Genomic DNA, 128,501 nt, shown 5'->3' with positions numbered 1-128,501 from the left:
CAACCTCCGGTTTGTTGGCTTGATTTAACAAGGCTTCACAGGCCAGGACTGCTGACCTACTAACATGGATCCCTTTTCTGGGGGCCTTGTACACCTCTGTAACATTCCACTGGACTGTGTGTTGTGTGTCCTGTGTCCACCACTCTCCATGCTGCTTGGCCAACAGTCTACAGTTCATGATGAAAAACACTGTCCACTCTACTCAAACAGAGAGATGATCAACATGGTCATGTTCACAGTCCACAGTACCAGAGTTGGGGAAACCACTTGGACACTGTGACCTACAGCTATTAGTGTCTGCGTCCAAGGTAATAAATTAATCTGTCATTTATCGGCTGCTGACCCTTGGCTGGTTTACACTGTATGTTGGAAACATTCCGGCAGACCTCAAGGCTGCTCAAGATTAACACAACATTAATGAGATGTACAGGTTGTGGACAGCATCGATGTAAACGCAGTAGAGGAAAATATCCTAATACATCATACAGTATTTCCCCAGACCATGTGAGGAGATCCATCTGGGTTCTCTGGCTGTGGAGCCATGGATGTTGAGTTATCGCTGTATTTGCATCTGTTAGGGAGTTGTTGTTCAAACTAGGTTGACATAGCACACATGCCCTGCACTCACTGGGGGCGGACTGGGGGCGGACCAAGATGTTAAGAAGACTGCAACAAAACAAAAAGAGGACTTTAAACTAATATGACAGACTAGGTAAATTGAGTGTGTTTTTCCATCCGGGGGGATTGATAGTGATGCAGCATGTGCTCTGAAGGGACACATGGGTTCTACTGGGTTAGTGGTGTGGGAGGATGCAGGATAAAGGACTGGATTTGGATCCAAATGGAGGTATGTGCAAAGGTGGCTGATACTGCTGTGATGTTAGGGAGGATGCTTGCATGGCCTCATTGGCCTGCTGCTTAGCAACACTATGGGGTGATGTTTCTGAATTTCTAATACATCAATATTAAAAATCAATGCGCTTCCTTTAGCATAGGTGTTTATTGATTGGCTAATAGTATAAAGATCAGGAAAGGGATCAGGGAAAGGACCCATTTGACAAGTGTTTGAGGTGTGATCAGATTGTTGGAGGAGGATGGTGCATCCCTGCAGTATCCCCTGGCAGCATATCAGAAGTCACCGAAAGAGGGTTGAGGACATGAAGCTAGGGTTAGGGTTAGTGCTGAGCTTGGTTGAGGACACGAAACTATGGCAATGGTTATGGTTGAGCCGGGATGTGGACATGAAGCTAGAGTTAGGGTTGGAGTTGAGCTGGGGTGTGGACATGAAGCTAGGGTTGGGGTAGGGTTGAGCTGGGGTGTGGACATGAAGTTAGGGTTGGGGTTGAGCCGGGGTGTGGACATGAAGCTAGGGTTAGGGTTGGGGTTGAGCCGGGGTGTGGACATGAATCTAGGGTTAGGGTTGGGGTTGAGCTGGGGTGTGGACATGAAGCTAGGGTTCGAGATTAGGGGTTAGCCCCACAGGGTCACATTCACCCAACCTTCTCACTCCTCACTGCTGTGGGGGTTGAGGTGTCAGGGGCCCCTGAATAACATGAGCGGAGGAAACCTGGGGTACCCCCTGAGGGCTCTGGGGTGTAGAGTGGAGGCAGTAAATCACCTGCAATCTGTGAAAGTAATCACTGGCACACAACATGGTGTGGCAGCCATCTCCAACACTGCAATGTGGGTCACAACTGACAATACAGTTACATGAGCCAGAGACATCAGTGAACATATTCTACATTTCATACTGTACTGTGTATAATCCATCTTCATTTCTCTCCAGTTTATTCAACCTGCCATGACCTACTGAACAGGCGAAGACACGATAAACACAAGCCTACCAACATACACACACTCTGGTATTACCCTTAAGGTGGTGAATACACTGTAGCAAATGTTCCTGTGAAGCTTTGAACTGTGAAGGACTTCTAGCAAGTTGTCTGTCACAATACAAATCATAATGTAACATTTTAAATGCTTCCAAACGACTGCAAACTAACACAATTACACCTTGTTGTTTAATTGACTCATCCCTCAGTTATTTGTGTTTGATTCAGTCTCTTCTATTGTTTCAGTATAAAAACAGTTCTCATTGATTAGTTGACTAGGTCCCCCTGGGGAGTGGAGTAGAATACTGGCACAGGGCAAAGCTTCTCAGAGCAGAGAAACAAAGAGTGTCTTTCACAGGGCTGATGGGGAATCTGTGGCGATGCTGCATACTGCTTAGTTAGACAGACTGTTCTGACTGGAACCACAAAACAAGCTTGAGACGTACAGTGAGCTCCAAAAGTATTGGGACTGTTTTTATTGTAAATAAAGAATAGAATATGTTTCTAAACACTTCTACATCCATGTGGATACTACCATGATTATGGATAATACGGAATGAACTGTGAATAATGATGAGTGAGAAAGTTACAGTTACAGACACACAAATACCCCCCCCAAAATGGTGAGAGGTTAGCATGTCTTGGGGTACGATATTTATGTGTCTTTCTCACTCATCATTATTCATAATAATTCATTCAGGATTATCCGTAATCATGGTAGCATCCACATTAATGTAGAAGTGTTTATAGACATGTTATATTCTTATTTACAATAAAAGTACCTCCAAAATGACACAATACATTATTTATAATTAATTTCCATTGGGTACAAAATCATCTGAAACACAACCAAAACAAACAGCTAATGCATCCAATGAATGTGTAGTCACAAGCTTGATGTAGTCCTTGCGTGCTGTGAGTATGGGACCAAACTTTTCACTACTTTAATAATCATATAACTGAATTTGTCCCTATACTGTTGCTCCCCTAAAATGGGAGGACTATGTACAAAAAGTGCTGTAATTTCTAAACTGTTCACTCAATATGGATGAAAATACCCTCAAATTAAAGCGGACAGTTTGCACTTTAACCTCATAGTCATTGTATAATTTCAAATCTAAAGTGATGGAGTACAGAGCCACCCCCCAAAAATATGTCACTGTCCCAATACTTTTGTAGCTCACTGTATATAAGGATGAGGACTAAGCGATAAATTGTTATGTTTTATCACACTGAAACAGCCCCCAAGTTTATTTTTTCAGTGACGCACTTCCATGCTGGGAAGAGTGTGCTGAAGATTCACAGCCCAGTGATCAAACATGGTCGCCTGTGGATACATCGTTCAACCAATGAGCAGGGACTCACTGGTGCCAGCTTTGGAACACTGAAATGTCTAGTAGAAATCATAAATCCATGTTGATTTTGAAAACACACTTGTCACCCAGCAGTGATTCCATGTTGAAGAATAGATGAACATGGGGATAGATTAATTTAAAAGTCATCCATTTTAGATTTGTGTGTATTGTGAAATTGTTGAATTGATATTACTTGTTAGATATTACTGCACTGTTGGAGCTAGAAACACAAGCATTTCACTACACCAGCAATAACATCTGCTAAACATGTGTATGTGACAATAAAATGTGATTTGATTTGATCTGTGCCCAAGAGTGACTGACCAGAAACCTGCTGTGCCACCTGGTTGACTCAGGTGAACAAAAATAAAACATCACACAGTCACTAGAAGCCCTCTTATTGAATAGTGAGAACCGGGACTCATTCATGGAAACCACTTCTCTACAGATTTACATAATCAAATCAAACATGGGATCCTGTGGATGTTAAAAGCAGTTAATAGTAACTAAATGTAATCGCAAATGTAATCTACTTAATCCCCAAAAGCAATTATTTATAATTAGAGGGTCATAAACAATGACTAGTGATGCTGCATACTCCAAGAAAGGTTAACATCTCACCTTGCCGCTAAAATTGTTATAAATTGCTGAGGTGTAGTCACTTTTGAGGACACAAGGATGCTAATATGAAATATTTGACATTATGTATTTCCTATTAAACAAAACTGTATGAATAAGACTTATATATTTTTTCAATTTAACTAGGCAAGTCAGTTAAGAACAAATTCTTATTTTCAATGACGGCCTAGGAACAGTGGGTGCACTGCCTTGTTCAGGGGTAGAACGACAGTGTTTTACGTTGTCAACTCGGGGGAACCGATCTTGCAACCTTTCGGTTATAAGTCCACCACTCTAACCACTATGTCTCGTTCTAAACATAGTATAATCAAATTATAAAATGACAAAATATAAGATTTAGCCTTTCCTATAACTGCAAAATACATGTTTGTATGTTCAGTGTCCATAACATAGGTACTTATAGATGTCCACATATTCTAGGTCGGAACCATCCAGGGTGGTGATGCTAGTCGGGCGTGCGGGTGCAGGCAGCGAATGGTTGAAAAGCATGCATTTGGTTTTACTAGCGTTTAAGTGCAGTTGGAGGCCACGGAAGGAGTGTTGTATGGCGTTGAAGCTCGTTTGGAGTTAAGATAGCACAGGTATACAGAATGGTGTCGTCTGCGTAGAGGTGGATCAGGGAATCGCCCGCAGCAAGAGCAACATCATTGATATATACAGAGAAAAGAGTCGGCCCGAGAATTTAACCCTGTGGCACCCCCATAGAGACTGCCAGAGGACCGGACAACATGCCCTCCGATTTGGCACACTGATATCTTTCTGCAAAGTAGTTGGTGAACCAGGCAAGGCAGTCATTAGAAAAACCGAGGCTACCGATAAGAATATGGTGATTGACAGAGTCGAAAGCCTTGGCCAGGTCGATGAAGATGGCTGCACAGTACTGTCTTTTGTCGATGGCGATTATGATATCGTTTAGTACCTTGAGCGTGGCTGAGGTGCACCCGTGACCGGCTCGGAAACCAGATTGCACAACGGAGAATGTATGGTGGGATTCGAGATGGTCAGTGATCTGTTTGTTGACTTGGCTTTCGAAGACCTTAGATAGGCAGGGCAGGATGGATGTAGGTCTGTAACAGTTTGGGTCCAGAGTGTCTCCCCTTTGAAGAGGGGGATGACCGCGGCAGCTTTCCAGTCCTTGGGGATCTCAGACGATATGAAAGAGAGGTTGAACAGGCTGGTAATAGGGGTTGTGACAATGGCGGCGGATAGTTTCAGAAATAGAGGGTCCAGATTGTCATGCCCAGCTGATTTGTACAGGTCCAGGTTTTGCAGCTCTTTCAGAACATCTGCTATCTGGATTTGGGTAAAGGAGAAGCTGGGGAGGCTTGGGCGAGTAGCTGCTGGCCGAGGTTGGAGTAGCCAGGAGGAAGGCATGGCCAGCCGTTGAGAAATGCTTGTTGAAGTTTTCGATTATCATCGATTTATCGGTGGTGACCGTGTTACCTAGCCTCAGTGCAGTGGGCAGCTGGGAGGAGGTGCTCTTATTCTCCATGGACTTTACAGCGTCCCAGAACTGTTTGGAGTTAGAGCTACTTCTGCTCAAAAAGCTAGCCTTTGCTTTCCTGACTGATTGCGTGTATTGGTTCCTGACTTCCCTGAACAGTTGCATATCGCAGGGACTATTCGATGCTATTGCAGTCCGTCACAGAATGTTTTTGTGCTGGTCGAGGGCAGTCAGGTCTGGAGTGAACCAGGGGCTATATCTGTTCTTAGATCTGCATTTTTTAAACGGAGCATGCTTATCTAAGATGGTGAGGAAGTTACTTTTAAAGAATAACCAGGCATCCTCAACTGACGGGATGAGGTCAATATCCTTCCAGGATACCCGGGCGAGGTCGATTAGAAAGGCCTGCTCGCAGAAGTGTTTTAGGGAGCGTTTGACAGTGATTAGGGGTGGTCATTTGACTGCGGACCCATACAGGCAATGAGGCAGTGATCGCTGAGATCCTGATTGAAGACAGCGGAGGTGTATTTGGAGGGCCAGTTGGTCAGGATAATGTCTATGAGGGTGCCCTTGTTTACAGATTTAGGGTTGTACCTGGTAGGTTCCTTGATGATGTGTGTGAGATTGAGGGCATCTATCTTAGATTGTAGGACTGCCGGCGTGTTAAGCATATCCCAGTTTAGGTCACCTAACAGAACAAACTCTGAAGCTAGATGGGGGGTGATCAGTTCACAAATGGTGTCCAGGGCACAGCTGGGAGCTGAGGGGGGTCGGTAGCCGGCGGCAACAGTGAGAGACTTATTTCTGGAGAGATTAATTTTTAAAATGAGAAGTTCGAACTGTTTGGGTATTGACCTGGAAAGTATGACATTTCTTTGCAGGCTATCTCTGCAGTAGACTGCAACTCCTCCCCCTTTGGCAGTTCTATCTTGACGGAAAATGTTATAGTTGGGTATGGAAATCTCAGAATTTTTGGTGGCCTTCCTAAGCCAGGATTCAGACACAGCAAGGACATCAGGGTTGGCAGAGTGTGCTAAAGCAGTGAGTAAAACAAACTTAGGGAGGAGGCTTCTGATGTTGACATGCATGAAACCAAGGCTTTTTTGATCACAGAAGTCAACAAATGAGGGTGCCTGGGGACATGCAGGGCATAATAACAGAACTAAGGTCAGAATGTGACAGCTATATTGTAATTACTTCGCCACCATGGCCTATTTATTGCCTTAACTCCCTTATCTTACCTCATTTGCACTCACTGTATATAGACCTTTTGTGTTCTTTTGTTCTACTGTATTATTGACTGTATGTTCTGTTTATTCCATGTGTAACTCTGTGTTGTTGTATGTGTCGAATTGCTATGCTTTGTCTTGGCCAGGTCGCAGTTGCAAATGAGAACTTGTTTTCAACTAGCCTACCTGGTTAAATAAAGGTGAAATAAATAAGTAAATAAAAATGAAGCTGGTCTGTGCTGTAGCAATATAATTGGTTGTTACTGGGAGGCTCTGAGAGCAGCAGAAGGAATAGTGGAAAGTTAAGCAGGGGTAAACAAGGCTTTGAGGCAGTGTTATGGTATGTTTAAACAGCTCTCTGCTTTAGTGGAGCTGAGCTGGGATGGCGCCAGAGGCTGAGAATGTGACCAGCTGTTTGGGCGAGGAGAATGTAGCCTGTGAGAGGTGCTGAGAGGTGGGACATTCCTGACCCCAGCCTGGCCTACCAGATGGTCTCTCATCACTTGAGTCCTGGTTCCAGGTATCTCCACGTGGGACTGGTTCTGGACTGGGAAACAATACCCTCCACAGACTGGTACCAGGCCTTAGAAAGTACTGTACCCTCAGCCCTCACAAAATCGATGATAAAATAAACATTTACATTTGAACCTTACCTTTTAGTCTCCAGCCTTAGTTTATAAATGCATTCGTGTTTCGAGGGCTATTTCCATAAAGTGTGGCTGCGCTCATGATGCAGAGAAATCCCCCCAAAATTCTAGGTGTCCTTGTGTTGTCAGCGGTTTAATATAGTGGTGTTTTTCCTATTTTCCTCATGTAAGTCTACTATCTCTAGCATGCTAGCTGAGCTGGGCCCCTCGAAGCTGAGGACCCTGTGTCATGCAGAGTACAATATTAACTGGATCATGGAAGGATTGGTGATAAATTGCCCCTCTGGTACCCTCCCTCTGTATTTGTGTCTGTCAGACTTCTCTCAGGAGCTAAAGAAAACCGTGGTTCAAATGGGGAGCTACAGTAACTTGCGAAAGTATTCACACCCTTGGCATTTTTCCTATTTTTTTGCCTTACAACCTGGAATTAAAATATAATTTTTTGTGGGTTTGTATCATTTGATTTACACAACATGCCTACCACTTTGAAGATGCAAAATATTTTTGTATTGTGAAACAAACAAGAAATAAGACAAAAAAAACTAAAAACTTGAGCATGCATAACTATTCACCCCCCTAAGTCGGCAATTTGTAGAGCCACCTTTTGTAGCAATTACAGCTGCAAGTCTCTTGGGGTATGTCTCCATAGGCTTGGCACATCTAGCCACTGGGATTTTTGCCCATTCTTCAAGGCAAAACTGCTCCAGCTCCTTCAAGTTGTTGGGTTCCGCTGGTGTACAGCAATCTTTAATTCATACCACAGATTCTCAATTGGATTGAGGTCTGGACTTTGACTAGGCCATTCCATAACATCTAAATGTTCCCCTTAAACCACTTGAGTGTTTCTTTAGCAGTATGCTTAGGGTCATTTCCTGCTGGAAGGTGAACCTCCGTCCTAGTCTCAAATCTCTGGAAGAGGGTTGCCTCAAGAATTTCCCTGTATTTAGCACCATCCATCATTCCTTCAATTCTGACCAGTTTCTCAGTCCCTGCCGATGAAAAACATCCCCACAGCATGGTGCTGCCACCACCATGCTTCACTGTGGGGATGGTTTTCTCGGGGTGATGAGAGGTGTTGGGTTTGCGCCAGACATAGCATTTTGCTTGATGGCCAAAAAGCTCAATTTTAGTCTCATCTGACCAGAGTACCTTCTTCCATATGTTTGGGGAGTCTCCCACATGCCTTTTGGCGTACACCAAACGTGCTTATTTTTTTCTTGAAACAAAAGCTTTTTTTTGGCCACTCTTCCGTAAAGCCCAGCTTTGTGGAGTGTATGGCTTACAGTGGTCCTATCCAATCTCCGCTGTGGAGCTTTGTAGCTCCTACAGGGTTATCTTTGGTCTCTTTGTTGCCTCTCTGATTAATGCCCTCCTTGCCTGGTCCATGAGTTTTGGTGGGCGGCCCTCTCTTGGCAGGTTTGTTGTGGTGCCATATTCTTTCCATGTTTTAATGATGGATTTAATGGTGCCCCGTGGGATGTTCAAAGTTTCAGAAGTTTCAGATTGCACCCAAGATTGACCTACAACTGGCTAGGCTGTTGGTAGCCTAAATAATGCCTGATGTTATGGCTGTTCCTAAAACCATTGACATACGTTAGCCACACAGAGAGTGAGAGAATGTGTGTGTGTGTGTGTGTGTGTGTGTGTGTGTGTGTGTGTGTGTGTGTGTGTGTGTGTGTGTGTGTGTGTGTGTGTGTGTGTGTGTGTGTGTGTGTGTGTGTGTGTGTGTGTGTGTGTGTGTGTGTGTGTGTGTGTGTGTGTGTGTGTGTGTGTGTGTGTGTGTGTGTGTGTGTGTGTGTTAAGATTGGGCGATTGTGTACAAGCCGACATCGCCCGATTGCGCCCCATAGCGATCCTTGATAGTCGATCACTATTGGGGGGGGTATTACTCAATCAATCAATCAATCAATCAATCAAATTTTATTTATATAGCCCTTCGTACATCAGCTGATATCTCAAAGTGCTGTACAGAAACCCAGCCTAAAACCCCAAACAGCAAGCAATGCAGGTGTAGAAGCACAGTGGCTAGGAAAAACTCCCTAGAAAGGCCAAAACCTAGGAAGAAACCTAGAGAGGAATGTGGCTATGTGGGGTGGCCAGTCCTCTTCTGGCTGTGCCGGGTGGAGATTATAACAGAACATGGCCAAGATGTTCAAATGTTCATAAATGACCAGCATGGTCGAATAATAACAAGGCAGAACAGTTGAAACTGGAGCAGCAGCACAGTCAGGTGGACTGGGGACAGCAAGGAGTCATCATGTCAGGTCGTCCTGGGGCACGGTCCTTGGGCTCAGGTCCTCCGAGAGAGAGAGAGAGAGAAAGAAAGAGAGAATTAGAGAGAGCATATGTGGGGTGGCCAGTCCTCTTCTGGCTGTGCCGGGTGGAGATTATAACAGAACATGGCCAAGATGTTCAAATGTTCATAAATGACCAGCATGGTCAAATAATAGTAAGGCAGAACAGTTGAAACTGGAGCAGCAGCATGGCCAGGTGGACTGGGGACAGCAAGGAGTCATCATGTCAGGTAGTCCTGGGGCATGGTCCTAGGGCTCAGGTCAGTTGAAACTGGAGCAGCAGCATGGCCAGGTGGACTGGGGACAGCGAGGAGCCATCATGTCAGGTAGTCCTGGGGCATGGTCCTAGGGCTCAGGTCCTCCGAGAGAGAGAAAGAAAGAGAGAATTAGAGAACGCACACTTAGATTCACACAGGACACCGAATAGGACAGGAGAAGTACTCCAGATATAACAAACTGACCCTAGCCCCCCGACACAAACTACTGCAGCATAAATACTGGAGGCTGAGACAGGAGGGTTCAGGAGACACTGTGGCCCCATTCGAGGACACCCCCGGACAGGGCCAAACAGGAAGGATATAACCCCACCCACTTTGCCAAAGCACAGCCCGCACACCACTAGAGGGATATCTTCAACCACCAACTTACCATCCTGAGACAAGGCTGTTGTACTCTTGTTGGTATTACATTTGGTGGTATTACATTTGGTGAAGAGCACATTATGACTTGTTTAGGACTTGAGATTTGACTTGATACTTGAGGGTCTTGACTTGAGACTTGACTCGGACTTGCCTGTCTTGACATTGGACTTGAGTGCTAAGACTTGAGACTTGTGACTTGTAAACAATGACTTGGTCCCACCTCTGGTGAATGAATACATATGCACGCACCACCTTTCAGTTTGTTTTCTTTTCAGAAGTTTTTGAAACAAGTTTTTTTCCCCATTTCACTTCACCAATTCTGACTATTTTGTTTATGCCCATTACATAAAATCAAAATCAAAATCAAAATCCATTTAAATTACAGGTTGTAATGCAACAAAGTAGGAAACACACCAAGGGAGATGAATACTTTTTCAAGGCACTATACTGTACGTCTCCACCAGATAAAACCCTCTGGGAAAAACTAACCGCCAAGCCCCTTTACCCCTCTCACTTTCAGAGAAAAAACGCCCCTTACTCTGAAACAGCTATCCTCCCCTTATATCACCACCATGAATTCTGAGAGTACTCAATAAAAGTCATTGCATAAATGTATTGTTTCCATTACTTAGAGGATAGGCTTTGAGTGATAAAGTTTACATGGTTCTTATGTAACAGGTTGTGTTAAGATGTTGATGCAGCCCTTATGATGGGCTAACCCTCTGGAATGGCAGTGGGGACCATTACGTTCCTTTTTTTTCAAACCCGATCGTAAAATGTAACCCAATGTTTTCCACTCCAGATATGGGTTGTATAGAAACACTACCTGTGGGGAAAGTAATATGTTTAGATCTACGTTAGACCTCAACCACACAGGGTATATGTTTCACTGTCCTCTCATGGCATATTAAATGTCAGTTGAAGGGGGCTGTGGATCCATCTTCTGAGAGGTTGGAGTCTCATCAGTCTCCCAGCTTTGATGTTCTGTTTTGGACATCTCTCTGGTCTCTAAAATCAACCATTACTGCTTTTATTGTATTTGCCATACAAGGCAACATTTGAATTAACCCTTGTAATTCACCCTTATATTTAGGAACACACATTCAGACTAATGTATAAGGTACAGTACATACAGTACAGACTAAGTCCCTCATGTATGCACAGTATATTGTTGATTACAGTATTTTCTCACTGAGGTAGACTTAAACATGTCTGAAGTGCCAGTATTGTCCCCCAAGTACAGCCCATTGCTTGTCTGAGTCTGTGCATGACAATTCTCCTTAAAGGTCCAATGCATCCATTTTGATCTCAATATCAAATAATTTCTGATAAAAATTAAGTACCTAATTGGGATTGCTTTCAATTAAAATGGTCAAAACGAAACAAATTGTTTCTTGGCAAAGATACATTTTCTCAAGCATGTATTTTGCTAGTACTGTCTGGGAGTGGTCTGAGTGGAATGGGGAAAAATTAAAATGTGCTGTTATTGGCAAAAAGGTTTGGAACTCTCTTTCTTATTGGTCTATTATCTAATTTAACACCTGGGTGATGTCACCAGGCAGGCCAAAACTCCCTCCCAGTAAAACAAGCTGAAATTTCAGGTGACCTTTTCAAACAGCTCTTACACTAAAAGTATTATTAATAATTTGCAGTATTATTCCAACATGACAGTGTGAACATATAAAACACAGGAAAATCACATTTTGGCTGCACTGGGCCTTTAATGCCCTATCTACACGTGCATTATGTATCATGTCTGTGTGATTCAAGGGTTTAAGTTCTGATCAAGCTAGCTTCAACTCATAACTTTAACTAATAGTCAAGATATTTTATAGGTACAATCTTCTAAGAAAAAATGACTGGTGTTTTATGTAATACTTACCTAATGGTATCATGAAAGATTTAGTTCCTTTTTTTTGTTGTTGTTGAATTTTTACCCCTTTTTCTCCCCAATTTCGTGGTATCCAATTGTTGTAGTAGCTACTATCTTGTCTCATCGCTACGGGCTCAGGAGAGACGAAGGTTGAAAGTCATGCGTCCTCCGATACACAACCCAACACACTGCTTCTTAACACAGCGTGCATCCAACCCGGAAGCCAGCCGCACCAATGTGTCGGAGGAAACACTGTGCACCTGGCAACCTTGGTTAGTGCGCACTGTGCCCAGCCCGCCACAGGAGTTGCTGGTGCACGATGAGACAAGGACATCCCTACCGACCAAGCCCTCCCTAACCCGGACGACGCTAGGCCAATTGTGCGTCGCCCCACGGACCTCCCGGTCGCGGCCGGTTACGACAGAGCCTGGGCGCGAACCCAGGGACTCTGATGGCACAGCTGGCGCTGCAGTACAGCACCATTAACCACTGCGCCACCCGGGAGGCCCAAGATTTAGTTCCTTAGCCTTGTTGTCTCATTAACGTAGGCTCTCATGGGAATGTCCCCTTATCAGCTTGGCTTAAGAAGACTGATGGTAATCAGCATCAGAATGGGAGCAGTGAGGCCACATTTCCCATATTACTCACTGAGGCCTGTGATGGTGATGTCTGCGGAGTGTTGGCACTAGCTGCCCATGCCAACACAAATTGTCAGCCAGTCTCGGTCCCCCTGTCCCGCAGTATTTTAGTCAGCCTTGTGATGGATGTGTTATAACAAGCTCTGAAAATCCCCACTCGGGCCTAGCACTGCCCCCTCCTGCTCTCCAGGGGTGGGGCTCTGGGAAAGGTTGGGTTCCCAGGCAGAGAGGGACAGACTGGGTGTGAGACGTGTTTTCCAGGCCCGCTGGAGGCCTCGTCCCAGGGGCCTGGAGCAGCGGGACGATGGGAATGTGGTAGAGAAAGCGAGAGACCACCCTCTTTCCTGACTCTGGGCTGGTGAAGAGAGTTCCCATTCCTCTCTGTTTCTCTCCCTGAACCACTTACCATGCTATATGTCCCAAAGCCTTTACAAACAAACTGCAGCTCAGATGATGTCCTTATGGTTCACAGGAGAATAGCACTGGCCTGTCTGAAATGTAATGTTCTCATTACACTCTGACAAATCTTCTCATCAGGGTCTACAGATTGTGATGAATGTTTGTCACTCTGACACATCTTCTCATCAGGGTCTACAGATTGTGATGAATGTTTGTCACTCTGACACATCTTCTCATCAGGGTCTACAGATTGTGATGAATGATTGTCACTCTGACACATCTTCTCATCAGGGTCTACAGATTGTGATGAATGATTGTCACTCTGACACATCTTCTCATCAGGGTCTACAGATTGTGATGAATGATTGTCACTCTGACACATCTTCTCATCAGGGTCTGCAGATTGTGATGAATGTTTGTCACTCTGACACATCTTCTCATCAGGGTCTACAGATTGTGATGAATGTTTGTCACTCTGACACATCTTCTCATCAGGGTCTACAGATTGTGATGAATGTTTGTCACTCTGACACATCTTCTCATCAGGGTCTACAGATTGTGATGAATGTTTGTCACTCTGACAAATCTTCTCATCAGGGTCTACAGATTGTGATGAATGTTTGTCACTCTGACACATCTTCTCAACAGGGTCTACAGATTTTGATGAATGTTTGTCACTCTGATACATCTTCTCATCAGGGTCTACAGATTGTGATGAATGTTTGTCACTCTGACACATCTTCTCATCAGGGTCTACAGATTGTGATGAATGTTTGTCACTCTGACACATCTTCTCAACAGGGTCTACAGATTTTGATGAATGTTTGTCACTCTGATACATCTTCTCATCAGGGTCTACAGATTGTGATGAATGTTTGTCACTTTGACACATCTTCTCATCAGACACATCTTCTCATCAGGGTCTACAGATTGTGATGAATGTTTGTCACTCTGACACATCTTCTCATCAGGGTCTACAGATTGTGATGAATGATTGTCACTCTGACACATCTTCTCATCAGGGTCTACAGATTGTGATGAATGTTTGTCACTCTGACACATCTTCTCATCAGGGTCTACAGATTGTGATGAATGTTTGTCACTCTGACACATCTTCTCATCAGGGTCTACAGATTGTGATGAATGTTTGTCACTCTGACACATCTTCTCATCAGGGTCTACAGATTGTGATGAATGTTTGTCACTCTGACAAATCTTCTCATCAGGGTCTACAGATTGTGATGAATGTTTGTCACTCTGACACATCTTCTCATCAGGGTCTACAGATTGTGATGAATGATTGTCACTCTGACACATCTTCTCATCAGGGTCTACAGATTGTGATGAATGATTGTCACTCTGACACATCTTCTCATCAGGGTCTACAGATTGTGATGAATGATTGTCACTCTGACACATCTTCTCATCAGGGTCTACAGATTGTGATGAATGTTTGTCACTCTGACACATCTTCTCATCAGGGTCTACAGATTGTGATGAATGATTGTCACTCTGACACATCTTCTCATCAGGGTCTACAGATTGTGATGAATGATTGTCACTCTGACAAATCTTCTCATCAGGGTCTACAGATTGTGATGAATGTTTGTCACTCTGACACATCTTCTCATCAGGGTCTGCAGATTGTGATGAATGTTTGTCACTCTGACACATCTTCTCATCAGGGTCTGCAGATTGTGATGAATGTTTGTCACTCTGACACATCTTCTCATCAGGGTCTGCAGATTGTGATGAATGTTTGTCACTCTGACACATCTTCTCATCAGGGTCTACAGATTGTGATGAATGATTGTCACTCTGACACATCTTCTCATCAGGGTCTACAGATTGTGATGAATGTTTGTCACTCTGACACATCTTCTCATCAGGGTCTACAGATTGTGATGAATGTTTGTCACTCTGACACATCTTCTCATCAGGGTCTACAGATTGTGATGAATGATTGTCACTCTGACACATCTTCTCATCAGGGTCTACAGATTGTGATGAATGATTGTCACTCTGACACATCTTCTCATCAGGGTCTACAGATTGTGATGAATGTTTGTCACTCTGACACATCTTCTCATCAGGGTCTACAGATTGTGATGAATGATTGTCACTCTGACACATCTTCTCATCAGGGTCTACAGATTGTGATGAATGATTGTCACTCTGACACATCTTCTCATCAGGGTCTACAGATTGTGATGAATGTTTGTCACTCTGACACATCTTCTCATCAGGGTCTACAGATTGTGATGAATGTTTGTCACTCTGACAAATCTTCTCATCAGGGTCTACAGATTGTGATGAATGTTTGTCACTCTGACACATCTTCTCATCAGGGTCTACAGATTGTGATGAATGATTGTCACTCTGACACATCTTCTCATCAGGGTCTACAGATTGTGATGAATGTTTGTCACTCTGACACATCTTCTCATCAGGGTCTACAGATTGTGATGAATGATTGTCACTCTGACACATCTTCTCATCAGGGTCTACAGATTGTGATGAATGATTGTCACTCTGACACATCTTCTCATCAGGGTCTACAGATTGTGATGAATGATTGTCACTCTGACAAATCTTCTCATCAGGGTCTACAGATTGTGATGAATGTTTGTCACTCTGACACATCTTCTCATCAGGGTCTGCAGATTGTGATGAATGTTTGTCACTCTGACACATCTTCTCATCAGGGTCTACAGATTGTGATGAATGATTGTCACTCTGACACATCTTCTCATCAGGGTCTACAGATTGTGATGAATGTTTGTCACTCTGACACATCTTCTCATCAGGGTCTACAGATTGTGATGAATGATTGTCACTCTGACACATCTTCTCATCAGGGTCTACAGATTGTGATGAATGTTTGTCACTCTGACACATCTTCTCATCAGGGTCTACAGATTGTGATGAATGATTGTCACTCTGACACATCTTCTCATCAGGGTCTACAGATTGTGATGAATGATTGTCACTGACACATCTTCTCATCAGGGTCTACAGATTGTGATGAATGATTGTCACTCTGACACATCTTCTCATCAGGGTCTACAGATTGTGATGAATGTTTGTCACTCTGACACATCTTCTCATCAGGGTCTACAGATTGTGATGAATGTTTGTCACTCTGACACATCTTCTCATCAGGGTCTGCAGATTGTGATGAATGTTTGTCACTCTGACACATCTTCTCATCAGGGTCTACAGATTGTGATGAATGTTTGTCACTCTGACACATCTTCTCATCAGGGTCTACAGATTGTGATGAATGTTTGTCACTCTGACACATCTTCTCATCAGGGTCTACAGATTGTGATGAATGTTTGTCACTCTGACACATCTTCTCATCAGGGTCTACAGATTGTGATGAATGTTTGTCACTCTGACACATCTTCTCATCAGGGTCTACAGATTGTGATGAATGATTGTCACTCTGACACATCTTCTCATCAGGGTCTACAGATTGTGATGAATGTTTGTCACTCTGACACATCTTCTCATCAGGGTCTACAGATTGTGATGAATGTTTGTCACTCTGACACATCTTCTCATCAGGGTCTACAGATTGTGATGAATGTTTGTCACTCTGACACATCTTCTCATCAGGGTCTACAGATTGTGATGAATGTTTGTCACTCTGACACATCTTCTCATCAGGGTCTACAGATTGTGATGAATGTTTGTCACTCTGACACATCTTCTCATCAGGGTCTACAGATTGTGATGAATGTTTGTCACTCTGACACATCTTCTCATCAGGGTCTACAGATTGTGATGAATGTTTGTCACTCTGACACATCTTCTCATCAGGGTCTACAGATTGTGATGAATGTTCATCATTTTACCGTTGTACAGTCGTGACCAAAAGTTTAGAGAATGACACAAATATTAATTTCCACAATGTTTGCTGCTTCAGTGTCTGTAGATATTTTTGTCAGATGTTACTATGGAATACTGGAGTATAATTACTGGCATTTCATAAGTGTCTAAGGATTTTTTAGACAATTACATGAAGTTGATGCAAAGAGTCAATATTTGCAGTGTTGACCCTTCTTTTTCAAGACCTCTGCAATCCACCCGGGCATGCTGTCAATTAACTTCTGGGCCACATCCTGACTGATGGCAGCCCATTCTTGCATAATCAATGCTTGGAGTTTGTCAGAATTTGTGTGTTTTTGTTTGTCCACCCGCCTCTTGAGGATTGACCACAAGTTCTCAATGGGATTAAGGTCTGGGGAGTTTCCTGGCCATGGACCCAAAATATCGATGTTTTGTTACCTGAATCACTTAGTTATCACTTTTGCCTTATGGCAAGGTACTCCATCATGCTGGGAAATGCATTGTTTGTCACCAAACTGTTCCTGGATGGTTGGAAGAAGTTGCTCTTGGAGGATGTGTTGGTACCATTCTTTATTCATGGCTGTGTTCTTAGGCAAATTTGTGAGTGAGCCCACTCCCTTGGCTGGGAAGCAACCCCACACATGAATGGTCTCAGGATGCTTTACTGTTGGCATGGCACAGGACTGATGGTAGCGCTCACCTTGTCTTCTCTGGACAATATTTTTTCCGGATGCCCCAAACAATCAGAAAGGGGATTCATTAGAGAAAATGACTTTATCCCAGTCCTCAGCAGTCCAATCCCTGTACCTTTAGCAGAATATCAGTCTGTCCCTGATGTTTTTCCTGGAGAGAAGTGGCTTCTTTGCTGCCCTTCTTGACACCAGGCCAGCCTCCAAAGGTCTTTGCCTCACTGTGCGTGCAGATGCACTCACACCTGCCTGCTGCCATTCCTGAGCAAGCTCTGTAGTGGTGGTGCCCCGATCCTGCAGCTGAATGAACTTTAGGAGACGGTCCTGGCGCTTTCTGGACTTTCTTGGGCGCCCTGAAGCCTTCTTCACAACAATTGAACCGCTCTCCTTGAAGTTCTTGATGATCCGATAAATGGTTGATTTAGGTGCAATCTTCCTGGCAGCAATATCCTTGCCTGTGAAGCTCTTTTTGTTCAAAGCAATGATGACAGCACGTGTTTCCTTGCAGTTAACCATGGCTGACAGAGGAAGAACAATGATTCCAAGCACCACCCTCCTTTTGAAGCTTCCAGTCTGTTATATGAACTCAATCAGCATGACAGAGTGATCTCCAGCCTTGTTCTCGTCAACACTCACACCTGTATTATTAACGGGAGATTCATTGACATGATGTCAGCTGGTCCTTTTGTGGCAGGGCTGAAATGCAGTGGAAATGTTTTTGGGGGATTCAGTTCATTTGCACGGCAAAGAGAGACTTTGCAATTAATTGCAATTCATCTGATCACTCTTTATAACATTCTGAAGTATATGCAAATTGCCATCATACAAACTGAGGCAGCAGACTTTGTGAAAATTAATATGTGTCATTCTGAAAACTTTTGGCCACGACTGCATGTCTGATTTATTGTATACAGGCAATTTAGAGTTTTCATCACAAAGAAGATGTTTTCCAACTGGTTTTGGACTATATAGCCTACCAAATGTAAAATGTGCACTGTTTTTGTTACTAGAGCGATCCAATAAGTTATCATGGTATAAAACACAAACGGGAGGTTTAGCTCTTTTTCCCGGACTGTAATTTACAATCACTAATCATGAAAGTGGTGGATGGCTTTATTTGATCTACAGTACATAGTTATATATCAAATCAGCCAAAGACAACTGGAGCCTGAGGGGGAGGTGAAGAAACCCTTGTGTCTTTTGAGTCCGAACCATCAATTATATTTTGGGTTGGTGTGGTTGACTTTGACGTCTAAGCCCACTCACTGATGGTGGTAGTGGTTGTCTCCTCTCCCCTCTAGCCTTTGAGGAGTTGTAGTGGCAAACCAGTGTTGATTCATTTTATATTTCCTAGGGAGAGAAAAACACGGGCTGACACGAGTGCAGAGGCGTCACGGCGAGCTGCAGACTTGTTGCCACTACTACTGCAGCCAAGAGGGATGACTGTTCCTGGAACAGACGGGTTCAGTTAGACAGACAGACAAAACAGAACTGTTACTGCTGAAGAGAGGTGCACATTCTGTTGCTCTGATTATGTGTCTACCGTCCTAGTACAGATCTATACACTCCAGATCTGGATAATACATTCTTGTTTGTCTCTTTTTTAATTATTATTATTTTTTAAATAATAATATCCACCTAATTTTTCCCCTCTCCTTCCCCATACGATCCACTGATCAGGCTTGATTTACTCAAGCCTTACCTCCCCTTTTCCATTTTCCATTCTACATCGTCCCTACTGACTGAGTCTTGAGCTCTTCTCTGAAAAAGCCCATAACTTAAGCATTGTCCGCTCTGGCACATCATATCTCAGTGTCCGGAGGATGTTCTATGTGTCAGCACCATATTTTCATTTATTTATTTAACCTTTATTTAACTAGGCAAGTCAGTTAAGAACAAATTATTATTTACAATGACGGCCTAGGAACAGTGGGTTAACTGCCTTGTTCAGGGGCATTTTTACCTTGTCAGCTTGGGGATTCGATCTTGCAACCTTTGGGTTACTGGCCCAACGCTCTAACCACTATATAATGTCCCTCTGTCGTAATAAGACAATACACAGCTCAGGACGGATAAAATACACTGAGTGTAGAAAACATTAGGAACACCTTCCTAATATTGAGTTGTACCACCCCTTTTGCCCTCAGAACAGTCTCAATTTGTCAGGGCATGGACTCTACAGTGGCGAAAGCGTTCCACAGGGATTCTGGGCCATGTTGACTCAAATGCTTCCCACAGTTGTGTCAAGTTGGCTGGATGTCCTTTGGGTGGTGGACCATTCTTAATACACAGTTGAAACTGTTGATTGTGAAAAACCCAGCAGCTTTGCAGTTCTTGACACGAACCGGTGCACCTGGCTCCTACCTCCATACCCCGTTCAAAAGCACTTAACTCTTTTGTCTACCCATTCACCCTCTGAATGGCACGCATACACAATCCATGTCTCAATTGTCTCAAGGCATAAAAATCCTTCTTTAACCTGTTTACTCCTCTTCATCTACACTGATTAAAGTGGATGTAACAAGTGACATCCATAAGGGATCATAGCTTTCAGCTGGATTCACCTGGTCGTATATGTCATGGAAAGAGCAGGTGTTCATAATGCTTTGTACACTCAGATTATATAACATAAGGATATAATATTTATCTTTTAGATTAATTTCTATTTTCTTGCTAAATAACCATTTGGTTGAATAATGCTTGTTGGCTTGTGGCCTATAAACTAGGGTGAATGGGTTGATTAATTTTTTTTCTCCAAATTGGATCCAATATGTTCTATAAATCTGTATTAGATCTGGGTCGAAAGAGCCAAAGAAAAGAGCCTAAAAAAAAGAGCCTATAACTAGTGCGTTGTTGGTTTTGGCACATAATGTACCATATGTTTGTGCCATATCAAATTCCTCTACCAAGTAGAATAGTCTCAGTAGTGATTCTGTCATATGATGCAGGTTGGCATTCACTAGCTAGCACAGCCACAAAGGCATAAACCTTAACCCTAACCACACTGCTAACCTTATGCCTAACCCTAACCACACTGATAACCTTATGCCTAACCCTAACCACACTGATAACCTTATGCCTGACCCTAACCACACTGCTAACCTTAAGCCTAACCCTAACCACACTGCTAACCTTATGCCTAACCCTAACCACACTGATAACCTTATGCCTGACCCTAAGCACACTGATTGTCACGTTCTTTCAAAATCGAACCCAGAAGCAGACCAGGACAAGGAGAGTAGGAAGAAGGTGAGTATTTATTTACAAGTGAATGTGAATGGGTAGATATATCCAGGTGGCGTAGCGGGCAGCGGTGGTGAGTTGATGGGAGTAAATAGGTGGATCCAATGGGGTAGCGGAATCCTCCGACGACCAGGTGGGAATGGGGTAAATGATCCGGGTGAGTAACTGAAGACAGAACAAACGGAGGTAAGTTTAAGGCAAGCAATACGTACAAAACAACAAAACAAATTCTATCCAACTTGAGGCTGATACTATGGCACAACATACTGTTCATGGCTAACGATCCGGCAGGGAATGGATGTCAGGTCCGGGCTTATGAAGAGGAGAGATGATGATCAGGACCAGGTGTGCAGATAGCTGATGGGATACAGGTGCGGGTGATCAGAACTCCCAACTGGCCACATTGCCCGGCAACCAGACAGGGTGCGTTCCAGGATGCCGGAAAAAACACTCCAGGACAGAACACAGGCAAAAAACAGACTCAGGAAACGGGATTCATGACACTGATAACCTTATGCCTGACCCTAATCATAAATTAAGACTAAAAAGCGAATATTTGTTGTGTTTTCATGAAATGTTACGACATATAATAAAGCCATTTTTGACTTTGCAGCTGGCCTATCTAGTGGAAATCACTCAGCTCTGCTTCCAAGACAAGATTCATCCCAATAAATGTCAACCTGCATAAGACTGTTAACAGCTTGGGATGGCTTTGCCCCGTCCCCTTAAACTTCAATTGATTCATTAGATTTTTTTGCCAAAAGACCCATTTGGTTGGATAATGCTTGTACTGTATTTGTGTGGTTTGTAAACAAGGATGAATGGGTTGATTGACTTTCTTAGCAATTGGAGCCAATGTCTGTCTAATAAATCTCACAGAAATCTGGGTCATGTGTCTTGCTATGTAGGGCGAACTAAGGAAATGGCACTGACAGATTTTGAACCCAAGAAGATGAGAACTTTCCTTCCCCTTATGAATCAAATGTTTTCACTTGCCAAGATGTTCCACCGGCCATTAACTGTCAAATAATCAAATTCTAACCGGAAAAGTTTTGTTGTACTTTCATAAGGGAACAGAGACTTGCATGAGAAGACTATAGTGTTTAAGGTACTGTATTTCCACCTGTGAGCTGCTCTGGGCCAAATGTGATCATCCTGTGTTGGCAGTGCTAGATGCTGAGAGATGGTAAACAGCCGCCTGGCTAAATCAGGCCTTTCAACTAATCAGGCCTTTCTGCCAGGCTGGGTCAGGGGAGGGTTATAGCCAAACCCTGAGGTTGACCAAGACATGGTCTGAGGTAGAGGATGGTGTTTACGTCTGACATGGTCATGGTATGGTAGGTCAAAGGAGGTTACAGACTCATGTTATTTATGCTACTCTAAAAACACCTGAATATAGTAGAGCTGAAACAGGATCATTTGTCATATCTGTTTTCTTGTATGAAGGTTGTTGTTTTGTCATGCTCATACATATACATGAATGTAAGTCACAGCTTAAAGTTTGCTACAAAAAAAGACATAAAAACCTACATTAAAAACCATTATTATTCATCTTCTCCACCTTTCCAGGGACTAATTTGACCCTTCACTTCACTCCCAGTGAGACTCCACGTCTGGTATCCAGCTGTACTACTAATGAGCCCAAACCACACTGTTTTAATACTCTGCCATATTTCACAGTAAAGAAACTCTGGGGGCGCTGACCAAAACGGAATGCCATGTTTAGCTTGACGTAAACATACATGTTAATTGATTTTTGGGAAAGATGAGTGTACATCGGAATACTTTATTCTACGTACTAAAGGGCACTTCTGCTCTATGTCCCATACAGAAAAGGCCATGTTTCCTTTCCTCTGAGTTCTCCACAGCTATACTGTATAGTACAGTACCTGCCATAGAGCGCTTTCCATGAGTGGAAAAACCCTGTGCAGTGTGTGGACGGAGGCCTGCTGTGAGGAGTAGAGCTCAGCCTGTGTGGGTTTGTCCCTGTGGACTGTCTATGTGATCAGGTGCACAGAGGGCTCCCCCCACCACACACCACACACCACACTGTCTCTGCTGCCAAGAGGCTGTCGCCGCACAACTAGACTCCCCTCTTTATACTGCATTTCCACAGGTCTCTCTCTCTCTCTCTGTGTCTGGGTGTGTTGTGTTTGTGTGGTAGTTTGTACGTACAGATGTGTATTTGTGTGAGGCAGGGAGTTTGGACGCCAAAGAGAGTTGACCCACTTTAGAGCTTTATTCTATACACAAAGATTCGTTACAGGGTCATCAACGTGCATCTGGAGACCTGCTGTATGAGCACTGTAAGGCAGAAGAACATGAAGAATATGAATGTTAACCCAGTACTGTTGATAAGAGATGGACTCATTATTCAACTGGTTTACCTTTATCTGATCATGAAACTAAATCTGCAGTGTGGCCATAGAATAGTGGCATGACATCAGTGAATGAAGGTAATAGTGGGATACCTCCTCCACCTCTACCACCATCTCTACCACCACCACCACCCCCTTCACCTCCACCACCATCTCCACCACCATCTCCATCATCTCCACCACCATCTCCACCACCACCATCTTCACCTCTACCACCATCTCCACCACCACTCCCTTCACCTCCACCACCATCTCCACCATCCACAACCTACACAACCATCACCACCATCTCCACTCCTTTCACCACCACCATCTCCATCTTCATCTTCACCACCACCCCCTTCACCTCCACCACCATCTCCACCATCCACAATCTACACAACCACCTCGCCCACCATCACCTCTGCCATCACCTCCACCACCATCTCCATCTTCATCTCCACCACCATCTCTACCACCACCTCCACCACCACCTCCACCTCCACCACCACCTCCACCATCACCACCACCTCCATCACCTCCACCATCCCCTCCACCACCACCACCACCTCCATCATCTCCACCACCATCCCCTCCACCTCCACCACCACCTCCTCCTCCTCCTCCACCACCACCACCTCCATCACCACCTCTACCACCTCTACCACCTATACCATCACCTCCATCAGCACCATCACAACAGACTCTATTGATAGAGTATTCTCAGACTGCCTTATGGATGACATGATGATACACTCACAGTAGACTCTTAAAAAAGGTTCTATCTAGAAAACTAAAAGGGTTATTCGGCTGTCCCTATAAGAGAACCCTATGAAGAACCCTTTTTTGGTTCCAGGCAGAACACTTTTGGGTTCTTCATAGAACCCTTTCCACAGATGGTTATCCTAAGGGGGCAGCTAAAGAACCCTTTTAGAACCCTTTTTCGAAGAGTGTACAGTGCATTCATAAGTGGGATAAATAGCCTGTCTTAACCCTTGCATTGTGGACATGTTGAAGAGTAAATAAGGAAGAGGTCTGAACACACATCCCTACCCTGTCCGATTAAACACAGCTGCTTGCCACCGTGTCCCCATGTCACCTCTCCTAGTTTGGCTCTATTATGTTCCCCCGGACAAACAAAAACAGGGACCGAGCCGGAATGCAGATTCCAGCAGCAGTCTTCATCTGATGCTAAACTGTGACGGACAGGTCAGTGATGCTTGTAAACAAAACAAAGATGCACTGTGGCATCTCGCCCCTAGAGTGAGAGATACTGATGCTCAGCCATAGCCAGAGTATACTAGGGCCGGGGGGGAGGGGGGGGGGGCACTATAAAGGGGGACAAAGCCCTCTGTGGTGACTGATGTTGCCTCCCCACTCTTCTCTCCCTCCTCCAGACCCAGAGATGTGTATTACTGAGCAGGGATTACACTGAGGGGCTGGGGCCCAGACTGGTTCCCTCCTGTTTCCAACCACAATGCCTGTGTCGGGTCAGGATGATGAATGGTGACCACTAAAACACTGTGTTGCTCACTGTACACAAGATCCCATTCATTATCTGCTTAATGACAGGTCCAAACCACTTTAACTGAAAGCATCTAATGCTTACAAAGGCCTTTGTTTTATTGATGCTTGGTTTTTAATAAAGATTTTGTCTGCAATTACACAAGTGGGGAGGGGGAAATTCCCCTTGGATTTCATCAAGTCTCAAACAATGTCTTTGCAATGGGTAACCACTGACACAGGGCTCGGTGATGGTGCTGTTTCTGTCGCTTCACCCTCTGCTGTTACTCAGAAATTAAACCATGACCCAAGAAACCACAATAGCAAGGAACGTGTCGTCTACTTCAGGAAAATGATGAATACACGTGACAGAGTATATTATTATTTATTGTCAGTATTATCTATTATTATCATGCATCATTTGACCACAATCCTCTAGCCTGTGCACCATAATAGTGACATTTAGTCCCCTAATGGAATTACCAGCAGTATTAAAGGTGTTTATTGTAGTTATAGTGTTTTTCAGTCAAGCTTGAGAAACATTATAAATGTGATCTACTCAGTACGTTAACTGAGGTGAGAGAAGATGACTGGCATCTCACAGTACACACTCGTCCTCTTACTCATGTAATGTTAATTACCGTGGCTGTGAAACAAAGTCACACTTTTTTAAAATATATTTTTCGAACTAGACCAATTTGCCCATGGCAGCAGCTAGTTCACTCTGAGCACTACCTGTGGCCATCTCTCATTAAAAAGTTACCTGATTGAAATGCAGGCCACAGAAAGAGAGGCCCTCTCCCTGGCTATATTTAGTAAGTCTCATAAATACATAACACAGACGAGACTGCCGTCGGTTAGCTAGCCTAGCACTACCTGAGAGATTAGTAAAAACATATGGATGACTGACTACTCTGCTCTGGCCTGACCAGAGAGAGGGAAAGGGGTGTTCTCTCTCTCTCTCTGGCTAAAGACAGGTGTTCTCTCTCTCTCTCTCTCTCTCTCTGGCTAAAGACTGGTGTTTACTGGCAGGAATATGGATGATTAATATCCTGTTATAACCTAAAAGCTTATTTGTTGGATTCATTATGAATTTCTCCCCAACGGATGATGACTTGGTAAAAATTCCCACAAAAGAATACATGTACGGCTAGTAAATTAGAGTGCCAGAGCAGCACCACTGTTGATTTGGACCTAAATGTGCCAATCACAGCCAGATGTTGTGTTGCCATGGTATCAGACTCTGGTAGCTAATTTTCGTCCTGCTTTGATATAGTTGGGCCTTCTCAGAGGGGGGTTGGGTTAGGGAGGGTGAGATGAAATGCCAGTGTGGAAAAAGCCTGATTCTGAAAGAGAGGGAGAGGGGAAGCTGTTTATGCCATGGCTCAGCAGTGCTTAATTGAAGTCACGCAGCAGTAGGTCCTTCCCCACTGGCTTAGTGTTTGAAGTCCTGTGTCTGTGATGCTGTGCTCCCTGCCCTCCCAGGCGCCAGAGAAGCGCTGTCACACCGGCCAACTTTCTTTGATTCCATCTTGGTTTCTGGGGTTTTCAGTCGCCTGGCTGCCAATAGCCTTATTCTCTACCCCTCTCATCCTCATCCCTCACTCTCTTTCTCTTGTTTTCTTTATCCCTCCCTCCCTCCCTCTCTCTCTCTCTCTCTCTCTCTCTCTCTCTCTCTCTCTCTCTCTCTCTCTCTCTCTCTCTCTCTCTCTCTCTCTCCTCGTCTGTTTCTGTTTGTCTGTTTTCATCACTCTCTCCTAGTTTCGCCAGTCTCTCTTTCTCTCCCCCCCCTGCCCCCGCCCCCGCCCCCGTTCTTGCTTGGCTGTAGTAGGATTACAGGCTCCTCTCCCATTGGCTAACTCGTCTGTTTCTGTGTTTACTGCTGTTACTGTGGGATACAGGGGATTTGCCCACTCCTTCCCAAGATTAGACAATGAGACCCATCTTAATGATGCTCTTTCATTTTTAGAAAGGCGTCGTATGGCATTACAAGTCATTTGTATGATATTTACATGGGGTTTAAATGTGTTATTTTTGGTGCATATAACGGTGTAATAACTTACTTTGTCATACCCCACAGTCTTTATGCCACAAATGTAAAGCATCTGGAGAGATTTCATAACTTGAGAGGTGGGTGTTTTGAGATGAATTGTTGTTGACTTGTTCGGGACAACGTTGATGTACTGGATCATCCTGTCTAGTGACGCTCTCTGTTTTTCCACTGCTTCTGCACAGTCACTGTCACTTGGCATCCCAGCTCAATCAGAGTGCACTATAGTAGCAAGGCCTTGGATGTTTGTGATTCATGAATCAGCTGAAGGAGCTGCTAACCTATTGCACAACTGTTGTGCAATACTAAATTGCTAAGAGTGGGCTTGGTCCAAAATGTCTGGCTGGTCGTGGTTCCAAACGGCATAGTACTAGACAGCTGGTCTGAGTTCTTGCAGGAGTGATTGACATAAAGAGTGTGTCTAGTTTTGAATAACTGCTCCACATCCTGGCTTCTTGGAACAGGTTCTGGACTTTGCCTGAATCCACATAACCCAGAACCCTGTCTTAAGTAGAACCAGAACAGTGGGAGAGGACAGCCCAAGTGTCTGCTCTGGGTTTGATCTCCAATGTATGATGCATTGCGATGGGCTGAGGTGCTTTGCCACGTGCTGTTGGATTGCGCATCCCTCCCATCAGAACCTTCTGGCTCTCCTCACACTGAGGAGCTGGGCTATTGACTGCTGAGTGTGACGGTTCACTTTTACACAGATCACTGTGCTGGCTGGCTGGCAGATCAATAGACTCACTGCAGTCAGAGTGGGCCCCTGGGAGAAGAGGATATAGCAGTATAGTAGTAATGTCACTTTGCTGAACAGGAAGATCTGTCCTCTCCTCCTGCTGCTGAACAGTGACAATGAAACTTGAGGAGGAGAGGGGACCTAATGGAGCCTGTCTCCTGGGCCCTGTTTAAATGTGTAGTCTTGTTTAATAGGCTGAGTGAATGGATGTACTGCTCTATCTCTGGTCTGAGGGCTTCATCAGTGTAAGACACTCGTCATGTCTTCTTAAAGATGACCTTAGTTCAATGGAGCTTTCTGGAAACTCAGTAGATCGTGGAAGTAACACAGTAGATCGTGGGATTATCGGTCCCAAATAGGTATTTATTAATTCACAAGATTGTGGTTTCCGTGCGTACGTGCGTGTGTGTGTGTGTGTCTGAGAAAGTGCCTCTGTGAACTGCAAGTTCGTTGACATAAGGGCTCGTTATGAAATCTTTCCAGTCATTGCCATTTCCCTGAATCCCATCCCTGCGGAAATAGTTGAGTTAACTCAATCCTTCTCTCTCTCACTGGAGATGAATCCAGGTCCTCCCAAATAACTTCACCTGGAGGTGAGACGCAGAGCCAAGTCTGGAGCAGCAGGAGGGTACAGGGGGGCTGACTATCTGTACAGGGCCTGGAGAGGAAAGGAGAGGCAGGCTTTGTGGCTTTGGGTCAGCAAGCTGAAAGACCAGTTTGTGCCGTGTGGGCTGCCTGATGGTTTGATGTCTCCCTCTCTTTTTCCCAATAGGACGGGTTTGAGGACTGGGCTGAAGTGGTGTGGAAAAGCCCAGCTGTAACACACTGGGCAGGCTGCAGGGTCGGGGCTGAGGAGCCAGCTGGAAGAGAGAGCTTCTCTAAAACGTCTTCCAGCACGCTGAAAAACTGATTTTCTTCACCAGTCAACAGCCCAGTCCAGTCATGAAGTAAAATATGGCCATTTTCTTGAAGAAAAGCCGGGTTTTTCGATTTTTACAAACACTAAATCCAAAGGCCTTTTACTGAGAAAATCGACATCCATCTAATAATTCACACCAACACTGACCTTTGCCATGACTTGTTTTGAGAATTCTGTTTATACAGTTATGATGAGCTACCTTGGTCTCAGTCTCAGTCGTAGTCCCAAAATATTTTCTATAATAATTTAATTAGTTTATTATTAGTCATATTTTTGAGGGCTTTGTATTTTCATATTGCCACTGTAATACAATATTACCAATAATTATGCACCATTCATTTGTAGTGTTAACTTTGAAGAGAACCACCATTCCCAATGCGCCTTCTACAGTAGCTATGCTGTCCTCAGCAGCAGTTAGGCTAGTCCAATGTCCTCCGTGGCTGCTAGCTGCATCAACAAACGAATGGTTTATTATTGAAATGAATCATACTGAGTTATAGTGGCCGACTAGAGCACAGGCGTAACACATACATATTCTGTCGCTGAAATGTAAACTCCATGAAAACTTCTACCCTCTGTGGAAATGGCTGTTTCATGTTTTCTATTACAGCACATTGGGTAACAAGCCAATAGTGGTAGAGTAGCCTAGTGGTTAGAGCATTGGACTAGTAACCGAAAGGTTGCAAGTTCAAATCCCCGAGCTGACAAGGTACAAAATCTGTCGTTCTGCCCCTGAACAGGCAGTTAACCCACTGTTCCTAGGCCGTCATTGAAAATAAGAATTTGTTCTTAACTGACTTGCCTGGTTAAATAAAGGTAAAATAAAAAATAATAAATAAAATGCATAGATAGACATCAAATGGAACTAATATGATATAATATTGTATAAGTGTGAATAACACAGTCTTACAGGGTTTAATGTCAGCCCCAGGTGGGCATACAGGGTGGCATTGTGTGAGCGGCTGACTTTGGCCCTGCCACACATGGAGAGAGATTACCCATCAGCCATTAAGCACGTCAATAATAACTCCTGTGTGTGTGTGTGTGTGTGTGTGTGTGTGTGTGTGTGTGTGTGTGTGCATATATACAGCAAAAAAGTATTTAGTCAGCCACCAATTGTGCAAGTTCTCCCACTTAAAGATGAGAGGCCTGTAATTTTCATCATAGCTACACTTCAACTATGACAGACAAAATGAGGAGAAAAAATCCAGAAAATCACATTGTAGGGTTTTTAATGAATTTATTTGCAAATTATGGTGGAAAATAAGTATTTGGTCACCTACAAACAAGCAAGATTTCTGGCTCTCACAGACCTGTAACTTCTTTAAGCGGTTCCTCTGTCCTCCACTCGTTACCTGTATTAATGGCACCTGTTTGAACTTGTTATCAGTATAAAAGACACCTGTCCACAACCTCAAACAGTCACACTCCGAACTCCACTATGGCCAAGACCAAAGAGCTGTCAAAGGACACCAGAAACAAAATTGTAGACCTGCACCAGGCTGGGAAGACTGAATCTGCAATAGGTAAGCAGCTTGGTTTGAAGAAATCAACTGTGGAAGCAATTATTAGGAAATGGAAGACATACAAGACCACTGATAATCTCCCTCGATCTGGGGCTCCACGCAAGATCTCACCCCGTGGGGTGAAAATGATCACAAGAACGGTGAGCAAAAATCCCAGAACCACACGGGGGGACCTAGTGAATGACCTGCAGAGAGCTGGGACCAAAGTAACAAAGCCTACCATCAGTAACACACTACGCCGCCAGGGACTCAAATCCTGTAGTGCCAGACTTTTCCCCCTGCTTAAGCCAGTACATGTCCAGGCATTTACATGACATTTAAGTCATTTAGCAGACGCTCTTGTCCAGAGCGACTTACAAATTGGTGCATACACCTTATGACATCCAGTGGAACAGCCACTTTACAATAGTGCATCTAAATCTTTTTAGGGGGGGGGGGGTGAGAAGGATTACTTACCCTATCCTAGGTATTCCTTGAAGAGGTGGGGTTTCAGGTGTCTCCGGAAGGTGGTGATTGACTCCGCTGTCCTGGCGTCGTTAGGGAGTTTGTTCCACCATTGGGGGGCCAGAGCAGCGAACAGTTTTGACTGGGCTGAGCGGGAACTGTACTTCCTCAGGCCCGTCTGAAGTTTGCTAGAGAGCATTTGGATGATCCAGAAAAGATTGGGAGAATGTCATATGGTCAGATGAAACCAAAATATAACTTTTTGGTAAAAACTGAACTCGTCGTGTTTGGAGGACAAAGAATGCTGAGTTGCATCCAAAGAACACCATACATACTGTGAAGCATGGGGGTGGAAACATCATGCTTTGGGGCTGTTTTTCTGCAAAGGGACCAGGACGACTGATCCGTGTATCGTGAGATTTTGAGTGAAAACCTCCTTCCATCAGCAAGGGCATTGAAGATTAAATGTGGCTGGGTCTTTGAGCATGACAATGATCCCAAACACACCGCCCGGGCAACGAAGGAGTGGCTTCGTAAGAAGCATTTCAAGGTCCTGGAGTGGCCGAGCCAGTCACCAGATCTCAACCCCATAGAAAATCTTTGGAGGGAGTTGAAAGTCCGTGTTGCCCAGCAACAGCCCCAAAACATCACTGCTCTAGAGGAGATCTGCATGGAGGAATGGGCCAAAATACCAGCAACAGTGTGTGAAAACCTTGAAGACTTACAGAAAACGTTTGACCTCTGTCATTGCCAACAAAGGATATATAACAAAGTATTGAGATAAACTTTTGTTATTGACCAAATACTTATTTTTCACCATAATTTGCAAATAAATTCATTAAAAATCATACAATGTGATTTTCTGGATTTTTTTTCCTCATTTGGACTGTCATAGTTTAGGTGTACCTATGATGACAATTACAGGCCTCTCTCATCTTTTTAAGTGGGAGAACTTGCACAATTGGTGGCTAACTAAATAATTTTTTGCCCCACTGTAACAGGTAAATGGGTCTTATGAATGAGGGGTTAACTACCAATAAAGATCTGTTTAGATTATACCCCCTGTTGTCACCAGAGAGAAGTAGAAGATACTCTGTGCTCTATTTCTGTATTGATTTGGTATTTTGGGTTAGAAAATAAACACGCAGGATGGGGGCGGTTAGGGAGTGGGCCTTTCATTCTACTATTCCCCTCCATTTGCTCTGATGAGTAATAATATCCCCTCTGAGCCCCTATCCTGTGTCCCCTCTCCATCATCACCTCTCTGACCAGGCCACTGTGCCCATCAACTTTAACTGGCATCCAGGGCCAGCCATAGTCAGCCATGTTAATGATATCTGAGTGAGAGTGACTAACAAGGTCAATGGGGGCCCCCTGGAGGTCAGGGCTCCTGGGCACATGCCCTACATGCCCGATTGGTATTTGTCCATGATTACTACAAGTTTAGATAGCTGGCTAGACTATTTTACCAATCTAAAAATTATTAGCTGACATGACTACGGGTGACTCTCAGTCGACTGGACAAGAGGATTACGGCTGATGCACAGCCAAATTGCGAAATTACACCATGTGTATTCTACTATTCTAACTCTCAACAGAAATATATACAGTGGGGAGAACAAGTATTTGATACACTGCCGATTTTGCAGGTTTTCATACTTACAAAGCATGTAGAGGTCTGTAATTTTTATCATAGGTACACTTCAACTGTGAGAGACGGAATCTAAAACAAAAATCCAGAAAATCACATTGTATTTTTAAGTAATTAATTAGCATTTTATTGCATGACATAAGTATTTGATGACCTAACAACCAGTAAGAATTCCAGCTCTCACAGACCTGATAGTTTTTCTTTAAGAAGCCCTCCTGTTCTCCACTCATTACCTGTATTAACTGCACCTGTTTGAACTCGTTACCTGTATAAAAGGCACCTGTCCACACACTCAATCATATACAGTGGGTATAGAAAGTCACCACCCTCTTTCAAAACTTTCACCCTTTGTTGCCTTGCAGCCTGAATTGAACTGAAGCCTGAACCCATACAATTACTTTTCCCGGCTTCATTTACACACAGTAATCCACAATATCCAAGTGAAACTCTGAAAATGAATTAAAAGTAAAACAGTAAAATACACTATTTGGACAAGTGAACACCCCCCTCGATTGCAATTGCAAACTTGCTGAGGTATAACCAACCACCTTCCAGATCACAGATCAAGCTAATTGGCTTCCATCTGTGATCAATTGTAGCGACTTTGATTAGATCAGAATAAAATCAGTTGTTGATAGAGGACTCCACTGCTTAGCAGTGCAATTCAAAGTAAAGAGTCCACTATGGGAGGAAAGGTACTTTCACAAGATCTACGAGATAAAGATTTCAAAGGCTTTGTCCCATTGGAGCACAGTTAAGAACATTATTAAGAAGTGGAAGGTGTATGGCACCACTCAGACCCTGCATAGATCAGGCCGTCCCTGGATGACCGGGCAAGGAGGAGACTGATCAGAGAGGCTACCAAGAAGCCAACGGTGACTCTGAAGGAGCTTCAGACCTTTATGGTAAAGACTGGTCAATGTGTGCATGTGACAACAGTATCACAAGCTCCACAAAGCGTCTATGGGAGGGTTGCAATAAAAAAACACTCCTCACAAAAAGCCACATCAAGTCTCGTTTGAGCTTTGCCAAAAAGCACATTGTAGATTCTGAGGCCAAGTGGCAAAAGGTGCTGTTGGGTCATTGTCATGTTGAAAAGTGAACCATCTTCCCATTGTCAACTTCCTGGCAGAGGGCTGCAGGTTCTCCTCAATAATGTGTCGGTATTTTGCACTGTCCATTTTCCCTTCTATCCTGACAAGTGCTCCAGTCCCTGCTGAAGAGAAACACCCCCACAACATGGGGAAATGGTTCACTTTCAACATGACAATGACATAATACACACCATGCAATTTGACTGAGCTTCAACAATTCTGCAAGGAAGAATGGGCAAATATTGCATAGGCTAGGTGTGCAAAGTTAGTAGAGACATTTTCAAAGAGACTCATGGCTGTAATTAAAGGTGGTTCCACCCAGTATTAACTCAGGGGGAAGTTCACTTATCCAAATAGGGTATTTTACTGTTTTACTTTTAACCCATTTTCAGAGTAAATTTTTTTATAAAAAATCACTTTGATATTGCGGGTTAGTGTGCATAAATAAAGCCGGAAAAAGTCTGACTGTATTGTATGTGTTTTCATTTCAGGCTGTAACGCAGCAAAAGGTGAACATTTTGGAAGGGAGTGGTGACTGTCCATACCCACTGTATATAATGTTTTGGTCAGGGGCCACCTAGTGGCCAGGGGCCCTAAGCAACCGTTTAAGACCTAAGTGACTGCTTAAGATGCAGATGCTGGCATCTGACCTGCAGCCCCCCTCCAAGTAGAGAGAGGTCAGCCTTTATAATATAATAGACATGCAAGAGACATAGCACTCAGACATACATTACATACCAACCTGGAAAGCATAGTTTATGGATTACTTAACCATGTACCTTGGGTTCAATAGGTGTCCCTACTTCACACTGACATGCATACTTTCTCATGTACAGAGAGAGATATGAAAATAACTCCAAAAACACCACTTCAAGTCTGGGTGAGGGAAGAGAAAGTCTCTCATAGATTTTCCTCCTTTCACCATTTCTGTCTATGCAATATGCAATATCTGACCCTGGACAGTCAGTGAGTGACCCTGGATAACCTGCCAAGAGTTGGTAATCTCAGTCTGAGATGGTTTGCCTCAAGTGCTCAAAGGGGAAGAGGAACAGTCAGATTTTCTGAACAGGCTTAGTGCGCCCTCTGCAGTTATGTTACATATCCTACACTCACAGTCATTACTGAATTATTTTAAAACCTTATGTATGTAGCCTGTTACAAAGTACCACTTCAAACATTAGGCCTACGCCCCTACAGAATAAAACCTAACAACCTTAAACAAGAGACATACACCACATTAATTGTTTTTATTTATTTCCATTAAAAAAAAAACCTTTGTACGAGTAACTTTAAAATGTTTAACAGTTCCAACATCTGCATGGAATTAAAAACATGAACTTGTTCTTACTTCACTGTCACATCACTATGTGATTAATTAACATGCCAACACAGCTCACTCACCCAACCATGATCTAATAAAGATAACATACTATTGAGCTGTGGTCTTTATTGCTTTGATGATTTGAATTGTCAGTGAATGGTTAACATAAAGAACAATTCCTGATCAATTATTAATTGTGTGCATCATATTCACTGTGTGTAATGTGCATTGTGCAAAGGTGGATAAGGGAGAGGACTGGCTGGTTGAGTCAGAGTCCATTTTTGGGTTACTAGTGTCCATGTAACAGCCCCTACTTCATGTTGTAATCATGTAATAGCACGGCCTGGATGCACCAACACCAGGTCAGGGGTGGCAAACTCATTTTGCCCCAGGGGCCACAATCGGTCTTCAATGAGGTTCCAAGGGCTGCAATGAAAATGTGTTGTATTTCCTCGCTGTGGTTATCAGGGAGCTGGACACAGTCAAGAAACTGCAGGTCCATTATCATTTTTCCCCTCCAAAAAACAAACATTTTACTCAAACCAACCGTGGGCTAGATTGGATGTGTGTGTGTGTGTGTGTGTGTGTGTGTGTGTGTGTGTGTGTGTGTGTGTGTGTGTGTGTGTGTGTGTGTGTGTGTGTGTGTGTGTGTGTGTGTGTGTGTGCCAGCATGTTTAGACCACACAGCTTTTTTTTTCTCCTCTCTGGTTGAGTAGCTGCTGCTGCTTGGTCTGCTTCTCAGAGGCAGGTGTGGACAGGAGCCATGGGCATGCTGTGGGCAGACTCTATGGGCATGTCTGCCCCCTCTACATGTCTGTACACCTCAGTGCCAGTCTGTGTGGGCACCAGAGGCAAAACTGGCAGAGCTGTTGGAGAGAGACAGGCATCAGACTGGCATTACACACACTGAGACTGAAATTGCATGGCTTTTACTACAGGTCCATAACAGTACTCTTTCAGGACATTAAGTTACCGTTGGTGAGCTAATCCACTAAAAAAAGACACTAAGTAATTATAGGAATATTAATGATGGGAGACAGACATCAACATCCCTCAGGTGAGCTCAGAGCTGTAGGGACTGAGCCTGACGACCAGGGCTGGTGAGAGGGCCCAGGTTCCTGTGAAGTGAGGCTTGGTTGGAGGGCCTGAGACAAGGGGAGCAGTCTGGGCCATGTGCCCCCTGTAGGGCCAGGCTGGCTCTGTGAGGGTGATAAAACACTGGGGACGGTGAGGTCACCGTGTGTTATTCCTCTGTTTTGACAGCGGGGGGGCATTACTCAGGTAGTCTCTTCCTATAGCTACCATGAAGCACCATGAGGCTGGCGAGACAGACTATTACTTAGGAGAACCATGCTGCTTGGTGTTGTGAGGAGATCTCAGTGAAGCAAACCTGCTGCCTCTGTCTGGGACAAAGGCAGGAAACCAGCGTCTGAGGTTTCATGCATCTGCTGCACCGCTAAATACAGGTGTGTATGTGTATAATGGTGTCATACATGGTGATTATGATGTATTTGTTTGCTCTACAGTAGCTAGCTAAATGTACACTAGTACACAAAGTATATTGACTTGTCCATGAATGCATTTGGGGGTACTCACAGCTAGGGACAGGTAGGATGACTGATGTGAAGTTGCTCGGCAACCCGACATGGCCTCCTAGTAGGTCCTGAGACAGGGTGTGATCTTGGGGTTGGGGGAACGTCATTACATTTGAGTTAGAACCTGAGGAGGACCAGAGAAGAGAATAGCTGTATACTACTACACTACTACACTGATCCAGTTACCATAACAGCTCAAAGGTTACCCTCATTACGAATACTCTCAAGTGAGTAATGAGAGCTCACCATGAAATAGTATGAAAACAACATAAGTGAAGACACAATGCACAGTGCACAGATTAGATTGTGGGAAATTAAAGTTGACGTATGTTGGGTTGAATTGTTATTGACCTCTGTTGTTGATCTGTAAGGCAACCCAGAGAAAGTCAGTGGTATTCAGTTTGAGGGTTTTTACTGTAAGTATCTCTCCTCTGGAGCGTACCGTGCCCTGTGCGTTGTCCCAGGCCCCCAGTGGCCCCCTCTCCCAGCAGCATCTCCTGCAGCAGGCTGTCCACGCTGGGCTCCCCCAGGAGCCTGGCCAGCTGCAGGGTCTCCACCATCTGCCAGGCCACACTCTGCAGGGGGGGCAGAATCAGCAGCAGCTCCCCAAAACGCCCCCGCTGTTCACAGGTGGCCTCGTCCAGCAGCACCTGGGCCTGGAAACGCAGCTGCCGCACTGTCTGAGGGGCCTCCAGCCCTGGGCAGTCTGAGAGACAGGGGGAGAGAGGTAGGGTTAATACTACACACAGAGAGAGAGAGAGAGAGAGAGAGTCATCAATCTACACACAATATCCCATAACGACAAAGCAAAAAGTATTAAAAATAAACTAATTAACTTTCTTATTTACATCAGTATTCAGACCCTTTGCTATGATACTCGGAATTGAGCTCAGGTGCATTCTGTTTTCGTTGATCATTCTTGAGATGTTTCTACAGGTTGATTGGAGTTCACCTGTGGTAAATTCAAATGATTGGACATGATTTGGAAAGGTATACACCTGTCTTTATAAGGTCCCACAGTTGACAATAAATGCCAGAGAAAAAACCAAGCCATGAGGTTGAAGGAATTGTCCGTAGAGCTCCGAGACAGGATTGTGTCGAAGCACAGATCTGGGGAAGGGTACCAAAAATGTTCTGCAGCATTGAAGGCACAGTGTCCTCCATCATTCTTAAATGGAAGAAGTTTGGAACCATCAAGACTCTTCCTAGAACTGGCTGCCCAGCCAAACTGAGCAATCGGGGGAGAAGGGCCTTGGTCAGGGAGGTGACCAAGAACCCGATGGTCACTCTGACAGAGCTCCAGAGTTCTTCTGTGGAGATGGGAGAACTTTCCAGAAGGACAACCATCTCTGCAGCACTCCACCAATCAGGCCTTTATGGTAGAGTGGCCAGACGGAAGCCACTCCTGACAGTCCACTTGGAGTTTGCCAAAAAGCACCTAAAGGACTCTCAGACCATGAGAAACAAGATACTATGGGCTGATGAAACCAATATTGAACTCTTTGGCCTGAATGCCAAGCGTCACATCTGGAGGAAACCTGGCACTATCCCTACGGTGAAGCATGGTGGTGGCAGCATCATGCTGTGGGGAGGTTTTTCAGTGGCAGGGACTGGGACACTAGTCAGGATCGAAGGAAAGATGAACGGAGCAAAGTACAGAGAGATCCTTGATGAAAACCTGCTCCAGAGCGCTCAGGACCTCAGACTGGGGCGAAGGTTAACCTTCCAACAGGACAACAACCCTAAGCACACAGCCAAAAATACAGTTGTGCCAAGCTTGTAGTGTCATACCTAAGAAGACTTGAGGCTGTAATCGCTGCCAAAGGTGCTTCAACAAAGTACTGAGTAAAGGGTCTGATACTTATGTAAATGTGATATTTCACTTTTTAATTTTAGATAAATTAGCAATCATTTCTAAAAAACTGTTTTTGCTTTGTCATTATGGGGTATTGTGTGTAGATTGATGAGGGAAAAAACAATTGAATACATTTTATGACAAGGCTGTAATAATAATAATAATAATAATAATAGTAAATAGTATGGCAGCAGCATAAGTGGTGGTGGGTGCGTGGTGGTGTGTGTGTGTGTGTGTATGTGAGTTTATGTGTTTGGGTGCAAGAGTGTCAGTGTAGGTGGATAGGTGGATATACATGTAAACAGGGCTGAAAAGTGACTGGAAGCAGGAATATATAAATACATGTGCTTATGGTAATATTCTAATGGTAATATACAGTGTACTGTACATGTAAACAGGAGTAATGGTGACCAGTAGCAAGAGACACCGATAGATACTAATGTTAGTAGCAATCAATAATCAAAGAACAGCAGAGTAATGGTAGTAATAAATCTAATCAATTTGGTTTGAGCCTTGATGCAAAGGTATCGCCTGCCGGACAGGAGCATTGAGAACAGTCTATGTCTCGGGTGGCTATTGTCTTTGGCAATTTTTCAGGCCTTTCTCAGAGACCATGTGGAATGTACTGTCACACCCTGATCCGTTTCACCTGTCTTTGTGCTTGCTTCCTCCCCCCTCCAGGTGTCACCCATCTTCCTTATTATCCCCAATGTATTTATATCTGTGTTATCTGTTTGTCTGTTGCCAGTTTGTTATGTTTGTCCAGCCTACCAGCATTTCCCCCCTGCTCTTGTCTGTTTCTAGTTCTTGTTTTCTAGTTTGACCATTCTGCCTGCCCTGACCCCAAGACTGCCTACCGTTTCTGTACCTTGTCACACCACCCTGTATTATTGACCTCTGCCTGCCCTGACCCCAAGACTGCCTACCGTTTCTGTACCTTGTCACACCACCCTGTATTATTGACCTCTGCCTGCCCTGACCCCAAGACTGCCTACCGTTTCTGTACCTTGTCACACCACCCTGTATTATTGACCTCTGCCTGCCCTGACCCCAAGACTGCCTACCGTTTCTGTACCTTGTCACACCACCCTGTATTATTGACCTCTGCCTGCCCTGACCCCAAGACTGCCTACCGTTTCTGTACCTTGTCACACCACCCTGTATTATTGACCTCTGCCTGCCCTGACCCCAAGACTGCCTACTGTTTCTGTACCTTGTCACACCACCCTCTATTATTGACCTCTGCCTGCCCTGACCCCAAGACTGCCTACCGTTTCTGTACCTTTTGGACTCTGAACTGGATTACTAACCTCCTCCCTGTAGGCTGTCTCATCAATGTTGGTGATCAGGCCTACCAACTTTGTGTCATCGGACAAACTTGATGATGGAGTTGGAGTCATGCGTGGCCACGCAATCATGCGGAGAACAGGGAGTATAAGCACACACCCCTGGGGGGCCAATGTGTTGAGGGTCTGCATAGCGGGTTGAGTAACAGTGGTCTAGGACTTAAATGCGCCGAGTGGCGAAAGGAGGCGTGTTGATAGAAGTTGGGCATCACTTGTCTTAGCGACTCGCAACTAAAATCACTGGCAACAAGAAAAGCAGCCTCCGGGGGTATGATATCTTGCTTATTTATAGCCAGTTTGTTGTTGTTGTTGTTGTCCTGAGGTGGAATGTACCCTGAGTGTACAAAACATTAAGAACACGTTCTCTTTCGATGACATAGACTGACCAGGTGAATCCAGGTGAAACGTATGATCCCCTATTGATGTCACTTGTTAAATCCACTTCAATCAATGTAGATGAAGGGGAGGAGACAGGTTAAATAAATATTTTTAAGGGGGGGGGTGCAACTCAATATTAGGAAGGTGTACTTAATGTTTTGTACACTCAGTGTATGCAGCAGTCATGATAACAGTCATAGGTCCACAAAGAGCCCAGGGCAGATTAATCAAAGTTGAAGTTGAACTCGGAATTGAGGTTATTAACTGCTGATCTGATGTTCAACAGATTTCGTCGATCATAGGAATTTATAAACGCCAAAAGAATCACAAAATAGCAAAGTTGGGTCAGAGCACGCAAGATGGCAGCCATACAGTACGGCGCCATCGTCACATACAGTACACGAGAGACACTTACATGTACAGTATGCTTATACTGAAAGACAGAGTGAAGCCACTGTGAGGCAAACAATTCCTAAAACACAGCACTGAGACAAATCCTCACTCTGCGGCCCTAGGAGAATAGGGAGAGATGGGATTGCTGTGGGGACATTATACAATATACTTCTTTACTCATTTAAATGCATTATGTGTAATAAACTAAACAGAAATTATAAGAGAAAGTTTAGGAAAAGGTAGTAGGGCAGGGTCACACAGGACAGAGCTGAGCACACATGCAGTGTGTTTATTTCTGTAGGTAGTCAGTCATCTGTGTCAGACTTGGCCTAAATGCTGCTGTCTACTGCTCTGCACTGCTGTGCCAGTTTGGCCAGTCAGTCTGTCAGACCGGTGGCCTGGCTCTGCTGTTGTAATCACCGCCTCAGGCCAACAGGCTGTAAAGTCCAGCAGACAGTCACCTCTCCCTGCCAGGACCAGGACTTCGCCCAGATATTAATAGTTTCTCCCCAGAACACAGTGAAACCTGTCTGCCAGGCCAGGACAAAACAACAGGGTGCCAAGGACAGAGCAGAGAGAGCAGAGACAGTCCCAGGAGAGAACAACTGTGAAATAAAAAGATTCCTGGCGAAAGTCTCTTCCTTTGTCTGAGGACAGAGGAGAGGTGAGAAGAGGTGAGGAGGGGGAGGAGGGGCAGGGGGGTGGCTGGTGGCGACCGAAGGACTGACTGACCAGGACTGAAGAAGACTATGGTTTTAAGGCAGGCAAACTCGCTGTTGGTGATGTCCAGCTCTCTCAGAGGCTTGACCAGCTCCTCCAGGATCCGGGCAGCCACCCTGGACACCTCCACCTCAGGACCGCTCACTGGGATCACAAAGTAATTACCTGCAAACACAATCCACATATTAAATACTTACTTATGATATAAGTAAAGTAAAACTGTAAGTATAACTTCATACATGAGGTAAGTCTGCTTCCTTTATCAATATACACATATGGTAAAGGCAGCATAGCTTGTCGACTTTACCAACATCGGGTAAATATTTTTTCAAGTCTATAACAATGATGAGAGCACATCCCAGACTCAGCTGAAATCTATATATTTTACCCAGAAGGATAATGTCATTGTAAGGCAGGGAGCGTTGAGCCACCCCTAGGATGAGGTGTTCAGCAGAGTGGGCTCGTAACAGGGATACCTGCACACAGACAAGACACAGCACAGCACAGAGACAACACACAGCAGCCATTACACAGACAGCAACGTGAGTATTCCAACAGCTAGTGATCCAAAACCCAACACAAAGACAGCTGGGCTGAATGTGACCGCCTGCTTAGACAGGTGCAGCTCACATGTTCATACAGACACATTAAGTAGGATAACATCCATAGTTCCAAACCCTGTCGTCAACGGGGAGGCTGCAGAACTCGGGGATGCGCTTGGCCCACTGCACCAGCAGGAGGAGCTGCTGCTTCATGGACTCACACACGTCCCCCACGAGCGCTATCTTCTTGGTGTTGATGTCACAGCTCAAAGGGGAGGTCAGGGCTGGAAACTGAGAGTGGCACACAATAATGAGAGGTTCCATATTGGCCCTAGGTGTCAGTGTAATGTGAGAATGAAGAGGGGGTTGGAGGAGATGGATGGGGCAGGGTGCACGGGTGAGATGATGGGTGCTTGGACAATCGTGAAGGGCAGAGCAAGCAGAGGCAGGTAGGGTATTGGGTGGGGGAAAGGTCACTTCAGAGAATGGTGGTAATAGAGAATATAAGGGTGTAAGATGAGAAATGGATTTTGAATGTGTGTTGTTGGTGGGTCTGTCTCTGGAACGATGCTGTTGGATGGTGATCAGAGCCCCTTCAGCACACAGCTCACATTGAGGAGTCATCGCATGAAAACTTGACCCAAATGGAAAACAGCCTGGCCAAATTGTATGGTTCATTTGTCCATCATCCAATTAATTTCTGCCGCATTCCTTTCGCATACAAAGAGGATATCTGGTTGTTATTATGTATTTGAAGCCAATTGAACGCTGGCACACAATCCAAGCCCAGGCACTGCCATTACATAGGACTGCTGTGATCAGATGTGAGTCTCTCTGGGCAATTTGGCAATTTCTAAGAAGTAACTGAATCCAGCCTGCAGCTAAAATCTCCAGGGGACCTTAATGGCCGGCTGTCTAAAGTGCAGCCTGTATCCTCTCCATCTCTAGCCCTGCCACTGCTGTGTTTCTGAGAAACAGATAAGGGGCTCTACTCTGGGCTGTATGGGAAATGGAAGCCTCTGGAGCACTTTGTGGCTGTGAATAGCGAGAGGTTTTAGTGACAATCGCTTACCTGATGCATGCTGGCCTCTGCCTGTAACAGTACGCTGATGGACAGAGTGCCCAGCCCCTGTCCCTCTCGTCTGCGGCTGCTGATGCGGTCCCGTTCGTTCTGCACGGCTGGAAATAAAATAATAGGAGGGAGGGAGAGGCCCTGGATTTCTTGTGTTCACTGTTTTACTTGGACAAAACATACTCAATGGAGGGGTAACGTTGTAATTACAGCATACACCTACACTGAACAAAAATCTAAACACAATACCTAAAGTGTTGGTCCCATGTTTCATGATCTGAAATTAAAGATCCCAGAAATGTTCCATATGCACAAAAAGCTTATTTCTCTCAACATTTCTGCACAAATTTGTTTACATCCCTGTTAGTGAGCATTTATCCTTTGCCAAGATAATCCATTCACCTGACAGGTGTGGCATATCAAGAAACTGATTAAACGGCATGATCATTACACAGGTGCACCTTGTACTGAGGACAATAAAAGGCCACTTTAAAATGTGTTTTATCACACAACACAATGCCACAAGTTTTGAGGGAGCGTGCAATTGGCATGCTGATAGCAGGAATGTCCACCAGAGCTGTTGCCAGATAATTTAATGTTAATTTCTCTACCATAAGCCGCCTCCAACGTTGTTTTAGAGAATTTGGCAGTACGTCCAACTGGCCTCACAACCGCAGACCATGTGTATGGCGTCATGTGGGTGAGCGGTTTTCTGATGTCAACGTTATGAACAGAGTGTCCCATGATGGCGTTGGGGTTATGGTATGGGAAAGTATAAGGTAAGGACAATGAACACAATTGCATTTTATCGATGGCAATTTGAATGCACAGAGATACCGTAACAAGATCCTGAGGCCCATTGTGAGGCAATTTTTATTTTCAGGTACTGTATCTGTGACCAACAGATGCATATAGTGGGGGGAAAAAAATATTTAGTCAGCCACCAATTGTGCAAATTCTCCCACTTAAAAATATGAGAGAGGCCTGTAATTTTCATCATAGGTACACTTCAACTATGACAGACAAAATGAGAAGAAAAAAAATCCAGAAAATCACATTGTAGGATTGTTAATGAATGTATTTGCAAATTATGGTGGAAAATAAGTATTTGATCAATAACAAAAGTTTATCTCAATACTTTGTTATATACCCTTTGTTGGCAATGACAGAGGTCAAACGTTTTCACAAGGTTTTCACACATTGTTGCTGGTATTTTGGCCCATTCCTCCATGCAGAACTCCTCTAGAGCAGTGATGTTTTGGGACTGTTGCTGGGCAACACAGACTTTCAACTCCCTCCAAAGATTTTCTATGGGGTTGAGATCTGGAGACTGGCTAGGCCACTCCAGGACCTTGAAATGCTTCTTACGAAGCCACTCCTTCATTGCCCGGGCGGTGTGTTTGGGATCATTGTCATGCTGAAAGACCCAGCCACGTTTCATCTTCAATGCCCTTGCTGATGGAAGGAGGTTTTCACTCAAAATCCCACGATACATGGCCCCATTCATTCTTTCCTTTACACGGATCAGTCGTCCTGGTTCCTTTGCAGAAAAACAGCCCCAACCCCCATGCTTCACAGTAGGTATGGTGTTCTTTGGATGCAACTCAGCATTCTTTGTCCTCCAAACACGACGAGTTGAGTTTTTACCAAAAAGTTATATTTTGGTTTCATCTGACCATATGACATTCTCCCAATCTCCTTCTGGATCATCCAAATGCTCTCTAGCATACTTCAGACGGGCCTGGACATGTACTGGCTTAAGCAGGGGGACATGTCTGGAACTGCAGGATTTGAGTCCCTGGCGGCGTAGTGTGTTACTGATGGTAGGTTTTGTTACTTTGGTCGCAGCTCTCTGCAGGTCATTCACTAGGTCCCCCCGTGTGGTTCTGGGATTTTTGCTCACCATTCTTGTGATCATTTTCACCCCACGGGTGAGATCTTGCGTGGAGCCCCAGATCGAGGGAGATTATCAGGGGTCTTGTATGTCTTCCATTTCCTAATAATTGCTCCCACAGTTGATTTCTTCAAACCAAGCTGCTTACCTATTGCAGATTCAGTCTTCCCAGCCTGCTGCAGGTCTACAATTTTGTTTCTGGTGTCCTTTGACAGCTCTTTGGTCTTGGCCATAGTGGAGTTTGAAGTGTGACTGTTTGAGGTTGTGGACAGGTGTCTTTTATACTGATAACAAGTTCAAACAGGTGCCATTAATACAGGTAATGAGTGGAGGACAGAGGAGTCTCTTAAAGAAAAAGTTACAGGTCTGTGAGAGCCAGAAATCTTGCTTGTTTGTAGGTGACCAAATACTTATTTTCCACCATAATTTGCAAATAAATTCATTAAAAACCCTACAATGTGATTTTCTGGATTTCTTCTCCTCATTTTGTCTGTCATAGTTGAAGTGTACCTATGATGAAAATTACAGGCCTCTCTCATCTTTTTAAGTGGGAGAACTTGCACAACTGGTGGCTGACTAAATCATTTTTTGCCCCACTGTATGTATTCCCAGTCATGTGAAATCCATAAATTAGGACCTAATGAATTTATTTTAATTGACTGACTTCCTTATATGAACTGTAACTCAGTAAAATCTTTGAAATTGTTGTATCTTGCGTTACTAATTTTTGTTATACATTTAATTTTGACACTCATCTGTATTGAGACTATTTCAGAGCAAATTCAATTTACAAATCCCCCAAGTAACATCTCTAATTTAGATTCTGATTCTGCCAACATATTAAACCTGACTATGTAATTAGCCAAAGGAAGGCATGATGGGAGGCTGACAGTACAGGGCCTGATGATTGGGACTGTCTCATAGTGACCTCTGTGCCTGTGTCATTACAATGGATGACCTCAGCCTGATTTCAGTCTGCTCCACAAAGTCAGACAACAAGCCCCAGTCTGAGAGCAATCAGTCACCACAGCTGACCTCTCAGCAGCCAATCAGGACCCTATTAATCAAACTGGAGCTGCAGAGACAGAGACAGAGAGAGACCTCTGCCTTGGAGACATGGCAGTGGGTGATGATGTCACAAATTAGTCCTCCACGGAGCACAAGTGAAGTGATAGATTGAAAGTGGCTGTGGACATTCAGCAAGGAGAATAGGAGGAGTACAATTAATGATCGTTGCCAAAAATGGTTTGTTAGAATTTGTTGTCTGGATTAATGTACAATTGAAACACATTAAACCAAAGGCTTACACACATTTTCAAAATGGCATATTTTGTGGCATAGCTTTGTTTTTTACTAAATGCTACGCTGAGTGGTCTACAAAATTAATATGGCAAATGTTTGAATCTTTCTCCCTGACCATCACTAAGGGGGCTCAGCTCAGCTTCAGTTTCTCTCTTACGTAACGTTCCTCTGGAATGAGGGCTCGGCAAAGAGAGGTATTTCTCTCTTGAAAAAGCCAGAACAAATAATTGCCCATGCTCTGCAATTTTAATTATTCATGTGAGGGGCCATTCATGGATCCTCTAATCCTGTCTCTCTCTCTCCTGGTTATCTGCGGCAGCCAGTGGAAGATAAGGTCTACAGTGCACACTACAAACAGCCACTCACTCAGTATTGCTCAAGAGAGCGGCATGTTGATCTTGTTGCTTTTCCCCCACAGTAAGTGGTGCATACACTCTTAGAAAAAAGGGTTCCAAAAGGGTTTTTCGGCTGTCCCCATAGGAGAACCATTTTTGTTTCCAGGTAGAACCATTTTGGTTCCATGTAAAGGGCTCTACCAGGAACCAAAACATTTTCTTCAAAGGGTTCTCCTATGGGGATAGCCAAAGAACCCTTTTAGGTTCTAGATACCCCTGCACATCGACTCTGTACTGTTACCCCGTGTATTTATTCTACGTGTTATTAGCTTTCTAATATTCTGTTCTTTATGAAGCATGTGACAAATAAAATGTGATTTGATTTGAGATAGCACCTTGTAGACTATACCGCACTCACTACCCCTGCCTGAGCCTCCACTACCCACCCCCGCATGGCGTGCCTGCCAACCCCAATGCCCCCCTTGGCGTTGAACATGGTTATGCAATGTGGGTAAATATTGTGATTTGTCAACTTGCATATATGCTTATGGCTTTAAAAACAAAATGCTGTGTGTGCATGTGTGTGTGCTGGCAGGCTTTAAAAAAATCTCCTATGAATTAATAATGTGGCAATGAATTGTGTAATTACTTTGTAGTGTGGTGCCATACAGTATGTACAATCTATGTCATCATTAAACAACAAACCGTCTCTCTCACCTTCCTTTCTCATGCCTGCTCGGAAACATTTCCGAAGCCTGCAGTAACGGCATTGGTTTCTCTTGTCTTTGTCCACAATGCATTGCCTGCTGAACCTGCCGACCCACACACACACACACACACACACGCACACGCACGTACACTCACACACGCACTCACACACACGCACGCACGCACGCACGCACGCACACACACACACACACACACACACACACACACACACACACACACACACGCACACACACACACACACACACACACACACACACACACGCACGCACGTACACTCACACACACACACACACACGCACGCACGCACGCACGCACGCACGCACACACACACACACACACACACACACACACACACACACACACACACACACACACACACACACACACACACACACGCACGCACGTACACTCACACACGCACTCACACACACACACACACACACACACACACACACACACACACACACACACACACACACACACACACACACACACACACACACACAATTAGATAAACTTCAAAACAAGACAACAGTTGTATGATTCTGTAACACACAATCAGACACAAGTCTCACACTATGGGCTTCTGTAATTGTGATGGCGTCAGATCAGTGCTGTACAATTTCTGTGTTGTGGACATACACATGTTCAGACAGGCTCCTAACACTTAGTTCCAGACATATAACCACCTTTCAATGAAACCTGCGAAATGACAACTCCTATAGTCCATACAGTGTGGTAAAATTGACTTCTCACATGTGAGAGAGTAAAACACATCACACCATTGACTTGGAGTCTTCAATCACGGTATTAAGGTTATTGTCTCTTTGTCTGAACAAAACCCAGAGACTATGACACAGAACTTGGCTTTCTAATTCTTGGCCAACGCAACTCTCATACTTTTCACTTCACAATGGATGTGGTTGAGAACCGTACCACCAGAAAAAGTAATCAGTTATTGAGATGGGGGTTGAACACTGTGAATGAAAGTACTTTACCAACATTTCAGCTACATTTTTTTACCAGCTGCCCTAGTCGTAGGCAGTAAATTTGTCTCTGTATTGTCATGTGGGTCGGAGGTGGACAATAGTGCGCCTAATAATAATTCCAATGATCTGCAGTTCTAACAGAACCTTGGTGGTATCTCAAATGACACCCTATTTCCCATTTAGTGCCTTATTGTTATGTCTCAGGTCAAAAGTAGCTCACTATATGGGGATCCAGCCTGGTCTCATAGACTAGACGTAACATAGTAATTGTAAATCCGGGACACTGAAATTAGTATGATACAGTATGTTACATTTGGTATGGTTACATAAGACGTTAAGACGATAAGACGATAAGACGATGGTTACTTAAAGTTGGGTGGTTGGTTGAGGTGGATGGGTGGGTGTATAACGTGAATGTCTAGCAACCCATAGTTTGCGAGTTTGAATCTCATCACGGACAACTTTAGCATTTTAGCTACTTAACTACTTACTGCTTTTTAGCTACTTTGCAACTACTTAGCATGTTAGCTAACTCTTCCCCTAACCCTTTTAGCTAACCTTTACCCTTTTAACCCTAGACATTTAACCTAGTCCTAAACTTAACCCTAACCACCAATTTGCAATTGGCCCGTGCAACCCAAGGTTTGATATCAGCATAAACCGAAACCCTCTTAAATCTAACCACCAATCCCTAGCTTATGCTAATGTTAGCCACCTAGCCACCTAGCTAGAATTCATAACATCTCATATGTTTATCAAATTCGTAACATGTTGTATGTTTTTCAAATTGTAATTCGTAACATTTAATACTAAATGGGTGATGGACATCCACAAATGAATACAGACCATACGAACCGAACCGTAACATATATTAAATGGAGTGGATTTATTTACAGAATAATACGTAATGCTGTGAGAACAGGTTGGATCAGATATAAAAAATAGGGCACTCTATTGGGAATAGGTTGTCATTTGAGATGTCATCCTCTTTTTCAGTGATCTGTGTGGTGATGAGTCTCACCTGCAGGTGTAGGCGTGGTTCTTCCTGACGCTCCTCCTGAAGAAGCCCTTGCAGCCGTCACAGCTGGAAGCACCATAGTGTTTACCTGTGGCCCTGTCTGCACATATGGAACACACGCTCCCATTGGTCTGTGGCAGCAGAGGGGCAGGCTCTGGCATCATCAACTCTGTCAGTCAATCACAAGAAAATGATTGAGATTCATACACTACAGCACACTGGAGGTCTGGTGTGTAGCTACTGCATGTGTTGAATTGACTCTTGACACTTGGGGACAGACATGCGAGGATGTCTATTACTGATGACCTCAGGCCAACATTAGAAAGCTTTGGAGATGCACAATGGAATATTGGTCTTGTAGGACACGGTTCTACTTTTACAGGGGGGCCCCCATTGTTGATGAGTAAGTAAACATCTCCAAGCCTTGCTAATAAGCCACAACAGCGTCTGCAGAGAGCGGATCACTCAGCTGAGAGATTGTCAACGCTGTGTGACAGGAGATAAGCACAATTACAGAGAAAATAATTAATCAACGCCATCATCAGCTAAGGTGATTAATGAATCCCTGTTCATTCCACCTCTGTGAAGGGAAACAACCTTGTGCTGCACATAAAAAAGCACAACATTCAAAGGCAGAAATGTGTTGATTGTGAGCTTATAGGGCTGTAAGAACAATGGCAGAGTTGTGTTGTTCCCCAGGTCTGATGAGGTTTGGAGGGGGTAATAAAAGCAGGGTTATAGGTAGAGATATCATTGCTGTATGTTGCTGCCAGACTCACAGGCCCTCAGAGGACCACTGCTGCTTATTACTCAGAGGAAGAGGAAACTCCCCATTTAATTAAAGCACATTCAGGTCAGTGGCAAAGACAAAGTCCACTGGCTAATTTTACACTGGGAGCTCCGTTTTAATTCAATCTCCCTCAGTGTTGCTCTAAATTGTGTCCTGTCAGTGTTCGATCGCTGCAGGATTGTCTCTCTTAAAACCACTGACCGTCAAATATACTTTGTTGGTGTAGTGTTTGTGCAGTCACAGGGACAATGCCCCCAGGCTGTAATGTATTTAAATTGCACACTTAGAGTTGGGAGACTGAGCAGCCAGGGATAACAATTTAACATGGAGAATGCTTTATGTGGTCAAAGATCAGTTCGATTGAATTAAGAGATTAGAATACATCTGCCACACAGCTATCTGCCTTGGAAAGCAGTCTGCTGGTAAAGCATCTCCTTAAAAGTGCCAAAGAAAGGACCTGATTCAGCAGAACAGACTCCTAATGATGATAATGATAAGTTCAAATTAGATTACAGGGGAAAGCAGAAGAGGGGGAGATCTTTAGATCACCCTCAGTATTGTCGGGAGTAATGACCGTTGTATTCACAGCATTTTGTGGAATGAAAGCTAATGTCATTTTATCCATGAGAAAATGGTCTTACAAATTCCTGTGTGCATGAGAGCTACATTGTAAAGCGCTGAGAGTACTTTTTAAAACCATGTTTTTCCAAGGGCACTGGGTCTCTTTTTGTAAGCCTGGATGGAAAGCTGAAGTGAAAGAACAGGTTTTAAAAAGTTACCAAGATCTACTCATGAATTTGAACTTGTAAAAATGAATGGATATTCAATATTTTATATTATTTGAATGTCCTTTGAATATCATATAAACCCCCTCAAATGTCAGACCACTGTTTTGATATTGTTGTGCACCAGTCTATGAGTGAAGGACAGACAGGTAAAGGTGTCATTATACCAGACGTACCTGTCTCTACAGGAAACACCCTGAGGTTGTCAAACTCCAGCATGGTGTAGGAGGGATCAAGGGTGGTGCTGTAGTCTGTGGAGTCCAGATCCAGCACATTCCCTGACAGCTTCATGGTTCTGGTCACTGCTTCAGGAGGCCACACTAGGCCCAAACAAAAGTCTGATTTATATGAGCAAAGGAACCAGAGCAGACTGCTGCACAATCTTCTTCTTCAGTTCACCACTCTGTTCCAAAATTAGCCACTTTTTCAGCACAATCACTTAATTCCTCTCTGTGTCTTCCTGACTGTCTAGCTCAGGTAAATCAATGTGTTGTCATTCTGTGTGACACCGCTATTCCTCCACTCGGTCACAGGCCTCCAAAGTCCTGGTTCCTGTCCTGTGCTGATGTTTTCCTTGGCCCAGTGAATCATGTGCACCTTTTAGATTCTTCCTTTTCTCATCCCAGTATTCCTGGCAGGCAGTTCTTACTCAGGTTGTATAACAGAACAAGTTATCCAGTATGTATTTAGCTGGTAGCTAATGTTCCAGATCAGTGTGACAGATGCCAAACAGCCTTCCAAAGGAGGGAAAGAGAGAGACACTGAGATTTGGCCCACTGTATGTTTGCGACTCTCTTATCAGAGTAGAGTATAATAAAGGTGAGGGTTCAGATGGAGGCAGGTAAACATGACTCACTGGGAAGAGAAAAAACAGCCGATACAGTCAATGAGCTACCTTATCTTAATCACTTCTACGGCCGAGGAAAAAAGGACAGCAAAAACTAAAGTATATGACCAGATCAAAAGTCATCATTACAGTGTGTTGTCAGTTACTGCAGGTCAGTTGAGTACCTCTGATCAATGTTTGATATTTGTAATTTCAGTTGACTTCTATGGACAAAAGATGCCGGATTCTCAAGTTTGAGTGTAATTGTAACTGGACGAGAGAGTGTGCTATATTTCACCACTGGGGGCAGAGTTTGCTAGTTCCACCGGTCTGCACTCCACTCTGTTTCACAACGGGGAGGGGCTTCTTTCTTCACCTTTGCCCATGTGAAGAGCATGCCATCAGCTGTTTGGAGGTATTGATCAGAGGTAGAGGGATAGTGTTTGCAAATAAAACTATACCTCCCCTGGGCCCCTTCATACAGATAGTGAATTCACTGTAGATAGCCTTTCTCTCTGACTTGTCTCGACATAAACCACAGGTTCAAAGCAGTGGAGGGTCATCTATGTCAATCTACAATATAGTGACATTAGTATCTTCACAATGCCACTTTGTGGTCTATCTACTGTTGTAGTAATGGAGTAACAGAATAATACAAAGCACCATATTAACAATCATATCATATTGTTTTTAGATTATTAGGAAAGAAATGTGAAACAAAGCAGTGGACAGTAAAGTCCAACATGTATTTTTCACTTTGAGTATCCAAAAATGGACAGAGATCTCATATTAATGTCCTTCATTTTTAATAGAGTAAATTCCCAGACATCTATAAAAATGGACATCTGGGTTGAAGAAGTAAAAAATAATAATAACATGAGCCAAATCCTTTGTGTGCAAGAAATCAATAGTCTGTCTTACATTATAACTGAACAATAATCAATAGTCTGTCTTATATTATAACTGAACAAATTGAGCATTCTAATGTTAACATTACCTCCACATCAGCGGAGGCTGCTGAGGGGAGGACGGCTCATAATAATAACTGGAATGGAACAAATCCAATGGTATCAACCACATGGAAACCACATCGTTGATGTGTTTGATACCATTCCATTGACTCCATTCCAGACATTATTATGAGCCATCCTCCCCTCAGCAGCCTCCACTGCTCCACATGGCAGAGACGATATGATGATGATGACAAGTTCATACAGTCTACAGTGCATTCAATACACTAGAAAACTTCTCAGCTCCCCCACTGACATACCATAGTCAAACTGGGGCCATTTTACCCTTCCTGGGCTGAGACACTTCCTAGCCATCTGCAGAGGAGATAGATGTGCGAATCTGCAGAATATTCTGGACCTTCAGTATGTGAGACATTGTGTGTAGGCTAAAGGATAGGAGAGTGAGGAGTTTGGAAAGAACGAAAGACATAGAGAAATGTGAACGTGGCCATATGATTTTTACAAATTATAACAAATTATGTGTCAGACCACATATGAGCTTTTCCAGGAGCGATATCCATCATGCTTTGGTGTAATGGGATTTCCTGGGTGAGCAGCTCTCCTTCCCTGAATGTCACGCTAGGCCGCAGGTCAGACCTCCCCTGGCAGTGGCTCTCTCTCTCTCATGCTGCAGCTTTGTTAAGGTGATTGATAGCTCATAAAACCTGTCAGTCACAGCAGGACGAAGGCAGAATGGTCCTTGGTGCCCTGTAAAATTATATCTGGTCCAGATAAAAAATTACCCTCAAATTTAGATTATCTTGCTAAAGCATTCTAGTGTTCACAACTTGTATTACACAAAACAAATCACACAAATCTGAAATGTCATGAGTCAATACTTATTCAATCCCTTTTGTTATGGCAAGCTTAAATAAGTTCAAGACTAGACATTTGCTGAACAAGTCACATAATAAGATGCATGTACAGTAATAGTGTTGAACATGATTTTTGAATCACTACTTCATCACTGTACACCGCACATACAGTTAGGCAGTGAATTTCAAACACAGATTCAACCACAAAGAGCAGGGAGGTTTTCCAATGCCTCACCAAGAAGGGCACCTATTGGTAGATGGGTACAAAAAAACAAAACAGACATTGAATATTCTTTTGAGTATGGTGAAATTATTAATTACACTTTGGATGATGTATTAATACACCCAGTCACTACAAAAATACAGGTGTCCTTCCTAATTCAGTTGCCGGAGAGGAAAGAAACCACTCCAGAATATCATCATGGGGCCAATGGTGACTTTAAAAACAAGTTACAGAGTTTAATGGCTGTGATAAGAGAAGACTGAGGATGGATCAACAACATTGTAGTTACGCCACAATTCTAACCTAATTGACAAAGTGAAAAGAAGGAAGCCTGTACATAATAAAAAACACTCAAAAACATGCATCCTGTTTGCAACAAGGCACTAATGTAATATTGCAAAAAATGTAGCAAAGCAATGATCTTTTTGTTATATTTTGGGCAAATCCAATACAGCACATTAATGATTACCACTTTCCATATTTCCAAGCATAGTGGTGGTTGCATCATGTTATGGGTATGCTTGTAATCATCAAGGACTGAGGTGTTTTCAGGATAAAAAAGGAACAGCACAATAACCTAAAACACAATGCCAAATCTACACTGGATTTGCTTACCAAGAAGAGAGTGATTGTTCCTGAGTGGCATAGTTATAGTTTTGACTTAAATCTACTTGATCTATCAATGGTTGTCTTGCAATGATCAACAACGAATTTGATAGATCTTGAAGAATTTTGAAAAGAATAATGGGCAAATGTTCCACAATCCAGGTGTGGAAAGCTCTTAGAGTATTAACTCGGGTGTGTGATTACTTAGGGAAATTATATTAGGAAGGTGTTCTTAATGTTTTGTAAATTCAGTGTACATATACATATTTGGATTTAGAACATACAGTTGAAGTCAGAAGTTTACATACACCTTAGCCAAATACATTCAAACTCAGTTTTTCACAATTCCTGACATTTAATCCTAGTAAAAATTCCCTGTTTTAGGTCAGTTAGGATCACCACTTTATTTTAAGAATGTGAAATGTCAGAATAATAGTAGAGAGAATTATTTATTTCAGTTTTTATTTCTTTCATCACATTCACAGTGGGTCAGAAGTTTACATACACTCAATTAGTATTTGGTGACATTGCCTTTAAATTGTTTAACTTGGTTCAAACGTTTTGGGTAGCCTTCCACAAGCTTCCCATAATAAGAGCTGATGTAACCTAGTCAGGTTTGTAGGCCTCCTTGCTCGCACACGCTTTTTCAGTTCTGCCCACAAATTTTCATTGGTATTGAGTTCAGGGCTTTGATGGTCACTCCAATACCTTGACTTTGTTGTCCTTAAAACTTCTTAGGGATCTCTTCACCCCCATTCCCGCTCGGATCCCGTTAACGGGATTGATTTGACAACATCCAGTGAAATTGCCGTGCACCAAATTCAAAAACAGAAATACTTACAATAAGAATTCATTAAACGTACAAGTGTTATACATCAAAATACAGCTTAACTTCTTGTTCATGTAGCCACAGTGTCAGATTTCAAAAAGGCTTTACGGCAAAAGCAGACCATGCGATTATCTGAGGACAGCGCCCCGCATACAAACACAAGAAAATCATATTTCAACCAGCCAGGTGCGACACAAAAATCCGAAATATCAATATAAATCATGCCTTACCTTTGAAGATCTTATGTTGGCATGCCAAAATGTCCCAGAAACATCACGAATGGTTCTTTTGTTCGATACATTTCTTCTTTATATTCCCAAAATGTCAATTTATTTGGCGCGTTTGATTCAGAAATACACCGGTTTCAACTCACCCAACATGCCTACAAAGTATCTAATAAGTTACCTGTAGACTTGGTCCAAACATTTCAAACAACTTTCCTAATTCAACCTTAGGTATCCTAAAACGTAAATAATTGATGAAACTGTGTTCAATACCGGTCAAAAACAAAGCATGTTCCAGGTCGCGCGCACCAAAAGACTAGAGTCCACCTGGAGTGACACATGGAAAGAACAGGGCTACTTCTTAATTTCTCAAAAGAAAAACATCAACCAATTTCTAAAGATTGTAGGAACTGCCATAGGATCGGCAAGCAAATTCCTATTAAAAAGAGCTTCCCATAGAAAACTAATAGAAAACACATTGACCTCAATTTTTTTTTCCTGGATGGATTGTGCTCGGGGTTTCGCCTGCCAAATCAGTTCTGCTATACTCACAGACATTATTCAGTTTTAAAAACTTCAGAGTGTTTTATATCCAAATATACTAATAATATGCAAATCCTAGCTTCTGGGCCTGAGTAGCAGGCAGTTTACTTTGGGCATGCTTTTCATCCGGACGTCAAAATACTGCCCCCGAGCCTTTAAGCCATTTTGCCACACACAACTTCGGAAGTATGCTTGGGGTCATTGTCCATTTGGAAGACCCATTTGCGACCAAGTTTTAACTTCCTGACTGATGTCTTGAGATGTTGCTTTAATATATACATATAATTTTCCTGCCTCATGATGCCATCTATTTTGTGAAGTGCACCAGTCCCTCCTGCAAGCAAAGCACCCCCACAACATGATGCTGCCACCCCAGTGCTTCATGTTGGCATGGTGTTCTTCGGCTTGTAAGCCTCCCCCTTTTTTTCTCCAAACATAACGATGGTCATTATGGCCAAACAGTTCTATTTTTGTTTCATCAACCCATAGGACATTTCTCCAAAAAGTACAATCTTTGTCCCCATGTGCAGTTGCAAACCGGTCTGGATTTTTTTTATAGCGGTTATGGAGCAGTGGCTTCTTTCTTGCAGAGCGGCCTTTCAGGTTATGTCGATATAGGTCTCGTTTTACTGTGGATATAGATACTTTTGTACCTGTTTCCTCCAGCATCTTCACAAGGTCCTTTGCTGTTGTTCTGGGATTGATTTGCACTTTTCGCACCAAAGTACATTCATCTCTAGGAGACAGAACACATCTCTTTCTTGAGCTGTATGATGGCTGCATGGTCCCATGGTGTTTATATTTGAGTACTATTGCTTGTACAGATGAACCTGGTACCTTCAGGTGTCTGGAAATTGCTCTCAAGGATGAACCAGACTTGTGGAGGTCTACAATTTTATTTCTGAGGTCTTGGCTGATTTCTTTTGATTTTCCCATGATGTCAAGCAAACAGGCACTGCATTTGAAGGTAGGCCTTGAAATATATCCACAGGTACACCTCCAATTGACTCAAATTATGTCAATTAGCCTATCAGAAGCCTCTAAAGCCATGACATCATTTTCTGGAATTTTACAAGCTGTTTAAAGGCACAGTCAACTTAGTGTATGTAAACTTCTGACCCACTGGAATTGTGATACAGTGAATTATAAGTAAAATACTTTGTCTGTTAACAATTGTTGGAAAAATTACTTGTGTTATGCATAAAGTAGATGTCCTAACCGACTTGCCAAAACTATAGTTTGTTAACAAGAAATTTGTGAAGTGGTTGAAAAAGGAGTTTTAATGTGGAAAAAGTCAAGGGGTCTGAATACTTTCCGAATGCACTATATGTATGTATGTATGTGTGTGTGTGTGTGTGTGTGTGTGTGTGTGTGTATGTATGTGTGTATGTGTGTATGTATGTATGTATGTATGTATGTGTATGTGTGTATGTGTGTATGTATGTATGTATGTATGTATGTATGTATGTATGTATGTATGTGTATGTGTGTATGTGTGTATGTGTGTATGTATGTATGTGTATGTGTGTATGTGTGTATGTATGTATGTGTGTGTGTGTGTGTGTGTGTGTGTGTGTGTGTGTGTGTGTGTGTGTGTGTGTGTGTGTGTGTGTGTGTGTGTATGTATGTATGTATGTATGTATGTATGTATGTATGTATGTATGTGTGTGTGTGTGTGTGTGTGTGTGTGTGTGTGTGTGTGTGTGTGTGTGTGTGTGTGTGTGTGTGTGTGTGTGTGTGTATGTATGTATGTATGTATGTATGTATGTATGTATGTATGTATGTATGTATGTATGTGTATGTGTGTATGTGTGTATGTGTGTATGTATATGTGTGTATGTGTGTATGTGTGTATGTATGTGTGTGTGTGTGTGTGTGTGTGTGTGTGTGTGTGTGTGTGTGTGTGTGTGTGTGTGTGTGTGTGTGTGTGTGTGTGTGTGTGTGTGTGTATGTATGTATGTATGTATGTATGTATGTATGTATGTGTGTGTGTGTGTGTGTGTGTGTGTGTGTGTGTGTGTGTGTGTGTGTGTGTGTGTGTGTGTGTGTGTGTGTGTGTGTGTGTGTGTGTGTGTGTGTGTGTGGGTGTGTGTGTGTGTGTGTATGTATGTATGTATGTATGTATGTATGTATGTATGTATGTATGTATGTATGTATGTATGTATGTGAATGTGTATGTGTATGTGTATGTGTATGTGTATGTGTGTGTGTATGTGTGTATGTATGTATGTGTGTGTATGTATGTATGTATGTATGTATGTATGTATGTGTATGTATGTATGTATGTATGTATGTGTAATCCCACTGGCTATTGTCTATTTCACGTTGGTAATTTCATCGAAATGACATGTAAACAACGTTGGTTCAACAAGTGGGTACACAGTGCGATGTTATCTATAGTACGCCTGGATAGCAAATCAGTAGCTACATTTGTTTGGATCCATCACAACCCAATGTCACAATAAACAGAAATGTTTCACTATAAAGAGAATGAATGCAGTTTAAGATTTTTTATTGGAACTCAACTCAACGCTATGGTCCGATGGAGGGCAGGAGACTAAAAAGGCTGCTCCTCACTCTGACCAGCAGGGAGAGACAGAGTACAGAGTATCAGTCAAGACTCAGCTCTATACTGAGGCCACTGAGACACACAGGCTGAATCAAACTGACACTCACTGGCTCACACACTTTTGGTTTTGAGTATTTATACAGCACAGAGAACTATGTCTAAGAGAAAATGTCTTTACGTGAAGACCAAAGTGCCTTAGGATCCTTGTTCAACATACTCCCGTTATATTAGAGAGAGAATAGGTACTGCGGACTATGCTGATCTATGAGGTGAAACTCTTGTCAAAATCTGCGAATTTACTCTCTACATGTGTGTTGGAGGTAGTTCTGCCTGTCCGTCTATCTGGAGAGAGGTCTGATTGATGAAAGATAGGCAGCAACATTTCAGGCCTGTGATTTGGGAGGGTAAAGTGTGGAGAGCAGCAGAATTGGTCTTGGCCACAACTCTGCACAGTCAGTCACACTGTTGAAGAGTAATGCAGGTTGGACTATTAAGCTAACATAAATAAATAATGGCACCGGCACCTCTAAGTGAGTGGGAGTCGGAAACTTTTAGCAGTGCATTTCTAATTTCCTTGTCAGGGTGAGTCAAATGAAATCAACTTTTGATCTGAATCATTTGCTTGGATGGCTGGCTAAGATGTACAATGCAGACACACACGCACAGGCACAGCAGGGCACTTGGCTGGAAAGTGTACCTACGTCTCCTGGGTGAGACAGGGTCAGAGGACTTTAAATCAATGAGGTCTCTCTCTCCAGCTGGCCTGAGCTACTAGAACCCCCTGAAACAGGGAAGTGATTTACACTGACCTGTAGGGAACGGCTGTTACAGTAAAATCTGTGTCTGAACTGTGACCAGGTGACAATTCAAAGAGCCGGCAAGAAGGTTATAAAGATCAGACAAACACATCAGCCATATAATACGTTCAGAATGACTCCATTTTAAATGTAAAACATTTGGGCATTAATTTCTACCATATCTTCACACCTAGAAAGGGCTAATATTATATTTCTTTGCACACAGCAACATTCCTGCTGAAGCCCTCTAATAGGAGCAGAATAACTGGACTATATGAGAGATGGGAGCAGGTGCAGGTACTGAGGTAGGGACTCCGGCATTCAAAAGCACTGTGACATTCCCTGGCCATTTATTACAGCTTGGGAAGAAAATACCACTATCCCCCAGCCCCAATCACTCATGTTGCCCCCCTCTAACCCACTCCACAACTTTCACACATCACTGTCTGCCTGTCACTGCCACTGTGACCTCTGTTCTCTGAGCAATGCCCAGTCTGACCCACACTCGCCTAAATAATTAATGTTATTCTTGAATTACAATGGAGTTATTCCTGTACTTATTACCCCATAGCAGAGAGAGGGGCCATGCACCAGGCCAGGTATGACTAGTTCAAATGGCAGCTATGTTGATGCATTCCGAAGAGAAATTTCAATGGGGCATGAAAAAATATATATATAAAAAATGCTGGTTTAAATGATGGTATGATTTCAGTGGTCTGTCCAGCTAACGGTTGAGATGTTTGTCTAAGTGAACCTGCCTGTACTGATAAGAACCCATCCCCCCATCTGAATACCAACCCCATGCAGAAATACCCCCAGAGACCAGCATGTTCCCCATTAGAAAAAAATGAAAGTACAGTCTTTGTAGTTTTATTCCAAAAAGGGGGGTGAAATAAAAAAGCAGCAGAAATGGGTTATAAAAGCATGGCAGGCATATGATTTAGTGAGGCAATAAAAATGAAAAGGTGGCCATTCATCATAGCGGCTAGCTCACCGGGAGAGGGGCTGTCACAGACACGCCAAGTCCGGGAGCCGGTTCCGACAGAGCCTCCAATCACCCCCAAAACCTGCTTGGCCCGATGGCTTTTCCAGACGAATACAGATGGACGGTGGGTGGAGGGCTGGGTCCCTGGCAACACAAGGAACAATGCCAGCAGTGGGAGAATGGGGGAAAGGCCCTCTGCTGGCAAGATCAGAGCTGTACCCCCTGATTAAACTCGGGATAGAGTTAGAGACCATGTTGTGTCAAAAATCTCCCCCCTGCCAGACGCCCCCATCCCTGTAATTTCCTTAGTTTTGTGGCTAATGTCAAATACTTTCTGTGGCACACATCAGGGTCAAATACTTTCTATAGAACAAACTTCACGCAGGCAAACGAAATGAATAATTCATGTATGCGTGTTATATTAAACATAGAGGGAGTAAAATGTTGGCAAGCAATAAACATTTCAGAACAACTATGGCTGAATTATTATCCTTACACTTTCAAAAATACTAGTCAAATAAGCCATGGGAGAGATGACGAATTTTGACAAAAGAGATTTATTTATAGACTAATACAAATCAGTAGCGGATTTAGGTACGGGCGACATGGGCGGGCGCTGAAGCGGGGTTCGCCCAGGGCGCCAAACAAGCTAGAACCGCCACATACACTTGAAACAAATAGCCAAACCGAAAACTGCAGACACAAATGCTTTCTGCTACAAAGATCAGTGAAATGTAGGCTAAACTGACAATGGAGTGAAGAGTAGAATACTCAACTAGCAAGCAAGTCGCAGCAATGAAGAACGCGAGGGGGGTCTGGCAGGGGGAGATTTTCGGCACAACACCTGGAGGAGTGTTTTGGTGCTCTAAACATTTGAATGAGGGCCTCTGAGAGGACAGAATAAATGTATTATTTAGGTGAACCTACCTGCTGCCTGTCTCACTCTAATCCAGTAAACCTACCAATGTAAACTGCTGTGCACATGGGCGAAAATACAGAATTCCCCCAAAATATTTGATTGACATTAAACCTGAGAATGTATTGCCAGGTCTAGTGCTTCTTTCAGTGTATAATCAACCACATTCGGAAAACCTGGTTACTGGACACGATCATTCTAAACATAAAGCCTATCTAAAATTCTGACGACAGAGGTATCGTGCAATATATCGATAATTAACACATAACTCAGCGATTATCTTTAGCGCCACAACATCCATGTAAAATTGCTACGGAACAATCAACAGCGCCTGGAGCGTGCACCTCTTTTTTTCCTTCTATTTTCTCCCGCGCTTAGGCATTGCCTTACGCTGTAGTCACCCGACCGCAGGTGATGTACTTAGTTAACTCAATAAAATGAATTCAGTAGTGATGGGCATTCCGAGTCTTTTCACTGAGCTCGCTCATTAGGCTCCGTTCAGCTAAAAGAGACATTCATTTAGCTCCCAAACAGGTCTTCGTCCAGTAGCGCTTAAAAATACCCTACCTAAAACCATGAAGAAATTGCAAATCTATAATCTAAAGTGTTCAATTGCCTGTCATTATGTCAGATCGTGACATGTGAGTTTAAAAAAAATGTACCTGACCAAATTATTAGATGACTTCAACAATAAAAATGGATTAAAAATGAATGCACTGCAAAAATGTGTGTGAACCAAAAACAGGTTATTTCCTCACTATCTGTTGTTCCTGCAGTGAGGAATTACAATCTTCAGAGAATCATTTGTATTATTTTATCTGTCTGACTCGGGAGCTCAAAAAGCAGTTGTTGGATATGCAAATCAGAGGGCCAAATGATTGGCTCTTTCACAGATGCGATTCGGTTCCCGACGATCACCAAAAAGAGCCGCCCAAGAACAGCCGCTCGTTCGCTAACGACCAATTACTATCATTCAGTAACAATATGGTGATGAAAACAGGCTAGATAGCTCTCTAAATTTGTTAACCATGACAAAGACATGTTGGACATTCATTAAACGGTATGTAGACTGCATTTTATGCTGCATTTTGTTTACTAAAACTATGAATTATGAGGGGCTACCTATCATTCACATGTAGGCTAATGCATACACTACCATTCAAACGTTTGGGGTCACTTAGAAATGTCCTTGTTTTTGAAAGAAAATTAACATTTTTGTCTAATAAAATAACATCAAATTGATCAGGAATACAGTGTAGACATTGTTAATGTTGTAAATGACTGCTGTAGCTGGAAACTGCAGTTTTTCTATGAAATATCTACATAGGCATACAGAGGCCCATTATCAGCAACCATCAATCCTGTGTTGGCCAGTTTGATTGCTTCTTTAATCAGAACAACAGTTTTCAGCTGTGCTAACATAATTGCAAGAGGGTTTTCTAATGATCAATTAGCCTTTTGAAATGATAAACTTGGATTAGCTAACACAATGTGCCATTGGAATACAGGCGTGATGGTTGCTGATAATGGGCCTCTGTACGCCTATGTAGATATTCCACCAAAAAAAAATCAGCCGTTTCCAGCTACAATAGTCATTTACAACATTAACAATGTCTACACTGTATTTCTGATCAATTGGATGTTATTTTAATGGAGGAAAAATGTGATTTTATTTAAAAAACAAGAACATTTCTAAGTGACTCAACTTTTGAACGGTAGTGTATATTAACGTTATTGTTGTGGTTATAACCACAGGCTGGTAAATATATATTTCACCTCAAATTCCCATTAATTTAAGACAAGTTGCAGTATATGTCTCATGAAAAGAACCAAAACATCTTGGTAGGCCTAGCGGAGTGTCTGTGTCCATGCATGGGTGCCATCTCTCTGTCAACTCTAGCCAATCTCAGTCTAGGATTAAAATACAGGTGAACATTCTATGCATACTTTGTTACACAACCTGGACTCAGGGGTAGACATAACATAGTACATGCAAATTTGGGACACTCCAATTAGTATATGTTAAGTTTCGTATGGTATGTATTAATTTGTCCATCCATTTCTTATGATATGTTATGAATTACAATTTGTATGATATGTTACGAATTGCAAATCATACAATATGTTATGAATTTGCAAAACTTATGACATGTTAAGAATTCCAATTTGTTGTGGCTGACATTAGCTAGGTGGCTGGGTGGCCAATGCTAACTTTAGCAAGGTGGCTAACGTTAGCAAGGTTAGGGGTTAAGGTTAAAAGGTTAAGGTTAGGGTTAGAGTTAGCTAACTTGCTAAGTAGTAGCAAAGAAGCAAAAGATTTGTTAGTAGTTGCAAAGTTGCTAATTAGTTAAAATGCTAAAGTTGTCCTTGATAAGATTCTAACACGCAACCGTCGGATTGCTTAACGTTCACCTAATATATGCCCACCTGCCCCCACCCTGTCCAACCAACCAACGAACCAACCAACCACCCACCCTACCTAACCTTCTGTCTTGTAATCATACCAAACGTAACATATCATTTGAATCTCCCAGATTTACATTTATTATATTACATCTAATCTATGAGACCAGACTGCGTTACAGTAATATTTGTTTCCAGATTCACGCGTTAGATAGCTGGGCCACAAGTCCAGCATTGTTAATGTTCTTTGTAAGACAGATGAACATACAATTTGAGTGAAATACATAGACCTCTTGATGTGATAGTGCCATGGTAGTACATAGTTCATCCCCAGTTATCAAACACTCATTCAAGTTTCTTCATGAGAGAGGGTAGAGAGATGAGCAACAATCTCAATACATAAATCCATTGTTCCCCCAAATAGGCCTACCTCCAACCAAAGCACAGTATGCTCTCATGTTGACTGGTTCTGTTAGAGTGATTATACCCATGTGTAATATGCTTTAAAGTTGCAGGGTCATGGTGTCACACACATATCTAAAATAGGTATGTGAGTGCTGTTCATTAAGTCCTATAAAGTTGAGTTCACTCCATGAGGGCGGAACAGACTGCTGCCAGCACAAGGTCATGAATGTTTCCAGTGGAGAGATTCCCTCACTCCTCTCTGTCTGTCAGAAGTGGTAAAGTAGGTCTTTCTGCGGTCTCCTGAAGATGCTTTCATATGCCACTCTGTGTGTTTTTACCATCTCTTTTGTTAAGCCCACAGGAAATCCAATATCCTAAACACTGTTGTTTGTCTTCTGGGTTCCATCTTCATTATCTTGTTAACTTTCATTTGGCCTCCTTTTATTCATTCTGCCATGTTTACTTACTGAGGAGCCCTTAAAAGAAGTTATCGGAAAAAATGTGGTTTGAATGAACACACACATCTCACTTTTAAGTTTCCTCTGCCTTTCCTGTGAAAATGTGCAACACCTTTGAGAGATGTGTGTCCACAACTGATAATAAAAGGGAAAACACATGCTGACTTCTCTGAAGAATGATAAAAACAACTCCCTCTATCCAAGGCCCTCTGTGAGCAAGCCCTTTTAATTAAAACCACTTGTTCCAAAACTTGTACTTAATGTTTCCCATTAGTCATGTTTGAGGGATTACAGACAGCTCCAATGAAAGTCAAGGATTAAATGGAAAACGCAGATGTGCGAACAATGCGGCTTGTTTTATTGCCATCACAGTTGTTTAGTAATTATGAAAAATTAGCTACGATTGACAAGGTTTCCTAATTCCTTCCGCAATTAAAGATGACATCTCTCTGGAAAAGAAGAGGGCTACCCAGGTCATGGACAAGGGGTGTTAGGATTTAAACATTATACTTTGTAAAAAGAAAAAGCTTCAGTTTCTCTTCTTTTTTTTCTTTCTTTGTTTTGCTTTCATCCATTTGATTGAATGTTCTTTTCCAGTACTGTCTTCAGTGTTAATTAATGCTGACATTTACTTCCCCAATACTTGCCCATATGACCCATCAGTTATGACTCAATGTAAGTAGAAACAGAGTTAACATGAAATGTCACCCTTTATGAAAAGACTCCATGATCACACACACAGTAAAAGACGATCTGTATTAAACGTGGCCGTGGCTGTTCTTAACTGACATATTCAGTGGGATGTTTACCATTTTGCCTTAATTCAAGTCAACAGGCAGAGGGACATAAAAGGGAGAAGTGCTAAGAAACAGTTTAATTGCATCATCTGGCCAGTGAATCACTTTCATGTGGGCAGCATGCTTATGAGGGCTCACTATCAGGTTTAGCATTCTTTGCTAGGTCTGTGTGCATTGTGGATTGTTAGTGTGACCTGTGACACTTGACCTCTGGGCGATTTCCCCCATTCGTGCATTCCTTCTTGGTTCTTCCCCAAATCTTTGAAGACAGAGGTGAGGGCAAGCAGAATTGCTTCTACCCCCTCCCTCATTACCACGTACCCTCATCTGGAGCATTGCGTCCACACATGCTGAACTTGGCAATGGATCAGTGAATCTGAGAGTCATGCCTGTACATTAATTAGGCTGTCCACATACACATGGCTATGCTAGGTATATGTCTTTAATTATGTAGCCCGTCTTTGACCTTTTCGGAGATACTTCTTTTTTACAAGTAGTTTAGATGAAGTCCCACTGAGATTCATAAAATACACATGAAGTGATGCATCAGCAATGTGATTCAGCATTTAAGATGCAGAGAAGTATTATTCAACATAAGCAGGGAGAAAAACACTAATCTCAGGTGCTTGCCGCTGAGGAGAGCGAGTGGAAGAAGTGAGGGATGGAACAGTAATTCATTTTCATACTGATCCCTGTGCCAGGGAAGGGGAAAAAGCAATGACCAGTAATGGGCTGGTTGTAGCCATACTATGATCATTAAGAACTGTTACTGATAACACATATATCACTGCATTGACAGCTATAATCAACTCTCCCTCTCTGTTTGTGCATTAACATCCTCCCGTTCCCCCACACTCAAGAGGAAGCTGATTTGTAGACAAGGAAGAGAACAGAAAATGAAAAAAAAAAAAGATATATTATTCCTTGCAAGGGGTTCGGAACAAGGAATGAAAGTAATTATTTTTGCTTTTCAAGATTTAGTCATATTTATGGGGCATTACTGTACGAGCGGGCTGTTTAATGTTATTTGCAGAAAGCACACATTGTTCGCATCAAGCATAGGAAAGCTGAAGGCACAGCCATCTGAGCCGTGACCTCACGGCTGCAGCACTCAGCTCCACGGAGCAAATGGGGTTCAGCGTTTGTGCAAGCTACACACAATTAATAATGGAACCAGGTTTCAAACTTGACAACTGTTTGGATCGCCATTTGTCCTGGATCCTTTTGTGTGAGGGAGCCTGAGGCACCAGAACAACCCCTGGCCAGAGGGCCCAGATTTGAGGCAATAACCCAATCCATCCATGTTGTGCTGAGGTAGAGGAGGGGAGACAGAATAGACCTCTCTCACCCACTTATGTCGCATTGCATCTGATAGGAGAGGCTGGCTCTGTGCAGATCAGTGGGCCTATTAGAGGTCAAGTTCAGGTACCATATTTTTCTTCACGATCATATCTAGCAGCAGGAGTGTTCCTTTACAGAGTTTGCCTGTTGAGTATGTTCTACTGTATGTCCATATTATCTATGTGTAATTGTGTTTCCATTCTTGTTGTTTGCTGCTGAGAGCCAGACAGTCAGTTGGTACCTCTAGTGGTATTCAGATGAGGTTGAAAGGTGAGGAATGAGAAGTAGATTTTTTTTATTCTATTCTAAATTATATCATGTTATATTCGGTCTCACAGTGTAGAATGGTGGGGTGGAAAAGCTGGAGTCCTTTCCAGCCCTGACTTGAGTGCAAAGAGTAACTGCTGACTCCTGGGACCCACTTACAACTAAGACGTGGTGTGCTTTTATCCCGCCTGGCCAAATGTGAACTAAATAAAAAGGATGGAAAATGGCTGCTCTCTGGGCTGTACCCTTGGTCCCCGGCTCTTTGTTAAAACCATATCTCTGCTGCTCCATTGCCCCTAGCTACATTAAATCCCATTAAATTCACGTCATTAAAGCAGCCCTCACTGCTCCTCACAGCAGCCCTAATGCTGGGCCTCTCAAGGACAGAGCGGTAATGAGGGTGGACTGGATTTAACCTTGAATAGTACAGGTTTTCATTTCCAAATCAATAACGTATGGTTCAAAACCGCCACTAGATCCAGGCTATAATTTTCAAGCATTAATTGTGAGGATTATGTTTCTCCTGCAGTGAGAAGGTATTTAACTTTAATCTGCAGTGTACATATTGCATTTACCATCTAGCATCTGTCTTTCTCTCTTTCTCTCACAAGATAGGAATTGACAACTTGCACATTTTCTATATCAGTGAGTCCATGTGCATGTGTACAGTTTGCTGTGCAGGCGGGATAGCTTAGGGAGATTGGATTTCAAAGAGTCATTATACTGTGTGTAAACAATTAGGTGATCTGTGCAATTTTCTAAAGTGAAGCCAAACAGCGGCAGTGTTGCCTTCAAGTGATTTCTCCTTCATGTGAGATTGCAGTCTAGTGTCGTCATTCACACTAAAGAGGTGACATTCTGAAAAATTTGATTCAGACTCAGACAAGTCACCTGCTGTGAAAAAGTGGTAAATGGTGAATTATGAATGAATATTTGGATGATGGCAGGGGGAAAAGAAAGAATACCTGAGAAGAGAGAAGTGGTTCTTCTCTCTCTCCTCATGGCTGTAGCTCATATAACCCTCTCCATAGTGGGGGCTGTCTCCTCGTGTGATCCTATGGAAAGCATTAATTTGTCCTGGGGTGATAATTTCTGCTCAACATGTTCATAATGTGAAATATTGGATCTCGTCCTGAGATGGGGGCTGGGTGATCACGGCAGCTTGATTAAAAAAACAAAAAAACAAATTCCCCCTCTTAAATGAGGCTTTATTAAATTACACAGCTCACACTGTGGGAGTAGGGCGCAGGCAGTGCCAGCACAGTGTAAAAAGAGCTTTGCGGGATAATTAAATAAAATTAATAAAAACCCTCAGCCAGCGCATGGTGAGGAGATTGGGAAGGAGGGAAACCCAACGGCCATCTTTACAAGCTCAGCTTCTGTTTCATTCTCTCTAATTTGGGTCCTGGGGAATGGGCCATGTAGAATGAGTAAAAATGGGAGGGGGAGAGATTGTCTACAAGATGTAGCTGGCTGTAAATGGAGACAGACACATATGCTCACTTAAGTTCTCATACGTAAACACACAACACCTACAATACAAAACAATTGGTACTTGAGTTTTATGTTCAAATGCTACTGTGAAAATTGTGCCCAAAGGCAGAGAATCCCTTCACATCAAAGAATATTCTGCAATATTCTTTGTATGAAAATAATGTAGTATAGACATTTGAACTGTCCACTTTGGTCCTGGTCCCCCTCCCCTACTCCTCTGTGTCGGGTACAGAGCAGTCGCAAAGTATTCAGACTACTTCACTTTTTACACATTTTGTTATGTCACAGCCTTATTGTAAAATTGTTTAAATAGTTTATTCTCCTCATCAATCTACACACAATACCCCATAATGACAAGGCAAAAACAGATTTGTACAAATATAAAAAATATTACATTTACACAAGTATTCAGACCCTTTACTCAGTACATGTTTGAAGCGCCTTTGGCAGCAATTACAACCTCGAGTCTTCTTGGGTATGACGCTACAAGCTTGGCACACCTTTATTTGGGGAGCTTCTCCCATTCTTCTCTGCAGATCGTCTCAAGCTCTTTCAGGTTGGATGGGGAGTGTCGCTGCACAGCTATTTTCAGGTCCCTCCAGACATGTTCGATCGTGTTCAAGTCCGGGCTCTGGCTGGGCCAGAGGACATTCAGAGACTTGTCCCGAAGCCACTCCTGCATTGTCTTGGCTGTGTGCTTTGGGTCGTTGTCCTGTTGGAAGGTGAACCTTCACCCCAGTCTGAGATCCTGGGCACTCTGGAGGCAGTTTTCATGAAGGATCTCTGTACATTGCTCCGTTCATTTTCCCCCCAATGCTGACTAGTCTCCCAGTCCCTGAAATGGAAAAACATCCCCACAGCATGATGCTGCACCCACCATGCTTCACCGTAGGGATGGTATTGGCCAGGTGATGAGCGATGTCTGGTTTCTTCCAGACATGGTGCTTGGCATTCAGGCCAAAGAGCTCAATCTTAGATTCATTAGACCATAGAATATTATGGTCTGGGGTGCCTTTTGCCAAACTCCAAGCGGGCTGTCATGTGCCTTTTACTGAGGAGAGGCTTCAGTCTGGCCACTACTATAAAGGCCTGATTGGTGGAGTGCTGCAGAGATGGTTGTCCTTCTGTAAGGTTCTCCCATCTCCACAGAGGAAGTCTGGAGCTCTGTCAGAGTGACCATTGGGTTCTTGGTCACCACCCTGACCAAGGCCCTTCTCCCCCGATTGCTCAGTTTGACCGGGCGGCCAGCTCTAGCAAGAGTCTTGGTGGTTCCAAACCTCTTCCATTTACAAATGATGGAGGCCATTGTGTTTTTAGGGACCTTCAATGCTGCAGAAATGTTCTGGTACCCTTCCCCAGATCTGTGCCTCGACACAATCCTGTCTCGGACCTCTACGGACAATTCCTTCAACTTCATGGCTTTAAATTTGCAAAATGTTTTTTTTTTAAAATTGTTTTTGCTTTATCATTATGGGGTGTTGTGTGTAGATTGATTAGGAAAGAGTTTTACCTAAGCCTTACTCTAAAATCAATGTTACATAAAATGTGGAAAAAGCAAGGGGATCTGAATACTTTCTGAATGCACTGTATCTTAGAGCACCTCATGTTGTAAATGATCCTAACCCCTGACCCTGCCATTGAGAGGTCTGGTGAGCAGTAGAATTATAACTCTGCCCAGTCTAGAGTGAGTATCTGTCCTGAGAGCATGTGGAGGACTTGTCTGATCTTCTTCCTGTATGATAGGCAAAGCAGCCAGACTCCTCACTTGTGACTGCAATTTCTCCTTTAATAGGAAGCTATTTCAGGGATGTATCCCTGGGAGCATTGCTGACATTTATTGTGTCGTTATTGCTGGAACCCAAGGTTTGTCTTAGTCGGGTGAGAAGGCCCTGATGTCATTTGGCATGTTCCCTGTATGTGAAAGGCTTAATTGAGTGTGTAACGTGGCTAATTGGAGCAGTGATATATTACCATTGTTGGGAAAATCTCAACAGAGTCACATTTTGTCTTATTTGGCAGAAAGTGAGATTGATGTTTCCTTGCTACTGACAGTAAGTACGTGGACATTGCTCATTCTTTTTCTGTCACATATGGAGGATTTGCATTTCCTGTTCTGTGTGGAATCTCCCTCACTGGTTGGTTGGTTCCCATTGAGGTAGAGATCTACGCGGGACTTTTTCTTTTCCCCCGCTGGCTTTCTGTCCCGCTCACCAGAACTGGTCCCGAAGCCCAGCAATGTTATTTTAGGTGTATGTGAAGCAGCTCACTTGCTAGCCATGGTCCCAACAATTTGGCGCCCTATAAGTAATATCACAATGCGCAAGAAATGTTTTACCAGAGATTCTCATATTATATTCCATTATATTAGGTTAGCTATATTACTGGGCTATATCAGCCAATAGTTTAGACCTAGTTTGAAGAGAGCAGAGTTGGAGAGAGAAGAGTTGGAGAGAGAGAGAGGACACTTGCATTTTCTCTTGAGCTACGTTCAACAGCCTACCTTTTAGGATCGGGACGATTTTCAGACGGCGACAAATATGGGTGATCAATATTTATTTATTGGCAATGTAGTAAACTATAGCCTAATTATATTTAGGAAGTTAATTTCATTTGAAATATAACTGCCCCATGCTTCTCCGGCCTCTGGCGGTGCTACAGCCTACTTTATTTAATTGAGACCGCACACGCAGCTGATCTCACAGGTATGGCTACTGAACTTGAAGCAGCAAGAATGATGAGAGCAGACACTTGTGCTTTCTCTTGAGCTACGTTTTGAATACAGGCTATAGCTATACTTTTTAGGAGCAGGACGATTTGCAGGCAGAGACAAATAAATGAGTAATCAATAATATCAGCATGGTATGTGCGCGCTGCGCAAGTTGTGCAGGGGGCTATTGCATCAATCTGTCTCCCTCCCTGTGTCTCATTTAGATGTTTGGAATCCAGCCATGTGTTTTAAGTTAATTCTCAGAGATGAAACTGATATATAGTTAAATGCATTGCAGAAACAGATTTCAGAGGCCCTTTGGTTTTAATGGTAGGCATCACATGCTCCCAACCTGAATGTTGAATGTGAACCATGGAACCACTCTTTCTCTTTAATGCACTCTGGGCTGCTGTGACAATGAACACTTCCAATAGAGGGTCTCTCTGTTAGAGGACTCTGGGCCGCTTCGTTTGAGAGGCGGCCGGTGGTGATGGAGCTGGTTGGTTTGTTTGGTTGAAGACATTGGTGGCTTTGAGGTGCTTGTGATATCTCATTAGGACAGCTTCGAGGTCCTCATCCCAACACTGGAGCCATTTTAGTGTTTCCCCTCTGATCAGAGCTGACAGCAGAAGAGACTGGGCCTTTGGGTCACTGTGGTTTCACAACTCCCCCAAACACAACCTCAGGCAGGGCGTCTGATGGAGAAACAATTACTTGGGTAGGAAAGGCAACATTATCTTTCGTGCAGTTTGTGAATGAGTGATAGTTAGGGTGTATAACCTGCGGAGCAATGAGAGCCAAATGAGGGTTGCTGGGCTAGGGCTCTCTGAGGGATGGTTTGGCTGGGGCTCTCTGAGGGGTGGTTTGGCTGGGGCTCTCTGAGGGGTGGTTTGGCTGGGGCTCTCTGAGGGGTGGTTTGGCTAGGGCTCTCTGAGGGATGGTTTGGCTGGGGCTCTCTGAGGGGTGGTTTGGCTGGGGCTCTCTGAGGGGTGGTTTGGCTGGGGCTCTCTGAGGGATGGTTTGGCTGGGGCTCTCTGAGGGTGGTTTGGCTGGGGCTCTCTGAGGGTGGTTTGGCTGGGGCTCTCTGAGGGGTGGTTTGGCTGGGGCTCTCTGAGGGGTGGTTTGGCTGGGGCTCTCTGAGGGATGGTTTGGCTGGGGCTCTCTGAGGGGTGGTTTGGCTGGGGCTCTCTGAGGGGTGGTTTGGCTGGGGCTCTCTGAGGGGTGGTTTGGCTGGGGCTCTCTGAGGGGTGGTTTGGCTGGGGCTCTCTGAGGGGTGGTTTGGCTGGGGCTCTCTGAGGGGTGGTTTGGCTGGGGCTCTCTGAGGGGTGGTTTGGCTGGGGCTCTCTGAGGGATGGTTTGGCTGGGGCTCTCTGAGGGATGGTTTGGCTGGGGCTCTCTGAGGGGTGGTTTGGCTGGGGCTCTCTGAGGGGTGGTTTGGCTGGGGCTCTCTGAGGGTGGTTTGGCTGGGGCTCTCTGAGGGGTGGTTTGGCTGGGGCTCTCTGAGGGGTGGTTTGGCTGGGGCTCTCTGAGGGGTGGTTTGGCTGGGGCTCTCTGAGGGGTGGTTTGGCTGGGGCTCTCTGAGGGGTGGTTTGGCTGGGGCTCTGAGGGGTGGTTTGGCTGGGGCTCTCTGAGGGGTGGTTTGGCTGGGGCTCTCTGAGGGGTGGTTTGGCTGGGGCTCTCTGAGGGGTGGTTTGGCTGGGGCTCTCTGAGGGGTGGTTTGGCTGGGGCTCTCTGAGGGGTGGTTTGGCTGGGGCTCTCTGAGGGTGGTTTGGCTGGGGCTCTCTGAGGGGTGGTTTGGCTGGGGCTCTCTGAGGGTGGTTTGGCTGGGGCTCTCTGAGGGGTGGTTTGGCTGGGGCTCTCTGAGGGTGGTTTGGCTAGGGCTCTCTGAGGGGTGGTTTGGCTGGGGCTCTCTGAGGGTGGTTTGGTTTGGGGGTGGTTTGGCTAGGGCTCTCTGAGGGTTGGCTGGGGCTCTCTGAGGGTGGTTTGGCTGGGGCTCTCTGAGGGTGGTTTGGCTGGGGCTCTCTGAGGTTTGGTTTGGCTGGGGCTCTCTGAGGGTGGTTTGGCTAGGGCTCTCTGAGTGGTGGTTTGGCTAGGGCTCTCTGAGGGTTGCTGGGCTAGGGCTCTCTGAGGGGTGGTTTGGCTGGGGCTCTCTGAGGGGTGGTTTGGCTGGGGCTCTCTGAGGTTTGGTTTGGCTGGGGCTCTCTGAGGGGTGGTTTGGCTGGGGCTCTCTGAGGGGTGGTTTGGCTGGGGCTCTCTGAGGGGTGGTTTGGCTGGGGCTCTGTGGTGGGGTGGTTTGGCTGGGGCTCTGTGGTGGGGTGGTTTGGCTGGGGCTCTCTGAGGGGTGGTTTGGCTGGGGCTCTCTGAGGGGTGGTTTGGCTAGGGCTCTCTGAGGGGTGGTTTGGCTAGGGCTCTCTGAGGGGTGGTTTGGCTGGGGCTCTCTGAGTGGTGGTTTGGCTAGGGCTCTCTGAGTGGTGGTTTGGCTAGGGCTCTCTGAGGGTTGCTGGGCTAGGGCTCTCTGAGGTTTGGTTTGGCTGGGGCTCTCTGAGGGGTGGTTTGGCTGGGGCTCTCTGAGGGGTGGTTTGGCTGGGGCTCTCTGAGGGGTGGTTTGGCTGGGGCTCTGTGGTGGGGTGGTTTGGCTGGGGCTCTGTGGTGGGGTGGTTTGGCTGGGGCTCTGTGAGGGGTGGTTTGGCTGGGGCTCTGTGAGGGGTGGTTTGGCTGGGGCTCTCTGAGGGGTGGTTTGGCTGGGGCTCTGTGGTGGGATGGTTTGGCTGGGGCTCTGTGAGGGGTGGTTTGGCTGGGGCTCTGTGAGGGGTGGTTTGGCTGGGGCTCTGTGAGGGGTGGTTTGGCTGGGGCTCTGTGAGGGGTGGTTTGGGTGGGTCTGTGGTGGGGTCTTGTTTGAATTAGTTTACAGGCGGTGAAATGAAGCTCCCTGCTGAGATGTGAAGGGCCCAAGCAGCCTGAAGTCCCTTTCATACTATCTCTCCCTGAAAGGCATATTTATATCTTCCAGACTAGTAATTAATCACGCCTGTTTTTTTCTGATGGATGGTGGTGGCGAGAGGGGAGGGTGGGAAGAAGGAGAGGGTGGTATGTGTGTTTCAGAGATCTCTTTGTCCTGCCAAAAGCCACATAGCATAACCAAAATTAAAACATTGATTTAATTTAATGCAATGAGGCAAGAGATACTGGTTTCTCAAGTCAAGCTTCGTGTTTATGTTAAATGAAAAGGACATCTCGTCATCCTTGGTTTTGTAAGACATTGCAAGCTTATTCAGCAAACTCTGAAAACAAAAAGGATTTTGTCTGTCACAAACTTTCCCTCTATTTCAAGATGCAGACTGAGGATGGTAAAGAAGTTGGCCCTGCATAATAGCTGGTGCTCAGCTTACTGTGGTGTGGAGTGTGTTTCTGAATAAGTATTAGATTGCATATTTTTCATGGTCATTGGTATGTTATAAAACTTGTGCCTCAGTGTATTGATTCCACCCCTTCTATTGTACTACTGGATTTAGAAAATGTACCACTCCAACCAACTATTCAATATACAAGCAGCTTTTTAAACAATAAGTGAAGATGTTTTAGATTTTTGGCAATGAAGTTGAGATATGCCTGTTGGAGAGTTGTAGACACATTTACAATCCCGTTTGATAAAAATATTGGTCATGGTCAGTGGATGCAGTGCACGGTACGGTTAAGAGTTCTTTGATCTCTATGGCACCCATCTTGACTGCTCCCTGAGGACCGGACATCATATGGTTGTTGTAGTAAATGACTATGTGACCACAGTGTACATTTTCAACTGTAATCCTCCTAAGATTCACTTGTGTCGGTTTTAGACATGTTTAATTACATTGTGTACAATTTAGGACTATCCCACTGTTATGGGTTGGCTTAAATGTCACATTTAAACTAGAAAACAACTGCCATAGGCCTATATGGTCTGCTACTTTACTTAGCCTAAGTACCAGCTCAAGTATTTTTCCAAAGATCTATTTAAGCATGACTTCTTTTAGGAGTAGCCTACTGTTTTGGAGTAGAGTTACACTATTTGTTAGTTTCAGTTTTTGAGCATTCGTGCAGCCTATGGTTTGTTTTATAGTTGTCTTGGGCCAAGGTGTTTCCTGAATGAACATGAGCGGTTGAAGACGTTGAGCGTGTTAGGCTATATCAGGCAGTATTAAAGGGCTCCTAAAGGGACCTGTTATGTTTACGTTTACATAGATATATTTGGCTGCTATTTCAGACTTGTCTGCCATGTGCACCCTACAGTGTAACATTGTATTCCTCTTAAGCATCTTCTCATCCAGACTGGCCAGGCTGTGTGGCACATCTGTAATAAGGTCACTGTGAAGGTCAAATGGACGAATGACAAAGCACAGGGAACACTTGTCATGCTACTGTGTGAGTGGGAACGGAAAAGACACAGTTTCAATGTCTTTCTATAACTTGATGTTTAATGCCAGTCAAAGTTACTGTGGAGCTACTTCAAAGCCATTCACAGTAATCCATATTACAGCATCTACGTTGTGCGAATAGCAAACACAAAGCATTTTTGATTGGCGTTCAGTCAGTCCATAGCTCTGTCAGCTGCTGCTCTGTAGTTACAGGCATGGACCCGGTATGACGTGGGTCTGGGAAAGAGTTCCGGATCATTTTATGTCTCTCTGTCTATCAAACTTTATAATGTTCTGATTTTTTTTACCCCACTGGCACAGTCCTTTAATTAGATTATACCAGAGGAATAACCACAGTTCAGATGCCAATTTGTGTCCCAGACTGTGTAAAAATGAGCTGTTCCACTGGCTGGCAAAACAGAGCAGGTGAGAGCAGACAAGGTCCTGAGGCAGAGAGCCGTGCGTCGACTTCTTCAGTAATCCCTTTTTTTCTCTCGCTCTCTCCTTTGCGTTCAGAGCTGAGCCTCCAACATTATTAAAGTACCTTGCAATCATAGACTAACACAGAGGGAGTATGAATTTTCTAGGAGATAGTAGGTGTAGAATAGCTTTTAATATACATTGAGCAGGTTTATGTACTTTGAATATGATTGTGTTGGCAGGCGGTGAGAATGTGTGGATATTGACACGGACGTGGGGCTCTGACAGTGTGTTAACTCAGTCACTCATTACACAGCTCTCAGACTGAGCAGGAAGTTAAACACTATGAATCCACCAGAGGGTCTAGAGACGGGCACTAAATGATAGCAACAAAGTATTTCAAATACAAACTGGTTGCCAAATGTGGACGTGTGCCAGGAGAAATGATAATTGTCATGAAAAATAAACTCCAAATATCATTATTACAGCGAGCCATGTTGCTTCCAATAACAATCAAACTTTTTATTTAGTCTGTTACAAATCTATAATTTACATTGAAAATAGGGGCTTGTGTTTGAAGAGCAGAGCCAAGGAAAGCAGTGGAAGTGGACAGCTGTAGGTAATTAGAGTAGGCCTTGGGATGGCCAGGGATTCAAAGTAAACATGAGCGCTTTCCACAGTCAACAACATTTACAAATGTAGAAGAAGGAAGCTACTGAATTTGTGAAGAATGTGCAGTGGGAATGGAAAGCGTAGAAGCATGAAGCCAGCAGATGGCCAAAATTAAATCCATGCGGCATGTGGCTAACAGGACTATGGGGTGATTCTTCTGACGGTGGACCCTGAAGTTCGAGGAGGGCCAGAGCAAGGCTGTTCCGGGTTAATACTTATAGGTTTACATCCATTGGTAGACTCAGATTTTCTAGAAATTCCCCTTCAGGGGAACACACTTTTATATTTTTAAAGCAGAACTTTGGCCTCCCTCTGTTTGCTACTGTGAAATAACAAATCAACTCTGGCTCCTCCTCACTCAGACTTTCTGAAGGAGTCTGTAGTCTGCAGCTTTCAAACTTCATGTATCTTGTCATCAGAGGTGATGTGATTGAAACAATTGACCATTGAGGAGCTTCAAACTAGAAGATGAAACCAAACTCTTTTTAGGCTTGTGTCCCTGAAGAGCTTCAAGTTTTTACTTTACATTTCTGAAATGTCTCAGATGCAGGATGACTGACAGGGGAAAGTTGTTCTCCTGTGACATTATGTGGGCCCCAGCTTGTCCCTGATAACATTTTCATCCCCCAGAACTCAAGTGGCTGGGAGATTTTTTTTCTCCTGTCCTGTGAGGTCTAATGGACCACATAGCAGTCTTTAAGAGGTCGGCCTAGAGGAATGTATCATGAGGCAGATACATTTATTACCACTCTGAGCTGTTCTTCCATAATTAATAGGATTGTAATATTTCACAGTAAAACCCATTCTTTTTCCAGCCCTGCAGACATTAGGTGGATCCTTAACGGAAAAAATAGGAATCAAGGAATCTCATTTCTTCACACAAAAGGGGTTTTAACTCTTCGAAAATGTATATTTTTATAAATGGTTTACTTTAGCAGAAAATGTGTTGTATATTTTATACCACCGATAACATACGCATAGTTTAGAGAGGACCCACCTGGCACACACTGGTTGAATCAACATTGTTTTGATGTGATTTCAATGAAATTACATTGAACCAACGTGGAATAGATGTTACATTGACGTCTGTACCCAGTAAGGAGAGCTTTGTTTCAGTGTAAAAGGCTGCTGTTTGGCCAGTCAATTTCGCTACACTTTGAAGTGTGTTGAAATTGTCAACATTCTTGACACTCGTCCCTCTTCTAAAGGACCGACAGGAGAATTATGTGAAGCGCCAGTAGAATGCCACAGTGAGAAATGTAACAGCGGGAAGTTAGTCAGTGGAATACAATCATGTTCAGTCTGTCTCTCTCCATGGCATCCCCAAACCAAATATTAGCCCACTGGCTGGAGAGTCTATTTTAACAGCCTCCCTTGAAGCACTCATTGTATTCTATTTTTTTAAATGGCTGCCATAGAATTCGATCATCAGACATGCTGCTTCTCTCTCCTCTTTTTGGCTGTCTTTAACAATGATATAACAATTGCATTACAAGTGCTAGTGTCATAAATTATGTGCACTGGTGTGCATAGGCATTCGATTTGGCTTGTAAAACGCTGGGTGAGACTGGGCGAGAGAGTAGGTTTTGTTTTTCAAAGCCAGGCACAACTTCAGAGGAATGAGGTTGAACATTTGCTTTTTGTTTAACCCCACAGCTTGAAGAAACAAAATACTGCCTTTCACTGGCCGCTCAACCACTTCTATTAAAAAAAGACCGACGGCCCACCATACTGTGCCCATTCATTTCACTCTTAATATTTCAAAATGTTGCTAATGTGCAATAGGTTGTCCTTTAATGCATTTCTTGAGTTTCCCTGCCTGAATTCTGTATGCCATGTTTGTGGAGCCAGTTGGAGTGAAATTCTATGCATGTTAGCTGTACTGCATGTATAGGGTCCCTTGGCGTGATATGCTGGGTGTATTTATGGAATAGGAAGTGAGAACATGTGGAAAACCATTGTTAGCCAGGACTATGCTTTAATTTGAACAATGACTCGTTTTTTATTTCATCCTTGAATGCAAAAAATATTTAATGGGGTTTGGCTTCACTGTTCTCCATGGACAAACCGATTCCTACAGTGTCACATTCTGTGCCATGAATCATTCATTCTTACAAGTAACAACATTGACAGCACAGTGTCATTACCACTGAGGCTGATCACAGCTCACAGTTATGCAGTCTTCATCAAAGCACACAGCTGGTAAAGGAGAGGCAAACTTGCTGAGTAGTTTTGTGATGCCCCAGATACAAATAATGTCTGTTCCATTTAGAGCAGTAATCAGGGCCTGTAGTATGCCTGTCTGAGTTATCTGCCCGTCAGACTGCATAGAGCTGATGTGAGCAACAAGGCCCTCAGCCCTCTGACCGGGTGTGCCTGCGCCCCTCACCCCTCTGACCGGGTGTGCCTGCGCCCCTCACCCCGCTCTTCTGAAGACTGGAAGTTGGGTGGTTTTATGATTTAATGACTGCTGTCGGATCCGATCAGGGACTAAGATGAACGTTGCCAGCTGTTCTACCTGCACTCTGCTCTGCTCTCCTCGTCCTGTTTCTGTTTCTCTCATACATGTCCAACATGCTCCACATACAGCGGCCTCACGGTGGTAGTGGAGATCCTTACTGGGGGAATCTGTACCCTTTGTACCCAGCTAAGTGGCTGTTTTAGGCTCCCATTATGAATGTGCAGTGTGTACAGCCAGACGTAAGATTATCAATAGAATGACTAAATGGTATATGGGCTTTGTGGAATGATATTGTTGGTTTTATTTTGTGGAAATGGGGTCTGATGTGTCTGATTACAGTGAAGCCATTCATTCCAGTTGTCCCAGTGTAAATGCTCTACATGCTTTAGAATGTGATACGGAGATGTATATTATGTATCTCATTTGAGATTCTGTGTTAAATATCAGGGTCGGGGGAATGGTCAAATCTACATTTAAAGGAGTGGGATTTCTCATGACCAAGATCTGAGGATGTGGGACCGAGTTAGACCCCTCCTGTTCCCTGGAGATGGGCTGAGGTCATTAGTTTGACTTTTGAAGTGTTTGGCCTTTTGATGTTCCAATGTTCTCTTTAGGCAGTCTGGCCTGAAGGATATTTAATATTGCTCCCGCAAATTTCCAGTTCGGAATAATTTGAACTGAGCATCTGTCAAAGGAGCAGCCGTTTAAATACATTGGTCACGGTTAAAGAGGCAGAAAATGAGGCCAGATTAGTGGGAGCACCTTTTTCTGTGGTCTGGGTCTGGCCTGGCGAGGGCCTCTCTCTCCAACCGGGGCACAGGGCCTGACGAAAAACACTCCCAATCCTAGATCATTAATGACATCGCCCAGCACCACCGGGGTTAAAACCTCGCTCTCGCCTGTCTTCCACAGGACCATGGCTCGCCTGTCTTCCACAGGACCATGGCTTGCCGTCCGACACCCTCGCTCCTTTGTGCTGCTGTGGCACGAGGGGGATTGTCTCAGGGTTTCAGCTCCTTGATATTTTATTAATGAACGTTCTGGAGGAGAGCCCAGGCTAGACCAGACTCCCCTCTCTCTCTCTCTCTCTCTGAGACGCCCTGAGTAACGGGGGAGCGCTGCATCCCCAGCGTCTCCACATCAAACATCCCCCTTGTGTTTCCACTGGGGGTGTGTAGGGGGACCTTTATAAGGGTACACAATCTTAGGCTATGTTTTATCGCTGGGAGAACCATGAAAGAGCATGCATTAAATGGTCTGAAAGCAGCTGTCAGTGCTTATTGTAACTGACTGGGCCTATCTCTTGCAAAGCTTTTTAGCTTGTCTTCTTTCCATCAACCACAAACAAACAAAGGACCATCCCTTGAGTGACAGCAATATACAATGTGCTGTGGAGATGGACATTGTTTCATTGCTTTATTAGGTTCTCGCTGGGTTCTTTAGGAAATGAAAACTTTGGATTAAAGCTTTTTGCCATATGACACTCAGCTCTGATGGTTTAGTTTTAAGAGAGGTATTGTGTCATACTTTCCTTGTAGAGATATTGTAGATACATTGTGTCATACTACTGTTAAACCTTTAAAAATATTGAAAAAAAAGTTTATTTTTAAGAATATTAGATGTAGAATCTAGCAGTCTTGCCCAAAAACGTTACTTTGTGTGTTTTATAAGGATCCCTTACAGTACTAATGACCTTTATGAAATAGATTGAGAACATTTCTTTTGCATGTAAGGAGCGTGTGAAAGAACAAGGGGAGAGTACTTGTTAATGTTGGTGAGTAACACAACACTCGTTCACACCCCTCTCTCCTATTCCCCCTCATCACTCTGCCTCCCCACCTGGGTCGAGACTGCAGAAGATGAAGACAGGTTGCGTGAGTAGAGCGCCCCAGACACTATCTTTGGGGGGAAATAAACAGCACATTAGTTCCAGGTTGTCTTGGAACGGTATGAAACAGAAGAGCGGAGTGGAGAGGTTAGGGGAAGTCCACTCCAGGATGGGAGCTGGGGATTATTAACGGGCAGGGACTCGTATTAAACCAGGAGTTTGCTCACCCTGTCTTTCCCCCTCTTACTCACGTTCTCTCTCTTTCTTTCTCTCTCTTTCTCCCTCTTTCTCCCTCTCTCTCCTGCTTTTGCCATGTGCTGTAGATTAGCTGCAGTCCAGAAATGACCCCCCCTAGCCCCCCAACTTTCTCTATTAATTTTTACAAAGGCAGTGAAATTTGTTTCAAGGCGAACGTGACTTGCTTTTCAGACAGGTTTGGCGAAAAGGGGGTAAATCATTCTGAGTGTCACGCCCTGGCCATAGAGAGGCTTTTTATTCTCTATTTTGGTTAGGCCAGGGTGTGACTAGGGTGGGCGTTCTGTTCTTTTTTCTATGCTTTTGTATTTCTTTGTTTTTGGCCGGGTATGGTTCTCAATCAAGGTTTTGGGTTTTGTATTTCGGGTATGGTTCTCAATCAGGGACAGCTGTCTGTTGTTGCCTCTGATTGAGAACCATACTTAGGTAGCTCTTGCACACATGGGTTTTGTGGGTAGTTATTTTAGTGTGTGTTGCACCTGACGGAGCTGTTTCGATTGTGCCTTTTGTTACTTTGTATTTAGTGTTCAGTTATATTTAATAAAATGCCGGACACGTACCACGCTACACCTTGGTCCTCACCTTCTTCATACGACGACCGTTACAGAACTACCCACCACCACCAAAGGACCAAGCAGCGTGGTGAGGAGCAGCAAAGCTATCTGGAGAAATGGACATGGGAGGAGATACTGGAAGGCAAGGGACCCTGGGCACAGGCTGGGGAGTATCGCCGTCCACAGGAGGAACTGGAGGCAGCTAAGGCTGAGTGGAAACACTACGAGGAGTTGGCACGGCTGGCAAGGAAGCCCAAGAGGCAGCCCCAAAAATGTATTGGGGGGGCACACGGGGAGTGTGGCAGAGTCAGGAGTCAGACCTGAACCAACTCCCGGTGCTTATTGTAAGGAGCCAAGGATGGAACCAGAGCCGGTCAGGGCGAAATTGGAGGTGAGCGACGGAAGCGAAGCAGAGACAGTGAAGGAGTTAATGGAGAGATTGGAGGAGCGAGGAATGAGGGAGTTGCTGTGTTGGTGCATGAGGCACGACATCCGCCCGACAGAGCGTGTCTGGGATTTGATGTCACTTGAGTCAGCTCTCCATACTCATCCTGAGGTGCGAGCTAGCCATCTGGTGAAGACTGTGCCAGCCCCACGCACCAGGCCTCCTGTGCGTCTCCCTAGCCCTGCACGCCCTGTGCCAGCTCGGCACTACAGCTCTCCAAGACGTGCTTACCATAGCTGGCATCGTACTGGTCAGCTGGTCAGGCACCGTGTTATGCGGTGGAGCGCACAGTGTCTCCAGTACGTGTCTTAGCCCAGTGTGCTACATCCCAGCTCCCCGCATCTGCCGGGCTAGGGTGAGGATCCAGACAGGACGGATGGTGCTAGCCCTGCTCTCCAGACCTCCAGTGCGTCTCCTTGGGCCAGGATATCCTGCGTCTGCGCTGCGCACTGTGTCTCCCGTGGGTCTGCACAGCCCAGTACGTCCTGTACACACGTGCCGGGCCAAAATCACCATCCAGCCAGGACGGGTTGTGCAGGCCCTTAGTTCGAGACCTCCAGTGCGCCTCCATGGCCCGGTCTATCCTGTGCCTTCAAGGACCAGGCTGTCTCTCCGTCTCCTTCCTCCAGAGTCTCCCTCCAGCCCGGAGCTGCCGGAGTCTCCCTCCAGCCCGGAGCTGCCAGAGTCTCCCTCCAGCCCGGAGCTGCCAGAGTCTCCCTCCAGCCCGGAGCTGCCAGAATCTCCCTCCAGCCCGGAGCTGCCAGAGTCTCCCTCCAGCCCGGAGCTGCCAGAGTCTCCCTCCAGCCCGGAGCTGCCAGAGCCGCCCTTTACTCCGGAGCTGCCAGACTCTGACTCCTCAGTCCAGAGGTGCCCCTCAGCTGCGAGGGTCCCGCACCCGAGCCGCCGCAGTAAGAAGGCCCACCCGGATCCTCCCCTTTAGAGTCAGGTTTTGCGGCCGGAGTCCGCACCTTTGGGGGGGGTACTGTCACGCCCTGGCCATAGAGAGGCTTTTTATTCTCTATTTCGGTTAGGCCAGGGTGTGACTAGGGTGGGTGTTCTATGTTATTTTTTCTATGTTTTTGTATGTCTTTGTTTTTTTGTCTGTTGTTGTCTCTGAGAACCATACTTAGGTAGCTCTTGCCCACATGGGTTTTGTGGGTAGTTATTTTCTGTGTAGTGTGTGTTGCACCTGACGGAGCTGTTTCGGTTGTGCCTTTTTGTTACTTTGTATTTAGTGTTCAGTTATATTTACTAAAATGCAGAACACATACCACGCCACACCTTGGTCCTCACCTTCTTCCACCAACGGCCATTACACTGAGACTTTATTTCCCCACCCTCATATGCTTGTCCTTATTTTGCTGTGCTCAGTTTTATAGCAAGCACACACAGTGGGACCCACAATTAACCTAAAGCAGACTGTTCATCAGAAAAAGAACCAGAACCCTGACTTCAATGTTAATTGTCTACAAATAGTTAATTATCTCCTCGATAGGTGTGTCATCGAAGGTCTGTCCAAATCAGTGGGGAATACAACAGGTAATTATATTGATCTTTTGGTTTTTAATTGTCTATTTTTTCCACTCTTTCAATCATTTGTCAGTGTCAATTAAATGGCACCCTGTATTTGTCCATGTTTTTCAACTCCAGAACATTCTACAGCACTATCTTATAGCATAACATTTTGGCCTGATAACAAAACCACTACTCTCTAAAATTCTAGTATGCTATTGACCAGAGTGTACACTACCCTAAGACATTTATGTTTCTCTAGTCATGAGTTAGCCTGCTGGTGGTTGTGTTTGATATATGGATGTGGGTGTACAGTGTTCACTATATCGAATGGAATGAGTACCTGGGAAGTGACTATGAGTGTGTGTTGTTTGTTAGTGATGCTCTCCACGGTGTGTCTGAGCTTGAGGTGATGTGTGCTGGCTGCACTCCAGTTTTTAGTGTTAAGTAGTGCAGCAGGGGTCGTGGTTCAAGGCCAGGCACATTTAGCTAATTGAGAGAGTGGCCGGCATGTTTGAAGTACGCCAGGCGGTGTTACAGGCTTTGAAGTTCGATTGGGTGTTAAGCAACCAGGAAATGGGCAGTAGTTAGTCTCTGTAAAGTTGTACATTTCCCCCTCCTCTGGTGGCAAGGGGAGACAGCAGCGGAGGGGGATTTGCTGTAAGTGTGGTACTGCTCTGGAATGCCCTGTCAGGGTTCATTAGCCCAACCCGTCTCCTTCTGAGGAGGAACTTGGCTAGTGGTTTAAAACCAATTTCCATTACCTGGCTTCGTTTTTATCAACTTCCGTGCCATTACCACCTCTCCTCCTCTCTCTCTCTCTGGCTCTGCCACCTCTAAGAGCTGTGTGGGCTGGAGGAGGCCCTGGTCTTAGTTTCCCCCATCTCCTCTCTCTTCCCCCTGATGAAGCTCGGTGGAGGACGAGCCTGCTTCCATACCCTGACTAGAGTATCACTCTGCAGGGGACTTTGTGCCATTAACACCTTCGACAAGACCAGACACCTGAAGAAAAAAGGAAGATTTTGAAGAACATAGAAAATGGTATTTGAATGTTGAGAATAGGCCATTGAGTCTCTCCAAGCTTGTAATGGCCTTCAGCAGCTGACTTTCCAGATGTCAGAGTCAGGGGCACAGTATATGATAGTGTAGCTCTGAAATCCTTCCCCTCCTTGACCCTAACCCACCAAGTGTAGTTGTATCAGTGGGGAGCGTCCATGAAAAGGACCGTTTTAGAGCAGCCTCAATGGGCTTGAGGAGTAAGGAGCTGTTGGAACTCCTCTGACTGCTATATTGGAGCAGGGAGAGATGGAGAAGAAGGGGTGAAAGGGCAGGTGTCTGCCACAGAATTTAATTAGAGAGACGGGATGCTTTGTCCTCGATAAAGTTGCTTTAGGCATTCTTTAATCCCCCCCCCCATCTCCAGCAGACCCCCCCTCCTCCATCAAGTTCATTAGTATTCATCTTGAAGGAGTGTCACAATGCTGAGGGATGTCTGTACTTTACGTCACCTCATCTCGTTAACTCAAGCTTACTCACACACTCTGACAAAATACTTCCTTAATGACTCCCTCTTGCCAAAATGTGGCAGCCGTGTCATAGTATCTAGAACAGATTGGTCAAGCAGACTTCACTAGTTGTTGTCAGATGTCAGATGAGAGAGATGTCAGATGTCAGAGAGAGAGAGAGAGAGAGAGAGAGAGAGAGAGAGAGAGAGAGAGAGAGAGAGAGAGAGAGAGAGAGAGAGAGAGAGAGAGAGAGAGAGAGAGAGATATATATAACACACACACTGTATTAGGAGCTCAGTTTAGGGGATCCACCATCTATTGGTTAGTACCAGATGTTGTTCCTTCTCTCGTCCATGGTTGGTTTTACCTGTGTGTGCTAGAGATGAACCACATTATCTGCTCTGCCATAAAACAGGTTTGAACAGGGGTCTATGAGGGTTGAGTGCATGCAGCCATTGTTTACTGTGTTTCTGAAAGAGATTAGTAAGAGCCCGTCACATGAAGGCAATCTTCAAAGAGACCCTGGAGAGGAGATTTGACATGAGGACCATGGCTGTCATGTTCACAGAGATGTGCCCAATAAGACTCGCTTTGCTATGAGGGAATGCAACAAGCTAGATCAAACGAAAGCAAGGCCGCTGGATCATTCATGTGTTGCCTGTTCATTAGTCGACAGGTTTGAATAAGACAGTTAATATGGGAGATTTGGAGATCAATCATGAACTGATTAAACATTTAATTAAATCCAGGAGGGGGATATGATTGTTTTGATAAATAGGAGTGTATGTAATAAGCAATTAACTTTTAAATTATTGTGACTTACATGATGGTGTTGCCAAATAAGTTAATAATAGAAGAATTGCTTTTGAAAAGTAAGTAAATAGCATTTTTTTTTAAATCAAAAGGCTTTTCTTCAGCTTTTAGCCTAGATAGCAACATAAAAAAAAAGTGAAAATTGAGATTAGACTGAGCAATAATACTGCCCATCGCTCATTAAAACTGTAATCGTGTGTAAAATGAGATTGATGGAAATGTATCTAAAAGGTCAAGGAAAGGGAATTTTCTAGGCTGACACAGGATTTAATGGACATGGTTTTAATTTAGCCGCTTCTCACAACACTAGGAGGATCAAAATCCCCCCAGGCAAATTATAGGCCCTTACATACGACCCTATCCCCACCTCTCCTCTACCTTCTTTAAATCAAATAACATTGTATTTGTCACACGCACCGAATACAATGGGTGTAGACTTTACCATGATATGCCTGCTTACAAGCCTTTCTACAGTAATAAATAAATACAAATATAAAAAATGAACAGGAGGAATATAATCCACAGGAATTAATCTGAATACCAGGTGACTACTGTTCTCGCCATCTCAGCTGAGTTCCACTGTGCTTTTGTTTTTGTAGTGTACAGTGAAAGTGAAATTAAAACCCAGTTCTTAAATATGGAAGTGATTTAAGTTGATGAAATGCATTTAGCGTCTGTTTGGCGTGCTCTGTTATAGCCATCACTAAAGAGAAGAGGCAGGAGATGGTTGTGCCAAGGTCCCTCAATAAAAGACAAGGTCAGCTCCCCCCACACCTCTCTCTCTCTTTCTCTCTCTCTTTCTCTCCCGATCTCTATTTCTGGTAGTTTGCTATATAATCTAATGCCTGGGAATGGCTGGATCCTGCGCAGGGGAACACTGTTGGTAGGATTTACCTCAGCATTTGACCACAGTTTCTCTCCTTATTATCCTTTTTTCTCAACAGGCCTTTAAGACCAATATTTTAAAGCTCAACTCGATTCCATCCCCCGCTTACACGTTGGATATAAAGTATTTATTTCCTTTAATCGCTAGGTATCACACTGAGCTCAATAACTCCATTCCGCAGTAACAGGATTAGGTGTATCAGTGGGTGAAATTAAGGACATACGTGTACATCTATCGACCAAGAGCACTTTGAATGTAATGGTTTGAGTCCTGAATGCTCGGGACTGGTATGTCTTGTTTTTTTGTATGACAGAACTGATGAATTCATTCTGTCACTAAGTCTTAAGAAACAGAAATTAAAGGGGAACATTATTGTTTATTCATGTTCTGTCTGTACTTTACCTTGGCAGCTGTGTGACTGTCTTATTAAATATAGGTTGATTGTGTCAGGGAGGGTCTGCTGAAAGTTGGAGAGTTGAAGAATGAATGAACAAAGTGTATGTGAACGTGCATGTGTCTACGTTGTGTGTTTGTGTTAGTGTGGCTGCTTTCACGTGGGGGGGGATGAGTTGCATAGGTTATTGAATTGTGCTGTAGTTTTGAGTTTTGATCCGCTTTCTGCGGTCTTGGTCTCCCCCCTGCATGGCTGTGAGGTGCAGACCCAGGGCCTGCTGTTTTAAAGGTTCATTTCAAATCTCCTCCAGAGGCCGATGACTGAGGAGCCTTGCCTTTGATTGATTTTTGAGGCCATTGATCTAATTTCAAAGCCTTTGAATTTCTCCTCTGCATCCCTCGTTTTTTGTGAGGAGTTGAATGAACCTAATTTCCCTGCACCTCATGCAGGGCCGGGCTCGCCGAGGTGGAGAAAACATAGCCAATAAAGAAATAAAGAAACCCCAGAAACAGGCCGTTCACAGCGGCACTGGATTTTTATAGACTGGATCAATTAAATGTGTCTTATTTGGAACGGTGGGGCTCCGTAACTCGATAAGAGGTAATGCGGTTGATAATGCCCCTCGCTGTGCGGCCATTAGGCAGGAGAACGCTACCGTGGGACTATTAACATGCAAGGATTACAGAGAGACAAGCCCGGTCTCAACCAATTAAAATCAGGAGCAGCCCAGAAACAAGAGAAGGGGGCAGGCCCATTCGCAGTGAGAGGCCCCGGCCATCCTGTCCTGCTGTGGGGGTCGGAGAGGGAAGAGGGCGCTGGGACTAAGCTGGCTGGAGAGAGCTGCTGCTGGAGTGGATTGGAGGAAAGGAGTAGGGGGCCTTCACCTCTGCATGGGCATTCCTGTACAACTTTCTCTCTTTAGTTCTGCCCTGTACTGCATGTTGATGGACGTCTTTGATGGAGGGAAATACCTCCTACTGTACTTTTTATTCTTATCACAGTTCCCATTTCCATAGGTTTTTCATCAGTTGGAGACTGAGCTGTGTATTTTTTTGCATCAAACACAAAATCTTTATTTTTCTCATTCAACACTGCAAAGACAGCAATGTGTTTAGCATTGTACTGTACTGGACTTATCCTGACCTCTGACCCTCTCTCTATTGAATTTCCTTATCTGAAATGTCCCCTCTGATAATCCTGGTAGACGACTGTTCTATCTATATGTGTAAATGTACAGTATAAATGTGCTTGTGTGTGCCGCTGTGTGTGTGTGTGCCGCTGTGTGTGTGCCCCCCTATCAGTGAGCTCAGACCTGTCAGTAGCTATGTCTGAAGATGACTGGAGACGTTCAGTGCCTGAGGACATTGCAACAGGGTCCCTGGTGCCACCAGCCCCCCCTGACACAATTACCCGCTCATGTCTAATTGGCATTTGAGGCTTTCTCTGCTTGATCAACCATGGCCACATTGGCATGAAGTGGCAGGGCAGCGCTCGCCAAGCTGTGACATAGCTGGTGCCACGCTTTGTTCCTCAGCCTCTGCGCTTCTGGCTGCTTACATAATCCGCTAATGTAAATTTGCTCTAGCTAATTAACATCGTCAGCTCCTCCTATAATCTGATCGGACATGAGATGCATCCGTTCCCTGGTGCCTCTCCGTGTTGTCGGCTGGTGTGTGTGTGGCACTCCAAGCCCGTGACTGACTGGGAGACAGTGCCCTGCCGGATGGCTGCACCCACTCGCTAATCATCCCCTCGTTTAGTTCAGTTTAGTTAGCACAGGATCTGAGTAGGGTAGAGGAATGGGGGTGGGAGAGGAGACTAACTTTCCAGAACTGAACTAAATTAAAATATGAAGTTGATGTGAGCCGGGGGCAGGGGCTGAACATGAAACAGAGCTGTGGTTAGGTGGTGGAACGGGGACATTAATCCACCTGACAGGCCGAGCTCCAGAGATGAGCTGGGAGATATCCGAGGTGACCGTGCTACAGACAAGCAATCATACTTTCAATTAGACTTCTTTCCCTATCCGGCTCTATCTGCCTCTCTGCTCTGGCAGGACGAGAGATCAAGGCAATGCTCTCTAATGGGCCATTCGCACTGAACTGTCTCTGGATGCACGCTGGTCATTAGCCGGCTGGCCCAACTTTGTTAATAAATGACAAGCATCTGGAATATTGATTGGTTAACCTTCAAAGTGGCGCCACGGACCACTGAATGATCAGCGGCTAATGACGGTAGGGATGATGCTGCTGGGTGACTCTGGACCGGCAGTGGGAGGGAGAGGAGGGGAGGTGGTTTGATCCTAAGTTTGAGTTAAGGAGCTACCCCCCCCACCCCCTCTCTGCGACGTTATCCTTCTCAGTCCAGCCCTCTAGCCACTTCTCTTGTTCAGCCTGTCTTTCCTGGATGTCCTGTCCTGGTCTTGGGGATGATGGGGGGATGATGGGAGGGGGGGGGGGTTAAGCTCAGTTCCTGTCTGGGTTGATATGTACCTACTAGCCACCAGCCTCACTCATCCCCTGTGAGGATATGAGATCAGACTAGTCGTTTGTGACAGTGGTGTGTTCAGCGAGCATCTCGCTCACACATTGCCCTCCCCTTCACCAGCCCCACTGCCCCCTCTCTGCCGCACTGCAGGGTAATCAGGACAGTGACACTTTATGAGAGGAGACGACAATGGGATTTACACACAAAGCCTGGCGGAAGAATATCTCATTCGTTACCCTTAGTTAGGGCATGAATAAACAGGGAAAGAAAGTGAACAGGAATTAAGTTTGGTGTGTCCAATTTGTCTTAATTGCATGCATTCATTTGCATCCGATTACTCAGTTACTGACAGGCACTTGAATTGGAGCTGAGTGTTTTGTCTTCGCTGTATTAAGCATTACTTAGAAATGTCATGACTTTTAATTTGTCTCTCTCTCTCTCTCTCTCTATCTCTCGTTCTCTCTCTCTCTCTCTCTCTCTCTCTCTCGTCACTGAATTCAAAACTAGGGCTCTTTCTTTCTCTACACTCGCATTTTATGTCCTCACATTTTTATCACTTGTGCTCCTGGTCTTGTGTACGATTCACCAGAGAAGTGTGTCTGTCAATCTGTGTGCGTGCAGCAGGTCCACTCAGAATGAACAGAGGTGGAACTCCAGGCTGAATCAGCAGCAGTCGAAATCAGTGCGTTGTTGAATGGCCTGCTCTCTCTGTTCTGTGGTGGTGACCCATGTGATGCATGTATACTACACTCCGCGTATTGCTTAGCAGCAACAGTTCGGGATTTGTGTTGGGACAGCAGTGGGAATCTGGGGAGAGAGAGACTGAAATTAGAGGCGAGAGTATTAAAATATTGATGGCCCCTCTCTGTGTCCATCACTAGACTATTCATTATTCATCCTACCTTAAAGGTAGCATGCTAGATGGTCATCTTTTCAGTCAGGCCCCTGCCTGCCTGCCCACTCTCACGTTTGCTCCTCTCTCTCTCTGTGGAGTGTAGATTCTGCTCCAGATTTGGTCATTCACACACAGGCTATGTCTATTTCTATGTCATGTTTTCTCCTCTGAATAAGGCAATAGTTACACCATTGGTGTGTCTGTGTTGGACAGTGTGTTTCTGTGTGTGAGGTGTGTTGGTTTGTGGTAGACAGAGTTGGAGAGCCCTGTTCGGACATGTATATTGTTGTCACGCCCTGACCTTAGAGATCCTTTTTTATTCTCTATGGTTAGGTCAGAGTTTGACTCAGGTGGGAAAGTCTGTTTTCTATTTCTTTGTTTTTGTGTGTGTTTCCCAATCAGAGGCAGCTGTCTATCATTGTCTCTGATTGGGATCACATATAAGTTGTAATTTTCCTTTTGGGTTTTGTGGGATCTTGTTTTCTGTTTAGTGTCTGTACCTGACAGAACTGTGCGCTTTTGGTTTTTATTTTATTGTTTTTAGGTGTCATCAATAAAATTTGGATGTACGCCTACCATGCTGCACCTTGGTCTCCTTCTACAAACGAGAGCCATTACAGCTGTATTTGACCCTATTAGAGGAAACGTTTTTTCAGAGACATGACAAGAAATATCACACATTGCTGTGTTAGGTGTTACTAAGACAAACACCTAGATGTAAAGTGTCACTGTAATTGTACCACAGTTACTGTTGTCTTAGTATTTGATCAAGACTACCCAAAGTAGCAGTACAAATACCTTGATATTTTTTTTCATCCATATGCAATAATATATTCCTAAATACCTACAATTCCAGGAAAGCTACAGTCAGGGACCATATTTCTTATGGATTATATTGCTGATGTGTCTCTGAAAGGGTTTCCGAGATCTTCCTTTGTCAGTTTAGTAATTCATAAACGGGAATCCCCCTGAGGGAAGAGCTCAGGTACTGTGTGTGTCGGCCAATGGGACCTCAGCCTGTAGGACGGGAGAGCTACAGTGTTAGGATTGGAGCAGGTGGGTTCTGGGCTTCAAAGGCCTCCACATAAGCTGCTGAAAAACTATAGAAGGGTCTGCAATGTGCCGAACATCTCAGAGCTTCTGCTCACAAAGACGCAGGGCTCACCATGAGGTCCGAGCCAGCCCAGGAACGCTTTGATGCCACCCATCCCCTCAACTTTTGTTAGTTATTTGGCTGCATTTTCATATATAATGTGTATTCCAAAGAATTTAAAGAAAATCCTGTTGAAAAAACCTTGGAGTTGAGCGCTGATGCTAAGGCTTCAGTCGATTCAAAGGCTCAGCAGCAGTCTTCAGTAACACAGAGAAGCACTAGGTCATTCGCCGGATAAATCGCACTGAAAAAAATAAACCTGGCATAAGTAAAGATTTGATCAATTTTATATTTTTATGTTCTGAGCAGAATAATAATATGTAGAGATAGCGATCAATAGATGAACTTTCAGGTAGCTTGTTAAAAATGATTTAAATGCATGGAGAGACTGAGTAAAGATGAAAAAGTCCCCTCCCTCCCTCTGAACTTGAGTGAATCGGTGAGAGACGCTTTCTGCAAGAGTGTGTTCATCTTCATTTCAGAATTATTTAAAAAAAGAGACACTTCTGTTGATTTCTATCTGTGTAACCGGTATCAATGGTGCCTCTTGAAACTTGTTGGGAAGGAAAAGAACATGAAAAGAGACCATAAATATTCCCCTGTCCCCGCACAGAATAAGGCATCTGGCTGTCGTGTTTCAAGGGTATTCTCTCTGGTGTGTAAAGTGTTGTTCTGGTAAACTAAAGTGAAGGGAAGCATTCACAGAGATGAAAGGACACACAGGGGTATCAAAGGTTTGTTTCAGACCCAATCTAGGCAAGCTGCTATCTGGAATTTTCTATAATGCGACACACAGAACAGAGATGGAAGAGATGTTTCCATTCCCTTCTTCATCTTTGTGAATGTGTGGGTCAATGAGTTTCACCAGAGGACCATGTTGTCCCCCACGATGAAATCGAGAAGGGGACTGTGGATCGGTCTCCGTCCGTCTGTTTATACGTCCGTACTTCTGTTCGTACGTTAGTCATCACACAATATCTGAGACAGAACTGAAACGTGGTTGAATGATGCGTGTAGCCAAATAGATCCGGCATTTACAAAAGGACACTGATTGGCCCAAGGCGGGAGCTATAGTAATTAACTGAAATTTGTCACAGCAGAGAGGAAAAGGCGATGTGAGAGGGATAACTGGGCCCAAAGTCTCTTCTCCAGCAGGTTTTTGTTTTTTGTGTGTGTTTTTTTTTCCGCTCACCAAGCGAGGAGATTTTGTATGGAGGTCAATGAGAGCGTCGAAAAAATGTAATGGCTTATTTGCTACGTGTAACTTATTTGACCGAATAGAAGTTTCGTAGTGCTTAGGTTGTTACTAGTGTACTGATAGTAGAACACGTAGTAGGACACGTGACATCCCAGCAACTTTGAACAAAAATAATTTATTTCAGAGTTTGCCTGTTGTTCACATGCATATCTACACTATCACCATCTATACATGTATTTTCATTGTTAGTACGGCCACTTGATTATCTGATCAATATAATGGATAATATGTGGCCACACGATAACGGCAATTTGTTAGTCACACGCAATATCTCAATTGGCCCAAGGGGCGGCACTGCATCACTCGTGGATGGCGACGTGTTTATGGTTGCCTTGTTTGACATGACCATGATGGGCTGATGGTGTGCTGAAGGTATCCTGCCAGTACTGTCAACCAGGAGGAACTTCTGCATAACATACAGCAACAAGACTGCAACAAGACCTTTAAACAGGTCAACATTCACAAGGCCGCAGGGCCAGACGGATTACTAGGGCGTGTACTCCGAGCAAGTGCTGACCAACTGGCAATTTCCTGACGAGCCTCCCCCAGGTGGTAAGGGAAGGTAACAACACATCTGCCATGCTGATCCTCAACACCAGGGCCCCTCAGGGGTGTGTGCTTAGTCCCCTCCTGCACTCCCTGTTCACCCATGACTATGTGGCCAAGCACAACTCCAACACCATCATTAAGTTTGCTGACGACACAACAGTGATAGGCCTGATCACCGACAATGATGAGACAGCCTATAGGGAGGAGGTCAGAGACCTGGCAGTGTGGTGCCAAGACAGCAACCTGTCCCTCAATGTGAGCAAAACAAAGGAGATGATTGTGGACTACAGGAAAAGGAGGGCTGAACATTCTCATTCGATGAGGCTGTAGTGGAGCAGGTCGAGAGTTTCAAGTTCCTTGGTGTCCACATCACCAACAAACTATCATGGTCCAAACACATCAAGACAGTCGGGAAGAGGGCATGACAACAACTTTTCCCCTTCAGGAGACTGAAAATATTTGGCATGGGTCCCCAGATCCTCAAAAAGTTCTACAGCTGCACCATCGAGAGCATCATCGCCTGGTATGAAAACTGCTTGGCATCCGACCGTAAGGCACTACAGAGGGTAGTGCGTACGGCTCAATACATCACTGGGGCCAAGCTTCCTGCCATCCATGACCTATATACAGTGGCTTGTGAAAATATTCACCCCCCCCCTTTGGCATTTTTCCTATTTTGTTGACTTACAACCCCCCCCAAAAAATCTATTTTAATTCCAGGTTGTATCATTTGATTTACACAACATGCCTACCACTTTTAACCAGTTGCGACGAGCAAACCCGTATCCGGGAGCGTAATCATAGCCTCAAATGCATTAGCATAACGTAACGGACATAAATACCCCTAGAAACCTTTCCTATTCATGAAAATCGCAAATGAAATGAAATAAATATATTCAAACACAAGCTTAGCCTTTTGTTAACAACATTGTCATCTCAGATTTTCAAAATATGAGTTACAGCCAACACTAGACAAGCATTTGTGTAAGTTTATCATGGCATAATGCTATGCTAGGCTCTGCTGGCAGCAGGCAACATTTTCACGAAAATAAGAAAAGCAACCAAATTAAATAATTTACCTTTGAAGAACTTCAGATGCTTTCACTCAGGAGACTCCCAGTTAGATAGCAAATGTTCCTTTTTTCCCAAAATATTATTTTTGTAGGCGAAAAAGCTCACGTTTCTTCACCATGCTTGGCTGAGAAATCGACCGAATAATGCTACAACTATAGCGGCAAACTTTTTTCAAAATTAGCTACATAATATCGACATAATATCGACAAACACGGCAACACACGGTTGTTTAGGATCATCCTCAAGGTGTTTTTAACAAATATATTCGATAATATATCCATCGAGGGAGTTGGTTTCTCATAAGAAGCGATTGGAAAAATGGCTACCTCAGTATTTTACGCAAGGTTTTCTGCGGGAGACACATGTGACCACATGCCAAATATGGTCCCTTACAGCCATTCTTCAAGGGAAATGCCTAAAAAGACATCACAATGCTGTAGACACCTTGGGGAAACCGTGGAAAACGTACGCTCATTCGTAGCTCATTCACAGCTCATTCACAGCCATATAAGGAGTCATTGGCATGAGGCGGTTTTTAAAAATGCTGGTTGGATTTTTATCTGGGTTTCGCCTGTAACATCAGTTCTGCGGCACTCACAGACAACATCTTTGCAGTTTTGGAAACGTCAGAGTGTCTTCTTTCCAAAGCTGTCAATTATATGCATAGTCGAGCATCTTTTCGTGACAAAATATCTTGTTTAAAACGGGAATGTTTTTCATCCAAAAATTAAAATAGTGCCCCCTAAATCCAACTGGTTAAGATGCATTTTATTTTATTTTATTGTGAAACAAGCAAGAAATACGATTTTTTTTTAACAGAACTTGAGCGTGCATAACTATTCACCCCCAAAGTCAATACTTTGTAGAGCCACCTTTTGCAGAAGTTACAGTCTCTTGGGGTATGTCTCTATAAGCTTGGCACATTTAGCCACTGAGAGTTTTGCCCATTCTTCAAGGCAAAACTGCTCCAGGTTCTTCAAGTTGTACGGGTTCCGCTGTTGTACAGCAATCTTTAAGTCAGACCACAGACTCTCAATTGGATTGAGGTCTGGGCTTTGACTAGGCCATTCCAAGACATTTAAAGGTTTCCCCTTAAACCACTCGAGTGTTGCTTTAGCAGTATGCTTAGGGTCATTGTCTTGCTGGAAGGTGAACCTCCGTCCCAATCTGAAATCTCTGGAAGACTGAAACAGGTTTCCCTCAAGAATTTCCTGTATTTAGAACGTTTCATCATTCCTTCAATTCTGACCAGATTCCCAGCTGATGAAAAACATCCCCACAGCATGATGCTGCCACCACCATGCTTCACGGGGATGGTGTTCTCAGGGTGATGAGAGGTGTTGGGTTTGCATCAGACATAGCGTTTTCCTTGATGTCCAAAAAGCTCAATTTTAGTCTACTGTGACCAGAGTACCTTCTTTCATATGTTTGGGAAGACTCCCATATGCCTTTTGGTGATCGCCAAATGTGTTTGCTTATTTTTTTCTTTAACTTCTTGCGTCGAGCCATCCCGGATCCGGGATCGTGAATACAGTCTCAAGCTCATTACCATAACGCAACGTTAACTATTCATGAAAATCACAAATTTAGCCTTTTGTTTAGCCTTTTGTTAACAACACTGTCATCTCAGATTTTCAAAATATGCTTCTCAACCATTGCAAAACAAGCATTTTTGTAACAGTATTGATAGCTAACGTAGCATTTAGCGTTAGCATTCAGCAGGCAACATTTTCACAAAAAACAGAAAAGCATTCAAATAAAATCATTTACCTTTGAAGAACTTCGGATGTTTTCTATGAGGAGACTCTCAGATAGCAAATGTTCAGTTTTTCCTGAAAGATTATTTGTTTAAGGACAAATCGCTCCGTTTTCTGCGTCACGTTTAGCTACGAAAAAAAACCTGTATCCAGGATTGTGTAAATCCGCAAGCTCATTAGCATAACACAACGTTAACTATTCATGAAAATCGCAAATGAAATGAAATTAATCTATTTGCTCTCAAGCTTAGCCTTTTGTTAACAACACTGTCATCTCAGATTTTCAAAATATGTTTTTGAACCATAGCTAAACAAGCATTTGTGTAACAGTATTGGTAGCCTAGCATAGGATTATGCCTCTATTTCAGCATGCAACATTTTCCACAAAAACCAGAAAAGAATTCAAATAAAATCATTTACCTTTGAAGAACTTCAGATGTTTTCAATGAGGAGACTCTGTTAGATAGCAAATGTTCCGTTTTTACAAAAAATATTATTTGTGTCGACGAAACGCTCCGTTTTGTTCATCACGTTTGGGTAAGGAAAAAATAAATAAAAATATTAAGTCATTAAAACGCAAACTTTTTTCCAAATTAACTCCATAATATCGACAGAAACAATCCTCAAGGTTTTTTTCACATATCTATCGACGATAAAATCCATCGTGGCAGTTGACTTTCTCTTCTGAAGAAATGGCACACGCATGGACCTACAGATTACGCAATTTCGAAACAGGACACCGGGCGGGACACCAGGTAAATGTAGTCTCTTATGGTCAATCTTCCAATGATATGCCTACAAACACGTCACAATGCTGCAGACACCTTGGGGAATAGACAGAAAGTGCAGGCTCATTCCTGGCGCATTCACAGCCATATAAGGAGACATTGGAACACAGCGCCTTCAGAATCTGGGGCATTTCCTGTATGAAACTTCATCTTGGTTTCGCATGTAGCATTAGTTCTGGGGCACTCACAGATAATATATTTGCAGTTTTGGAAACGTCAGAGTTTTGTCTTTCCAAGGCTGTCAATTCCATGCATAGTCGAGCATCTTTTCGTGACTAAATATCTTTTATCTTTATCTTTTTAAATACGTTTTTTATCCAAAAATTAAAAGAGCGCCCCTATCTCGAAGAGGTTAAGTAATGGCTTTTTTTCTAGCCACTCTTCCGTAAAGCCCAGCTCTATGGAGTGTACGGCTTAATGTGGTCCTATGGACAGATACTCCAATCTCTGCTGTGGAGCTTTGCAGCTCCTTCAGGGCTATCTTTGGTCTCTTTGTTGCCTCTGTGATTAATGCCCTTGTTGCCTAGTCTGTGAGTTTTGGTGGGCGGGCCCTCTTGGCAGGTTTGTTGTGGTGCCATATTCTTTCCATTTTTTAATAATGAATTTAACGGTGCTCGTGGGATGTTCAAAGTCCCGGATATTTTATTATAACCCAACCCTGATCTGTACTTCTCCACAATTTTGTCCCTGACCTGTTTGGTGAGCTCCTTGGTCTTCATGGTGCTGCTTGCTTGGTAGTGCCTCTTGCTTAATGGTGTTGCAGGCTCTGGGGCCTTTCAGAACAGGTGTATACAGTTGAAGTCGGAAGTTGACGTACACTTAGGTTGTAGTTATTAAAACTAATTTTTCAACCACTACACAAATTTCTTGTTAACAAACTATAGTTTGAGTCGGTTAGGACATCTACTTCGTGCATGACACAAGTAATTTTTCCAACAATTGTTTACAGACAGATTATTTCACTTATAATTCACTGTATCACAATTCCAGTGGGTCAGAAGTTTACATACATTAAATTGACTGTGTCTTTAAAAAGCTTGGAAAATTCCAGAAAAGGATGTCATGGCTTTAGAAGCTTCTGGTAGGCTAATTGACATCATTTGGGTCAATTGGAGGTGTACCTGTGGATGTATTTCAAGGTCTACCTTCAAACTCAGTGCCTCTTTGCTTGATATCATGGGAAAATCAAAAGAACTCAGCCAAGACCTCAGAAAGAAATGGTAGACCTCCACAAGTCTGGTTCATCCTTGGGAGCAATTTCCAAACGCCTGAAGGTACCACGTTCATCTGTACCATGCAGCCGTCATACCACTCAGGAAGGAGATGTGTTCTGTCTTCTATAGAGATTAACGTACTTTGGTGCGAAAAGTGCAAATCAATCCCAGAACAACAGCAAAGGACCTTGTGAAGATGCTGGAGGAAACAGGTAGAAAAGTATCTACTGTATTTCCACAATAAAACAAGTCCTATATCGACATAACCTGAAAGGCCGCTCGGCAAGGAAGAAGACACTGCTCCAGAACCACCAAATCCAGTCTACGGTTTGCAACGGCACATGGGGAAAAAGATTGCATGTTTTGGAGAAATGTCCTCTGGTCTAATGAAACAAAAATAGAACTGTTTGGCAATAATGACCACCGTTATGTTTGGGGTACAAAGGGGGAGGCTTGCAAGCCGAGGAACACCATCCCAACCATGAAGCACGGGGGTGGCAGCATCATGTTATGGGGGTGCTTTGCTGCAGGGGGGACTGGTGCACTTCACAAAATAGATGGCATCATGAGGCAGGAAAATGTTGTGTATATATTGAAGCAACATCTCAAGACATCAATTAGGAAGTTAAAGCTTGGTCGCAAATGGGTCTTCCAAATGGACAATGACCACAAGCATACTTCCAAAGTTGTGGCAAAATGGCTTAAGGACAACAAAGTCAAGGTATTGGAGTGGCCATCACAAAGCCCTGACCTCAATCCTATAGAAAATGTGTGGACAGAACTGAAAAAGCAAGGAGGCCAACAAACCTGACTGTTACACCAGCTCTGTCAGAAGGAATGGGCCAAAATTCACCCAACTTATTGTGGGAAGCTTGTGGAAGGCTACCCAAAACATTTGACCCATGTTAAACAATTTAAAGGCAATGCTACCAAATACTAATTGAGTGAATGTAAACTTCTGACCTATTGGGAGTGTGATGAAAGAAATAAAAGCTGAAATAAATAGTTTTCTCTACTATTATTCTGACATTTCACATTCTGAAAATAAAGTGGTGATCCTAACTGACCAAAGACAGGACATTTTTACTAGGATTAAATGTCAGGAATTGTGAAAAACTGAGTTTAAATGTATTCGGCTAAGGTGTATGTAAACTTTCGACTGTATATACTGAGATCATATGATAGATCATGTGGCACTTAGATTGCACACAGGTGGACTTTATTTAGCTAATTATGTTACTTCTGAAGGTAATTGGTTGCACCAGATCTTATTTAGAGGCTTCATAGCAAAGGGGGTGAATACATATGCATGCACCACTTTTTTCCTTTTTGAATTGTTTAGAATTTTTTTTTTAAAGTTATTTTTTTCATTTCACTTCACCAATTTGCACTCTTTTGTGTATGTCCATTACATTAAATCCAAATAAAAATCTATTTAAATTCCAGGTTGTAATGCAACAAAATAGGAAAAACGCCAAGGGGGATGAATGTTTTTGCAAGGCCACTGTACAAGGCGGTGTCAGAGGAAGGCCAAAAAAGTGTCAGACTCCAGTCACCCAAGTCATAGACTTGAAGTCTAGGTCAAAAGGTTTCCTTAACAGCTTCTACCCCCAAGCCATAAGACTGCTCAACAATAATCAAATGGCCACCTGGACTATTTACATTGACCCCCTGTTTGTCCTTTGTTTTTACACTGCTGCTGCTACTAGTCACTTTAACCCTACCTACATGTACAAATTAGCTCGACTCACCGGTACCCCCTGTATATAGCCTCGTTATTGTTATGTAATGTTATTATGATACTTTTTATTACATTTTTTACTTTAGTTTATTTATCAAATATTTTTTGAACTCTATTTCTTGAACTGCATTGTTGGTTAAGGGCTTGTAAGAACACCTGTTGTATTCGGAGCATGTGACAAATACAATTTGATTTGATCCCCCGATTAGGAATTAAAGAACCATTTCTGCACTCATTTGGCTTGAAAATTAGATCAACAGTGGTGCAGTGTAGAAGTGTAAAGCACCAGAGGCTCCGTGGGGTCTGAAATCTCCCCAGAGCTCCTCTCTACTATTTGAGCCACTCAAGAGAGCTCACTCTCCAGGAACACTCTCCTCCTTCCTCCCTCTCTTCTCTCCTCCTTCCTCCCTCTCTTCTCTCCTCCTTCCTCCCTCTCTTCTCTCCTCCTTCCTCCCTCCCTCCCTCCCTCCCTCCCTCCCTCTCTTTCTCCTCTTATCTCCCTCCCTCACTCCCTCCCTCCCTCCTCCTATCCCGCTCTCTCTCCTCCTCTCTCCTCCTGTCCCGCTCTCTCTCCTCTCCCTCTCTCCTCTATCTAGCTCTCTCCTCTCCCTCTCTCCTCTATCTAGCTCTCTCCTCCTCTCTCCTCCTGTCCCGCTCTCTCTCCTCTCCCTCTCTCCTCTATCTAGCTCTCTCTCCTCCTCTCTCCTCCTGTCCCGCTCTCTCTCCTCTCTCTCTCTCCTCTATCTAGCTCTCTCTCCTCCTCTCTCCTCCTGTCCCGCTCTCTCTCCTCTCCCTCTCTCCTCCTGTCCCGCTCTCTCTCCCTCTCTCCTCTCTAGCTCTCTCTCCTCCTGTCCCGCTCTCTCTCCTCTCCCTCTCTCCTCCTCTCTCCTCATGTCCCGCTCTCTCTCCTCTCCCTCTCTCCTCTATCGAGCTCGCTCTCTCTCCTATCCTGCTCTCTCTCCACTCCTCCCTCCCCACTCTCTTTCCTCCTCTCTCCTCCTATCCCGCTCTCTCTCCATATCTCTTCCTCTCTCTGCAGCATTAAGATGGATGTGTGCTGCGTTTCTTCAGCTTATTTGAATCGAAGCTGCAGACGTCCAATTTTTATCACCTCCGAGGTGGAGATTCAGAGCAGACCTGAAAATATGAAAAGTACATTTATGCTCCATTCCAGTATATTCCCATTTGCCTGGAATGCCGGCCATATTAGAAAGCGCAGCAAATTTTGGGCTGTATTTTCTGACCGAGCTTTTTGAATCCGGACCATCTGCGAGCCATTAAATTATGTGAAATCAGGGGTATTTTTGAGATACATGCAGAGTTGAAAACTGTTAATAAATCTTTGCAGGGGCATTACAGTTGGGAGCCCTGGTTATATAAATATGAGTGTGTTTCGTCAAGGTGATTTCAGCTTGTCTGTGGAAATTGCCCTGCTCACATAACCATGAGGTGGAATGGGCAGAATTAAGGTTGAATCAGGAAAGGGATTAAATAACTTGATGGTACTTTTCCAATCAACTTTTCATCACATCACATAAGTGTCCCTTAGCTTTCCACCGCTCAAGTTTCCTGAATGTATTACTTGTGCTATCATTGCTACATCCCTACACATCTTATTACATCTTTAAATTATACATATGGAATGGCTTGGTTGCTACAATTCTTTCCGCTTCTCTGTCTTTGAAGAGGGCTCTTGGATGTGATTTGACATGGAGAATGTAAAAATGACAAATAAGACAAGTAAAGTGATAAGTTACCTTTGAGAATCCATGTTATGGTGAATAACAAACAGGATGTTTGTGCCTGGTGCTCTGGCTTTCTCTGCCTGCAGATGGAGATGTTGCCCTGGAGGTGGTCTCATCTGCAGCCTGTGTTTTAAGGCACAGCTCTGCTCTGCTCTAATATTGGCTTCTCTCTGGCATCTCTCTAATAGTTTGATTATGCAGGTGTAGAACATGTTATAAGATGATTCATATGTATGGATGTTTTATGTTGTTGTGTTTTGGTAGTATTTCACAAACCTGATTATCCTCTAGTTGAAACCTTGTAACACAGTCATGACAGGCTGAACAACAGTATCATTAATATACATCACATACTGGATGTTTTTGTATGTCATATTCTCTTGTTTTAGACATTTTATACCCCCCCCCCCTTCCTCAAAGCAATTATTATCGGAAATTGTATTTTTGATGTACCTTTTCCCCCACAAATGTTCAGCTTAATTACACAACATCATGCTAAGAATTTACTAACAAGCTAAGAAATCATTGTTGAAATTAGAATCCAGAAACATTTTGTGCTTTCCTGGAGAAACCCAGTGCAGGTGAAGAGCTAGTCAGTGGTGTGGTGTATGAAACCATCCATAAATATGAGAAATTGTTAAGGATGGAGAATGGGGTGCGGAGGCGGGAGATGAGATAGCGGCTGTGAGGATGGCCCCCCTCCTAGCACCGTCCGTCAGAGGGAACCAAGTGGCCATTTTGTGGCGAGTGCGTTGTTGCGATGGTTAACACCCTTCTGCAGTACAGCCACCTGCTTCTCACCATCTCTAATTCTCTCTCTCTCTCTCTTTCCCCCTGTCCCTCGTTCGTCTCGCTCACTCGACTATGAAGACACTTCATCTTCCCTGACAGTCTGACCACTGCTGCCTGTTCTGATGCGTTCAGTATGCCTTCATTGCGTCATAAATAAATCAGAGGAATTACTTGTTCTTTCTCTTTCTCTCTCGAAGTCCCTTGCTTTCTTTCTCGGTCTCTCTCTCTCTTACGCTATCCGAGGTAGAACGAGTGGAGGGAGAGAAAGGGAAATGGTGTACGGGTGGGTTTCCTGTGTGCTCCTCTTCGGAGAGTCTTTTTCACTTCTCTGTGTGGGATCATCACCCTCCCCATTTACATTTATCTCAAAGGAAATACATTATTTTTGCTCTTTAATGGTATTCAGTTTCTTGTTATGACATTATCTGGTGTCATTTTAATTTAAATGTCATGGATGTGAGTGATTTCCCTAATTAATGTGCACGGGGGATAAAAACAACAACAGGAAGAAAGGAAACAAAGCAGTGGTGGTTTATTTTTTTTGGGGTTGTGGTGTGACATGCATTGTTATTAGAGCTGGAACCGAAGCCACACACACACACACACTGTATTGTGGGGCTGCAGATTGCAGAGGGAGCTGGCGGGCGGGGTGGGAGGAGGGGGGAAGGTGGATATGGAGAAAGATTGTCAAGAAACACCTCTCCTTCCCTCTGCCTCCCCCTCCCAGCCCCCAGTACCCCCACCCCTTCCTGTAATCTCCACTCCTCCACGGGTAGTCTCAAACCTTGTGTTCGTCCACCACCATCCAATTACCTGGCAACCCTGCCCTTATCCCCGGCGCAGGCGTGATGCTGCTGCATGATGGGGTTTTTGTATATTGAATTCCATCTCCTGGTGAGATAAAGGGTGTAGGAACAGGGCTCTGCCGCTGCGCCAGATAAGTGTTTCTCACAAACCGCTCCTCACCGCTTCTTCTGACACTGATTGTGGAGAAAAGAGACATTGGGGGTGGCAGGGGAGAAAAGGCAAGGGGATGGGGTTGGTGCGGAGTGATGGGACCCAATTTCATTATGATTTGTTCCTTGTTTTTAATTTGCCATAGAGCAGGACACAGCGAGGTAGATTGGTCCAGTCTGTTACATCTAGCAGCTTGTTTGTTGTCGTGTGTTTGTGGGCTTGTAAGTATGCATCCTGACATGTTAACATATTACTCATGTATCAGATTAATGTCCCCTCACTCATTGTAGCCTTACCCAGAACCCCATTGTGCATCCTGCAGAGTCTGTTTTATTTTCATCTCAGACGCTTGTCCAATCTGCTGAAATGACAGTTAGTGGATGAGCAGCTCTGTGGAAGATCAGATTTTATTCAGGATCATCTCTTCTCTCTCAGTCCTATATGTAACCTGTCCTGAGGAGAGTCTCCATGGCCAGAGCTGCAACCCCCCATCCGTCTCTGTCTGGGCCTCTGTGGGGAACCACACCACACAGCATAACCAGGCCACCCATTGGCTGTCCCGGGGAAGGATTTAAGTGATGGACCACTGTTCACACATCAAACTCGCAATGCGTTTGACAGTGTGGGACAGAAATATTGAAAATAGTGACCACAGCAATATGTATCAAAGGTTAAAAATGGAGGGGTGCTGGTGAACTCTGTGGCTGATTTGTTGAGCCTCCTTAGGAAGGGCTGAACCTGACAACTCTCTATACTGATCCACCCATCCCTGCTCCATGCTTCCAATTAGCCACAATGAGTGATACTCAACTGCTTGGAAACTAATATGTTCCAATTGAATTTCCCTGTGTCAGAGGGCAGTCTGTCCCGTATGGTCCCCTCCCACACAGCTGTGCCACCCACCCCAACTCAACCTGCTCCGAGCCAGCTGGGACCTCAGATGTCAAGTGTGAAAGGTGAAAGGTCAAGTTCAACCTGCATGCCTGTTGGTCGTGCCAACAGCCAGACAGACACTGGGGTCCAGCGGAGAGAGGGGAGTCAACAGCCTCACTACACACAACTGACTGCTGGAACTGATATAGTTAGTTCAGCATGCCCAGTCTTCAGTGTGTGTGTGTGTGTGAGAGTCCAAGTTTCAATGCATTATGTAAATTCCTCTTGCCTGCATGTTTGAAACCCACATTTTTAGTTCGACACTCCAGGTGGTGTGTTATGTCAATCTGTTTATGCACAAACATATGTGCGTACACACACACACATGCACGCATGGCTAGCACACATGCAGGCCCATACGCAGCATGAGTTGGTCCACACCTGGAACAGATAAAAGGCCTTTCATGTTTCAGGGGCTATCTGGAGGTCAGCGTACGCTGGTGTTGAGAGCCAGTTTTACAAGGCGTGAGCAGAGCAGGGGAAGAAATGAAATGAAACCGTATATAGCCAGGTGCCACGGAGAAACAGAGGCTTTTATTAGTCAACCAACCCTGATTCTTCCCCTCACTGATTCTTTCCCCTTGACATCATGTCTTACCAGCCTATTGTAGCTTCTTGTACTTGAAGAGCAGGGTAAAATAACCTACTGTTTTTCATGTCATTTTGTTTACAGTAAATATCCTAGCTCTGCACTCTTGTCAAGTTGTATGTTCTGTCTTGTTTCAGGCATGTATCACATGTTAAGAGGAGACCGTCTTCCTCTCTACCGTATTAACCTCTATCCTTGGGGCTTTTGCCTCTCAGTAACTCTGACATGACACACGCTATTGTAAACGGCACTGCATCAGAGCCAGGATCAAACACACACACACACACATTTATTTTAATAATATATAATATAATAATATAATAATATAATAATAATATAATATATGCCATTTATTTTACTATCCTTGTGGGGACCAAACAATTGATTCCCATTAAAAATCCTATTTTTCCTAAACCTATAACCTAAACCTTAACCTAACCCTAATCCTAAACTTAATCCCAAACCCCTAAAATGAATTTCTAAACCTAACCCCTGACACCAATTGTAACCTTAACCCTAACTGTAATCCTAAACCTAACCCCTGACACTAATTCTAACCCTAACTGTAATCCTAAACCTAACCCCTGACACTAATTCTAACCCTAACCCTAACTGTAAACCTAATCCCTGACACTAATTCAAACCCTAACTGTAATCCTAAACCTAACCCCTGACACTAATTCTAACCCTAACTGTAAACCTAACCACTGTCACTAATTCTAACCCTAACCCTAACTGTAATCCTAAACCTAACCCCTGACACTAATTCTAACCCTAACTGTAAACCTAACCCTTGACACTAATTCTAACCCTAACTGTAAACCTAACCCTTGACACTAATTCTAACCCTAACTGTAAACCTAACCCTTGACACTAATTCTAACCCTAACTGTAAACCTAACCCTTGACACTAATTCTAACCCTAACTGTAAACCTAACCCTTGACACTAATTCTAACCCTAACTGTAAACCCAACCCTTGACACTAAGCTTAACCCTAACTGTAAACCTAACCCGTGACACTAATTCTAACCCTAACTGTAAACCTAACCCTTGACACTAATTCTAACCCTAACTGTAAACCTAAACCTTGACTCTAATTCTAACCCTAAACCTAACTGTAACTGTAACCCTAAACCTAACCCTTGACACTCATTCTAACCCTAAACCTAACTGTAAAACTAACCCCTGACACTCATCCTAACCCTAACTGTAACCCTAAACCTAACCCTTGACACTAATTCTAACCCTAAACCTAACTGTAAACCTAACCCCTGACACTAATTCTAACCTTAACCCTAAACCTAACCCTTGACACTCATTCTAACTCTAACCCTAAACCTCTAAACCTAACAAACACACACACACACACACACACACACACACACACACACACACACACACACACACACACACACACACACACACACACACACACACACACACACACACACACACACACACACACACACACACACACACACACACACACGTTAACGGTAAATTATCACCATTACTCTTAGTGCTGTATAGAAACACATGGATATGGTCACTCCCAAACAAACACATGGATATGGTCACTCCCAAACAAACACATGGATATGGTCACTCCCAAACAAACACATGAATATGGTCACTCCCAAACAAACACATGAATATGGTCACTCCCAAACAAACACATGAATATGGTCACTCCCAAACAAACACATGAATATGGTCACTCCCAAACAAACACATGAATATGGTCACTCCCAAACAAACACATGGATATGGTCACTCCCAAACAAACACATGAATATGGTCACTCCCAAACAAACACATGAATATGGTCACTCCCAAACAAACACATGAATATGGTCACTCCCAAACAAACACATGAATATGGTCACTCCCAAACAAACACATGGATATGGTCACTCCCATACAAACACATGGATATGGTCACTCCCAAACAAACACATGGATATGGTCACTCCCAAATAAACACATGAATATGGTCACTCCCAAACAAACACATGAATATGGTCACTCCCAAACAAACACACGGATATGATCACTCCCAAACAAACACATGGATATGGATGTTGTGAGGATTGATGTCAATGGATCAGACCCCAGCAGGTTCTAGTCTGCACACAGTTGGACATTCTGATTTATTCTGATATATGCTCCTGCGTGAGAGATAAGCTTATAAAAATGCTGGAATACTCAATGATGAAGAGAATCCAAAGAGCTGATTCCTGTATGACTATATAACTTAATCCTGTCCTTATGATATTCACTTTTCCCTATAAAGCCCTCACACACTTTATGACACCTGCATCCTTGGCCCATGCTGTGTACGTTCTCTTCCAGGTGAGATCTGTTGCCAAGCTGTGGGTCAGATACAGTGAGGCATTTAGTTGCATCATGAAATGGTCTCAATGGATCTGTTATTTGACTGTAATTCCACATTGATGGGGGAGTCACTTTTTGTTCCTGGGAAACCTTGATATACTGTGTTTGTCTGCTGCTATGTGTGTGTGTGTCTGTACTCTATACTACAAGTGTGTGCATGCACTCTGTGTATGTGTACTGTAACGGGGTGTGTGTAAGTGCGTGGCCGGACTAGATTGAGCTCCACATTAGCTCCAGTTTCTCGGCCGACGGAGGATCCGTGACACCCGTGTCCCTGTAAAGTTTCCAGTGCAGGTGTAATTCCCTGTAAAATGCCCTATAATTTACTGCCCTTTGGGAGCACACTGTCTCTGGGCGTGAAAATCAATAGGCCGGTGGAGAGGGATTCGGCACGGCCTCTCAGCTCAGCCACAGTAATGCAGCAGTTAGGGTAATTCTGTAATGGCAGGGGATGCGGTCTGGGATATCTAACGCTCTGTCTGAAGCATATAAATGTTTTACAACACCATCGTTTAACCCTTCCTTCCCACTCCACTCTGTCCCCACCCCCCACCCTCTCGAAAAGGATCTTTCCAGAAACCTCCCCCGGAGTGCGGCCCAGACTGGAGGAGGGGGGGGACTGGGTTCACCCTCCCAGATACTCCCCTCACCTCCATGGATGTGCATTCAGACTCTTAATGCTCAATAACCTTGCTGAAGTAGCCTGGGGCATCTTAGCGTATAGCTAATGTTCAAAACCCCCAGTTGTTTCAAAGGGAAGTCATGCAGAAAACATGCATAGAATCTAACAAGACACTGCATGTATAATGTAGTATATGAAGCACAATATAGGTCCATAAATAATAAAGCCGTAATGCAGAGCTCCTATAAGTGTGCAGAGTAGATAATGCTATGATAAACCAATGGAGTGGATTACCAAGAACAAGTAGGAACTAACAAGGAAGTAAAGGGATGAAAGAAGATAACTATACATTTGGTGCTGTGAGAAATTTGAATGTGTCAGAATGCGGTGCCATTGCTTTTACCCTGCTGCTAATGATTTGACCAATAAAGCATTCCTCAGCATGAGAAGGGAGGGAGGGAGGGAGGGAGGGAGAAGCAGACTGGTCGTGCAGTGCTGGAGGGGATCCCTGGCAGGGCTTACAGCACAATCTGGGAGACGTTTCTCAGCTTTCAGCAGGGAGACGAAGACAACGCAATTCATTCTGTGAGAACAGGAACAGTGGGAGATCTCATTGTGCCTGCCTGGATTGGCACCAACAGCAATCACTTGTTTCTGATTTATTAGATAGCCGAGGAAATTAATTTTGTTCCCAAAATGCGCGGTCGGAAATTAGATGGAGAAATTGTGTGAAAGAATCTGTGATTGTTTTCCCCCCACCGTCCCTCCGGAGGTGCTGATAACCGTTGATCTCGTCGACACCATAAATGAAAAACGTATTTTTATTCAGAGACAGAAAAAAGCTGGGAGCTCCAGCAAAGCTGTAATTAACGTTACTATCTCCCCAATCCTCGATGCAGTCTTAACCACCTATTAACATTCCCCCAAGACCTTGGCCCTCAGCCCTGGGACCTCAGGAAGTGGCTGTCCTGCTCTCTGCTTCCGGTCCCCAAGTCCAGATCCCAGAGTGGTTAGCACAGATAGCCAGACCTGGCTGTCCACTTAGCTCTGTCACTTGCCCAATCAACATGGGAACCCACCACACTCAGCCACACTCTGTGCTTATCACAGCTAACTGCTAATCCTTAACTCATTGCAATGTTGGGTAGATGTTGAGGTACATTATCATATGTAATACTGTTATCGTGGTAAATATGATTATATCTTCATTTTTTGTTTTGGACAACACATCAAGCGCAGGAAACCTGAGTGTTGCATCATCTGATATTGCACCACAGAGATTCATCAGACTTATTATTTAGTCGACCAGGTTTGCACACACATTCTCTGATGGCTGCCGTGCTCAAGCTTTGCACCGGTCTTCTTGGAGACATGCTAATGCTGTAACGTGTTACTCACCATGCGTGTCTGATTTCCTCTTTCCTACCACCCAACCCAGCCTCCACCTGTTTCGACTCTGCTTTCATTCAGTCAGGGGGATTGGTATAGCATACCATCTCTGTTGTTATAGCTCACATGAGCGGAGCCTAACACTAAAACTAATGCACTGCATGTATTGTCAACTTCTAATAAATGGTTAAATTAATATGTGGCGTTTCCTGTCTGAACCATCACTAGTTTGTCCCAATGGGCATAGATTGCCTTTAACTACCTGGCTGAACCAGCTCGTCACCGAGTCCATAGTTGATACCACAGTTAGCAACAATGCTAGGTGTCAGTAGCTAACAGGTGCTACTGTGTCTCAGGGAGCAATGAATTCTTGTGAAGTGAAAATGATTGCTCACCCCACCACACGGTCTCTACTTGTGGGCCTGCAATAGTAATAGTTCATTATCTGTTTCAAACCATATACTCTTTTCCCTCCATATAAGGTATGCATGAATGACTTGGAAATCTAAACACGTCTCACTTGACACATTGTTTTATTTCGTTTTTGGGGTGTAATTTATGGTCCTAATTCCTCTCCCACATTGTGAGTTTCTGCAGTCTAAGTTCTCCTTCTGTGTAGAGCTCTTTTTATATGAGACTGCATCAGTTGCTGAGGTTTATTAATCTTGAACTTGGGGCGCAACTTGGCTGAAGCCAATTGAGCACATGTGCAATTAAATTATTCCATTATGTAGAGAGAGGTTTGAATGGGGTTGTTTGTGTTCAAGTGTTTATATCGGTTAGTGTGTAGGTTATGTGCTGTAGTACAACCTTGATGACACCCCTGTGTGTTTTGTTGCCTTAGCCAGAGGGTGAAAAGTATGAAGGGACGACAGTGCTGTATTTCTTTGCTCAGTTTCTCATAGGCAGGGAGGCAGCCGCTGGAATAGAATTGCAGTCTTACCTCATTGGTCAGCTGATCACCTTCATATTGCCGCCCGTCTACTTCAGTGCTCAGCAAGGTTGTGTGATTGAATTTAAATAAGCAAATGGTACAATGAGGGTTTTTCGGGATTCCACGGCTCTGTTAACCCATTCATACACACAAACACACGCGCACGCATACAAGAACACACACACACACACATATTAACACACAACATATGTGTGTTTTTACTCTGCATGCTCTGACACCCACACATGCAACCCCACACTACTAACAATTCACACACAAACACCCTCATCCAGCTCCTATCCATTATTTTATTGTTTTGTTTTAGTCTCTTCTTTTTTCACCTTCTCTCCATTTTCTCCCCCATCAAGGCTGTTCCTCCATTTTCTCCCCCATCAAGTCTGTTCCTCCATTTTCTCCCCCATCAAGTCTGTTCCTCCATTTTCTCCCCATCAAGTCTGTTCCTCCATTTTCTCCCCCATCAAGTCTGTTCCTCCATTTTCTCCCCCATCAAGTCTGTTCCTCCATTTTCTCCCCCATCAAGGCTGTTCCTCCATTTTCTCCCCCATCAAGTCTGTTCCTCCATTTTCTCCCCCATCAAGTCTGTTCCTCTATTTTCTCCCCCATCAAGGCTGTTCCTCCATTTTCTCCCCCATCAAGTCTGTTCCTCCATTTTCTCCCCCATCAAGTCTGTTCCTCCATTTTCTCCCCATCAAGTCTGTTCCTCCATTTTCTCCCCCATCAAGGCTGTTCCTCCATTTTCTCCCCCATCAAGGCTGTTCCTCTATTTTATCCCCCATCAAGGCTGTTGCTCTATTTTATCCCCCATCAAGGCTGTTCCTCCATTTTCTCCCCCATCAAGGCTGTTCCTCCATTTTCTCCCCCATCAAGGCTGTTCCTCCATTTTCTCCCCCATCAAGGCTGTTCCTCCATTTTCTCCCCATCAAGTCTGTTCCTCTATTTTCTCCCCATCAAGGCTGTTCCTCCATTTTCTCCCCCATCAAGGCTGTTCCTCCATTTTCTCCCCATCAAGGCTGTTCCTCCATTTTCTCCCCCATCGAGGCTGTTCCTCCATTTTCTCCCCATCAAGGCTGTTCCTCCATTTTCTCCCCATCAAGTCTGTTCCTCCATTTTCTCCCCCATCAAGGCTGTTCCTCCATTTTCTCCCCCATCAAGGCTGTTCCTCCATTTTCTCCCCCATCAAGGCTGTTCCTCCATTTTCTCCCCCATCAAGGCTGTTCCTCCATTTTCTCCCCCATCAAGGCTGTTCCTCCATTTTCTCCCCCATCAAGGCTGTTCCTCCATTTTCTCCCCCATCAAGTCTGTTCCTCCATTTTCTCCCCCATCAAGTCTGTTCCTCCATTTTCTCCCCCATCGAGGCTGTTCCTCCATTTTCTCCCCCATCAAGTCTGTTCCTCCATTTTCTCCCCCATCGAGTCTGTTCCTCCATTTTCTCCCCCATCGAGGCTGTTCCTCCATTTTCTCCCCCATCGAGGCTGTTCCTCCATTTTCTCCCCCATCGAGGCTGTTCCTCCATTTTCTCCCCCATCGAGGCTGTTCCTCCATTTTCTCCCCCATCGAGGCTGTTCCTCCATTTTCTCCCCCATCGAGGCTGTTCCTCCATTTTCTCCCCCATCGAGGCTGTTCCTCCATTTACTCCCCCATCGAGGCTGTTCCTCCATTTTCTCAGAATAGAATGCAAATTGGTAGAAACACTGATCAGAACTTATTACAAAATGGAGCCTTGCTTGGAGAAAGAACGAGTGCGTAAGTATGAGAGAGACTGGGTGAACTGGGGGGAGCCTGCAGGAGGGGAATGTCGCTCTGTGGCGGGGATGGGAAAATGAAATTTATTTTTTCATGGGGTGCGTGGAGGGGGGTAAATGGTGCCTCGCTGTATTTTATTTTTATGTACGGAAGGAGGGAGATGGAAATTCCTTATGAATAGGTTTGCCCCATGCAGTTCCATTCTATCCTGCCCGTGTCTGTCTGTCAGTCTGTCTGCGTTTTAACCCTCCCTCTTTCTCCACGCCTCTTGCTCCCCTTTTCATCTGTGGAACCCCAAGGTTATGGTGCACCTGGACATCTAATCAAAAAGCCTAAGTTAAGGTAAAGAGCGAGCGCTGAAGTTCCCCTCATCCCCACATCGAAAGCCGTTGGTCCCGATGCCATTATACACTCAAGACTTGGTCCAGTCTCCGTCTCACACCCCGTTGTGATAAATTAACATGACCTTCGGAAATAGAAAGGTTGAAATACTATGATTTTATTTTTTTAATGAATTCTTTCTCTCCCGTCTTTGACCGGGCACACGGAGCCGGGAACGCCCACTCTCTCCATGTCTAATATAAGTATGAATTTGAGTGTTTGAAATTGATTGAGGCAAAATGGAGGCCATGGCTACATATGTGAGCCATTATGGGCAATTGAGGCAGTTATGTCTCTTGTACGTTTGACCTAAAGGGATCATTTTCTGCACCTTGTCAGATGTAATAAAAAAGGAGCAGGTTCTTTTTGAATTCCGTCTCTGTGTTTCCTCTTTTAAGATTGTATTTTTTAAATAATTTGCTTTGCAATTAGGCTTCATAAACGTTTGAGAGGAAACGCTGGTCGCTCTGCTCACAGTCTGTCTTTTCTCAGCTCCTCTCAGCTACCAGAATTCACAGTGAGCAGGGAGTGGTGCATGTTGGGGGAAATCAATGCAAACAGCCATTCCTGTTCTACCATGCTGGAGACCAAGCGCACCATATCAACAAAAGCATGTAGTTAAATATTTCATTTTATTTCAGTATTTTGTGTAATTCATGAATGAGTATGATAAAATGATTATATGCATACCTGGAAATGAGTGAAATTAGATTTCAATCATTTAATTGATTTTGACTGCAGTAGCCTGAGTCTGAAAGTATTTGATTGCTTCTGATTACTTGTAAGACAAGGATTTTGAATAAATAAAATCAAAATATGGTTGTGTGTAACACAAAAAGTATGGATACATATGTAGATATCTCTTGAGATGAGAGAGAGACCATGTCGCTGACCCCCCTCCTGTCCCCTCCCTGGTCCCCTATTGATGCCACCTGGCAGTACCCCGTCTCGGCCAGTAGATGGTGGGCCCTGTTCAGGTTTCCCCGGCGTGGCACACTGAGCCTTTCTTGCTCACCCGTCACTTACGGCAGCGCTCTCGGGGAGGCCTCCCCAACCTGCCTTCCCCATCCTCTCCAACACCCTCCCTCCCTCCCCTCCTATCCCCTTCCAGGGGGCAGAGTCACAGAGGTGGCAGTTCTATCAAGCTGCCGGGGACTGCGCCGCTCAAATGAGCCAAATCAAAGAGAAAAGGGGGAGTGGGATAGGTAGTGCCATGAACCCCCTGCAGTGAACAGCCATTCTGCTGAATATGAAATGAATTGGTATGGCCTGACATGATAAGCCCAAGGATAACCCACTGCTCAGTCGGCACATTTACCCCGATGCCATTCAGACGCCTCATTTCAGACATGAAAAAGCAACCCAACAAAACAACAAGAAAACACAACAGCACCCAGTCACTGCCCAACTGCCCTTGATGTGTGATTGGGTTGATTTTGAAAAAGGGGGACATGATTATGAAGGCATTGATTTTGTATAGCCCCCAAGAACACTTAATGTGGCGTGTGTGTGTGTGAGTCGTGCATTGGCACGATGACAACGTTTGTTTTGTTGTGTGTGTGAGCTCGTGCGGTGCCGTGTTGATCCTCCCGTTCTCTCCCACTGCTTCTGTGTCTGGCCACAGCCCCATTTGTGATGAGGGGCAGGCGGGTGATTTAGGCTGGGTAGCACCGCTGAGATATTTTGGATTCAGTGTCTGGTGTATTTGGCATAAATAAGAGTCCTCCTGTCTCATTTTCTCTCGCTCTGAGGTTCCCGGCCTCTTCTTTCCCTCCCGTCTTCATTCCTCATTCTTCCTCCATCTCTTTCTGATTCCTCATCTCCTTTCACTGTTGCAGTCGCTATCCTTGTGCATCTCTCATCTTTCTTAGGCTGTCCCCTTGGGGCCCCTGCCGAGCTGGTGTCAGGTCATTCCACCCTAAAAAAATATAATCATAAAAAAAAAGATTTTCTGTCCCCCCATATCTGGCTGCTTTAGTCTGTCACTCAGTCAGTGCAAACACACACACATATGCTCCACACATATACACACACACACATATACACGTACTGGGCATACAGTCCATTTCATGCACATAGAAGCAAGGTTTCGTCCTTTTATTAAAGCCAGAAAACAAGGAAGTGCATAGAACATGTTAAAAGCCGGGGGTATCATTTACAGTCGTAAATGCTCCTGGCATGGAAAGAGAGCCATTGAAATAGCTCATCCAAGGGAGGGAATGGGAAACATTGTTTATAATAATGTGTATAGTAATGCTTCAGTTTTATGTCCCCATGTTGTCCCCATCTGCACCATCTCTGTGCCCCAACTCAAGATTTACAATGATTCCACAATTCACGGAATAGAACACGGGGGTAAAAAGTCTCTGAAATCTGAAATCTTTTCTCTCTCCCTCTCTCTCTTGTGCATTTTGTGTTGTTCAGCTTCAGTGAGCTTAAAGAATTGCAGAGTGAACATGGCTTCACCCCAGGCCCTCAACCTTTCTTGCCAGATGCTCTTTTGCTAGATGCCCACCTGAGAAGACGTCACATGCTTATCTTAAGGTAATGGCACCTTCTTCCACACCTCACACTGGCTTAGGAAGGCAGAATCACCTCTGATACTCCAACATGATCGTCTCTGCCTTTAGCTTCAACTGCTGTACCACACATGTACATTTTAGAGTGATGTAGTTTGTATGAAAAACAAAGGATGTTCAGCTGTAAGACCATCTAATTTATTAAAACTTTGGTGATAATTACTGTTTTTTTTTCAATGATTTAGAATTTAAACTGGGTTTAGGTTAATATTTTCTCAGACCCCAATAATAATAGTGTTTTGGTTTGTTGATTCCAAATTATTTTAGTTCTTTACAAGTACTCTGAAGAAATGAATGTGCAGTATGTTGTATTAGTTGAGGAATGTGTTGTATTGATTTGAATAGTTGAAACCTCTCCACTCCAGTAAAGCTTCTCAATGAAAAATATATATATTTTTCACTCCAGATAAATAGAGCGAAATACAATAGACATGTCCTTGCTTTCTCTCTCCTGGTAACCTGTGTGGTTCAGTATGTTTACCTGTACTCTGTCTTGCACCACAGTGACTTGACCTGGGGAAGGTAGTGCTAGACGGGTGTATTCTAACAAGGTGCCTGTGACCTCTCTGTGAGCCGTGGGACAGGCAGGGGGGCTCTACTCCTACTGCTGTGTACCTCTGTCACTGTCATCATCCATCTGGCCTTGGCTCTTCCTCTCTCCCAGCTCTCTGCGTCTGGGTTGTCAGTGTCCTGGGTTTTAACGTATGCTCTTTGTGCTGTTTGAATAGCTGTGGTTGTCCTGACCTAGGTGGAAACATGTTGGTTATGTCTCTGTGCCTCTGGACTGAGGTGTCTAATTCAGTAGCATCCTTTTGTAAAGACATTCCTATCAGGAAAGTTGTGGCCAACACACAGCAGGCTTTGGGACGTTGTTATTTTATGGAGCAGTGTGTGCTCAGGTGCTCATTATCAGCAAGGTTCCATTTAGAATAGCTGAGAAAAGGGGACATTGTCCTGCGTGTTGATCTCGGACGGTAAGGCATTTATAAATGCTTTTGTGAGCGTCTTTTTCTAGCGGAGTGCCGGAGGTGTTTTTGCTATGTTTTTTTTCTGGGAAAGCACAAAGAAAGCAATCTCTCCATAAAGCCACTCTAAAACGGAGTAAATGGACAAAAGGGTTTTGGGGGAATCTGTGGCGCAGCAGAATCTAACCTGCCCCTTCGCTCACCCTCTTCCAAACAAACAGTCCAGCCATCTCCTCCCCCTTCTATCTCCTCTCTCCCCTGGTGCCAGAGGAGCCCCTTTCCTCTCCAAATCCCCACCTCAGCCGGCCACAGCACAGGTGATGTGACGTGTGGCAGTTTTATTCCATTTCACATAGCAGTAAACCAGCCCAGCATTTACCACAAAGTATTTTATTTAAACATGTTACTTACATCATAGGGTAAAGTATTTTATTTAAACATCTCAACTTACATTTTATCCCCGAGATCTATATAAAACAATTGTCATCGGAGCACAGGTGCTGAAATTATTGTTTCAATTAAAAGTTTTGTTCTGAATAATTAAATTGAAAAATTATTCACATGAATCGTATTGACATGAATATAAAATACAATATTGACATTTGCTATATGAAAATTATCAGTCATAATATCCCAAATTCAAACATTTATTTAAAAATGTTTATATTAGTATTGTTCATTATCTAATTGTTCTAAAATAGTTTAGTAAATTAAACATAACACTGAAATGGTCAAATTTAATAGTACTACTTAAATTAATAGTTGTTTAGATATGTGCAAGTGTTTCTGCTTGAACTTGCTATTCAAATAAACAAGTAAATATATTAACATGGTATTTTGTATTCAAAGTTAATTATTGAATAAATTAATACATTCTATTTGGATGATCTGTTTTATGTTTCTATAGAAATACGGATGGCTTGCTGATTCTGTACTCATGTACGGCTGTGTCTGGTATGAATCAGTTGAGCCCACTGAGGGAGCTGAAAGTGGAAAAGGCTGTTACGGTTAGGCGTTGCCCATAGTGCCAAAGTCTGAGCCCGATCGGACTAAATCTCTTGTGTCCCCAAACCACAACCAACCGTGATGGAATCATTGCTCTGCTACACCAGCCGGTGCAAAGAATCCCCACAAGAATCTGTCGGACTCTGGAGAGAAGCGCTACATGTTATTCAGTCTCCCTGTAAATAGTACACTTATTTTAACCTAGATTTAAACAAAATATAATATACATCTATGTTTTCACATGCTGAAATTAGTCATGTATTATTTATTTGTTATTTAATTGTTTGACAGAAGTACATTTCTGAAATCACTCTACCATCTTTATTATTTAAACATCTTTATTTTAGTCATGTAATGAATATGCATTTTACTAAATATACATTTGTGATATTGATATTTTCCACCATATCATTTGTATTTGAGGTTGAATTTTATTTGGATTGCCGGTATACAGTGTTAATGGTGGTTTTGGTGGCCGAGGGCAAGGCTTAGCCTGGTTGTTATTGTACTCCTCGGTCTTGCAGGGGGGGTTGAGGGTTAGAGGACATTGGGAGGGGGTGACAGTTGTGATTATACAGTTTTTATTCTCTCTCTCTCCATCTTGTGACATTTCTGTATTCTTCCTCTTCTGCCTCGTCTTTGAATAATAATAACAAAGAGAGGAGGGCCCATTGTTGTCATCCTCTCACCCTACCATTCCATCATCCTCTCACCCTACCATTTCATCATCCTCTCACCCTACCATTTCATCATCCTCTCACCCTACCATTCCATCATCCTCTCACCCTACCATTCCATCATCCTCTCACCCTACCATTTCATCATTCTCTCACCCTACCATTTCATCATCCTCTCACCCTACCATTTCATCATCCTCTCACCCTACCATTTCATCATCCTCTCACCCTACCATTTCATCATCCTCTCACCCTACCATTTCATCATCCTCTCACCCTACCATTTCATCATCCTCTCACCCTACCATTTCATCATCCTCTCACCCTACCATTCCATCATCCTCTCACCCTACCATTTCATCATCCTCTCACCCTACCATTCCATCATCCTCTCACCCTACCATTTCATCATCCTCTCACCCTACCATTTCATCATCCTCTCACCCTACCATTTCATCATCCTCTCACCCTACCAGTTCATCAGCTGCTTTGATAACCATGAATCTAGTCACTCATGTTTTTCATCAAGCCATGTTCACGGAGCGTGCTGTGCCTTCCTCCGCTGAGAGGCCTGGAGAGGAGATGGCCGGCCGCTGAGGCGAACACAATGGACAGAGAGACGCCCGGGACACACACACCTCCTCTCTACCTGCACCCTAATGTACTGTACCATCTCATCTGCTGCCTCTATGAGATCAACCTGGGGGAGGAGGAACAACAAAAACAACAACACATTTACCTCTGTTGTCTGTGTATTAAATTTGTCTCTGTTCTCAACTCAAACAGCATTTACAGAGGAAAATAGAACCAACAGAAGAAAATCACACCTTGTGTAAACTAGACAAATGCCCAAATCACAATGGTTTTGCATGAACTAGAGTAGCCATCGATATTATAAAGGAGAATGATTTGTGTGACATGATGACTGGGTAGGAGAAACATTTTCTTGTGAACACTGGCCAAGAAGGCAGAGAACAAGAGGAGAGAATGTAGTGTAGCTTTTTCCTCCTGGTCGGCGGGCGGCTTAAATTGCAGGGCTACAGCTCCAGTATGTATCAGTGGTGCTCTGATCCTCACTGCATCTGGCTTCTACTGGTTGTCAGCTCTGCTCTGGTTGGCTTTTCCATACCTGTGCCATGCTTTGTGTTGTTGTTCTAATTGTTCAGCCTCCTGGATACTTTGTTCCTTCAACTTGAACTTGACACTGTTTTTCTTGCTTATGTTCAGGGCCGGAATGATTGGCTTTGACAATGGGGAATTTCCCCCTGCATCCTCCGAGGGAGCTACGGCCTCTCAGACAGCTGTCATTTATCATTAGCCATGTCCCAATGGCCACAAATAATTACATTTCTTATTGCTGTTTCTTATTCTGTTTATAAGAAGGTAAAACCCAAAGCCATTTCTTTCATCCACTACTTTTATTCCCCTTTGAATGATCACCTTATTCTCGAGGGGGTGTTAATTGTGATTTAATTGCCCTAATTAATGCTTCATCCAGCGAATTATTAAGGTAATTAGCTTAGTGTTAAGTACACTGGCTGCTTTTTAGTCAAACAGGGGAAAATCCCCTTGATTAGTTAATGATATTAATTATAATCCCTGATACACCAGGTATAATTGTGGAAATTCCCACCTGTATTTGCCACTCTCACATCCTCAATGGAATTCACTGTCATGAAGACATGCATATGTTTCATCTTCATCAGATAATTCATGTAAAACTCAGTCATATCACACTAACAGTTCAGAGAGGAAATGTGAAAAATAGCGTTGCATATGTTATCTCTTCTATTCTGGCTGAATGAAGAACTTTCCATTAACACCGGCTCAGCTCTGTAGCTGAGTATGGACTTTTTTTTTTTTTAGAGTTAGGGCTGTTAATCATATGCAAAACTTGTACATTTATTTTCTTTAAATTGATCTAGAGATAAGATCAAACTGATGCCAAACTTTCCATTTCCCAGATCTAAAGGTCTGTGTTTTAAAGAGCTGGAATCCTTTCCTATATAAGTATATATTTCATTTTTCATTAGACTCTATAGTAGTGTAATACTAATTGTTCGTTGAGCAAGGCAGGGCCAGCAGACTGACCTAATGTATCCATTTATCTGATCAAGTCAGAGACGTAGAAACTGTATCTTGAATAAGGTCACCATGCATGGAATCAAATAGGACCAATCAGTCTAGTTAGGTTTTAGTAGAACTGGACCATTTTACAATAGCAAAGTTAAATATGAAATGCACTAGAGAAACCTAGAAATGTACCACAGCTCATAAAATGGCTGGCGGCTCGTCTGTCTTTGTCTATCTCTCTGTATCTTTCCCTTGCCAACCCTCCATCTCTTTCTCTCCCTCTGTCTGCATTCAGTGGGGTGAGTCAGTTTTACTGTCACTACCTGTGAAATTGTATTCCAGGAAGATGGATCCTTTCTCTTGTATTCATGACATCCAGGGAAGCACAGTCTCCTCCAACACCCGTTTAATATGGATGCTGTTGAAGGACACACACACACACAAACGTGCACAAACACTCACACGCTTGTGCATGCTGACACTCACATGCACTTTCACAAACACACACTCCTTTTTTGCCCCAAGACAATGCATGGCTGGTATTTTGCTCTAGCTGATGATGAAGAGCAGTAGTGACAGTGCTGCTTCCAGTCGGCTGGTGTATTACAACACAGTGCTGCTTCCAGTAGGCTGGTGCATTACAACACAGTGCTGCTTCCAGTAGGCTGCTGCATTACAACACAGTGCTGCTTCCAGTAGGCTGGTGCATTACAACACAGTGCTGCTTCCAGTAGGCTGCTTCATTACAACACAGTGCTGCTTCCAGTAGGCTGGTGCATTACAACACAGTGCTGCTTCCAGTAGGCTGGTGCATTACAACACAGTGCTGCTTCCAGTAGGCTGCTGCATTACAACACAGTGCTGCTTCCAGTAGGCTGCTGCATTACAACACAGTGCTGCTTCCAGTAGGCTGGTGCATTACAACACAGTGCTGCTTCCAGTAGGCTGGTGCATTACAACACAGTGCTGCTTCCAGTAGGCTGGTGCATTACAACACAGTGCTGCTTCCAGTAGGCTGGTGTATTACAACACAGTGCTGCTTCCAGTAGGCTGGTGCATTACAACACAGTGCTGCTTCCAGTAGGCTGGTGCATTACAACACAGTGCTGCTTCCAGTAGGCTGCTGCATTACAACACAGTGCTGCTTCCAGTAGGCTGGTGCATTACAACACGGTGCTGCTTCAAGTAGGATGGTGTATTACAACACAGTGCTGCTTCCAGTAGGCTGGTGCATTACAACACAGTGCTGCTTCCAGTAGGCTGGTGCATTACAACACGGTGCTGCTTCCAGTAGGATGGTGCATTACAACACAGTGCTGCTTCCAGTAGGCTGGTGCATTACAACACGGTGCTGCTTCCAGTGGCTGGTGCATTACAACACGGTGCTGCTTCCAGTAGGCTGGTGCATTACAACACAGTGCTGCTTCCAGTCGGCTGGTGCATTACAACACAGTGCTGCTTCCAGTAGGCTGGTGCATTACAACACAGTGCTGCTTCCAGTAGGCTGGTGCATTACAACACAGTGCTGCTTCCTGTAGGCTGGTGTATTACAACACAGTGCTGCTTCCAGTGGGCTGCTTCATTACAACACAGTGCTGCTTCCAGTAGGCTGGTGCATTACAACACAGTGCTGCTTCCAGTAGGCTGGTGCATTACAACACAGTGCTGCTTCCTGTAGGCTGGTGTATTACAACACAGTGCTGCTTCCAGTAGGCTGCTTCATTACAACACAGTGCTGCTTCCAGTAGGCTGGTGCATTACAACACGGTGCTGCTTCCAGTAGGCTGGTGCATTACAACACAGTGCTGCTTCCAGTAGGCTGGTGCATTACAACACAGTGCTGCTTCCTGTAGGCTGGTGCATTACAACACGGTGCTGCTTCCAGTAGGCTGGTGCATTACAACACAGTGCTGCTTCCAGTAGGCTGCTGCATTACAACACAGTGCTGCTTCCAGTAGGCTGGTGCATTACAACACAGTGCTGCTTCCAGTAGGCTGGTGCATTACAACACAGTGCTGCTTCCTGTAGGCTGGTGTATTACAACACAGTGCTGCTTCCAGTAGATGGCTTCATTACAACACAGTGCTGCTTCCAGTAGGCTGGTGCATTACAACACGGTGCTGCTTCCAGTAGGCTGGTGCATTACAACACGGTGCTGCTTCCAGTAGGCTGGTGCATTACAACACAGTGCTGCTTCCAGTAGGCTGGTGCATTACAACACAGTGCTGCTTCCTGTAGGCTGGTGCATTACAACACGGTGCTGCTTCCAGTAGGCTGGTGCATTACAACACAGTGCTGCTTCCAGTAGGCTGCTGCATTACAACACAGTGCTGCTTCCTGTAGGCTGGTGCATTACAACACGGTGCTGCTTCCAGTAGGCTGGTGCATTACAACACAGTGCTGCTTCCAGTAGGCTGGTGCATTACAACACAGTGCTGCTTCCAGTAGGCTGGTGCATTACAACACAGTGCTGCCATGTTGTGTACATTATGTGTCTCTCCTCATTGAGAACATGGAGGATTCTTTCTGCTGCAGCACAATTCTCAGAATTCACTGCTGTATTCGTCCACTGTTTTCATTTACAGAGCTTTGTTACTGTAATAATAATCCAATGCTTTGGAAAGTTAACTTTTAGCAGTGTTGCACTGGTGTTTCCTATCTCCTCAGTGTTGTTGTGTGTGTAGACGTCAATGGCTGTGCTGCAGAAGCATGTATGTCCAGTGTGTTTTATAGTCAGCAGTGTTTGTCATGGATCCCCTCCCTCAAGGCTCTGAGGGGTACATATATACAGCTACATGTGCTCTGCAGGTGGAGCCCACCTTCCCTGGGTCGGTCAGGGAGAAACCAAGCAGAGTCATCTGGCCAGGTGAAGTCCACCTTCCCTGGGTCAGTCTGGGAGAAGCCAAGCAGAGTCATCTGGCCAGGTGAAGCCCACCTTCCCTGGGTCAGTCAGGGAGAAGCCAAGCAGAGTCATCTGGCCAGGTGAGAGAGAGAGTGTTCACCAGCCGTGTGTGTGTGTGTGTTTATTTGAACAGTGGAGGGGAGGGGGAGGGTGTGGTTAGGGGTCAGGGGGGCAGAAGAGACTCCCGGGTGAGAAGCTGGTAGGCAGCAGCTGAAATAAACTAGATGAATAAAACAACAGAGAGAGAGAGAGCAGGACAGGACTCAAAGGAACCAACAGACCCATTGCCCCCACCTCCTCTTCCCTCCCAGTCTCTCCACCGCTCCCCTAATATCAGCAAGAGATGGATCCCCACGAGTCCCGGAGAGGCATGTCTGTGTTTGATTTGGCCTATGTTTTCTCTCTCGCAGAGCACTCTTAGTTAAGCAAGACAACTGTCTGGATGAGGTGGGCAGGGCCTCACAGGTGGGTATTCACCACCTCGTTAGGTATTCACCACCCTGCTCTGATCCTCTGAGTGTCACTCCCTAACACCCAGATACACCAGACATACAGGGAACCACTTCTAGTGCATGTGTACTCTTTTAGGAATTCTATATCCCTGTGAAAAAGCTCCTGAGCATTTGAATGTATCAACATAGCGTTCTCTGGGTGCTTTTTTAGGTTGAGTTATATTGTAGGACTAAACATAGATGCCAGGCAGTAGCTAGCTGGTTCGTGTGCCGTTTCTACACCACTGCTCCTTTGTAAGGGGGAGGAGAGGAATCACAGCATCTCTGTTGAAATGGGGATTCTGTGTACAGGTTCAGAATAGGGGTTTTGTGTAATCCTATGTTAAATTCAGCATCAGATCTTTTTGGGGGTTGTGTAAAACCACCAGTATGTTTTCCTTGTCTTTGCTTTTTTCCTGCATGCCTCAAAAGTGATGATAGGGCATGGCTTTTCAGCTATCTCACCCCCAAGGCAAACATGTACAAGGCTGCTAGGTGGCGTTACCTCTTCCTCTCCTAGAGACAGCTAACCCCCTCAAAGGATGCTGAAGTCTGGAGAGGGAATGGCTGTGAGCACAGAAAGGGGAGAGACGGAGGGAAGGAAGGAAGGAGGGAGGGAAGCAGGGGGAGAGAGGAGGAAGGAAAGAAGGGAGGGAATGTACGGGTGTTTGATTAAAAAACATTTTTTATTTCAGTTTCCCTGTTCTTTGTAGAACATTTAGCTTTGACCCTCCCTTGCTTACCCTGCTCCGCCCCAACACACAGTCCAACAGATCTGCAGGATATCACACTCACATTTAAAAAATGTCATGAGGTACTATCTGAATATTTATTTTTTGTTCTGGTGAAATAGTCCAATTGTCTGCAGCACTGATCAAGACTTTCCCCTGAGCTGAGGAGACTGGAGACGACCCAGGGTAAGTTGTGGGATGAGGAGACTGGAGATGACCCAGGGTAAGTTGTGGGATGAGGAGACTGGAGACGACCCAGGGTAAGTTGTGGGATGAGGAGACTGGAGACGACCCAGGGTAAATTGTGGGCTGAGGAGACTGTAGACGACCCAGGGTAAGTTGTGGGCTGAGGAGACTGGAGACAACTACGCTGCTGATAACGATGCTGCTGATTGATTGGTTAGTGGCTGTGTATTACAACGGGCCACTCGTCACCAGGTTCCAGATGATGAGAGTACTGGAGTGAGAAAGTGAGAGAAAGAGCGAAACGGAGGAGGGAGGGAGGGGTTCAAATTAGAGGAGCACTGGCAGAGCTCACATCACCAGATCTCTCTAACTCTGCCTATCTCAGATTTCTCTCTGTTTACTCTGCTGTTGTGTGTGTATATGCGCGTGTGGTTTTGTGTGTGGTCCTCGCTGCCCACCTGCCCGCCTTTAGTTAGCTTGGTGGCGCGTGCTGATGAGGTTTTTGGGAGGGAGGGGTTTGCTGATGAGGAGTGCGCCCCAGCCAGCTGCCTGCGAGGCGGCGGAGGGCCTTTTTTATGAATATGCAGATGAGGGGCACGTGTGGAGGCAGAGTGGAGGGGGGCTGGGGGGTATGTGAGTGTGCCACAAGCAGCACTGTTTATATGTTCTCTATAGGGAGCCTGATCTTCAACAGATTGCTGGTGTTTGGTGTGATCTGGCCTCTGCGTTGTTGGGAAGCCTGCCTGCGTGCCTGCTTGCAGGGGGAGATGGAGAAGGAGGAGGGGAACAAGTGAGGGGAGGAGGGAAAGAGGGAAATATAGATACAGAGATAGTTAAAGAGCAGAGGGGGAAATGGAAGCCGCAGCTTCGGGGCGTATTTTCCCTCCGTTGACAAGACATGATGATTGCTGCCCCCCTACTTCATTTGCATGTCAAAGCAATGCAGGCCACTGTTCAGATTAGTATGAGATGACATAATGATGTAATGAATTAGTGCAGCCGTTTAAGCGCTGCACTCCGCTCTGCAGTGGGAGACGAGGATAGCGAGATAGAAGGCAAGGAAGAGGAATAATTTCCTTTGTTAGGAGTTTCTTTTGACATTCTTCTTTAGTTTAAAAGGATGGATTGAATCGATAAAGCTGGTCATTTGAGATTAAATATTTGTTTAAGTGCAGAATTAAACATCAAACGTATACATTTGATTTTTAAGCACAAAACAAACATTTTCCTTCTCACATTTTCCATCTTTTTCGTACTCCATTTTGAATACCTAAATTACTATTGTTCTCTTAGGTCTGTGTTTAAACCTGTGTTTCATGTCTATTCATCTGGACACATGCCTTACCCCTTGGTCACGTTGCAAATGATGCAGCACGTTTAATGCCCATTTGCCAGGCCATCATTGCTAATAAGAATTTGTTCTTCATTAATTCACCTGGATAAATAAAGGTTAAATCAAAGAAAAATGTCATTCTCCTCTATGGAGGTCTTTGTGTAAGTACGCATGCCCATAGCGGGCACAAGGGCACGGCCCCCTAAATGTTTTATGTTTATATAGGTTCCTAATCTCCCAACCTCATAACTAGCTACCAAGAAGGCATTTCAAGCTGTCAGTCAAGTTAGAGTACCTTTTTTTTACATAGAATTAGGCATAGTAACCTTTTTACATAGAATTAGGCATAGTAACCTTTTTACATAGAATTAGGCATAGTAACCTTTTTACATAGAATTGGGCATAGTGTTTATGGCTCTGGATTGCAGGAAAAAGCTTTCAGTAGTTTTATCTGAAAGCCCACCTCCGGACCACCACCAGCCATCCTTACGTACTTTGGGCTTCCTCTGAGTATGTTTCTCTTTCCTCTCCCGCTGTGTTTGGTGTTTTTCCTCTGGTGAAGGTTAAAATCATGCAGAATATTACCCAGTAATAGATCATTCACCATAGGGAATAAAAAGACTGGTTTACTCTCTGTGCCAGGTTTTAGAGAAGAAGGTAAGCTACATTTCAATTTCAATAATAATTCTTGTTTTATTTATTATAAGACAGATCTTAACTGTCCCTCTTAGGAGCAGGACTCTGTGTGGAATGGTGTCTATTCGAAGAGCTGTGCTAAGACCATCAGAAAGAAATGGAATCCGTTGTAATTCTCCCTCTGCTCGGGGAGAGGGGTTAGAGGGGCACAGAGCAGTGGTTTTTAGTTCTCTCTCTCTTTTTCTATCTCTCTCTTTCTAACACTATCCCCCTATGTCCCAGTCTATTCACACTTGTCTCTTACTCCCCCCCCTTCTACCTCTCCCCATCCCACTGTTCCCCATCCTCTCTCTATTACCACCCTATGCTAAGGCAGATGTCTCAGACTTCTGGTTCTATATAGTTGGGTTCTCTCTTTGACTGGTCCATGTCTGTGTTTGACCTCTATCCTCACAGCACTGATGAGCTTTGCTTCATCATCTTCCATCCATGTCCAAATCAACAGGTTTCCTCATAGAGGGCCCTTATATGACACTGTGTGTGTGTATTTGTGTTTGTGTGTGTATAGAGTATTTCATTGATTAGATGTGCCTCTGTGACAGGAGATAGGAGCAGGAGTGTGTCATCCAATCCTCCAGCCCTCCAGCCCTCCAACCCTCCAATCCTCCAATCCTCTAACCCTCCAGCCCTCTAACCCTCCAGCCCTCTAACCCTCCAATCCTCCAGCCCTCTAACCCTCCAATCCTCCAATCCTCCAATCCTCCAACCCTCCAGCCCTCTAACTCTTCAATCCTCCAATCCTCCAGCCCTTCAGCCCTCCAGCCCTCTAACCCTCCAATCCTCCAGCCCTCCAGCCCTCCAACCCTCCAACCCTCCAGCCCTCTAACCCTCTAACCCTCTAACCCTCTAACCCTCCAATCCTCCAATCCTCCAATCCTCCAACCCTCCAACCCTCCAGCCCTCTAACCCTCCAGCCCTTCAGCCCTCCAGCCCTCTAACCCTCCAGCCCTCTAACCCTCCAGCCCTCTAACCCTCCAGCCCTCTAACCCTCCAGCCCTCTAACCCTCCAGCCCTCCAATCCTCCAGCTCTCCAACCCTCCAGCCCTTCTCCCCTCCAGAGTCTCTCACACACTACACTACACTCTCAGCCACCAAAAACAAATGTCCAGCAGCTCGTCTGATGGGGAACAGTGACAGGTAGGAGGCTTGTTGTAGAGATGGATAGGTCCCCCGTCTCTCAAATCTGTTTTATTTACTTTCTCCTACTCCTCTCCTCTGTCTCTCGTCTGTCTATTGATCAGATGTATAATACTGATACAGTTTGTCCCCCACTCAGTGGATGCCTCCTCCAGTTGGTTCTTCTCAGGGAGTAAATATGCTCAACAGCATACACGATTGACACCAAAATCAATGGCAGAGGAAGACATCATGATGGCATTTTCATTACACTATGGACTATCATACAGAGAACCTCTATTGCATTGATCCCATTATTTGGATAGTATTCTCAATTACTTGAATATTACAAAGTTGTGTGTAATTACTGTGTAATCAAATGTAGTCCAATATATTTTTGACATACTTTTTTGATGTAGTTTACTTAAATTATATTATTGTATCTTTCCATTTATCGCCAAGTAAAATGGAATAAACATATTTGAAAATGCATTGCTTATGCTACAATAAATGAATAGAGAACTCCCTTCCTCCCTCTCTCTGCCCCTGGTCATGGAGCCGTGTCCAGGGAGGGCTGGTGTGCTGTGTCCGTGTGGAGCCAGCTGGGCGGTGGAGGGGGTAATGAGTATGCACTGTGACAGCTAGGCTAAAGTGTATGGATGCGTTTGGTGGGAGTAATCAGCTGCAGGACCACGGGGTGTGAGAGGGGGGGCAGGGGGCGGTGGGCTGACGTGAGGCTTTATGACTGCAGAGACAGAGCTCATATACACACGCTCAGACATGAACATGGACACACACACACACACAATGCACTCAACCACGTGCACAGACACATAAACACACAATGCATGCAAGCACTGACACATGAGCATGTACACACGCACACACACACACACACCCTTGCACTGCTGAACAACATCCTGCCCTTACAAAAAAGATTCAGACACATTGTTTTCGGACACGTGATTTTTTTTCTCAAATATGTATATTCCATTTTACTTGGCGATAAATGGAAAGATAAATGATATTATCGTAAGTAAACTGCTTCCATATTTTCAAGCAGAGTGGTGGCTGCATCATGTTATGAGTACGTTTCACATGTTTTTCCCCTCGTGAAAAAGAAATCCCCACATGAATTATTTTCTCAATGTAATCTTTTCACCACTTTTCCTTGACTTTTTCCACATGATGTTGTGTTACAGCATAAATTTTAAATGGATTCAATTAGTTTTTTTGTTACTGGCCCACACATAATAACCCATAATATCAAAGTGGAATTGTGTTTCTCCCTAAATAAATAACAAATTAAAAGCTGAAATGTCTTGAGTCAATAATTATTCCACCCCTTTGTTATGGCAAGCATAAATAAGTTCAGGAGTAAAAATGTGCTAAACAAGTCATATAAGTTTCATGGACTGTGTTTAACATGATTTTTGAATGAATGCCTCATTTCTGTACCCCACACATACAATTTGTGAATTCAACCACAGAAACCAGGGAGGTTGTCCAATGCCTCACAAAGAAGGTTATCTAAAGCAAACATTGAATATCTCTTTGAGGTGAAGTTATGAATGACACTTTAGATGGTATATCAATACATCCAGTCACTACAACAATACAGGCATCCTTCCTAACTCAGTTGCCGGAGAGAAAGGAAACTGATCAAGGATTTCACCATGAGGCCAATGTTGACTTTGAAACAGTTACAGAGTTCAATGGCTGTGATAGGAGAAAACTGAGGATAGATCAACAACATTGTAGTTACTCCACAATACTAATCTTTTCACAGAGTGAAAAGGAAGCCTGTACATAATACAAATATTCCAAAACAGGCATCCTGTTTGTAACAA

The 128,501-nt window shown here is 44.1% G+C and overlaps 1 protein-coding gene and 1 long non-coding RNA gene across 2 annotated transcripts; one reads left to right on the top strand and one right to left on the bottom strand.

Annotated features, from left to right (window-relative positions):
• Positions 1–34,293: 34,293 nt before the first annotated feature.
• LOC118359357 (hepatocyte nuclear factor 4-beta-like) lies at positions 34,294–50,894 on the bottom strand. The gene is made up of 10 exons (XM_035737901.2): positions 50,302–50,894; positions 48,554–48,719; positions 46,532–46,626; positions 42,284–42,390; positions 41,347–41,502; positions 41,058–41,145; positions 40,682–40,834; positions 36,420–36,683; positions 35,979–36,101; positions 34,294–35,248 (listed from the first exon to the last, which is right to left on the bottom strand). The coding sequence occupies exons 1-10, from the start codon at positions 50,414–50,416 to the stop codon at positions 35,121–35,123; spliced, it is 1,395 nt and encodes a 464-aa protein (XP_035593794.2). The 5' UTR covers positions 50,417–50,894; the 3' UTR covers positions 34,294–35,120.
• Positions 50,895–61,360: 10,466 nt separating this feature from the next.
• LOC118362862 (uncharacterized) lies at positions 61,361–116,842 on the top strand. The gene is made up of 3 exons (XR_004821272.2): positions 61,361–61,528; positions 114,322–114,441; positions 116,349–116,842. It is a non-coding gene; the product is annotated as an uncharacterized LOC118362862 (long non-coding RNA).
• The last annotated feature ends 11,659 nt before the right edge of the window (positions 116,843–128,501 follow it).

The sequence above is a fragment of the Oncorhynchus keta genome, chromosome 2 (genome assembly GCF_023373465.1).
Source record: "Oncorhynchus keta strain PuntledgeMale-10-30-2019 chromosome 2, Oket_V2, whole genome shotgun sequence".
NCBI lineage: Eukaryota > Metazoa > Chordata > Actinopteri > Salmoniformes > Salmonidae > Oncorhynchus > Oncorhynchus keta.
Note: the sequence above shows the minus strand (reverse complement) of the source record. Positions and strands in the feature narration are given on the sequence as shown.

What these genes read in the sequence shown, in the direction of transcription:
- LOC118359357 (XM_035737901.2), bottom strand. Translation starts at nt 50,416, where the DNA reads ATGAAGCTGTCAGGGAATGTGCTGGATCTGGACTCCACAGACTACAGC. An exon ending in CAGAGGCCAGCATGCATCAG is followed by an intron (nt 41,503 to 42,283) that starts GTAAGCGATTGT and finishes TGCCACTCTCAG; the next exon opens with TTTCCAGCCCTGACCTCCCC. An exon ending in CAATGACATTATCCTTCTGG is followed by an intron (nt 40,835 to 41,057) that starts GTAAAATATATA and finishes TTGTGTTTGCAG; the next exon opens with GTAATTACTTTGTGATCCCA.